This window comes from Rhamphochromis sp. 'chilingali', assembly GCF_963969265.1.
Source record: "Rhamphochromis sp. 'chilingali' genome assembly, chromosome: 6".
Taxonomy (NCBI): domain Eukaryota; kingdom Metazoa; phylum Chordata; class Actinopteri; order Cichliformes; family Cichlidae; genus Rhamphochromis; species Rhamphochromis sp. 'chilingali'.
The window spans coordinates 22,755,838-22,900,016 of NC_137933.1; the positions used below are offsets into that span (position 1 = coordinate 22,755,838).

The 144,179-nt window shown below is 39.3% G+C and overlaps 3 protein-coding genes and 4 long non-coding RNA genes across 13 annotated transcripts in view; 4 read left to right on the forward strand and 3 right to left on the reverse strand.

Annotated features, from left to right (window-relative positions):
- LOC308398962 overlaps nucleotides 1-8,568 on the forward strand; it is an 11,702-nt gene extending 3,134 nt beyond the window's left edge. The window contains exon 3 of the long non-coding RNA XR_013972046.1: nucleotides 7,718-8,568. This is a non-coding gene — a long non-coding RNA (uncharacterized lncRNA). The remainder of the gene's footprint in view (nucleotides 1-7,717) is intronic.
- A 7,773-nt stretch (nucleotides 8,569-16,341) lies between these two features.
- On the forward strand, nucleotides 16,342-19,951 carry LOC308398514. 2 transcript variants are annotated; one of them, XR_013971960.1, is made up of 5 exons: nucleotides 16,342-16,385; nucleotides 16,806-16,869; nucleotides 17,246-17,398; nucleotides 17,760-17,849; nucleotides 18,437-19,951. It is a non-coding gene; the product is annotated as an uncharacterized lncRNA (long non-coding RNA). The 2 variants fall into 2 exon arrangements; XR_013971961.1 differs by lacking the exon at nucleotides 16,342-16,385 and having other exon boundaries at nucleotides 16,400-16,869.
- Nucleotides 19,952-20,485: 534 nt separating this feature from the next.
- On the forward strand, nucleotides 20,486-26,623 carry LOC308398441. Its single transcript, XR_013971954.1, has 3 exons — nucleotides 20,486-20,889; nucleotides 20,968-21,122; nucleotides 24,352-26,623. It is a non-coding gene; the product is annotated as an uncharacterized lncRNA (long non-coding RNA).
- A 15,447-nt stretch (nucleotides 26,624-42,070) lies between these two features.
- rassf10b (Ras association domain family member 10b) lies at nucleotides 42,071-43,637 on the reverse strand. Its single transcript, XM_080885207.1, has one exon. It carries the CDS (start codon nucleotides 43,416-43,418, stop codon nucleotides 42,087-42,089), a length of 1,332 nt encoding a protein of 443 aa, XP_080741333.1. The 5' UTR covers nucleotides 43,419-43,637; the 3' UTR covers nucleotides 42,071-42,086.
- A 2,109-nt stretch (nucleotides 43,638-45,746) lies between these two features.
- tead1b (TEA domain family member 1b) lies at nucleotides 45,747-99,770 on the reverse strand. 3 transcript variants are annotated; one of them, XM_080885288.1, is made up of 14 exons: nucleotides 99,595-99,770; nucleotides 98,982-99,114; nucleotides 83,540-83,792; nucleotides 63,526-63,590; nucleotides 61,610-61,672; nucleotides 61,457-61,519; nucleotides 57,689-57,820; nucleotides 57,352-57,398; nucleotides 57,185-57,246; nucleotides 56,609-56,733; nucleotides 55,224-55,397; nucleotides 52,622-52,762; nucleotides 52,366-52,518; nucleotides 45,747-48,991 (listed from the first exon to the last, which is right to left on the reverse strand). In XM_080885288.1, the coding sequence occupies exons 3-14, from the start codon at nucleotides 83,694-83,696 to the stop codon at nucleotides 48,878-48,880; spliced, it is 1,296 nt and encodes a 431-aa protein (XP_080741414.1). In that variant the 5' UTR covers nucleotides 83,697-83,792; nucleotides 98,982-99,114; nucleotides 99,595-99,770; the 3' UTR covers nucleotides 45,747-48,877. The 3 variants fall into 3 exon arrangements, with proteins under 3 accessions (XP_080741414.1, XP_080741415.1, XP_080741416.1); XM_080885289.1 differs by lacking the exon at nucleotides 61,610-61,672; XM_080885290.1 differs by lacking the exon at nucleotides 61,457-61,519.
- A 7,581-nt stretch (nucleotides 99,771-107,351) lies between these two features.
- On the forward strand, nucleotides 107,352-115,692 carry LOC308398042. The gene is made up of 3 exons (XR_013971892.1): nucleotides 107,352-107,584; nucleotides 109,562-109,609; nucleotides 114,209-115,692. It is a non-coding gene; the product is annotated as an uncharacterized lncRNA (long non-coding RNA).
- An 8,234-nt stretch (nucleotides 115,693-123,926) lies between these two features.
- Nucleotides 123,927-144,179, reverse strand: part of mical2a (microtubule associated monooxygenase, calponin and LIM domain containing 2a) — a 37,155-nt gene continuing 16,902 nt past the window's right edge. For 2 of the 4 annotated variants that reach the window (XM_080884418.1, XM_080884419.1), the window contains exons 3-22: nucleotides 143,081-143,288; nucleotides 141,582-141,689; nucleotides 140,354-140,455; nucleotides 138,872-139,027; nucleotides 137,195-137,295; nucleotides 136,434-136,691; nucleotides 135,626-135,741; nucleotides 134,808-134,934; nucleotides 134,626-134,716; nucleotides 133,768-133,915; nucleotides 131,779-131,978; nucleotides 131,171-131,274; nucleotides 130,982-131,047; nucleotides 130,763-130,897; nucleotides 130,324-130,428; nucleotides 128,863-129,117; nucleotides 127,257-127,364; nucleotides 126,135-126,315; nucleotides 125,958-126,043; nucleotides 123,927-125,880 (exon numbers count right to left, since the gene is read on the reverse strand). In XM_080884418.1, the coding sequence (XP_080740544.1) occupies nucleotides 125,482-125,880; nucleotides 125,958-126,043; nucleotides 126,135-126,315; nucleotides 127,257-127,364; nucleotides 128,863-129,117; nucleotides 130,324-130,428; nucleotides 130,763-130,897; nucleotides 130,982-131,047; nucleotides 131,171-131,274; nucleotides 131,779-131,978; nucleotides 133,768-133,915; nucleotides 134,626-134,716; nucleotides 134,808-134,934; nucleotides 135,626-135,741; nucleotides 136,434-136,691; nucleotides 137,195-137,295; nucleotides 138,872-139,027; nucleotides 140,354-140,455; nucleotides 141,582-141,689; nucleotides 143,081-143,288 (3,054 nt within the window). In that variant the 3' untranslated portion in view covers nucleotides 123,927-125,481. The remainder of the gene's footprint in view (nucleotides 125,881-125,957; nucleotides 126,044-126,134; nucleotides 126,316-127,256; nucleotides 127,365-128,862; nucleotides 129,118-130,323; nucleotides 130,429-130,762; nucleotides 130,898-130,981; nucleotides 131,048-131,170; nucleotides 131,275-131,778; nucleotides 131,979-133,767; nucleotides 133,916-134,625; nucleotides 134,717-134,807; nucleotides 134,935-135,625; nucleotides 135,742-136,433; nucleotides 136,692-137,194; nucleotides 137,296-138,871; nucleotides 139,028-140,353; nucleotides 140,456-141,581; nucleotides 141,690-143,080; nucleotides 143,289-144,179) is intronic. The other 2 variants (XM_080884420.1, XM_080884421.1) reach the window with 2 other exon arrangements.

Below are 144,179 nucleotides of genomic sequence, written 5' to 3' on the forward strand. Positions count from 1 at the left end.
CACTGACTGTTTTAGGAGCTTTTTGAGATCAAATAGAAGAAAATACATAACATTAAACATGTTAACAGCACAAAAGCCATATTAAACGCAGACTACTTTAGACCCGGAAGTAGGATTCGTCGCGTCATCACTGAACAACCGGATTAAAAGGCTTTTAGTGTTTGTTTGTTTTTCCAATGCGCTGCAGTCATAGATAATGAGATAAAACATGCTAATGTGTGATGCTGCTGCTGTAATTTATGCACATTTCTGCTGCCAAACAATAATTCCAGCAAAAATTTAAGTAGGTATGACGGTTTGCCACTTAACTTTGCCCATCAGAGTATGTTTGTAGCTGATATTCATAAAGCCAGTACGGTTTGACACTTCTTTTTACCCACTAAAGTGTGCTTGTAGGTCACATTCACAAAGGTAGCATGTTTTGGCACACAATTCTTCCTGTCAGAGTATGCTTCTAGTTATCAGAATCAGAATCGTGTTTATTGGCCAAGTATATGTGCAGACACATACAGGGAATTTGGTTCCGGTAGATGGTGGCTCTCAAGCACAGCAATGTAAATCACTCTCTCTCTCACACACACACACACACACACACACACACACACACACACACACACACACACACACACACACACACACACACACACACACACACGTCTATATATACACATTACACATACATACACAAAGCTGTGTAAACCAACTATAAATAACGGATCTAAACTTATATACATAAAATACAGAAATGAATGAGGTGGAATGAATACTACAAAATGTACATAAGGTGCAGCTGCAGTCTGGCAGTGGGAGCAGTGTGACAGGTCAACTGTTAAGAAGGGAGATGGCGAGGGAAAAGAAACTGTTCCTGTGTCGGGTGGTCCTGGTCTGCAGGCTTCTGTACTGTCTGCCAGAGGGCAGCAGATCAAAAAGTCTGTGTCCAGGGTGTGAGGGGTCTGTGATGATTTTCCCTGCCCATTTCCTGGTTCTTGAGAGGTACAGATCCTGGATGGAGGGCAGGGGGGCGCCGATGATCCTTTCTGCTGCCCGTACAGTCCGCTGCAGTCTGCTCCTGTCCTGTTTAGTGGCTGCTCCATACCAGACTGTGATGGAGGAGCACAGGACAGACTCAATGACCGCAGTGTAGAACTGGATCAGCAGCTCCTGTGGAAGACTGTACTTCCCCAGTTGTCTCAGGAAGTACATCCTCTGCTGGGTCTTTTTGAGGATGACGTTGATGTTGGTCTCCCACTTCAGGTCCTGGGAGATGGTTGTACCCAGGAACTTGAAGGTCTTCACAGTCGACACAGGGCTGTCTGATATGGTGAGGGGGAGCAGAGTTGAGGGATGTCTCCTGAAGTCCACTGTCATCTCTACAGTCTTAAGAGTGTTCAGCTCCAGATTGTGCTGACTGCACCAGATTACCAGCCGCTCAACTTCCTGCCGGTATGCAGACTCATCACCATCTTGAATGAGGCCAATGACAGTGGTGTCATATGCAAACTTTAGGAGTTTGACAGCCGAGTTCTTGGAGGTGCAGTCGTTAGTGTAGAGGGAGAACAGTAGTGGTGAGAGGACACATCCTTGAGGGGCACCAATACTGAGGGACCGGGTTTCAGAGGTGATCTCCCCCAGCCTCACTTGTTGCTTTCTGTCTGTCAGGAAGCTGGTGATCCACTGACAGGTAGCTGGTGACACGCTGAGCTGGGAGAGTTTGGAGGAAAGAAGTTCAGGCACAATGGTGTTAAAAGCTGAACTAAAGTCCACAAACAGGACCCTGGCATAAGTTCCCGGGTGGTCAAGGTGTTGCAGGATGTAATGCAGCCCCATGTTCACTGCATCATCCACCGACCTGTTTGCCCGGTAGGCAAACTGCAGAGGGTCCAGCTGGTGGCCTGTAATGTCTTTCAGATGGGCTAACACCAGTCGTTCGAAGGATTTTATGACCACAGACGTCAAGGCGACAGGTCTGTAGTCATTCAAGTCCTGTGATGGTGGGTAGGGCTGCTCAATTAATCGAATTTTAATCACGATTACGATCTGGGCTTTCAACGATCATTAAAAATGACTGAGCCGATTATTAGCCCCTCCCTAATTTATCCGCGACACCTTAAAGGCCGGTCCGTGAAAATATTGTCGGGCATAAACCGGTCCGTGGCGCAAAAAAGGTTGGAGACCGCTGATTAAGAGGACCCGAGGGAAGCTTGGAAAGCTAAGCAGAAGTTATTTGGAGAGTGACTGCCGTTGGTTGAAAAGAGAGTTTAAAAAAAAAAAAACTTCAGTGGTGTTGCACACTATTTTATATTATTTTTTTAAAGTCATTGTTAACCCTTTAAAGCCGGTCAGAGCAGCACGCTCCGTTTTGCGTAACTATTTTTAAATCCCTGTAGAACCTGGACCGTGTAAGCTAGCGCAATAATTTGTTTTGCATATGAAACCGGAGGAGTTGTACTTACATCTGATGCCATCAGCTTGTCCTCGGTCACGGTTTCGTTCCACATATAGCTTTGCAAAAATTGCATAAAAAGCGCTTGCAGGAACAAAAACATAATATTCCAGAAACACGTTTTGCCGTTCCTATCAGCTGTTCGTAACACTTCCCACAGTGAAATGATGCACCTGCTGTTTTCTTTGCAAATCTGCATCATAGGATTGTTTTTTGTTTTTCCTGCAGTATATAAAAATTGCTGTATCTCCAAAATAAAACTATGAAGACACTCAAAATAAATTTCCTGTTGTTGTAAACTATTTTTTGCAACTTTATTGTATTTAAAGTTTTGAGGGATAAGCCTCTTAAATTTCTCCAAGTAGAAATATATGTAAACAAAACAAAAGCGATTTTCAATTTTTTTTTGTAGTTTATTGCACTTTTTTGCAATTTATGTAATTACTATGGACTTAATGCATACATATTATTAAAATATGGGCTATAACAGTTGTATTGATGTATAGCAACTTGAAATGCTCCCACAAATGGCACTACAGCATGTAAAAAAAATAATATAAGCTCTGGTGGACTTGGTTCTATGGTAGGTCTTAAAGGGTTAAATAAATATCGTCAAATAATCGTGATCTCAATTTCAGTGAAAATAATCGTGATTATCATTTTTGCCATAATCGAGCAGCCCTAATGGTGGGTTTCTTGGGAACAGGGATGATGGTGGAGTGTTTGAAGCAGGAGGGAACTTCACACAGCTCCAGGGATCTGTTGAAGTTGTGAGTAAAGATGGGAGCCAGCTGTTCAGCACAGGTTTTGAGGCAGGAGGGTGAGACGCCGTCTGGTCCGGGGGCTTTCCTGGGCTTCTGTTTCTGGAATAGTCAGCTCACATCCTCAGTGCGTATTCTGAGTTTCAGGGAGGAGGAAAGGGGGGTGAGAGGTTTGGTGGAGGTCGTTGAGACTGGATTGGGGAGGGTGAAGGGGGGAGAGGTGGAAGGTGTGTTGGGGGTCAATGTCTGAAGCAATAATAATATATAATAACAAAGGTAGCATGTTTTGGCACGTAATTCTTCCCGTCAGAATTATGCTTCTAGTTTATAATAACAACGGTAGCATGTTTTGGCACGTAATTCTTCCCTATAATAATTATATTTCTTGCTCTTATTAACAAAGGTAGCATGTTTTGGCACGTAATTCTTCCCGTTAGAATTATGCTTCTTGCTCTTATTAACAAAGGTAGCATGTTTTGGCACGTAATTCTTCCCGTCAGAATTATGCTTCTAGTTTATAATAACAACAGTAGCATGGTTTGGCACTTGTTTGTAGAAGGAGTCTGCATGCCAAGGTGCTTAAGTTATACAGCTGTCACCATTGAAGTGATTGGAACACCTGACTATATAAACTTTGACAATGAATTCACTCCATTATAGTTACAGTATATATTTACTGAATATATTTACAGATACATATATTTGACATTTATAGATCCAACAGAACACAGGGAGAAAGAACTGAAAAAGAAACTGTGTACAAATTATGCACATTTGTCGCACAGGTACTTGACCAGGCTGCTCTCATATTGAGCACATCCAAAATGTGCCCATCTGGAACAAAACTCGCACTGCACCTGAAGAGGGAGAAGGGGGGGGGGGGGGGGGGTGTAAGTGTGCTAACCAACATTATGAATTTGATGAGAAAATAATTACTACAGTGGCTTGCAAAAGTATTCGGCCCCTGTGAACTTTTCCACATTTTGTCAGATTGCATTCACAAACATGAATCAATTTTATTGGAATTCCACGTGAAAGACCCTAAAGACTTGCAGCTGTAATTGCAGATAAAGGTGGTTCTACAAAGTATTGACTCAGGGGGCTGAATAATTACGCACACCCCACTTTTCAATTATTCATTTGTAAAAATTGTTTGGAATCATGTATGATTGTTGTTCCACTTCTCATGTGTACACCACTTTGTACTGGTCTTTCACGTGGAATTCCAATTAAAATTGATTTGTGTTTGTGGCTGTAATGTGACAAAATGTGGAAAAGTTCAAGGGGGCCAAATACTATTGCAAGCCACTGTATATTGCATTTGTGGTTTATTTGTTTTACCATTTCAATCATACTGGAGTCAGGATCGGCTTCCAGCATGGAACAAACGACACAGTAGTCATCAGCATTACCTAGAAACACACTGACGTTCAACCTAACAGTTTTAAACAAAACTGAAAGTGCTATTGCAATACAAAAGCACATGACTCAACTTACTTTGATGTTCTAGCAGTTCGCAAGCAATTTCAGTGCGGTGCAGCCCAATGGCTTCTGGAGTGGACAGCACCCTAGTAACCTCTCCACTCAGAAGGTAGTGTTCGGCAAACTGTAAAATATGTTACAGTAATTGCAATTGATTAACTTAATTCTAGTTAAATACATTAAATACAATTGCTTATTAAATACCTTCAACACTAAAACTGCACAACTGAAGGAGTCCATCTGCTTGTTGTGTGGCAGAGTCTCCATTTTCCAATCCACTCGGGACTCTTCCTTTCCTTTCATCTTCAGAAAATTAAGTTTTTCAGTCTAACACATTTTCCACTGAAGTCATCAATTGTGCAGGGACCTGAAAAATCCGGTTCAAGTCTTCCTCCTTTTCGCCCACGTTTCCTCATATTTAGAAGCAGAATTTGATCCCCTACATTGTACACAACATTTTTGCACTTTTTCAGGGCCCGCTTGGCGTATGCAACCTTTTGCTTGTCTTGTGACTTCGCAATGTTTTCTTGTGCATTTTCTTTAACTGCATGTTGTGCTTCACTTTCAGACTGTACATAGTCACTGTACCTTTTGTCGTCTGGCAGAATGATGTTGGAAATCTAAAATTTTGTAGATATTAGCGATTAAAACAAGATGATATCATATTCATAAAGACATTACTGGGTTTTTTTCTTAAATGGTTTCAATTCTTAGTTCTAACATAGAAAGAATTTGACAAACACTCACCGGCACTTCAGCAGGCACTTCTGATGGAAATACTGCCTCTCTTCCATACATCAGAAAAAAAGGTGTGAATTTTGTTGTGGTGTGTACTTTTGACCGAAGTGAAAACAGGGTGGGCTCTAGATACAGATCCCAGTTATTCTGCTGGTCATTCACCAGTTTTCAGAGGGCTCTAAATGCAGGCATAGAAATATGTAAAGACAGTAATGAAAGTTTAATTAGAAGTAAAGAAATTAATAAATTATTAAGTAACAATTAAGTTTGAATAACATAAGTAATGTTATTAAAAACTGTTAGATAAAAATTAGGCATACCTTTTTATGTTGTCATTGGTCTTTTCATCTAGACCATTGGTCTGTGGATGGTATGCTGCTGTGACACTTCTTTCAATTTGCAATAACTTGCAAAGATCAGAGTTGAGCTTCAACAGATAAGGAATTATACTTCTTATACAAGCACACAAGAAAAAAATCTTTGACCCCAGTGAAGTAAAGTTAAAAAATGTAACTGAAAATTATTTAACACTTACTTCATTCACAAACTCTCTGCCTTGATCTGACAAAATCCTTTTGGGGCAGCCATGTCTATATATAATGGAGCACAAGTGCTGGGCTACCTCAGATGCAGATTTTGTTTTTAATGGGAAAGCTTCAACCCATTTTGAAAAGTAGTCAGTTGCAGTAAGTATATACTGGAAGCCACTTGAAGTTTTAGGAAGAGGTCCAGTAAGATCTATACCAATAAGTTCCCACACTTCAGACACCTATCAAGGACAAATTAATAATTTGAATAACAATTTGTATAATGTACACATTAACATTGATGGTTAAAATTAGTTGGCAAACCCTCCTGCCTTTATGAATATGAGCTACAAGCATAGTTTGATGGGTAAACGGGGCATAATATTTACCTGAATACACTGCAACGGTAGCACAGCAGTCAGTGGTTTCCCAACTTTTTGACACTGGTCCCATTCCTGAATCTTTAAGGTAAAAATATTTATGGAGTTCACGTAAATGTTCAACATTCTCATTTGTAAAAAACAAAAAACAAAAACACTTAATGACATATTCTCTAACGAACAAACTATTTAGCAACAATAGTTTGTGTGCGTGTCTTCAAATCTCTGCCAGGCCTACAGGTTATTACTGTAATATCACTAATTAACCATATTTATTTTTATTTTGCAAGTGTACAGTTTCTCTTTTAACTGATATCAAAAAATTTGCTTATTTTAAACGCTATTTAACAACAGTACAAACAGTTAATACATACCCATGTTTTAATGTCAACTGTCATACCAAACCAGTAAAATCTGGAACACACTGCATTTAGCATTTTGTGTGTGCCAGTGTGTCCTCCAATTGGAGATGAATGAAACTCATGAAATATCTTCCTGGCATCATCCATGGTTTTTACTACTCTTCTGGTTCCAACAAAGAGTTCTACATCTGCAGTAAAACAATATATATTTAGAAATTAATTTAACCACATATATGAGTTGTTAGTATTAACAATAAATTACTGACCCTTTTGTTTGAATTTTGAGGCATATCTTCTGAGGTTTTGCCTCTGAGCCTTGTCATATCCTGAAGGGTAGGAGCCCGCAGAAATGAACGCGTAAATCTCTTCCCACTTCTCCATATTTACGAATGTCAGTAAACATTTTCTTATGAGCTTCAATATGTGCAGTTAACAATGCAAATAATTTAACTTATTAAATAACGACATTACCGAAACAGCCTTAAAACACCGAAGCTGCGGACTCAAAAGTGTTGTGCAAATACCACGTGTCCAGTAACTTGACAGCAGACTTCACCAAATCTGCAAATTCGACAGTTTTGTGCAGAAAGCAGATAGCGACTTCACTTTAATATTGACAAACAATCACAAAGGCTTAAAAAATCAAGTATCAACGTCAATAAAAAGTACTAATACTTACTACTTACCTATTCTCCTGCAAATATGACAACGGAGTAGCGTGAAATCACAGCCGGATGCGCTTAGCTTCCCTTTTTGTGTTGTGCGCATGCGCGCACATGCTCAGGAACAACGGGTAGGACGGTTTACGGGGTAGGAGAAATTCCCAGAACACCGGCACGCAAGGCGTATGCAACAGAAGCGAAAAAGAGCACTCATTGCAGGTTAACACCCCCCCCTCTAAAAACATACTAAATTGCTCTTATGGAACACTAATCCGCACATAACTTAAAGATGAATCACACACCTGTCATTGGATCATTGGTGTACATTAACCTTATGTCTATGCACTATTTTTATCTTACAGGCTTGATGTTCGATGAAGGTCTGACAGAAGAACAACAACAAAATAACCATGTCATGGAGGCAGTGGACAGCAGTTGTGTTGGACAAGTGGAGGTTGACGTACCAGCTGCAAATGTGGACAGTGGTGATGGGAGTGACAGTGTCATGGAAGCTGAAGGGCAGACGAAGGATTGTGTGTGCCGTCAACAGGGCAGAGCAGAAATAAACCGACTGTCTGCAGGCGACAATGCCTCCACAGTTTACTGAAACTTTTGGAAAACGAGTAGCCATCATTGTTGACTGTTTTGAGATTCGAACAGAAAGACCATCTAATTTAAAGGCACGCGCACAAACATACTCTCATTACAAGGGTACACACACCATAAAATACCTCATCAGGATTACACCCCATGGAGCTATTTCTTTCATTTCCAGGGGATGGGGGGGTCGTGCATCAGATAAACACATCACAAAGAGATGTGGCATTCTTCAAAAGCTGTTACCAGGGGACGTAGTATTGGCTGACAGAGGCTTTGACATCAGAGATGCTGTAGGAATGATGTGTGCCGAGGTCAAGATTCCAGCTTTCACAAAAGGCTACTGTCAACTTGATGCAAGGGACGTTGAACAAACGAGAGCAATTGCCCACCTGAGAATTCATGTTGAGCGAGTAATAGGTGGTTTGCGCAACAAGTTCAAAATGTTACACACTACAATGCTAATCCGATTACTCTTATCATGTGAGGCTGAAGGCACAACACTTCTTGATAAGATCGTTAAGGTTTGCTGTGTTTTTGTTAATATGTGCCCCAGTGTTGTTGTCAAACCAGGGCCAAATGACACTTGCTCCTGTTGAGTATTCTTAAAGCTGTTTTTTTGGATGTACAATACATTGTAAATAGTTGTACTTTGTGTGAAGTTGTTTTTAAAAAACAAAAAAGAATAGTATATTTGTTTGTTTTTCTTTATTATAGATCTATTCACATGTACACAGCAATCACATAAAAATGAAATGCAAACTATTTACATCGCACCACACAGCTGTCATCAATCTTTAACCACAACATGAAACATTACAGGCTATTTAGAGCAGCACGTTGTTTCGAGAAGTATTTCCCAACAAGTTCAGGAAGGCACACTTTACGAAAGAAGTCTTGTGCGTGCTTTAAGCGCGGTTTCCAGAAATCCACAGCAGGGAAGACGCGAATCACAGCAAGGTCTCTCTGTGTCCACACAACGAGGTCACAGTGGTTGGCGCCCGTAACAAAGATGCACGCATTTTTTTTTCAAAGTACCGTCTCTTGGCGTCTGGGCACAATCGGTCGCGATACAGCCCTTTGTCTTTTGCGCTGATTTTGAGCATGGTTCTGGCAGTCCCGAATCTAACACTCCAACACTGTGTGCTTGTTTTGCTTTCTGGCCTACTGACATGGCGCTGCGATCCCACAATGCACTGCGGCGTGACGTCAAGGGAGGGGGCGTGGCCGGCGAGGCGCCATTTTAGCAGGCCAAACAAACGGTTGTAATCAATGGCTGTGTCCCAATTCAGGGGTCTGCACGCTTGAAGTACGTGCACTACGCGTACTATAAGTACGAGAAGTGCGGAAGTGAGAGGCTTGTGAAATGGGACGGTCTAGCCGTCGTCGTGCTGCTCAGGTTGCCTAGCAACCATGATACTAACCGCGAGAAATGTTACATACAGCTTTGTTTGACAGAAATGAAGGAGAAATGTTTTGTTGGTCATTCATTTTTGTCATGACATCACTTTGATTAGTTGAGTATCTGAGGCTGAGACCACAGGACTGTAAAACATGATTGTTGGGCTTCATTTCTGTACTGAACAGTCATTTTAAGATTAGCTAGTAAATAACAATTAGCTAATGTTGTTCATGAGACTAAAACCATCTAACTGTGGTAATGTAAATATAATATGGCCAATATTATATGTATTTGTAACGGAGGGAAGGTGATTTTTGCACAGTGTTATTAAAGGAGGAAACCTTCCTCAAAACGGACAGAGCAGTGGAGCAGCCAAGGGAATGCACACGAATTAAAAACTGTATGTCTAAAATATAATTTATTATATTTAAACAGTTAAAAATGTAAAATGAATTAAAACAACCCTGGCAAGGGAACAACACAATAGAAATCAATAAAACACAACATTAAAAATCCAGTGGCGTCCGCCACAATATAAAAGTCACTAAAAATTAAAAATCCAGGCAAGCGGTGCAGAAGGGGGAAACCCAGCGACGTCCTCGCCTTCCTGTTCGTGTTCTCCGCTCCAGCGCGCTAAACACACACACACACACACACACACACACACACACACACACACACACAAAAGGGCAGCGACAGTAACTACTCTTTTAGCGGCTACCGTTCATTAAAGTGGGATAAGTCAGAAGACTTACCCCGGGTGGGCAGAGCTAATATAAATATAATATAATTATAATTATAATATAAATTCATGCTCCACCGTATCGAAGGCCTTGTAGAAGTCTAAAAATAATATGAAACCATTGCAATTTAAGAGGTCAGAATAATCCAGAATATCTAAAACCAATCTGATATTGTTAGTTATGTGTCTTTTGGGCATAAAGCCAGATTGTGTTTCATCAATAACAGAGTCAAGAACCATCTTAAGTCTGTTAGCTATAATTAGAGCAAATACTTTATAATCATTATTTAGCAAGCTAATTGGTCTCCAATTATCAATCGGTCCGGAATCAGCGTAGTCAAACCTTGATTCATCGTAGTGGGAAGCTGTTGGTTTCCTATGCTTTCTGCAAATACCTCAAGAAGAAAGGGAGACAACTCTTCAGAAAAAGTTTTATATAATTCAGCAGTAAGACCATCCGTACCTGGAGATTTATTATTTTTCAATAGCCCAACTGCATCTTTGACTTCTTCTAATGAGATGGGTTGATCACATAATATAGAATCTTCTTGGCTTATAGATTTAACATTCAGCGATTCTAAGAGATGATTTGCAGCTTCCTGAGAAAATGTAGAGCTATAAAGTTCCTTATAGAAATGACTACAATATTTAGAGATTAATCTGTAATCCTCTGTTATAACCCCATTTATCATTAATTTGCTAATATTATTTATGCTTGAGTGTTTCTTTTATAAACTGAAGAAATAATGGGAATTACGCTCACCTTCTTCAAGCCATTTAGATCTTGATCTGATAAAAGCTCCTTTTGCTTTGTCTGTGTATAAACGATCTAATTTATCTTGTAATTTAGCAAGGTTCAATTTATCCTCTTCAGTTAAAGTGTCAATTTGTTTATTAGATAACTGTGTGATTTGAGAGATTATATTTTCTTCCTCTAATCTTTTGGATTTTGCATTAAGGCTGCCAACCTTCCTTAAATATTTGCCAATTTCAAATTTTAATAATTCCCAATTATTTCCATACTTTAAATCTTCTTGAGCTATAGACCAAAAGTTTGAGATCAGTTCTTTAAGCTCCTTTTTCACATCGTCTTTTTGTAATAATGAGCTGTTGAGTTTCCAGTATGTAAATTTAACAAAAGAAGAATTAGATAGAGAAGTTAGATTTATTTTAATATATATGGCTTTATGATCTGTTGCTGGAGAAGGCCAAGCACCTACATCTATGCTATTGCTGTCAAAGCTCTCTGAAACTAACCAAAAGTCTATCCTTGAATGTCTCAAGTTAGAATTGTTGCACCAAGTAAACATTTTGGACTGAGGATATTTGAATCTCCAAATGTCTGTAAGTTTCAGGCGTACCATAACAGCCTTCAATGTGGTATTAATTCTGTTCGAATGTCCTGGAGGAAATTTATCTAATTCAGCATCCATAATACAGTTAAAGTCTCCACCTAGTAATAATTTTGCATTTGGAAATTTATTTAACCAGCTAGATTTTTTTTTTCAATCGCCAAAAATAAATGATCATTTTCTAGCTTCGTGTTAAACCCGTATATGTTAGTTACAATTAAGACTAAATCATTATATTTTATGACTTGACATATGTAATGACCTGCAGAATCACATTCTGTATGTAAAACATCCCCATTATATCTGTTTTTTAGGATTGATACCCCAGCTGGTCGCTCAGTTCCATGAGATAACCATATAGAATTTCCCCATTGAGATCGCCAAAAACTAACATCATTGATAGTAGAGTGAGATTCTTATAGAAATACAAAGTCAGATTTAAGTTGCTTTGCATAAAGAAAAGTGGCTTTACATTTTAAGTTGTTACGAAGACCCCTAGCATTAATAGAAACAAAAAACAAAGAACACAAATTGACAAAGAAAAGATATGTATTAAAATGTAAATCGAAGTTAAACTTTTTAACCTAACACTGAGATCAGCACTAGAATATGAAAATGTTCACAGTATAGAGTATACGTATAAATAAAACTTTAGACGCCTAATAAAAGCGTAACAAAAAAGTTTTACTTATTTAACAGTAAGTTTGCTTTTTGCTAACATCAAAGAGCAATTTAGACAGCCAAACATTAATATCTATAAATATCAGGCACATCAACACCTTGTAAACAAACCCGAGAAGAACTAAGGGTCAGGGAATATTGAAGAGTTTGTGTGAATTTCAGCACCATTTACAAAGCCGCAACCTCCAACAAAGTAAGCAGATTTCCCTTCTTCACGTGCTTTCTTTATAATGGGCCACAGCTTCAGTCTGTTTTCTTTTTCCTCTCTCGTTAGGTCTTCAGTGAACCGCAGATGATTATTTTGAAGGAAAGTATTGTTCTTGGCAGCTTTCCACACCGCATCATGAATTCTCCTTGAGATGAACCGGATGATGATCCCTCTGGGTCTCGGGTCATTTTGTTTTGGTTTCCCCACTCGATGAGCGATGTCTAAGACCTCTGAAAACTTTTCCTTTTCCGCAGGCAGAACCGTTTGGCATATCCCAATCGCCTTTGCACGCACATCTTCTTTCTCCAACTCCGGTACCCCATACAGTCTCAGATTCCAACGGCGGTTGTAGCGTTCAACTTCAGAGATGCGTTCGTCACATTTCTGTGTAAGCGTTTCATTTTTCTCAACCCTCTTCTCAATGACCATAATCTTATCTCTTATGTCCTTTAAATCTGTACGAACTGTTCCTACCGTTTCTTCAATGGCGTCACTTCTGGTGTTGATCAGATTAATCAAAGTGTTGACCGCATCAGCTTTCAGGGAGTCGCCATCAGAGTGTTGGTTTTTTAGCCACTGGAGGCTTGGAAGGCGTAACTGGTAGAGGTGGAAATTCTTCTTCAACCATCTGCTGACACTCCATTTCTTTCATGTAGCTATGGTCGCTAGCTAGCATGCTAGTTGCATGTGGTTTGTCCGAGTTACTCAGCCTTTTCTGAGCAGATTTCGACATGCTGTTGTTATAGAATTTGGTTTCAGATTTAGCAGGTTTAGTGCGCTGATCTTCAAAAAAGTGTTGAAAGTTAGAAAGACGTCAAATAGGTGTTGTAAAAATGCTTTATATCTTTCTAGTGCTGAGTAGGGCTGGGTATCGTCACTGATTTCTAGAATCGATTCAATTCCGATTCACAAGGTCCCGAATCGATTCGATCCACGATTCGATTTAATTCGATTCGATTTAAATCTGGGAAATTTTGACAGTCAGAAATATTATAATTCAGATCAGTACATTTACATATTTTTGTATCAATAAAAAGGAAGCTGACACACGCAAGACTTTATCACAGGTGTAAGCATCACAGCAGATGCCTTTGTGTCAAAGTAGCTGAAGATAAAACACAGAAAAACATGAAGGATTTCCTGGCCTGGGATTTATAAAAATATTCTGCAGTACATCAAAAACGAAAGAAAACCATTAATCAACATATGAACATCACCTCTGAAGTTACAGCAGTTTTATTAGAGACACGTTAAACGTTTTGCATTTTGAATAATTTTAAAAAGTTTAAATTTGTTCAGTATTGAACAGCAGAAATGAGGTTTTCTTTTCGGAAGAATGTAAAAGGGAAAAAAACAGCGGCCGACAGCGCTGTAAACAACAGTAGACTTGTGCGTAACAAGCAAGCGAATAATGAAGAAAGGGAAACTGTTCTTGAAGTACAGAGAGAGAGAGAGAGGGGGGGAGAGAGAGAGAGAGAGAGAGAGAGCTGTGCATCGCGGTGGAAGCAAAACAGTAAAAGTCAGAGTAAATTCATGACGATTTTATGTGAAGCGTTTGGATCTTCTTTTGCTGCTGGTTTGGTCAATATTGTTTGGAGAGAGATCAAACTAACAGCTTTAGAATCGGCGCATAAAGGGCGTGAACACAAAACGCGGACCCGCCGACAGATCAGAATCAGCGAGCTGTCGGCTTTCAGCCCCGACTGTGAGAAAGGCGACATCTAACTGATTCTGATCCGCGGGTTGCGCTGTGTGTTTAAGCCTATGTGCAGAATCCGTGTTCCTGCTCTCATTTACTGTCTTAACTGTTTGGTGGTTCTTGAAATTTTGTGAGATGTCACCAGAGATTCTGGCATTTTGGACAAAATAAATTTATATTAAAAAATCGATTCAGGATTTTAATGAATCGATTTTACGTTATCCAAGCCAGAATCGATTTTAATCGATGAATCGATTATAAAAACCCGCCCCTAGTGCTGAGAGCTCGAAAAAACACTCCTCTTCACGTCGCCATCTTGCTCGGCCCCCACCAACGGTTGTAATGTTAGATAGCACAACCGGGAAGGGAATAAGCTGGAAAATGGGCTCTCTTTTTATTCGTTCCCCTCCTGGAAGCAACGTGAGCGAGCTCATGTATCGGATGTTACCAAAAGAAGGCGTCTAGATTGGATAGCAGCTGTGAGACGAGCTGATATCCAGTTTTCTACCATCCCCAGATATCTGTTGGTGTGCTCCGTACATTTTCATTCAGGTAAGTTCTAAATAAGTTCATATTACTCTTTATAGCCTATTAGTTTTATTTGCGACGCGCTCTGAGGTCATAGCAAATTAGAACAACAAACGCTCTCATGCCATTGGCAACCAGTAGCCGCATAGACACCAGTAGTTTTCCCTCATTCTCATGTCCTCGTATGACGGATTGTTTTCATCTTCATGTAAACTAAGTACTGGTTGACTATTTTCATCCTCTCTCTCGGTTTGCTCTGGTTCAAACTGGAAAAGTTGAACAGAAGCCATTTCCAGTGCGCTGCTAACTGTGAACTCCATGCGGCGCAACCGTATGACGTCACTACCCAGAGTGCATTTAAAAGTAAATAACAATGGCGACCTAATGGTAAATCGGTTTTATATAAAATGTGCTTAAAAGGAAAACATTTGGCGTATTTTAATACCACACATATATATTATTGAAAGCACAGTACATATTTTAGCGCAAACATGTCTTAATAGCCGGGGTTCCTTTTAAGACAGACGCATGTCTCCTGATTAGGGCTGCCACAAACGATTATTTTGATAGTCGACTAGTCACCGATTATTTTTGCGATTAGTCGACTAATCAGATCATCATCCATTGGACATACAGCTTATTGCACCAGCAGCATCTGCTCTTATATAACTATCATTAGCTTACAGCTTTAATAAGGTATGTGCTAACTAAAAATAAAGACAAGATGATAGTTTATTAAATTTTAATGAAATCTGCAGATTGTTGTGGTTTAATAAACTCCTTGCTATCTAAAATATAACAGGACACCGGAGTAAATTCTTGAGCATCTCACACTTCTGATAATCAGCTGTCTGCTTGACGTTTATTCAGCTGTGTAAAAACTTTAATCTCAGCCAAACCGATTTACTCAGGAACAAATAAAATACTAAAAAAAGCCAAACAATAACATTTTGAAGTTATCTAAGTGACTTATATATATATTTAACCTGAGTAGCGAAAGACGGCGGTCGGTTTGAAAACGATTTGCCGGGAGTCCGGTGTTCTCACGGCTCTAGTTAGCCTAGCCTAGCCTCCGGCTAGCTATCGAGCTAGTGGGTAACAGACGTCTCTGAAAACGTCGGAGCACTTTTGAAAATATGTGGTGTCTTGATAAACTGAGCAGATATTTGAGGTTTACACAGCTACATTCTCGCCTGAAAATATGTTAAACATTTATTTTGTGACCCAGAAAGAATAATAAGAGTAAAACCAACTAGCTGCCACCATTGTTGGAAACTGAGCTGGGCCGCGCTATGAATTCTGGGACACAGCTTCTTCCTCTTCGGGGTTTAACGGCAGTTGGCATCCTTGTACATGCAGTGCTGCCATCTTCTGTTTCAGTCTGTTATTACACTCTTAAATCCTGCTACTTATTCCTGCGTCTTTCAGGATCTTACAAAGCTTCAAACGACACGTCGACTATTAAATCAGTCGTCGACGATTTTGATAGTCGACGTAATCGTGACTAGTCGACTAATCGTGGCAGCCCTACACTGAAAAAAAGGGACTGGCCATCTCTTGGATTTATGTAAGCATCTTGCATGTATTTAACACAATTGCCTCATGTTTTAAAGATAAATGTAACTATATAGTGTAAAAACGACATGATATGCAGAAAGGGTGTATTAAATTGTTCATATCATGTTCAGGTGAAGTAAGTCAATAAGATAGCAACGTTAAATCTCGTGAAACCACGCGTGATTTCATCTCGCGGGCTTTGGATCGTGGTTTAAAAAATGCATCCATCTCAGGCAAGTCGAGCAGCCAACTCTACGTTTTTTGGTATGTCTTGATTTTTTGAATTAATATTTACCATATTTCAGCCAAATGTAGTTAAACGTCTAGAGTGTCGCCATGTAACATGCTAAAAAAGAGCCGTTAGCTTATTTGCTGTTTTATCTGTTGTCAAAGAATTGGCGCTTTTTCATTTGAATTTGTCTTTGGCACAAGAGCCGTAATATCACATTAAACCTAATTGCGAGGCACTCATAACATAATTTGGTTTTCTGTGTGAATAGATTTGTCAACTGACTCTTCAGTTACATTGTGTATTTACTGCACCGTGGTGTTAGTGAGATTTTGGACATTGAACAGCTTTAGCTAATATCATCAGCGGTATTATGCTAGCTTACATCCCTACCCCTCCTGCCCTCACCTGCTGTCCTTTTGTTTTTGTTTTTGTTTTTGTTGATGCACATTGAGAGACCACATCTATTCTGCATTTCACCAGGAGTCAGCTGATGGATTGTGGGTTCAAGGTGTTATGGTAAGAAAGTATATTCTATTTTCGCTTAAGGTTTCTGTAACTTAATTATAATAGGTTTTTTATAATTATTAGGTGCATGCATACTCAAATAGACCACCCTATTAATACAACTGAGAAATCCAAAATCTGCCATAGGTTTAACTTATACCTGTATGTATTGTCAGAAAGGTGATTACTGGACTCACATTAATGCACACTTGAACTAAAATGAGGTTGTAACTTGTGGGTTCTTGGGTTGCAAATCAGAAATAAACATCTTTGGATTTTTTTAATCCCATAAGATCTGGAAACACAGTTTTTATTCAACAAAACATTACTGATTATTAACCAAGCACAGTGCCTGCTGTTATTTCAAAATAATTTTATGTCATTTCAGATGAAATGCAGCATTCCAGTGCATCCCAACCATGCCTTTACAGTCAAGGTTTCTGACGGAGCTGAGTTTCTCTCTGACAGTCTGCTGAAAGTGTTTGCAAAGTGATCGGGGGAACAGGGCACAAAGCTAAAGGATGTAGCTGCCATAATGACAGTAAGAACTTTAAAATTCTTTAACTACAAAGTGTATATGTATTGCATTAGGTCAGTAAAAGATTTTTATGCTGCATCCATTGAAACAGTCAACTATTACCTGTGAGTACTGATTCCACCGAAAGGATGCCATAATTTTCGTCATGCATTTACTGGCCCACTGAGAAAAATTGATCTTTTTAAAAAAATAAATGTTCTGGAAACTATATATCCATAAAGTTGATGTCAAACAGGAACTTTTGATATTGCTTTGTAGATGCTGGTGTTGCATGTTGACTGGTTTAAGTTTTTGTCTGGGATCATTTTCTTCTGTGCTACTGAAAAGTTCACAAATCTCTGTTTTCTTTGTTATAATACTTTAGGATGACATTAATGCTCGAAGGGAGTCCCTCATCAAAGTGCTCCGCATCTGTGTGAAAGACAATTGCAACATCTTGGTGCAGGAGTTCATGGTGAGTGTTTTATGAGTAGATTGTGGCTTTGCAACATTTAAAAATGCATTTAGTTATCCACTTGATCCTCATTGGACTGGTTAGGACCAGTAGTCCTCTTTAATAATTTGAAGTTCACATGAGGCCTGGTAGTGAACTCGGCCGCCGGCCCTTGAGGCCCCACCCCTGTATTAGGGGTCACATCAGTGTGAAAAAACTTTAAATTTGTCATTCTAGTGAACAAAGGAAAATCCCACCAATATTTACATTAGCTTTTGTTTGAAAAAAAAAAAAAAGACCAACAGCTAACCAAATTGTGGGGCTGAAAGTCTAAATTCTAACATCTTCTGAGTGACAAAACCTGGATTTCTGATGGGCCGGTGTCTTTCTAACAAAAACTAATGTAAAGCATTTGAAATTATTATGTTTTTCACTCTCTCTTAGAAACTCTGTTAGACCATGAATGGCAGCATGGCAGGCCACTCTTTGGCTATAGCTATTTACTATGTTGCTTGCATTGGTTTAAATTACTCTAACATTAGAACTGGTAGATTCAAAAGAGATGAGTTTAAAAGGGAATCTTAAAAAAATGTTTTGTGTTTAACCAGGACTTGACTGAGGCCACTGCACAGATTGAGAAAACCACAATGAACATCTGTCTCCAGAGGATGCACCAGGCAATGACTTTTCTGATGTTGGCATCATCATCGAGGGTATAGTAGTTCTTCAAGATCTGGATAACGTGACCTTTGCAGTAGCCATGCTGTTTGGACCTTTTTTATTCCTTCAATAGGAGTTACCCATCACAACTCTGCTACACTTTTGAGGTGATTCAAAGGGTGGTAATGGAGTTGGAAGCAACTCAGCTCTCAAGAAAAGTTCACAACTAAGACAAAACTGCTTCTGCAATGAAAGCTCACTGTTATGCATGTGAGGTGACCAGCTCTAGGTGAGAAGACATTTAAATCTCACACTTGTTCTGCTGCATTTTTGAAGCTCAATTCCAGGAACAGATCGCAGGGTTCATTTTTATATACACTGCAACTGCCATGAGGACGAGCCGTTTTTTTGTTGTTGTTGTTGTTGTTTGTTTTTCCTTTTACTCTGTACAAGTTCTCTGTTTGGCAGCATTTTTAAATTTCTCTTTGTATTTTTTCTTTCTTTTACTAGTGAAGAGATGTAGCATGAACAGTTATGCAGTCTAAATATCCCATATGGGCCGTGTGAAATGGTATTTTCAGTTTCATTCAGTTGAAGTAAGGAACGTTGAATATTTCTAAGTGTGCTGTTTTGAACCAAGATGTCACAGTATGATCAGTGCTGTAATTTTTGACAGTCACTGTATCAATGTTATTTTTGCATCTCTTGAATAAAGGTTTTGACCTGCAAGTGCTAATTTCTTTAGTTATTGGGGTAAAATGGGTAATGTTAATAGGAAGGTGTTTGCCAATTCAGTAACCTAATTTAATGTTAATGGAAACTAACATTATCTCAAATTGTTTAGTTATAATTGTTGTTTAACTGAATCTTGACGTCAGAGGCCTTAAATAGAATGTTTTGATTTGTTCTTTCCCAACATTTTTCAAAAGAAAGAGTCTAATTTCTTTGCTGTGATTGATTCCAGAGAACACGGAAGAACTGACATTATTTAACTGTTGATTTATATAGATTCAGTAGTGGAGTAATGTCAGTTTAATTCTTTACCTACTGTCAATGCAGTGAAATTAGACATTTTGTTTTGAAAGGTTACTGGTGGATGCCAGCAACCATCTTGGAAGAGGACAATATAATCTGTTATAAGGCCTCCATTTGAAAATTGTGTATTTGATACTAGAATATAATAGCAAAATGTAATTTGAAGATAACATGTAGTATTTAAGTGACCAAGTAGTATTGGGTAAAAGTTATTGAATGGTGTTGGGATAAAGTGAGAAAATTGTGAAGGATTAAAATATTTCAAGAGCTCAAATTACTTCATCAAAACATGTTTAAGTCACATTTTATCAACACAAATTGCACAGGTTTATTGAACATGAATAAATTGTGTTAATTTAACTCAATTGTTTAAGTTGCTGCCAAAGCAAAACATCTGTGTGCAACAAATGTCCACCATTGAATTAAGTAAATCCAACAACATATTTTTTTCAGTGTACTCCTGATATTGATGTGATTTGTTGAAATAAAGTCATGAGTAGCAGAAAAGAAAATATCACTTTCAAATGTTGTCAGTGTAGACCAAATTCTTAGATATCAGCTTCAGCAGATGAGCAGCTGTCAAAATCACCTGCTAACAGATGTTGGTTTTCTTCCATCTGATAAAGCCTCAGAGCGTCTCTGAATGATCACGTGGCTCATTAATAGACGCTCTTCTGCAAATCCTACCTAATGAGTGATTATTTGACTATTATTTACTGTTGCTTTCCTGTTAGCTTGAAGCAGGCTGGCCATTCTATGTCTGGTATCAATGACGTTTACCATCAGAGAACTGCTGCTCACTGGATTTTTTTTTTCTCTTTTTTTGGGCAAGTATTTGTAAATCCTAGAAATGGTTGTGTCGGAAAATCCCAGAAGATGAGCCATTTCTGAAGTAGTCACTTAGATAACTCTTATTCTGATGCGGTGACCCTAATAAAGTGGCTCATATGTAGGGATGGGTATCGAAAACCGGTTCTTGTTGAGAACCGGTTCCCACTGTTTCAATTCCTTGGAATTGTTTGCCATTTTTGCAAACGATTCCCTTATCGATTCCAGTCGCCCCGAATGACGTCACCACGTTGCGGAGCGTCATTTACCTGGCAGGAAACACGGCGCGAAAGCGGCTCAAACGCTCAAAAGTTTGGTTATACTTTATGAGAACGGATGACAACAGGGCAACTTGCAGTACTTGCAAAGTAGATACTTCATTTAAGGGAGGAAACACTGCGAATATGCAAAAGCATTTGCTCACAAAACACGCGATGACCTTAAATGAATGTCGTGTTTTTAATTCCGCTCCAGACTCGTGAATCTCAACCCAGCAGCAGCGGTAACGTTTGCACGTCCTCTTCCTTTAATGCGGCAGGTAAATAATCAACTAACAGTGCATATTATGTTAGCGCGATCTGTCTTATTACAAAACCTGCCATTACTGTGCATTTAGGTGACCATGATGAGAGAGAGAGTCTGGCTCAGATGCTGGCAGTTCTCGCTGCAGTCTACCGTTAGCGTCTCCTTTCAGGCCGGATAGACGAATGTCACCGAGCAGAGACTAAGTTTGTGGTAAAAGGCTGCCACAGCAGATGCCCCCGATTTTCGGTAAGTGAATGTGTTTAATTGTAGGCAGGGGCATTACTGGATATTCTTGTGTAATTGCTACAGAATAATTTATGTTATACTTTGTTATTGCTACAGAAGAATATTTATTTTATTATTTTACATTTACAATTTTTTTTCCTGGGGACCCTGTGACACCCCATTGAAGAGCCGTAGGCTGGATCTCTTAAGATCTCACTGCTGGGTTTGTAAGGCCATGTTACTTGTAAATTTCTATCTTGTTCAAAGAGAAGATATAAAACAAAGTTCTAAGCTAATCGAACTTGGTGTTCTCCTTTTTTAAAAAGAATCGATAAGAGAATCGATAAAGAATCGAATCGAAAATGGAATTGGAATCGTGAAAATCTTATCAATACCCATCCCTACTTATATGTATATAGAAATATATAATAAATAACATAAGTCTTTCTGTGTCTAATAAAATAACGCAGTATAAAGTATAACCACAGGAACTGCAAGCAGAGAGAGAATTTCCTATAACAGCCTGGTAATTATCAGCTGAAAAGAGCCGTTTTTACTCACCTGACTATTGAGAGTAGAGACAATGAAAGATACAATGTTCTCCACCTCTTTGCTCCAGTGATTCATAAAACACAACCAGTAGCTTCTCGGTGTGATGAATGGCCCATGTTTTATTTTTAACTTGTAGCACTTTGTATTGATCTTTTCTTTCATTTGGAGCACTTAGAGCAGAGGGGAACAAGGACAGATAACCAATGAACTATCAGCAATAAAGATGAACTACAGCACCGTTTTCAGCCACTGCTCCATTCTATTTTCAGAAATTCAACAAAGCAGATTTGTCTACAGAATGTATGCACAGGAAGAGCCGATCATGTAGTTGGGGCAGTCTATTATGTTGTAGATATGTGCAATAATAAGGATTTTGGTAAGATGCATACCTTGCCTGTGGCATTCTGTTCATAAAAGAGTTCATAAAATAAACCCCAGCAGTTTTTTAGGAAGATAAGTCAAAACAGAAGGAGGCTAAACAGATAAAAATGATGTATGTATCTACACAAAATTGTTTCTTGTAGGGTTCTGGAGAGTTTTATATGTAGGTGTGAGTTTGTAGTGTGACATTAGAGCTACCAGATATACTCAGTCATCTTTGCTCATTGAAGACAAACTTCCCATCGATAAGATGATGTGAAACAACATCTGTAGGCTTGATCTTGATGGGATTCTGTACTATCTGGGAAACACTGTGTGGATACAACTTGTCAATAGCTATTCTAACTCACAAAACAAAATACAAGGATCCGAATTAGCTAATGTGTATGTTTACTAAAAGACCAGCACGACTGTGCCTCAGTATACAAAGGAAAGTCCATAAAGGCATGGGTGGGTGAGTTTAGTGTGAAAGAAACCGACTGGTCTGTGCAGAGCCCTGACCTCAACCTCATCAAACACCGTTGGGATGAATTGGAGCAGAGATTACAAGGCACCTCAAAATGCTCTCCTGGATGAATAGACAAAATCACAGACACAGACCAAAATCTTGCTGAAAGCTTCCTCAGAAAAGTGGAAGCCGTAAAAGTAGGCCCAGGACCATATTACTACCTATGGATTCAGAGTTGCACTCCTGTAGGTATAAAGTATTAGTGGCCCAGTACTTTTGTCCATTTAGTGTATTTCTTTAGCAGAGAGTCTATCGCCTCTTCTCACCACATGCTGGCAGTAGTGCACAGCAAAAAGATTAAAAAATCTTCACAGTTTAACAAGTGGGGAAACTGATTGACCTGTAATGTTAATTTCCCATACACCATTATAAGTTGTGAGAAATTATTAAGTACTCAAAGTTATTAGCTTCCTGGCTAATCTTTACTGAATAGACTGTTAGATGTTTGATTTGTATTAGGATCCAGAGATACTCATGATTTCAAATGAAATAATATATGGTAAAATGGACTGGTTCTTATACATCACTTTATGCAACATGTCTCATTTACACTTCAGTTAACACATTGGGACCTTGCCCAAAAGACAGACTGGGGCAGGCAGGGATATAACGACCAACCTCCTGAGCTGCAGCCAACTTTCAATAGTTCTATTGATATAAGCGATTTTCTTTTGAATGTTGTACTTGAATTTCACAGATAAACAAGGACAAAGGTTGTTAATCTCTTCCTCACTATCATTTACTTTGTCTGTCGCAAGAACCTGTGGGTTTTGTTCTTTGTGGCCAAGCCAAACTTTATGAATATAACTTTCATCAAAAGCTCAACCCAAGTCTGAAATTAATACCAACAGCATGAGTGTTACAGTAGCTCCTAGATACAAGAATACCTCGCAGTTACTCAATCTAGGAAGGTTTGTGCATTCTCAAAGATGTTAACTAACGTCTTAACAACAATACCAGTGCCATTGTAATAGGATCACATGCTATAAATCCTCAAATGGTTATTGTCTCCAGCAACAGCGTCACTTCAGTCACTGAGTTCACACCCCGTCCCTTTTATTAGTGGCCCTTAGACGCCACCAGATTTGTATGGTCAAATTAAGCAAATGTGATATTCTCGAAGTGTTACATTTCACTAGATTGAATTGATTTGGCAGATGCTCTTGTTTAGCTGGGGGAAAAAGCATTTTGCGTTATGGCAACCACTTCCAGGCAACATTTTAATGTTACTCAGTCTAAAAAAGGCAGCAGATTTTAGACAAGACAACCTGCTTGGATTTTATCAAACAACAAAAACAAGCAGTTATCCTAGGAACGTCTGACAAGATTTTTGAAACAAATTGGAGGTGGTCGTATAGCTCAAGCAGCACAGCTGTACAAAATGAAATGACAACTGCTACTTGAAAAATCTCAAGAAGAGCCAAATCAAAATAACTCTATTTTCAACACAAGCGACAGATTCACAAGTGTATTGCACATGTAACTGGATTATGGGTAGCTCTTATTTTTAACAGCTCGGTGAGGATAAGCTCTGGTGGCTTCTAATTTAATATAATTGAGACAGAGTGATGTGAACATGGAACATTATACTTTATTTAACTCCAACCATCTGCTCTTTTTCAGGGTAGAGTGTCAGGGCACCGTATATGGTGACATATGTGGAATAAAATGAGAAAAGAGCGGCTCATTTTAAAAGCAGCAATCCTAAATCAAATGAAGAGCCGAGTCCCTTAAGAACATTTGCACAGCTGTATTATTATTATTTTTTTTTAATTTATGTTTGACAAGGAGCATCTCATCTTTTTTTAGATTTTCTCACTGAAGAAGAGGAGGAAGAAGAAACAGTGTTGCCCTACAATGTGAAACAAGAGACGAGGCAACAACACAGTGTGTCAAAGTTGGCTGTTGACTGCAACACGGCACAACACCCTTCAAAATAAAGCCTTGTTTCTTTATAGGTTTATAAGTCAGGGTGAAAATCTAATTCAGTGGCTTGAGTTGCATAACATTCAAAACATGCAGAAGCAATAGTGCACATTGTTTCTCTGTAAGTCCTTAAAAAGACTCAACCATGGACCACTTCAGTGTTATTTGGTGGCTGGCATGGGGGTTGCGATGTTTGGATTTCACGGTGAGATTCAGCTCAGAAGGATTAGAGATGACTACACTTTGTTATGGTTAAAATACTTTCAATGTTCAGTAACAGCCAGTGAATCACATAGTTATCTGTTCAAAAACCAGTCAAAACAGTCTCATGACTAAGTGATTTTACCCACATAAGTTCTTTGCAGTATTTCTTTTTACAGTAAACTGCATTTGGATATTTATTATTTCCACAAGCTTTTATCATCTTTACCAGGTAACAGTGTCAGGTGACAGGTATCAGTATCTGTGAGACTATCAGGAAGATAATTTCCAAATGCAAGCTTGCTTGATTAGACAAAGAATTTGCTTTGCTTATTTTGGTATGAAATTGGGTGACTGAGACAAGCCATGGACACCTCATTCATTCTGGCGGGTGTGTGTCCAAAACCTCAGAGCGTCGACTAACATGAAGAAAAAAAAGCTTGGGTTTTGATTTTTCAGTAGTATGGATGGAGCCACAGAATCACTTTGATGACTGCTACTTCTATCTAGTCAATCTTTCTGGATATCGTAACAAAACTAAACACATGAACATATGAAACCTTCCATTTGTACTGGCTTGTTTAATGACAGAGAAGAGTGTAATGGTGTGTTGTCTCCAGATGCACAACATTCTAGTGATAAGAACTTTGAAGATCAATCTTCTAGTAGCTAATTTGTTTCCCTGTTATTCACACACCCAGAGCTGAATAACTTAGTATGAGATTTGTATCTGCCAAGGGAATCAGCTGAGCTACTTGAGTCTAGGCACAGTGAGATTAACCTCCTGGATCCAGGAACCAAATTTCCTTTTTATAAGCATCGTGAGAAGGATCTTATTCCATTCTTTGAAATGGACGATCACTTTATCTGTTGTGTTGATGTTGAAGGTCTTTTGGCTGCAATGGGTTGTAAGTATGATGCAGATAAGTGTAGGCTGTTCATTAACAGCTCAAAAGCCAGGCTAAAATGTGTTCTGCATAATGGCAGTTAACCTCACCCTAACATAAATTACAAAAAAAGGCTATTAAGATTAGGTTTGCAATCGGATCCATTGATCACTATTTGTTGCAGAGGGTCACTGATGCGCTAACGCACAGGGCAGTACATTTCACTGTTAGAGACCCCCAACTGTGTGTCACTCATTGGTATAGAAAGTATCTAACAAAATGTCTGACTGTTGATGTGTTGGAGCAAGCTCAAAAGTACTTTTAGTTGGAGTCCAGCATGCCTATTCGTAACCCTTTAAAAATTCCCTGGTTAGATTTAGGCAATTGTGTGGCTCTCCTGGGAGCCACACAGGTCAGTCCATTGTTTTCAAAAAATATATGGAGTTAGGTAATAGAGAAAAGTGGTTAAGGTTAGAAAAGCTGGCAGGGCTGGGTGTCTGAAAGTCTTTGTTGCCAGGACTGGAAGTGGCTGTTCAGGTCACTTCACCAGATTAGACATACCCCGGCTTTCCCCCCTCCAAACTCCCCAGGGAAAAGAGGAATTCCAGAGGGAGACTGGCAATGCAGCTCCCAGGAGAGCCTCAGTCATCTTCTGTTCCTGTGTTGCCTAAACCTGAAAAGGTCATAAAAGGTTGCAGATGACCACACAGCTCCCAGGGGAAAGGCCCCAGTATGTCTGCCGCAATGGTCACTTCGCTTGCCTCCACAACCTCGCCTTACAGTCGCTTGCATTTATACCCGTTGTTAAGGCACAGGAAGCTACTGTAGTATTCTCCTGAACAACAAGTGTCACCACTTAGAAAATATTGTGACATAAGCTCTTACATAGGAGAATAAAAAGTCAAACCTGGGGGCCAAGACTTTTTTAGTATTCTTCTGCAAAGTTCTTTTGCAGTGTTGTTCTCCTCAAACTTTCAAGTTTTCAAACTGTTCCAACATCTCCCTTTATATGTCTGTATGTCTCTGAGCTTCTGTACTGGAATATAATTAAAATGGCGATAAAAACCGACACTATCATACACTCGTATGTTCAACCGACTTACAGCGTCCACGGTTCAAGGTTACAAAAACGAAGATGTGCATGACCGGCTGAAGTGTACCAAAGACATGCGCAACACATGATGTGACATCAAAATTGCCAAGCGACACCTACAACACAGTGAGCATAATGGCCCATAAGACAACTGCACAAATCGGCACAAGCGCTACATGTTAACTTATACCTAGAAGTGTGGATTTCAGGACACAACAACAGTAATACGTTTAAGGGGTTAATGTTGTGTTGATGTTGACGGTCTCTGGGGTTCAATGGGTCGTGAGTATGATGAGTGAAAGATGTTCACTGACATCTCAAAAGCCAACCTAAAATGTGTCTTACTGCATACTGACAGTTACTTTGTATCTGTGCTAACTGATCATTCTGTCCACTTACCATTTCATCGTTTTTTCTGTCCCATAACAAATCAGGGCCACAATTTTTCATCAGTTAATCAAAAAATGAAGTCACATGGTTTATTTCTTGGTTTATCCAACCCAAAGTTTAACAATTTAAAAAAAAAACAAAAACAAAGACACAAGCAATTTAAAAAGGAAAAAAAAACCCCCAAAAAAACCAACCCTGCTATGATTTCCTTTATGCGGTCTGTGAATGTTAGCATTTCGCTTTTTGCGTTGCTCTGCTGTGATATTACAGCCTTTATTGTCCCCACCAAAGTTGATGCACTTCCTTCCAGCACTAATATGAATACCACTAGATTTTTAGTAACAGTATAATGTCAGTAAATGTGTCAGTAATGTGAGTAAAATGTCAGTGAACCCACAGACATTAGTCACCCTCCATATGGTTTTACTTCCAAAATACTCTTGATGAAAGCTGAAATCCTTTGGAATCTCATACAAATGTAACATTCTGGTGTGAGACAAAAACCCCACTATCATAAAGAAACCATGAAGGCAAAGTGAATGTAAAAGTTTTTGTTACTGAAGTTTCGTTTTTGCCTTTCCTTTGGGAACACGAGGCGGGTCTGGGCCTGCGCTGGAGAGTCGGCGCAGTGGCAGGATGGCTGCTGTGTTGCCTGGGATTACTCCTTATCCCCTACCCAACCTTGTTGCTGGTCACGTGCTCTATAATGTTGTACTGTGGACATTTATGTGCTTTCTGTGCAGAGGAGTTTTTTTGTTTCCTGTTCTCATGCTGTCCTCCTGTAGCTCAGCATGAGTAGAGGTCTCTTTTTTTCCTCTTGTACTTTTCCCATTGTAGTGTACATTTCAGTGGTTTTTCTGTAATGCAACCGTTCTCTGACTTGTATCCCCATGTGATGTCTGTGTTGTGTGTGTAAGGTCGGGGGGCGGGTTTATTTCACTGCAGGGCAACCTGCATGTGGCAAATAAAATTTGAACTTATAGACTGGCTTTCCCATGACTGGTCCTGGATGACTGATTTCCATGGCAACACCCTTTTTTCACCTCAAAATAGGCCCCACCTTTTATCGTATTATGGAGGTTTGCACTTGAGTGTTAAGAGGGCTCTCCTGCCTTCACATATTGATCCAGCACAAATTCCTCATTTGAGTGGATGTTTTATTTTTTCTGAATGGCTAGTGGTCTCTATGCATTTCTTTGGCTTTCATGGATGAAACTTTATTTCTAAGTCATATTATTTTCTTCCTCTGATGAGTACATTTCTAATTCCTTTTATTTCTATAGTCAAACAAAAAATAAAATACAAAATCCATTGAAAAAAAAATTAAGAAAATTGCTCTTTCCACATCTGTGTTTAAACTGCTGAGTGAGAGCAGAGTGCTAGCAGAATCCTTACTTCAGAGTCTGGACATGAGATTGTTGATGATGCGTCTTTGATCAGCACCATCTCTGCAGTTTTTTTGCTGAGTGACCAAAAATGGGGAAAGCCAAAATGTAGCTCTGTTGCTCCTAGGCTGTAATTAGGTCTGCAAGTCTGACTTCTCTATATTTGGAAAGTGTCCAACATAAAACTCACCTGGGAAAGAGTTGTGTTAGGAACAGAGATGAAGAAGACACTTTGAAATTTTATTCACACTGAAGCTCCCTTTCTTCTTTTTTATTTATTTATACTTTAAGTCATCATGTGACTTTTTTTTCTCTATAGAGGCTCAATCTTGAAATATGTACAATGTGTGTGGGGTTTTTTTTCTGTTTTTTTTTTTATTCGACATTTCTCAAAATATCAGTTGTCTGATTGGATGGGATATCCAGATTCACTCATTTGTTCTGCCCTCTGATCTGACGAGACAGAGACAGGGCTGGACTAGTAATCTGGCATATTGTGCATTTTCCCAGTAGGTTGCCGCACTTTTCGGCCGATGGAGCTGTGCACCAGCTGTACAAGAACGGGCGGCAGCTTATTTGTTCATTCTCATTACTGACATTGGAGTGCCCAGTCAAATCTCTTTCTGTGATCAGCCCCTACATTCACTGTGCCCTCAGGCAACTTGCAGAAAAAGTTAACTGTGGATGAAGTCGTGAAAACTTGGAGCTTGAAAGTGCCATTGTGTCTGACCAGTCCAGCCCTGGTCTGAAACAACGGTGCTCAGGACTGAGAAGTTATAATGTCATGTGGCTTTGTGCATGCCAAGTAGGAATATAACCTGTGGGTAGTAAAAATGCTTTTTAAACAAAGTCACAAACAAACTTTATAAGCAGTTGTTGTCAGATTTAACAAGTGATTGTATACATGTACATACATTTTATACATTTTATGCTACAGTGACCATTGACATCAAAGTTATGGCTCTTGCACTATTCATTAAATAGAAGGTGCTGCATAGGTGCCTAAATTGCTCCCTGGAGGTGTTGCCCAATTTTGGGCATGCCTAAAAAAGATTTTTCTCTTAATTAAAATTTGCATGATTAAACCAACTTGGCTTCTTTGAGTGATAAGAACAAAGATATTTTAAATACAGGTGCTAAAACCATTTGCCATTATGGACCTAGGAGCTTGACGTTGAGGCCAGCTAAAGAGGAAAAGGGAGAAAATGTGAGACCAAAAACAAAGAAAATAAAGGTATGTTGGGAAGTTACATGAAAGAGTGATGGCATTACCTGTGTGTACATGAGAAGGAGAGTTAATGGAGGTTCCCTTCACATGGTATCATGATTAGTAGACACTATGAAAACGTCTTTCCAGACAGCCCAAATACAAGTTGTTTTTCTTTTAAGAAAATTTGTAAATTTTAAAGGCAAGTCAATCCTTTTCTCCATTGTGACTTGAACAGACAGTAATGATGACTAAGGAAAACAACATCAAACATATTTGGACTTGAACCTTCAGAGATTTAGAACAGTCAGTGTGCTTGAGTAAAAATGATCTGAGGCTGATATCACCAAGCGGTGTCTGGTCTGAGTTATTCCCCCAGTGAGTTCGGGGTAGGTATAGTGGTTGCCCCATGATCAGAAGGTTGGTTGTTCGAATCCACTGAACGGCTACCCTGAGGTACCCCTGAACAAGGGGGAAAAAACTAGTTGGAGAGAGGTTGGTCAGAGGTGTGTATAAATGTTTATATTAGGACATGCATGTATGTTTAAACTACTTACACCAAAACTAGAAGAGACCAAATTGGTTACACTGCCAGCACATTGAATTAGTTTTAATCTACACCTCGTTGTCCTATTAATGAACTACTTCTAGCTGCATAGTTTCCACTAGTTCATCTAAGCACAGCTGGGTTCCACGATTGTGAGGAAAGGCTTAGCATGTGTTGTTATACCCAGCAATAATAGACAAGAGGCTCCCACCCTCTAAGATATGCAACATGTCTGAGAGGTTGGGTTAACCCTCCCTTCTAATGAAAGAGTGGGCTCTGTTGAAAGTTTCTTCTAAATGCTAATCAAACCATGGGTAAAACCATCTGTGGCCATCTGAGCACAAATAATCACAGCATGAATGCTTTCTCTTCTGCCTGCTATTTTACATTTTACTAAGGTAGTGTTCATAAAATAAAAATTAAAAAAAAACCTTCAAGAAACATTTTTGGCTGCAGCACTGAAGCAAAATTTTTACCTTAAAAGCAAAGTCACATTGTTTGGTACAGCTCACTCTTTGTAAACTATTTCAACCAGTGAGAGTCAGCACCTTCCACCTCTTATATGGTGACCCATAAGCACAAGTGTACATATCATCATCTAGTCGACTGGTTACGTATTTTCAATTTTTTTTTCTTTTTGGGGGTTTAGTATCGCTTCTGTCAGTCTGCCCCAGGGCAGCTGTGGCTACAACTGTAGCTTTCCTTCACCAGTGTGTGAATGTGAGAGTGAATGAATAGTGGAATTGTAAAGCACTTTGAGGGCCCCGAAAAGCGCTATATAAATGCAATCCATTATTATTATTAATAAAATCCACATTCTAAAAGTTGCACCCGAAACTTTATAACGTTCAACTGTTTGGTCCCTCACAAGTCCTTCAATGAATTGGAACACTTGTCATTGTCTTATATTTCATGAAAGTGGACATTGTTCACTGCATTCCCTGCACTTAATCTTGTGTAATGTAATTATTAATGCACATATAATAATAATAATAATAATAATAATGGATTGCATTTATATAGCGCTTTTTGAGACCCTCAAAGCGCTTTACAATTCCACTATTCGTTCACTCTCACATTCACACACTGGTGGAGGCAAGCTACAGTTGTAGCCACAGCTGCCCTGGGGCAGACTGACAGAAGCGAGGCTGCCATATCGCGCCATCGGGCCAGTAGGCGGTAGGTGAAGTGTCTTGCCCAAGGACACAACTACCGAGACTGTCCGAGCCGGGGCTCGAACCGGCAACCTTCCGATTACAAGACGAACTGCCAACTCTGGAGCCACGATATATAAAGGTATAGGATTTTACCTTTATATATTTCAAAACCTTCAATTTCTTTTTTACAGACAACATTTTATTTCAGTGGGGTTTTTTGTGTTAAAGGGTTCAAAACAATGAGGAACTTGCCGTTTCTTCTTCTTGCTGTTTTGATCCTATTTCAGTCTCTCACTGTATAGTGCATGATATGTGTGTTATACTGCAACACAATCCCATCTTTTTGTTTGTGAAACCAAACTTTCCCATTAGGTGATAAGGTGGAGGGATACTTCACAATTGTTCTGCTGAGAAGATCTTATAATATTTGCCTAGAGCAGAATCCATTCTTATATGGAGAGGACAAGGACTCATCTAGATGTCTTCAAGTTTTCCTGTAACCGATACACCAATCACACCCATGAAAAGCTGTGTTAAGCTTGATAAAAGAGGAGGTAACTATGCCTTCAGAAGAGAAGTACATAAAACAAGCTCTTTTCTTCTCTATAGGTGTGGCACTGTTTGCTGCCAACAACTTGAAGCTCTTGAGCAGCTGTAAGATTTGCCATTGTGTTTACTTTGATTAAAACTGAACAGTCCCCACCAAGGTAAGTCAGACAGAGATGCCAGGAGTTAGCATGTGCAGCAGAGATTTAATAGGGGACAGATCTTGCTTGCTGTGTTTGAGCAGCCAGCTAAAAATTATGGGTGGGCAACTTAGGACAAAGACCGAAGCTTAGAGCCCTGCAGCATTTAGAAAAACAAAACAAAACAAGAAATCAGATTTAACAGAAGTAAAGACAGTTTTTACAGACAAAAGCACAACAGTAATGATCATTACATTGCATTACGTGATTACACTTAATCTGTTAGCTAAACTGATAGGGAGAAAGATCACAACAGATGACATCAAGACATGTCAAACCAGTAGAAAAGCAGCTCCAAAATCACAGTTCACAATTGCAGAGATATTTATTTGTCATTTTTTAAAACTGTTCATCCTGGATAACAATCATCCTTCCAATAGCCCGAATGGCATGTTGTAAAAATCTTGGATGTAATAGCCAGTTAGCTTGGTAGGCCAGAATGTAGTAACAATGATAAGGTTGCAGTGCATAGTATTGAGTTTCTTATTATTTCCACTTGAATGATTGTTTACCTGAATGATTTCAGGTAAACAAGGCTATTGTTGCTATTGTGTTGCTATTTAGTACTTAATGATTACTAATGAGAATTATTGTTCGTAATGAGTTTCATAGTTAAAGATTATGGTAGCACTTTCTAATACAGCTCAGTAATAAAGGGGTAAAAGTAGGGTAACAAGGAGGAAACAAAAACGTAATAATGTGGTAATTTCTAAGTTATTACCACTCACTTACCTGTTGTAGTTTCTGCGTAATAAGCTGGAAACAGAGCTGCAAAATGCAAAAATGCCTATTTCTCTTTAACAACATATAAATAACCTGTTAAAGCTAAATTAAAGAAGTGTGGTTATTACCTTGAAATATCGCTTATCATGTCTGTGTAATAAGCAGGAAAGATGCAAATCCAAAACTGCTTGTTTCTATTTAATAGCATAATAATAACCAGGTAATAACCGTTTAAAACAAACTTAAAGAATAGTAATGACTGCCAGGAAACACCTGTGGTAATTTCTGTGTAATAAGCAGCAATTTTAATACCATGGTCATGATAGCTGAATAAAACAAGCATCAGGAAATCTATAATGAACTGGAAACACTTATGCAAAATGCTAATAATAAAGTTTAAACAAGTAACACAAATGAATGCATTAGAATGCATTGGAGTGTAGAGGACACTCCCTCACAGTAGGGCTGCCACGATTTGTCGACTAGTCACGATTACGTCGACTATCAAAATCGTCGACGACTGATTTAATAGTCGACGTGTCGTTTGAAGCTTTGTAAGATCGCAAAAGACGCAGGAATAATAGCAGGATTTAAGAGTGTAATAACGGACTGAAACAGAAGATGGCAGCACAGCATGTACAAGGATGCCAGCTGCCGTTAAACCCCGAAGAAGAAGAAGCAGCTGTGTCCCAGAATTCATAGCGCGGCCCAGCTTAGTTTCCAACAATGGCGGTAGCTAGTTAGTTTTAATATTACTCTTATTATTCTTTCTGGGTCACAAAATAAACGTTTAACATATTTTCAGGCGAGAATGTAGCTGTGTAAACCTCAAATATCGGCTCAGTTTATCAGGACACCACATATTTTCAAAAGCGCTCCGACGTTTTCGGAGACGTCTGTTACCCACTAGCTCGATAGCTAGCCGGGGGCTAGGTCACTAGCGCAGTGAGAACACCGGACTCCCGGCAAATTGTTTTCAAACCCACCGCCGTCTTTCGCGACTCAGGTTAAATATATATGAGTCACTTAGATAAATTAAAAATGTTATTGTTTGGCTTTTTTTTTTTTTTTTTTTTTGTATTTTATTTGTTCCTGAGTAAATCGGTTTGGCTGAGATTAAAGTTATAGTTTTTACACAGCTGAATAAACATCAAGCAGACAGCTGATTATCAGAAGTGTGAGATGCTGGAGAATATACTCCGGTGTCCTGTTATATTTTAGATAGCAAGGAGTTTATTAAACTTTACCGAAACAATCTGCAAATTTCATTAAAATTGAATAAACTATCATCTTGTCTTTATTTTTAGTTAGCACCTTAAAAGCTTAAAGCTGTAAGCTAATGATAGTTATATAAGAGCATATGCTGCTCGTGCAATAAGCTGTAGTTTTATGTCCAGTGGATGATGATCTGATTAGTCGACTAATCGCATAAATAATCGGTGACTAGTCGACTATCAAAATAATCGTTTGTGGCAGCCCTACCTCACAGCATAGTTTATACATGGATGACAACACATAAGAAATAAATGTATTATATATATTATATTTCAGGTAGAAAAAAACGTGGAGCACATTTTTAAAATTTGCAAAACTGTCTTTTAGCCTGGTAAGATCCCTTATTTTCCGATTACATAAGTTTCAGGGTAATATTACTCAGCTGTAAACACTGTTGCTACCATGATATTACTTGGATATTACATGGTTACTCCTTTGGTAATTGCATAGTAATAACTTTACCACATTATTATTCTGTTTCCCCTTTGTTACCCTGCTATTACCCTTTTATTACCGAGCTGTAATAGAAAGTGCCACCAAAATTATATAAATAAATAGCTGACTCTTTTTACATTATTATGTACACTTTTTGCAAATTGATCTGAGACAATGGACTTCTGGAACAATCTGGTTTGAGGTTTGAGTTAAATTTATGCGAAATCATACACTCACTTACTTGGTCTTGGTACAATAATTCACTTCCTGTTACAATGCAATGGTGTTTTGTGTAGATTGTCTGTGCAGCCCATTTAATTAAAAACTCTCTCCAAAAGTTGATTCTGTTCATCTGGATGTAGTGTTTTCAGTGGGAGAAACGTTTTGTCACTCATCAGAGTGACTTCTTCAGTCTGAGCTGACTGCAGGTTTCCCCAAATCTTATAAACAGTACATTTGCATAATGACTGAAACCAGCCCACTGAAGGAACAATGGGCTGGGAGGTCAGTTCCTTCATCATAATTATGCAAATTCTCATGACCACTGATCAACAACCACTGATCAAAGAGCAATGATCAATGGCCATGGGTACCATTCACAGAGAGTTGGGGAATGGCTGCAATCACAGCATTGTAAGATGGTGAAAGATGTACCCTTAGGCCCCCTCCTCGATTCAGAGATGGTCTTTCCCTTTTCACGTAAATGGCCTCCTTGACTCCGCGCTCAAACCAGCGTTCCCCCAGGATGTGTACATCCTCATCACTGAAAGAGTGTCCACTGGCCTGTAGGTGTAAATAGACTGCAGAGTCCCGGCCTGACGAGGTGGCTCTTCTGTGTTGTGCCATCCGCTTCGCCAGAGGTTGTTTGATTTCCCTGATGTATCCTCCTGGCACTTAACAGCGTACACTATGTTACTCTGTTTGTGTCGGGGACCCGATCCTTGGGGTGAACCAATTTTTGGCGCAGCGTGTTTAGGGGTTTAAAAGCCACAGAGACCCGGTGTTTAGAAAAAATGCATCTCAACTGTTCCGATACTCCTGACACGTACGGGATCACTACAGGTTTTTGCTTATGCAGCGGTTGTCCTTCTCTCCTGGATCGGCTGGAGCTTTCTTTTGGCGCCTTCCCAGCTTTGACAAAAGTCCAGCTGGGATAACCACATTTACTCAGGGCCTTCTCTAGTCAAGTCAAGTCAAGTTGGCTTTATTGTCACTTCAACCATATACAGTTTAACAGTACACAGTGAGGCGAAACAACGTTCCTCCAGGAACCAAGGTGCTACATGCAACATAAATTTACAACATAAATTAACAGAAAACACTAAACTAGCTAACTAAGAGGCCTAGTTAGCTGGCTAGCAGAGACAAGACAGACTGACCTAACATAAATTACAACATAAATTAACAAAAAAAAAAAAAAAAAAACTATCTAACTATCTAAGGAAGACTTTTTTTTTGTTATCAGACAGCAGACAACAAAGTGCACGTGCAAATGTGCAAACAAGAGCAGCAAAGTGACAGAATGATAGAAAAACACAACGTAACATAATAATAAGGTTTTGTGATGATGAGGTGAGGTAGTGGAGGAACAGTAAACATTCCTTAGTGTAGCAGCAAAAATTAGGAAGTGCAGAAGTTAGTGCAAAAAGTCCAGTAATAATATTGTGCAAAAGAGCATTTACAGGTTGGTGTGTACGATGGTTTAGTGGTGTAGGTCAGTGTGTTTGCGCTTGTGTTGATTAGTCAGTCCAGTCTCAATGTTTTGAGGTAGTTGAGTTAAGCTGAGTGATAATGTGTGTGTGTGTGTGTGTGTGTGTGTGTGTGTGTGTGTGTGTGTGTGTGTGTGCGTGCGTGCGTGCGTGCGTGCGTGCGTGCGTGCGTGCGTGCGTGTTTATCAGTCAGTCCCTTTTTGCTGAGGAGACGGATGGCCTATGGAAAAAAGCTGTTGCACAGTCTGGATGTGTGTGCCCGAATGCTTCGGTACCTTTTTCCAGATGACAGGAGTGTGAAGAGTGTGTGAGAGGGGTGTGTCCGATCAGCCACAATGCTGGTGGCTTTGCGAATGCATCGTATGGTGTAGATGTGTGATGTTCTTCTGCTTCCCTGGCCGCTGTGTCTGTGGGGATGGTGCTGGCTCTGTGTTGTAGCGTCCTAATGACACCCAGTTTATGCTCCAGTGGATGATGAGAGTCAACCTTAAATGCTGATCCGTATGCGTAGGTTTCCGGTACACATCGGCTCTTGGAAAACTTGTGTACTTCAATGTGCATTTTAAACAAATATGTTCTTCTCACATACATGGTCTTGAATAATCAGGCCCCATCTTATCTTAAAGACCTCATAGTACCATATCACCCCACTAGAGCACTTCACTTTCAGGTAGCTGGCTTACTTGTGGTCCCTAGGGTATTTAAATGTAGTATGAGAGCCAGAGCCTTCAGCTTTCAGACCCCTCTTCTGTGGAACCAGCTTGGATTTGAGAGACAGACCCTCGCTACTTTTAAGATTAGGCTTAAAACTTTCATTTTTGACAAAACTAGGGTTGGATCAGGTGACCCTGAATCCACTATAGCTATGCTTTAATAGACTTAGGCTGCTGGTGGCTTCCCATGATGCACGGAGTGTTTCTCCTTCTCTCACCTCTTTTTACTCACCATATGTTTATACACCAACCTGCATTTAATTAGGAGTTAATTCATAATTTCTGGCTCTCTACCACAGCATGTTGTGTGATTTGGCGCTATATCAATTTAATTGAAGTGAATTGAATTGAACAGTATTAAAATTAATTATTATAAATGTAGACCAGCCTTTAAATTTGTACCACAAAAATGCTGATACTGTCGAGAATGATGATGCAAATAATACATCTTCTGCTGGAAAAGTTTTCCAGGACAGGGTCCCAGCTAGAACTAAACAAATATTTGAGTCAATCTTTATTTAAAGTGTTAAAATAAATCTTCTGTCCAGGCAAAGCAATAGTTTGCTAAGAGATGAGAGAATATCTGTGTGCCTCTGTGATGAATCGCTTATGGATTAATCACAAAATTAGAATTATACCAAAAAAGGCTGATTCTTTTTCAAAGAATGGGCATTCTTCAGATGGCCATGAGATCTTCATGATACCAGTTAATGTATTTTAGGTTGGTAAGCAAATAATATCAGGAGATTTCCCTACAATATTTGCCCCTGCATTGGCCCTGATTTAGGTAAGTGGAGGGTAATGAACCTGTTGGTGACAGATCTGGGCTACGTCTTCTTCTACAGGAGGTGACAGGCCTTGGAAAGGGACTGTACAGTATCCCACAGACAAGGTCCCGGGGTCACCGACCAGCTTTGCAGGACTAACACACCTGCCAGCAGCACAATGAGGTCTAATGAGCGCACACTGACAGCCCCAGTCTGTAAGCAGCAGGCCCAGTGCCCTGAATGGCTCACACCTCAACGCTCATATTGAAGTCCTGGCTGTCAAGTCAATACCTTCATTAGTGACTTCATAGCAGTTCACTCTGTGAGACTGTACAAAGGCTGCCAGGAACACAAAGGGGCACATTCCAGGGATTATGGGACATTGGCAGGTTTGTGTCATTAAAAGGAGTTCACTTTTTCCTTGAATGCAAGGAATTTAGTTTAGGAAGTAGGAATTACTATATTTCTATATAATTAATGTAACAAGGTGCTTTATCTTTCACAGTTTGATGTAGTTTAATATATTGTTGACCTGTCAAAAATACTATAGGCATAAAAAATTATGTTCTCAGACCCTAACCTCAATTAGGTTTCAAGGGAACTTTATTTTCTCCTGTGTTACATTTGCAACATTTGTGGAGTAACACAGAAAACTGATTATAAGCTTCTAATGTTTGTAAGGTTTAAGGGTCCATTGTAGCCCATACCAGTGATCTGATGTGGTCAGATTTCTATAGTTTAAGATCAATGAAAGTTGACCAGTAACCTCTGTCTTTTCTACAGTCTTCTAATATAACTTATCTCAGGTAGTAAAAAGACATTTCTAATAATCAGAGCTGCCCAGGCTAAGTCTTGACATATCAGCACTTAGGTCAATACACCACCTGCTGACATCTGAAGAGGAAATTCTTCAGGATGTCATGTTCTCTGATGCATGAAGAGTGTCCCGTACTTTTTTGTAGACTTAATTAAAGTGACATAATGATTTAGTGGCTTTGCAGAGACCTCTGTCCCCTGCTGCCTACCCCAGGAAACATTTCTCTTTAGGCATAAAGAGCCTCTGATTCCTGGTGTTTAAGCAGAAAGAGCCAGACTGCCACCATGCTTCAGGGACTTTAACCTCTGATCATGCGACCTGTGATCCCTGTGATGACCCAGAACAAAGACTACAACATTTTTCTTTTCATAAAGCTTGGCAGGTTTTGTTAGAAGTCACAGGTTTGTAAGTTGCACGTGTTTATGTACATGTCAAGAAACACACTGAAAACGCCACATCTTGGACATACAAGACAAAAAGACAGGCACTGTCTACACACAAGAGAGAAAAATAGTGTCCACAGCATTTCTCACAAACCTTCTGGCTGTTTAATTAGACTACCTCTGCAAAAAGAGAAGACGAGAACTCTTAAGATTCCTGCATTTCTTTTCAAAAGACTCCAGGGATTAGGAGACACTCAGCATAATCAAAACTTGACATTTATGCAGCTCCATTGAGTCGTGTGGGAAACAGTGCACACAGACTTTGCCCCTGACACAAAAGCCTAGGAATGAGCTTCTGTTTTCCTCTGACAATGCCACATGCACTGTTACACCCTCGCCTGTGAAAATAAGGTGTTTTTGTTTTTTTCCTTTCCCTTGATAGGTCAGACCAATATATGTTTAGTTTAGTGTAACAAAGTGGAAGCAGAAAACAGAACCATGGGAGAGTGTTGAGGATGGGGGGGGGGGGGGGGGGGGGGGGGGGGGGGCTGCTGCGTGTTAAGAGGCAGGAAGGCTGCCACTCAGATAGCATGTAATACAGTACTTCCCCTTGTTTAACAATAATGTTGGCCTAAATTCAAAGAACAAAGGTGTGTGTGTGTGTGTGTGTGTGTGTGTGTGTGTGTGTGTGTGTGTGTGTGTGTGTGTGTGTGTGTGTGTGTGTGTGTGTGTGTTTCAGGATATTAACTGATATGATAATGTGTCGGGTTTGTTAAATATTTGTTTATTACCAGTGAAAAATAGGACCCAGTGATGATATTAGTATCACTTTATAATACAGCTCGAGACTAAAGGTCTAAGTTGAATTTCCAACGTATTTGACCTGAAGTAACACTGTAAATACATTTATTGACAAATACATGAATTAATTAAAATTACTTACTTAAAATTACTTAATTTTATATGTATAGCATCAAATCACAACAACATTTGCCTCAAGGGGCTTTATATTCTAAGGTAAAGGTAGTGCAATGTGCATATCACCTGAAACTGCCTTAAAGGCGGTTGTTTTTAGTAGGTAGTGCTCTGTCACGCCAGCCTGAGGGCAGCAGTTTGAACAGATTATGTCTGGGGTGTGAGGGGTCTGCAGAGATGTTGTCTGCCCGTTTCCTACAGGTCCTGCATGGAGGGAAGAATGGCACCGACGATCCTCTCTCAAGACCTGGTCGTCCATTACAATCTGTCCTGCTTCGTGACTGAGCTGAAGCAGGCTTACATTATAATTTGTTTCACAATAGGCTTTATTTTTCTTAGACCCACTGTGACAGAATAAATATATCAGACTGTAAAATTGATGCTGTTCTTTTAATAACTTTGAGTGCCTCGATCTTATCGTAACTAAGGCATATTAGTGAATTCTCAGTAAACTAAAACACATTTAAAATACATTTTTGCATGAGTATATTGTGTTTGGTTTAATAGCTCAGCACTGAAATGTCCAGTTTTGCTGATGATATCATCTTGTTGTCATTAATCCAGGTCTTCTTTTAAAATGATCATGCTTCAGCACTTGTAAGAGTCATGGCAGAGAATCGTTATATTTTCAGATTATTTATCTGTCCCGTCTTCATGACTATCACTCGAACTCTTAGAGGGACTTCCTTCAAATTTAGAAAAAAGTTTAACTTCAGCTCAAAGATCATCTCAATTGTAATTGTTGGACACCTGTTCAACTGCTTGTTAATGCAAATATATAATTTGTCAATCACATGGCGACAGTTCAGTGCATTAAGGCATGCAGACATGGTCAAGATGAGCCACTGAAGTTCAAACCAAGCATCACCCTGTGAGCAGCAGTTCTCTAGTTGAGAGTTACTTGTTCGCACCAAATGTTAGAGGAAAATTTCCAGATTGCTTTTATGCTGATAGGAAGACAACAGAAGCTCAAATAACCACTCATTGTGACCAAGGTATGCAGAAGATCACACACAATGATACACAAAGATATAGACCGTGGAGTCTCTCTTGGTAAAGGAATCTTAAAAATCTAATTTCCTAAATACATTTTAAAAAACTTATCCAGCTAACTTGAGGCTGTTAAATAAATAATTAATCATTGAGAAAGGAGATTAACAGCTTATTACATGCTGGGATGCAATGGACTGAGAAAGATTGTCAGACTATCAGATTAAAAGCAAATCTAGTTTGACGGCTCCCCGGATGTCAGGGAAAAAAGAAAAAGTAAGCAGTTATTGAAAATGTGACAAGAGCTGCTCTTGACCTCATGAAATTACAGTCTGTATATCGTATCATTTTGATTATTCTCACAGTAAAAAGGTTGTCAAGTGATCTGATAAAATTGCCACATAACCTCTAAATCTTTAAATCAGGGTTCCTCCTTAAGGGTTTCATTTTCACACACAAAAAAACAAACATGCTTGTCAGGGATTCATAAAAGATTAAAAAAGATGCTATTTTATTTTAGGGAAATAAAACCCAAAGCCTCTTTTTTTTTTTTTTTTAGCAGCTGGGAGATATAAACTGTGGGAGGGGGTTGTGTGCTGCCGAAAAGCAGCCAGTGTCGATGTAAGACTTGTGTCGTTCATGTCTGTGTGCAAAATGCCATCGTCGATCTGAGAGGAAAAGGTCAGCTGTGCTCAGTGAGCTGTCAGGATGTAGATCAGACCTCCCGTTTGAGCTCTGCGCCTCAGTTTTGACTTCAGATATTTTTACGTCTGACTGATTTACCAAAAAGGCTTTTTTTTTTTCTTTCTCTTAGAGTCTGAGAAAGCTACTGCTGATACTGCTGTTTTTAAACATCTTCAGAATCATCCAAAAGCCTTTGACTTTGTTTTTTCGGTCTGGTGCCCTGCTGACTCTGAGGCGAACATTATGGCAGGGGTTGGAGAAATCTGCTGCTATCCTAACTGCTACTCAAGGCTCCAAAAAACCTTAAACTATTTTTTTAAACATAAAGAAGAAAATCAAATAGAACCATGTTTGTATTGTTTATTAAAGTTTTTTTTTTTTATTGATTTTTGCGGCTTTCTTGTAAACAGAAAAAAAAGATTAAGAAAATACATTTTAAAAAGCAATACGTATATGTTGAAAGTGGGGAAAAACATTCATTTGTTTATGTCAGAGTACTTATGACCCCTGAGAGCCAGTTTTCCAAGGAAAATATTAAACTAATGATTCCCACACAGGGAGGCTGTCGGAGTCCTGACTGTGCAGAGAACTTAAGCCAGTGTCTGAATCGTCGTCGTTCACATTGTGAGTTTTTGACAACCCCCTTGCTTGCTCCACCCACCCGTTTTTTCTCTGCAAAGTGCTCATCATCCCCGTCTTAACGTCTGCCCCGTGGCTATATCTCTTCTTAGTGTCTGTCCCCTCCTCCATGCCCAAAGTGTTCACTTTCTCCAGCAAATCCCTTATCTCCCTCTCCCTCTCCCCGCAAATCTGCTCGGTCAGCTCTAAATCGCTCCTAATAGCTTCTAAATCCGCGTTGAGGCGCAGGCCGATGTATAAACTGGCATTTAACTGCGTTTTGATCCTCTCTTCTTCCAAAAGCTGCTCATTTTCTGGTGATGTTTCCACTTCGGTGGAGGGAAGGAATAGCGAGTCATCCCCAGACTCCAAGTTTTTACGTTGCAGCTCCTCCTTCCTCCGCTGCATCCAGCGGTGGTTCAGCTCATCCTGGATCTCCCCTGTGATCACGTCTATAAGGGTTTCATGCTCCCACAACTCCTCCTGTAGTCTAACTACCTCCTCACGGTGTCGGAAATACTTTTCAAGCTTGGCCAAAGTGTCAGACGAACGCAGGTTTTCCACTTCGTGGCTGGAAGCCGCAGCGACATCAACCAAATACGTATTTTGAACGTAATTGGCCCCGTGCCTTTTAATTCTGTCCATGTGCACCTTCGCCTCGCACCTTTCGATCTCTGCGTCCAGCTCTGTAATCCTCTGAATTTGCTGTCGGATTGTATGATCCTGAGAAACCACAGAATGAACCAAAGTTTCCATCTTCTCCGCGCAAGACGCGTCTCTGCGCGCCGCCTTCGATCTCTTTTTATTGATCTTCTCCAACTTTCTAAAAGCTTTCCTGACTATGCGACGCTGTTTCTCAGGTGAGATGGAACTCACGGTACACCGCGCAGTCCCTTTCATAATACAGGGGCTCTCTTTGCTGAGCACCACGCGAGCCTCTGCGCTTCGGGCTCCGTGGCTGTCCAAAGACACTTCGCTCTTCACCAGCACGAACTTGACGTTTCTCTGCTCGTCTCCCCAGGCGACCCAAAGCCGCAAAACCCTAGTTTTGTTTGGCAAAATCCTCTCGCATCCCCTCCATTTCTCCACGATGCAGTAGGACTGTGCTGCGCAAAGCCCTTGTTGGGAGTTTTGGTCTTCAAGAAGCACTTTGATAACATCAGCGCAAGTTGTGCGCTTTGACAAGCCGAGGACGAGCTTTTCCTCTCGGCAGACCCACACTGATATCTTATTCTCCTCAGACTCCATCTCGCATTTCTGCTAAACTCTATCTCTTCTAAACAATAGTAGATTTAAAAATTTAAATCCGCTCGTCGAAAGAAAAGCTCCTCAGTGTCCATACCCGAGTCCAGTGCATGCGCGCTGCGTCCTAGACGCATCTGCAAAGTTGCAGTCGGGACTGGAGGTGTCTCTGTCTGTGTCCACGGAGCGCATAAGTTAAGGAAAACACTTTGCGCGCCGGTATTCCCAGTCCTGACTGCCACTGCTGTGATCACATGACCACACACACACACACACACACACACACACACACACACACACACACACACACACACACACACACACACACACACACCTTTTTTTGGTGGGATGAGCTCCACCTGAGCCTCGATGCTTTTAAGAACAACGACCAGCCATGAATTCTTTGATGGAGCAGCTTGGAGGCTCGCTGTGTTCTTCTGGTTTCTGTATCCATAATGCATCAAATAGGACATGAGTACCTACATATATAGGAATGAGTACTTTATATGGATTATGTTTTTATCTTATTTTTTTAATGACTTTGTATTTCAGATCTGGTTCATTATTAAGGTTATGTTGTTAACTTTTTCTGTAGATCCAGTTAAAACAGCGTTAAAAGACAAAAAATATGAATAAATAAATATTGGAGCTGAAAGAAAATTTCACTAACTGGCTTCAACAGGCTTTGAGGATTCTAAGGCATCTAATCATGGTAATGGACTGATTCTTATATAGCGCTTTTCTACAATGACCTTGTGCATAATTTATGTATTTTGTGTAACACCTGAAAGAATAAGTTTTACCTGCAGGTTTTCTGAGGGGTATTTTCTTCTTCAAGGATTAAATTCAGTTTATTTCCTGCTTCTTAAGTGTCAGTACTTTCAATATCTTACTTCTAATTATAGTCATCTTTCATCTGATAGAGCCACATATCACAATTCTGTGAACTGTACTCACATGTCAAACACATAAGTGAAACAAGAGGAAAAAGGTAGGAAGGCAGAAACACAAATGCTCCTTCCTGCAGTTCAGAGCAATGAGCAGACTGTTACCTGCTGCTGATGGATCACGCTTTGCATTCAGTGATCTGAATGTTCAGAGTCAGTTTGCCTGTGTTGATATGAGTGAGGGAGCATAGATATGGAACACTTCAGTTGCTTTACTTGAATTCATAATGTTGACCCTGTTAGCTTTTCCTTCGTTATGCTTATTCTTCTGATTCACTGCTTTCAAGTATTAGCCTTGCTCAGTCTTGAACTCAGGGACTTTACAAAGAAAGAGAATAAATGAGTATTCAGCTATTCTGTCAGGAGATCTCTGACAGATGTATTTACCTCTAGCTTTGCTGGTTTGCTAGTGCTCATGTGACAGCATGTGCCTGGTCTTGATGGATTAGGACGTTTGTGTGTTAGTGGGTGGAAATTTTACTTTCCACATTACAATGCAAAGTCATATACATACTTACCAGCATGCAGTCCCCCAAATTAGTTCCAGTCCACATATCAGGAAAGATTACCTTCACATAAAGATAAATTTCACTTGAGTCAAACCCATGAGAACTGATTCATCATGTTATTATTGTACCAATCAAATGGAAACAAAAACATGTGCATCACTCAGGTGACATTTAAGTAGTACAAAAGTGTAAAGCTCCCATGTAGAGGTGTATTACTTTACACACTTAAACTACTAGTTTTATTGAGCCTCTCTTAAGGAGCACTAATCTTTATTCAGCTGTTCAGCAGTAGTTGGTTGGTTTCCACATGTAGGATTTATAGCAGCACCTTATTTGAGCCCCTCCATCTCAGGTGCAACATTCAAAACGTTTTGGTTTGTGTTAGTAATAATATAAAGACTGGTTACTGAAATAGTGCTTTTCTGACTGAGGGGTTATCACTGCTGGGTACAGAACCACTAAAGGCCAGCCAGGAAACCAGGGGAAAATATGGATGGACGAATAAATATGATTTTTGGAGGGAAAATAAACAAAACGCACTTTACTAATGCAGAAATCTGAATCCTTTTTATTTACATTGTTGTGTGTTGACAGTTTGTGGGGAGTGGGGCTGAACTGTAATTGGTTTCTGAAGCTGGTGTGCTGGAAATAGCTTGAGAACCTCTGATTTAAAAAGGTTGAGCAAGAAAACAGAAATCTGTAGCACTTTGATTAAATGGTGTCTCCCTCTTGTGGCGAGTCCTGCCATTACAGCGATGCACATTCAATTATGTTCTCTCACATGCTCCATCTACTGTTGATGTGAGGCCTTTGCAGTCAAGGAGTTAACAGACTCATCCACACAGCAAAGATTCAAGTGAGAAAAATAAAAGGAAGCAATCTTTTTCAGATTTATTTAACTTCAATATTGCGTACATACAAAGTATCTAGAAAGCTACAAAATATCTACTATTGTCAAGAAGGCATCATAATGTTACGGAGCAAAGACAAGACCATATGCAGAACACAAACAGAGCAGAGCTTCTTTTCTCTCCTTTGCTCCAACACTTTACAGTGATGGATATGAAAAGAGATCACACATCTGTACCAAGAAAAGCCAAGATATAATTTTATAGAAAGCACCTTTTTACAAAGGGGGTGCTGAAAAAAATCTGCACACAAAACCCAAATATGTAAATGACAGTTTACATTTCATGAGCTATATGTCAAGAATCACTTTAAAGCCAGGTACCAGTACCTACTCTTAGCAAAAGCTGATATGCTTGTAGCTGCGATTCCTTGACTTGGCGCGTCCACTTTCCGGGGCAAAGAGTCCACCAGACATCCGTGCCATCAAAGGCGTCAGTCCTGCTGTTTTAGTGTTAAAATGTAAAAATGTACCAGCAGTGCAGCAGTAACATCATTACCATCTCACTGGGCTCGCAATATTACAGATAATGTCATCACAAAACCGGGTACGACTGTATACAAGTACAATAAGAAAACAGGAACATCTAACTGTAATCGATAAATGTGAACAGATACACAAGGTAAGCATAAAAGAAAAATAAAGTCCACAGTGTTCACAGAACTGCGGCAAAAATACTGAATCATTTAACTTTATCTGCACCCCCACCCCCACCCCCACCCCAAGACATTGTCTGCAATTATTTAGAGCTTTGTTGATTAAACTACTTTAAGATGATTATAATTTCTGTAAGAAATAGTAAATGTTTTGAGTAATTATGATCCTTACAATGAAAGTATACAGATTTAAACACGTAAAACAATCTTAAGTTTCATTTTTAGAGTCTGTACTGTAGAATTAATATTAAATAAACATTATTTTTTCTTTTTTGTTCTAATGGATAAAAGCTCGTGTCGGTCCCTGCCTTTTCGCCATCACAGCTGTGACATTGTGAAACCATAATGCTTCCAAAAAAAGCCTCGTTTCAAAAAAAAAAACTAACAAACAAAAAAAAAACAAAAACACTTGAGCCTGCAAGTGTGCACGAAGCAGACAGCTTCAGTGTTTTTCTGTTGACATCCTGCATGCAGTCAGTGGCCGTTCAATATTAGACAAAATCTTTAACCTTAAGCGAAGAAATAGTTGGGTTTGAGAAATCAATTTACAATGTAATAAAAATGAATATCATTTATTTCTTCTCCTTAGTAACCATGTTCCCCTGCTGTCATTACAGTCCTTTGAAAGGCAATGTGGTGATTTGTTTCACTTATGTCTTATTTTTTTTCTTCTTCTTCTTCTTCTTCTTTTTTTGGTCTGGCAACATTAAATTTATAATTTCTGTTTGATCTTTTTTTTTTAAGCTGGAAAATCTGAACCAAAGGCACTTCCTTGCTACCATGCAGGACACAACAATAATTGACTGCATCTCTGTATTTTTGGTCTTCTGCGACAGGAAAGGCAGTCAGTCTTTTTATAGTACACTCTTAGAGAAGGAAGGAAAAAAAGAAAGGCTGATATTTTAGGAACATATTACAGCGTTACAGGAAAAATAACCTGTTTCTGAGCTTAAATTTGCAAACATAATTGAATATAAGTGTACTGCCTCTTTAAAAAAAAAAAACCCAAAAAAACCCCAGCAACAACAAAAACTGTATTTCTAGGAGTGTACCAATTTCGAGAACCGTGATTTCTGAGATGTGAAGATGAACCAAATAATACATCTGTAAGTTATTTCTGCCCGTCTCACACAAAACTAATTTTAGACTTAGAAAACAGGGTAAATGCAGGATAATGAGTATACTCTAAGGCACTGTACACTTAGGCTTTGGCAGATTTGAATTGTGATTTTTTTTGTTGTTGTTGTTGTCGTCATTCATTTATTTTACACAACACAAACACAATGTAGAGATCACAGTTTTAGTGGCATCTTTTGGAGTTCACATACAGTTTGTACGTGTTTAAGGCTCGGCAATCAGCGTAGGCCACAGAAACATGTGAACATAGTGTGACCATGAAGGCAGCAACACTCTGGCTTGGAGTTATCACACGGCGATCCCAGAGTGTTGGGTGGGGGGCAAAGCCACAGCATGCTGAACGACGCATTGCTGTCTATGATTTTGTAGTGTCTCGATAGGTTAAACAGTTTTTTAGTTTTTCTTTTTTTAAAGCGCAGAATTAACAGAATAGACGCAAGCATCACTAAGGCAAGCACAGGAAGGGAAACAAAGTGCTTTCTGACCAGATACGAGTCCGATTAGAGTCATTTTAGCAGGACTCACATATTTAAAAAAAAATAAAAATAAAAAATTCTCATGGCCATTGTCAGAGAAAAGATTTGTTTGCAGCGCTGAAATGCTTAGCAGGCGGTGAGACTTCCTACATTTACGGCGCGGATGCAGGCAAACTGTAGTGTTTTCACAGTGCATTCATTCTGGTGTCTAAAACTTGGGAGTGCTTCAACAGGGATAAATATTACCGAAAGCTCAGTTGTTGGCGTTCTTATGTAGTAATTTCGCAACCACCTGCTTTCGGCCACTGCACGTATAGTGTTGTTCTGTTTCTTTGGAAAGTTTAACAGCTGTGTGTGTTTTCATGTCTGCGTATCTACAGTATGTATGCTCACAAATCATGAAGTACAGACATACAAAACAGCCTCAAACATATTACACAGAACGCAACCATGCCGCTGATAGAAAAACAAAAAAAGGCCCGTGTCCTTTTGTCTTTTTTTTTTCTTCCTTAGTCTACATTAACAAAGCAGAAAAAACCGACACACACATTTTCATTTACCAAACACATCCAGGAAACTCTTTAAGGATGGCCACATTTATACCCGACAGAGACCAACATATTTAAAATTCCCATATTCAAACATTAAAACAACTGTACCGCAATTCACAGCTGCAGTCAAATAACAAACACTTATATTAAAACAGATTTATAACAACGACTCCACCTGATACCTTGACCAAAGAGTGTTGTAGGTATGACTTTCGTGTAGAGGCACTGCCACTTTTGTTTTGAGGTTGGTAAGTCTATGAAAAGGAGGAGCTCCAAGCGGATTCATTCCTTCACCAGTCTGTAGATGTGATGCTGCGCGCCGTGCTCACTGTTCGAAACTTCAAACACGCACGCCATACATAGCAACGTCTCCTGGGTGTCCCTGTTTGTCACCACCTGCAAGAAAGAGCACTTACTTTAGAGGAGAAGCGCTGCACAGCGGGAAATAAACAGAGAAATGGATGCAGCAAAGGATGGTTACCAAGTTTGAAGACGTGGACAGGAAACTGAGCGAAAAGACAGACGCATGCATTGTTAGAGTTCTGAAGCTGTGTGTGCGCGCACGGTTAAATGTTCAGTACCAGTTTAAACTTGGCCAGGAGAGCCACATTTTTTACTCTTTTATTTACAGGAGGTTTTAAGTGCAATTTAGACTCTCTATCGAGGGAATATGTTTTATATATACAACTTGTTAACTCCTGTTTGTTAGGCTGTGGGAAAGTGAGTTGTGTTTTTGTTTTGTTTTTTCCAAAGTAACTTTTCGTCTTTAATTTGATCCAGTCTGAAGTTTCAGAGCTCTAATGTGAAGCTGTCACCTTACAAATAAACAGCATCACTGAGAGCGCACACTCAGCAACAAAAATAATCAACTCGAATTAAAACGTTTATTCTACCGCTCTCTATGCTAAATCCCAAGATGAATGATTTTAGCAGCGTTCATTTTTTTTTGTCTCATTGGCAGCTGTGCTGGATTTTACTGTTATTTATAGATTTTTATCGCCATTTTATCAGGATCATCATCTGTTAATGTCTCACTGTAACTCATAGGAATCATTTTGGGTTGAAAAGTCATATGATGCATGGAACCAACTTCATCTCCGATTATAGTTTTAGGTTTTGTCAAGCCAACGAATGCAAAAAAAAAAAAAAAAAGCCTTCAAAGTATCCATTGGATAATTACTGCAGTGATTAATATGTTTCAGCTGGGAGCAGATTATTTAAGTCTGATGCAGTGAACAGCTTCTCACTTCTTAAACAATCATACTGGAAAAGATATTAAGTGATCAGCAAAAAGATGTTACTGCCTTTCAGAAGGGTCGAATGACTGAGCTGAATCAAGCAAAACCACTGAGGAGATTGCTGTTACTTCTTAAATTTAGTATAAGCACGATTAAAACCTGGAAGGGCAACAGTGGGGAACAATCATCTCTGAGGAGGAAATGTGGCTGGAAAAAAAATATCTTGAATGATCAGAGATCATTTACATGTTTGGTGACATGAAATGATTAAAAAATATATATAAATCAACAGTAGACTTCACAGCTACTGTATGTTTAAAACCACTTCCCAGTTGGAAAGGTCACATTCCAAGATAACAATAACATCGGGCTCAAATTGTGAACAAAGTGGTTCAGGGAACATTAGACATGATTTTCACACATGGATCGGACCGCCACAGAGCCCAGACCTCGAACCCGTTGAGAATCTTTGTGCACATACTGGGAGGAGACTTTTCACAGAGAACCAATTCTCCCGTCATCAGTACAAGACCTGGAAGAATTAATGCAATTCTGCATGGAAATAAATGGCATGACACTACATAGGCTTTGCATAAGGAGGTAAATGTGTCGAATCACCAAACCTACAGGTGGGTCCAATCAAATATAGAGAGAGTGATTTCAGAGCATCCTCGTCTTTATCATCCAAAAAAACCCAAAAAAACCCCCAAAACATTAAAGCAGAGTTGAAAAATTCTGACAGAAATTGACTAACAAGTAATGTTTCATGATGTCTCTCTCACGTTTTTCCATTTCCATCTTACTGTACAGAAAACTTTCTACAACTGGTGTTGAAATGGAGGGAACTTTGGATGCCTCAGCACATACGCTACATTCTTTAAATACCAGCTTATGAAAGGGAATTCATTTATGCACGTCTTTTGTGCACAGGCATACTTTATACACTAAACTCTTGGACCTTGATTCCTGATATCAACTAATCTTTGAATATAAACATGTTATTTAAGGGGGAAAATGTGCAGAGCAGAATTTAATAATATCTAGTAGCATAAATTGAAACATCATGTTTCAGTAAAACCTGAGCATAGTGTTGAGCCATCCCTTGTTCTGCACAGGCCAAAATGGAACAAGAAACCAACTAACCCTATGTTTTAGGGAGAAATACACAAAATTTGCTGCAGCTACCATTTTCCCTCTATTAGGGTTACTTTGTATTCATACTGGGCACAATGGAAAAATCTGAGAAATGAAAACACAACATTAGGATTCAGCAAGAAGCAGAAGAGACAAATGTGCTTAGAAAATTATATCAATCTGTGAAACATATTTTCGGATCCTTCTTCCAGTCTTGTGCTACTTATATGTCTTAAAAGAACTGCCACACTTTTAAAAATAATCATGTATTAAGTCTGACATGAATCATGAGTTTATTTAATGATTAACACACTAAGGCTACGTTCACACTGCAGGCGAAAGCGCATCAAATCCGATTTTTTTGACCCTATGCGACCCATATCCGATCATGCTATGACAGTGTGAACGGCGCAAATCCGATATTTTCAAATCCGATCTGGGTCACTTTCGTATGTGGTACTGAATCCGATACATATCCGATGTTTTAGAAAGCGACTGCTGTTTGAACGGTCAAGTCGCATTAAATCCGCCTTTTACGTCACCGACACAAGACTGAAGCCAATTATCAGCGCCCGAGAAGACATCGCGAACGCTTCCTGGCCATCCAGTGTAGATGTCAGTGAAACTGTTGGGAAGACAACGTAAACATTTTATTTGTACTGTATAATCTGCAGATTCTGACAGAAATCTGCAGCTATCCTTTGAAACACCGCTCCTCTAAAACAGCAATAAGGATAATTATTAGGTTATCTACATTATTATGTAAATAACAAAATAACTTAAAGCAAAAATTGGGAAACGTAAAGTCCGAAGTCTTTATATTAACGGCCATCAGTCAAACAATACTGTTTGTTCTTGGTCTAAACAGAGCGCGTTGTGTGTGACATCTTCTTTTGCGCATGCGGGCCGCTTTGAGCGTTCACACTAGAGCGCGTTTGCTGTCGCATTTTATTTGTAGTGTGAACGAGGAGACAAAAAAATCGGATTTGATCAAAAAATCGGAATTGAGCATTAAGACCTGCAGTGTGAACGTAGCCTAAGATGGGTTTTTTGGGGGAGGGGGGCTGCTTGCACACCCCTTGGCCTGGGTGCTTTCTCTGCAGTGGTGAATGACACTTTAAGACCCCATGTGATGCCAATAACAGGGTTTCCTGCCCTCTCTTATCCTCCCTTTCCCCTGCAGATAATGAGGGTCCTCACACTGTGTTTCATCCCCTGTGGAATGAGAGGAATGTGAATCCAGGCAGAGGAACACATCTCAAGGCCCAGTGAAGTCCCCCCACCGCCCCCACTCAGATTTTTTTTAAAGCCAGCTGGAGCCACCAGCACATCCTGACAGCAGCAAGAAAAACACTCCCAGAGAGGGACGTCGCCCACTCAGGTCAGTGAGGTGATTACCAATAAGATAGTGAAGTTCTCCAGCACACTGTTCATCATATACTTCTCCGGCAGATGTTTTAGCTTATGGATGAAGTTGATCATGTATTCACACATGGGGGATCGACTTATCCGGTAGACAAAACGTCCATTTTCAAAGCGTGCATATTCAGTCTGAGGGGAAAGAAGAACAAGCAGCGCACATAAGAAATGTAAAACACACAAACAAACCCCAGGAGGTACAGTAAAAAATCCTGCTTCTCATTTTAGTTCATACCTCGACTTTCTCCACAACCTGCTTGCCAAAGGAGCAAACTTTTGTCGAACATGTGATGGTCATGTTCTCTGGACTCTCATACTGACTGGTGACGCCATAGAAAGATCCGGTATCATCTTGAATGTTGCAGTTTAAGTCAGCCTGAGGCAAAGAAAAACAACAAACACTGAGCTTCAGAGAACATTTTCTTTTTGTTACAATGTCTTTTTGTACAAGTCATTTAAAAGAAAAGAGATGAACAGTTTTAAATGTGTTTTCTACTGAAATGAAAGGCTTGGAAGAATACTTGTACTGACAGAAAGTCCAAAGGGTTGCTGCTTTTGCATAAGATTAAAAAAATCCTCATAGAAAAATAAGGCTGAGAAGCAACATTTAGAAGAAGGCAACCGTGTTTGTGCCCCGATCAAAATCAATAGGGAAAAGGAACAAACATTAAAATATTTAATGCATCCAAACCCTTAAAGAATTGTGCCATTTAATGACATTTTAATACCAAAATGGAAAGTTTAGTAGTTTAAAAATACTGGATCTCTAAATACTATTAAAATTAAAATAAAACACACCTATAAGATTTTAAAAACATTTTTTTTTACCAATACCTTTTTCATTTTAAAGGATTAAAAGCCAAGATGGTGCATATGAAATTGAAAAATGCCACTTTAAAGATGACCATGTTTCCAAGTAATCTTAAAGCCAGTTTTGGCATTTCTGTGAAATTATTAACTGTATTAGAGATGTGGTTCAAGGACTCATGTGAGCATGCCAAACACATACCAATTCTAAATAGGTTACCATTTAGAACTAAAGATAATAAAGTACGTGTTTGGAGCGCTTCAGTGACAAAATAAAGAGCGCTGTACTCCAGGACGACATGGACATAAGAAATGGAAGAACTATTCAGAGGTGAATGAAATAAAAACTACTTGCATCACTGGGAAAATTAAATTAAAATAATAACAACAATAAAAAAATATAATAATACATTTTAAATATGTTAAGTTATCTGGATTTAAACTATAACTGCTCTTCTTAAGCAGTAAAAAAGTGGATTACAATTCAATAATTACTTTTTTTTTTTTACATACACCACTTCCAGGAGTTAGAGAGAAGCAGAAAGCTCTTCGTGTTTTTCCTCCATTGTGCATTCTCAACATGCACATTCAATCGACTGCCCAGAAACCAGAATGTCTCATTTTGTTAAGTGCCTCGTCTTTTCTTCTTCCCTCTTACCCTGACTGCACACACGAGAAAATGAGAAGAGGGGTCCAACATTTGTGCTTTTAGCTCCATTTTTGGTCTCTACCAACTGCTGAAAGAAGTATTTAGCTTTTTTGTTACAAGACGATTGAATATGTTTACCAGCTGCTGATAAATATCTCATACGAGATACGGATGATTTTTATCCATAGGTTTATCTTTACATCCATCCATTTCCTTATGACTTTCCAATTCAGGGTCTTTTGGGGGGGGGCTGGGGCAACCATTCACACATGGAGCCAATTTAGATTAACTAATTAACGCAACACGCATGTCTTTGGACTGTGGGGAGAAGCCGGATTACCCAAAGAGAACATGCACACTCTACACAGCTGGCCAATGGATTCAAACTCAGGACCTTCGTGTTGTGAGGCAACAGTGCTTCCCCAACGGCACCACCACGCCACTCTGTATTTGTCACTTGAATAAAAACATCTCTTTAACCATTACTAGAAATATTATGATGGTGTTCAGATATTAATTCAAACATTTTGACATCATTTTATACTGTAAGATGTGCACAGTCGGTCATGTAGCTTTCTGAAACGGCAAACATCTGTCTGATCAGGGCTGCTGAGCCCAGCCGTGCATATCGCATAAAAAATGAGAAGATCCCGGCCACATCTGAATAAGCATGTTAATGTGCCCATATTGGAAGAAAGATTCTAAAGAGGATTAAATGAAGTTACGTTAAAAGACTGATTTACAAGGTTGAGCGGGTCTGCTCCTGGAGGGCAGCCTCTCTGTGCCCTGAACATCCTGTTCATTACGGACACAAAAAGGGGAGACATCCTCCTACAACATTCTCCTCCTTCATTAAGCAAAGCAGTTATACATTCATTATTGTGCAGATTCTGCCTTTCATTTGAAATTTAAATTTGTCGGTCACTTCAAAAGGAATTTGAGGGGACTTGGTCCAAGTGCATACGGCCCTACTTTGTTTGCTGCCGCTAGTTAGCATTTTGCATCAGGGAGGAAATGCATGCAATGTTTAAACAGCCATTAGGAGCACAACCAGGTCACTCCATTGTTTGGAGATATTACACTGAATTAGTGGGTGCTTTGATCAAAAGCTCTCCTGCTATGCAAGTCCAAATATAGCAGAGTGCATTCTGCAAACATTGAGAGCAATCTTCTCTGTGTAGACTGATTACACCCAATCACTAAGCACGAAGCAGAACACACTGTTACTAAACAGGATTGTTTGATCAAATTTTTCACAATGCGCAAAAGGTTACAGTGAAATTAATACTTATGTATGGAGAGCCTAATCAAGCTGCAACAAAGCATTTTTTTTTATCAGATACTCATCTTCTCATCAGCATTGCTTATAAATTACACTCACCCAGAATTTTATAAGGAAGAAGGAATTCTGGGGGCCTTTTGCATACAGCTCCTTCAGTCCGCCTTTCTTTTCTGGAAATTTATCGTAGATCTGACGAATGTCCACCGACTCCAGCAGGGCGTCACTGTAGGAATGATTCGTCTGCCCGATGTGCACAAACAGGTGTTTGTTGTACTGCAAGAGTAAAATGAAAAATGAATACAGATGGAAACTTGTATTAAAAAATAAAAAAGATGAAACTATTTAAAGTCGGATTCTTTTGTTTTGCAGCGTGAACTCAATAATAGCGTGCGAAAAAACCCATGCAAAAGGAGCGCGTATCAATATTCACAAAGTCATCAGCACAGAAGAGTTTACTGAAGCAAAATAAGCCAGATCTGATGTGCCAGTCCTGAAGTAATCATCGCAATAAGCAACTGGTAGCCAGGATTAGACTGATAATGCACTGGGATGAGAAACAACTCTCTGCAACATCGCTTTTTTATTAGTCACTCGAAATAGTTTTGAGCAACTTTCCTGTTTTATGACATACAAATGAGGTAATAACATTTATGTTTCACTAACCCTCAAAATAAACTGATCCCCTCATTTGTATTAAACAAAGCTGCTTCAGCCACAAATTATGATTGAGCAACTGTGCAAAACGATGTATTTTCTAAACAAAAACATTTTTCGTAGACAATCTTACCACCTTTCCTCACATGAAAATCTAAAAATGTTTCTACCTCAGCCAAGTTAAAATGATAATACAAAACAAAAGTGCTTTGGTCATTTCTTCCCTATTTGATTTGGTCAATTTTTTAAACTTTTAAATGAAAATATCTGAATTTGGTTTGACAATGTGAATAAAAATTAGGGCCAGTTAAACCTCAAACCTGTGATGGAGAGCCAAAAGTAGATGAAAGAGGAGCAGCGAATCACAGAAAAAACATTTTGTTTTCAAAGGTTTGTTGCCCTCTTTGTGACCGTCTGAAACTCTGCTGCACTTCAGTGTAAAAGCTCACAGAATGGCGTCTCCGGCACACAGCCCCGAGTGCAAATGCAATATTTTTAAGCCTCAAGTTGCATTTAAGATTAAAGGCTGTTCCTGTGTTATCAATGCAAAAGACTATTCACTAAAATGAAAAACAAACATATTGTTAAAGAAATCAAAACATACAAGGAACTGATTAATATGCATTCATTCATTATTTCTGCAGGTCTCCGTGCCTTGCATCAAGCCAGCCTTTTGCCCCTCTCAGCTTGTTTTGGCCTCTTCTCAGCTGACTCTCTGCCTGGGAAAATGTCCCAGTGTATTCATAGAGGAAAGGACTGGGTGATAAGAGGTGGGAATGAACACCAAGAGATAGTGAAATTTCATGCTTTGGTATAATGCTTTCACTCACAGAGTCTGGGTCTCTCTGCTGCTCTAGGAAGGCAGAGAACTCCACCAGTCTGAGTTTAGATGTACCGATGGAGCGGCCCTGCCATGCTGGCGCCGTGGGTGCTGGAGCTGCTGTGGGCTCGAAACCTGCAGAAACACCAGAACAACAAAATATTCATCTGTTCTGCTGGTTGTTTTCCCAGCAGAGCATGTGCATGTTCTTTCTGAAACACTAGTTCACATTAACCTCATTTCATCAGGTTTGTTTATGACAAGAAAATTAATTTAATATCTTAGTGCAGATTCACAGAAATCTGACGTGCTTGATTTGGAAGGAAATGCATGCTCTATAATATTTCATTCATCTCTAAGGAGACATCTCCCAATTTAATTTTTTTTATAGACAAAAAAAATTCTGTGGTGAATTTAAAAGATATTTCAAAATATTTCAAAACAGAAATAATGACAGTGTACCACAGATATTACATTTTTATTGGATTAAGAAATTAGGGTCGAGATATCTGAAAAGACATTTGAAAAACAAGTTACAAAGTTCATCTTTGAATGTTGCATGTTTTATAATTAGGTAAAGTCTCACTTGAAATTGCTGTCGTGACTGCTGGCTGGATGGGATAGGGTTGCTGGGTGAAAGGCTTAATACTGGAACAAAAAATCCAACAGTCATTAGGCAAAAAATGGTTTCCTTTTTGTTTAAAGAGCATTTATTTATTTCCTGAAAAAGTTGGTTCAAGGTTTAAAACTTACTCTTGCGATGATCCTGGCTGACCAGCCGAAATCATACCCTGCCATAACTACAGAATTAGATGTATAAATAGACAAGAAAGAACAAGCAACAAAGAACATCCAATTGTGAGCAGCTGTTAGTGACAAGATCAGAATGGCTCTGAGCTCCATGTTCAGTGTATGTAGTTATCTTGACTACCACTCCTTTTGATCATGTGCTTATCTGATAGGGGCAGTTGTGCAAAGCTGTGGTGTGTAATGTGATTTGGCCTGGGTTTTTGGTGTGGTTGGCCCTATCGGTGCCCTGGGTGAAGCTGGACAGGATGGATCAATAGCGGGGTGCCGGCAAGGCTCTTACCCCTGCTCCAGGGAAGGCTGGGCGAGGGATGCCTGGCAGGCCGAGCTTGTTGTGAATAGCCGTGGCAGAGACGATCTGAGCCGAGGACATGGAGGCCATGCTCTGGAGGGCTTTGTCCTTCACGGCTTGGTCCTTTAACAGCAGTCACAAAAGGCTTAGCACTCGCACAGAAGGGAGAGGAAGGGTGTGTTGCAGAGGTAGCACAAACGAGACTCTAAACAACACACTGAAAGCACGGCTGACCTCTCTCACAACAGCGAAAAGCAAGCAGGTTAAAAGAAGCAGCACTGGCATTTCTATGCTACATGCAGGCTTTATTTCATTATTTTTTTAAAGTTATGTGCTGACTGAATTCCAATATACCGTAGCTAGCAGTGGTATGCACTTAAATGAAAGTTTGCCTGTTGACTAATCTAGTTTTTTAAAAACTCATTCAGAAGTGCTTTCCATCAAGGCTGCATTTGTGTGCATGTCAAAACACATCACGTCTAAACACAAAGAATTTTTCAACTAAAACTGAAGGACACAAATCCCACTTGGTTAATAGTTTTTTTTTTTGTTGTTGTTTGTTGTTTTTTTCACAACTCTAGTCAGTTCCTTTTGTTTAATCTTTGTAAAAGAGGTTTTTGAAATTATAGGGATTTTATTGTGAAATACAGGGAAAACCTGTATTACATACTACATACTTTCCGCTACTTTGGCCGAAGTGTTTTCATCAAATAATGCTAAACGTCTCATACTGCAGCAGACTGCACCCATACACACTGGCAAACCCATGCAGACTCACTGGTGGCAGAAGCTACAGGTAAGCATGCTGGCAGTACATGCTGACGGAGCAGAGTCAAGCTACAGTATGCTCGTAGCATGATGACACACGGACACCAATAAACACTGCCAGCCGGTGTTGTGTTACTGTGGCAGGAGCGGAAATGCAAAACTAGAAGCTGAAGGGCAAGGCAGGTCCTAACTGAAGCAGACATGGTGTCACAAGCAGAAAACAAAATACTCACCATATTTGTAACCTAAATGCAAACAAACAAGGTTTTATTGGAAAATTGCAATTCAAACACTGCAGTTAATTCAAGAGCTATGTGTGAAAAAAATATATCAGCAATACACCTTTAAATATCGGTAAAACACAACAAAGTAAATATCTGCTCTTCTTTACACAATACATGCACAGATGTGTAACTAACACTTAATCACAAAGAATTATGAAATTTGTATTTACAAATCATGTGGAGAAAGTCTTACGCTCTATAATTTTCACAATCTGATCAGTAGTCATCACTCAAGACAAAACAAGGGAACACTAACGTAATGATTGCAATTATACTAAAATGCCATAGACAGGACGAGAAGCAGCAGGTTTTGATGCCCCCCAGAATGAAGGGCACACTTGTATTTCTCTTCACCAATGAACTCTAATTTGCTTTAAATGAGAAAAGACAGGGATTCATACAAAAGCTGTCTGTTTTTCTTCAGACAGCCGCCTGTGCCCCTGAAAGAACAGGCATTCATGTGGCTAGCTGCCTGTCTGACTCTGTCTCTCAGTGTAAACGCGCGCGCGCACACACACACACACACACACACACACACACACACACACACACACACACACACACACACACACACACACACACACACACACACACACACACACACACACACACACACACACACACACACACACAGATTAATGAGGGGTCATTAATTCGTGTTGAATACTGGGAGTGGAGCAAAGTGTGAAAGTCAAAACGTATAGTCGGCTCCCCAAGAAAAGAAGAAAATGGCACATGGGTGGAGTGTCCTTTGATATACAAGCATTACTTCATAAAATACCTTAAATTACAGGTCAGTATTATTCAAGATTACTTCTTTCACAATGCTCTTCTCCCATTTTAATGTGCCATTCTGAAAAGCTTTCTTCAGCGATTTTAACAGATTTCACTATTTCTGAAATAACTGACGAGAACGTTCTGAAATGACGACATCTGAACTGGGAGGAAGGAAAGCGACTGACAGCCATGGCATTGTGAGAGCCTGGAGTTATCAACAGATTGAAGGGAGAACAAGAAAGCAGGGGGGGGGGGATTTCAGAAACAGCCAGCTTCACTGCCATTCTCTGATGGTGAGGAAAAGTTGGGTTACATTGTCAAAGGAAGCAGAGGTGTAATCTCTTCTTCATTTTTTAAAACACGGACTCCCGCCCCCTTTGCCATGCTGCCTTTTTTTAAAAATAAAGTCTGCTTAGTAAGAGATGTAAGCAGACCCATTTCCCCGCACCTTCAGCTTCCAGCCACTCACCAAAACAGCCAATGCCAGCATGCTTCCCAACATGCACACACTTTGATTTAGACTTTAATAGAGGAAAATTTGAGCCTGACCAGCCCCCCATCAAAAAAAAAAAAAAAAAAAAAAAAAAAAAAAGGGCAGACCATTGTTATTATGACCTAGTACGGAGTATGTGTTGTTGCACTACTACAGAATTTGTCATTACATAAAGACACAGTAACACATCGGCTCTTTGAACAAAATATTAATCAATCTACAAACGTTGATGCAGGATGGATTTCCACAGATTTTATGTAGTTTTCTATAGACTGCGCTGCAGATTTTGAATCCTTTTCATTTCACCACATTTTCATTTACATCCAAAATCACTCAAATTTAATCAAATTTGGTACATATGTTAATGATTACCCGGACTACCTTATACATGCGGCGACAAGTTTGAAATTCCTAGTTTGAAATTCCAGACGGTGAACATTTCCACTGTTTGTTTGTTAGCTTTTAGCTCAAAGCTAGGCTCTAGTCACACAGGCCTAGACACTAGTCACTAAGAAAACATGTATATTCCTCAACTGCTAGCAAGTGGTTGATGGAAGTTGCTGGCAGCTAGTACAAATTGGCTGCAAATAGCTATATAGTGTTGCACCAAAAATCTCCTTGTAATTGCTTTGATTGCTAGAAGGCATTGCTGCAGTCACCTGCAGGCTGTATGGTCAACTTTTCTATAAACGCTTGCCACCTACTCCCCAAGTCGTAGTGAAACTGTAACAAGTGCGATGCAGACTAGACATGAAGAAAGTTCGCCTTCATTTTAAAAGTTGTGCCTGTTTAAATGTATTGGTTGCAGCAGAATGGTGCAACTCTTTACTTTAAAGGCAAATCTTCGTTATCCGGTTGATGTCCCACTCTAGTGTTTCACACCAGTGAAACTGTAAAGTACTTACGAGTGTTTGGAGACAAGTCTGTGTTTCTTTGTGTATTTTATGCTTTGTATGTACTGGCTAAGAAATGTAGTTTTAATTAATTTTATTTATTTATTTTTAAAAACTTTTTCAATTTCAGCAAAATTACCTAGAAAAATCCAGTTCTGGTCAGGCTCATGACTAATAAAAGATTAAACATGTAGGATCCATATGTCGGACTATTTTTTGTTAATTTAAATCGCAAAAGCATGTCTTTATATATTTATACAAGATCACGGTTATTTTGTGCAGCTGCTCTCAAAGCAAAGGCTGGTGATGAAAGAATTAATGTCATTGAAACCAAGCAGACAGGACAGTGACAGCATGTTTGGGTTAGAACGAGTGAGAGATGGTCAAGAAAGTGAGTAAGTGAGATTAGAAGGGCTGAACAGAAAAGCAGAGGATTTGGGTTATGGGGGGAATCAGAGGATCAAGCATTCACTCTGTCTCTACAGGAAACAGAAAGTTAAGATGCACAGCAACCAAACAAGCCCAAAAGCAGAAAAGCGCATACCTTTAGCTTGGACTGAAACTCACGAGATTTCCTTCTGGCAAGAACCTGAATGTGACTAGACACCTGCGGAGTAGGGGAGGGGAGGAAAACAAAGGAAGAGCCTGTAACCATGGCAATGAAAAGCCCCCTGCAACTGGGCAAAGCCAGACGTACCTTAATGGCAGCTTGGATTTCTCGAACTTTCTTTCTTGCTAAGACCTGTATGTGACTAGACACCTCCATTTAAAAAAAAAGAGAAAAAGGAAAATAAAAAAACAGGAAAACCCAAAAAAGTACAAAGTGGATCACACATGTCTTTGTTTAAAAACACTTCAAGAAGATAAGGTGTATAACAGAAGCATCTTCAAACCACACACCAAGCTAACAGCCAATAAAGCGTTATGCTGTGTTGTCGTCACTTAAGTGAACTGATTAAGGAGGATGCAGGCCCCTTTAGCACACATTAAGAGCACACAGATGTGATCTGCTGTGTGCTGAATGAAAATCGGCTAGTCTAGTATCCTTGTGGGAGCTGCGAAAGGCATTTCACCGGCCAAGTTTATCTACGATGTCTATACAGTTCAAAATGATTTTATACTCTCAAATGAAACATTCATCAGTAGCCGTCTGAAAGAGACCTAATGTGAGCTGATGACAGGTTTGAGAGGTAGATTTACATTCTCCTCTGACACTTTTCATGCAAATGAAACCCAAGCTGAGTACCCCAACAAGGGAGTGATTTAACAGGAAAGTGTTTGGTTAGCTGAGAAGTCTTTACATTATTCACAATCTTTTACATGAGTTGGTGCTTAAACTGGAGCTGTAAATGTTAGTCAATCAGTTGATCACAGTCATCCCTCATTTTTTATAATTTCTGAAGCAAAAGAGCTAAACCTTCAGGGGTTTTAGTTCCTTCGATGGAAGAATTACATTCACATCAATTAGTCCATATATATTCAATTTAGTTGCAATAAAACAAGCTGGAGCTGGTGAGAAAAATGATCAATATTGCTGTTGGTGCCATGTTAATAACTAAATCAATTACTTTCATGCTGTACATGATATTTAAAGTAACATCATGCGTGTTTATTGGTATTGCTCGGCGCAAACAACCCTCTTTTTGTCCAATTCTGTGCCAAGAAGATGAGACACAGGAGACAAACCACACCTTTCTGGTCCAGACTGATCAATTCACACACAGTGATCGAATGTCATTGTAAACACTGACTTGTTTATCACTGTCATTCAAGTCAGTAGTCATGCAGGGAAGTTCCTGTTTAGAGGGAAGATCAGGGGCTTCGTAGAGTCACTAAAGCACCATTAAAACTATTCAATATCGTGTAGAGATTGGTAGAAATAAGGCCACTAGTACTACTACTAAGTTACTTTTAGCACAAGTGCTCACCACAGTGGTTAAGTCTGCTTATTTGACTGGGCAGAGTTTTTACAACAGACGCTCTGATGAAACCTCAAATGGAATTTGACAGTACTACTACATTTTCAATTGCCAAGCAAATGTGTTAACCCAATAACCAAAAAATAAGAAGCACAGTGGTGAAATAGTTAGCAGACAATCGCATAAAAACGGTTCAGTTTGGGCCTTTTTTTGTTGTGATTTTGAGTTTGCATGTGGTTGGTTTCTGCTGATTATTCCAGCTTGATCCCACAGCCCAGAGCCATGCATGGTGAGTTAATTGGTGATCTTGAATTGACTTTATGGATCTGAAAGTGTGTGGTTGTCTGTCTCTATGATAAACTGGCAACTCCTCCAGGGTGTACCCCTGCCTCTCCTCCTGTGACAGCTCAGATAATACCTGCTTCCACAACCCATAAGCAGTGTAGAAAACCTATATATTATTTATATATTTGCCTACATTTAGATGCATAGTGTGAAAACGTAATAATCTCTTCTTGCAACACAGCAGTGACAGGGAGACAGGGGATCTTTGTCAGCCCTAGAAATCTTATTGACAGTTAGCATAGCCTTATTCTCTGTCTTACTTTGTTCCTCTAAAACAAAGGCAGCAGTGTGCACACATTCAGATTTGACAGCCCTCTGACACTTATGTAACAGAGACGTCTCGTCTAACCTGCTTTCTCGTCCTCGTCTTGCCGGTCCGGAGCTTGATGTATCTCGCTATCAGCTCATTTCGACCTGGAGAAACCAGAAAATGAAGAGCAATGTAGATAAAAACCAACAAGAAGTATAAATTTCTGCAGTCTGAACACTTATCTGTAGAATTTGGTTGCTTCTGATTTTAGTTTTTCAACAATCAAACACAAACATGCTTATTAAAAAATAGATTTGAATTTAGGTTTTGGCAAAAACCAAACACTCAGATCAATCACAAGCAAAAAAAAAAAAAAAAAAAAGTAGCAGTTTATAATTAAAACTACCTCTTTAGGAAACACACACTTCCCCGGGCTTTCTTTAATTTTTTTTTTTATAGTGGGGTGGATTGGAGATTTCTGTACTTCACACAGTTGTTCAAATCTATCCTCTGTATCTGCATAATTACTGAAGAATACGTGCCACTGTTTAATAAATGCAGCTAATACTCTTAAAAACCACGGTATTGTACTTCTGAAAATAGAAAAATTTATGAAAATGTCAATCTGATGGATGTATACCTAAATTCATAGATAAGAATAAAATAACTTATGGTTGTAACTCTAAATATAAGAGTATGTGTACCTCCTAAACAAACCCCATCCAGTTTTTCTATGGCAACATCGTATGACATTAGCATGAATAAAGAAAACTCACAGCGGCAGCACCAAGGCCTTTAAAATTAATCTAATTCAATCTCATTCTCTTCAAAGCCTCATGCTTTGAAAGGAAACAGGCCTGGCTGTTCATACTATTACAGAAAATAATGGCAACTGAATACATTGGGCTTAAAACAGTGCTGCTCTGACTAAATTATAATTGAAGCATAGCTTTGTAGAGATTTCCAATTAACAACAGCCCCAAACATTCTTCTGCCCTCAGCTCTGCTCTAATTGCTGTCGCAATGCACATGACCCCTGCTTAGCCCTTTCATATGGTAATAACATGCCGCCAACCAAAACTATTACACAAATTATAGGTAAGGAGGCACTCTAATTATGTGTCCAGCTGTAACTAACCAATGCCATGGATTTGCTGTAGTTCTCTATGAAATTCAACGAACCCTCAATATAATGAAACATTTTTCTACCTTTCTTCCATTATCAATTAAAGGTCTTACTTTTGTTATGACACAATAGACCGCAGCATTCTGCAGATGTGCTAATCAGCCGTATCTAAGCGAATTAGGGAGGGAAGCCAATTTGTTAAGAGCAACGCACAGGAGGCTTCAAAATGTGATGGCGCACAAGTGTCAATCTTAGAGGTTTAAAGTTGAGACAAAGCCACATCGTGAAGGTTAGTGAAAGATATTTTTCTACCTATCTGTAATGACAAAGCGAAAGTCTTATTTTGAAAGGCATCAACAATTAAGTAACAATAATAACAATTAATTCATTTGGAAAGTTTGAATTACAAGACTAAGAATGACTAACTGGTTTTACAAATTAATTAATTTATGCTTGATACAGAAGATCTTTTTTTTTTTTTTTTTAAATCACAACTTCACACAACTAATTTAAAAGTTATGTTCTGTTGTCTTGTATTGCCATTTCATTTCCATATCTTAATATTTAATATGGTTCTTTAACTTGTTGCTATCATTCTTTCTGTCACGGAGCAACTGTGACGATGTGATTTTCTCTGAGAATAATTAAGTAGTCTGATTCTGATTGATTAAAAACTTCTTAGATAAAATATTTTGTGATTTTTTTTAAAAACCATTTTGGCTAAAAAGAAAACTAATTAAATCATTTAACAACTGCTTTTGCTATAGTTTAATATGTAATAATAGACTAATCACTAATGTTTTAGCTCCACCATTTAGTTATCAATTATTATCAATCATACCTTTTTAAACTAAAAGTTTATATATGAATTAATCGGAAGTTGAAATGAATGACTAAAACTGGCTTATCATATAGCATTGTATAGCCTCTTGAATAATACAGTAAGAGACCCAGCTTTGTAAGTTTAAATAGAAAGAAAAACATACTATTCAGCAACCAGAGCTCTTTAACACTTTAAAATACCCATCTCTGTGCCACACCTTCACATTTTGGTGCAAAGAGAAGCTTGTGATGTCAACCTGTAGTTTGTTGCTTGACCCTGAAGTTCTTTTCACACTGAACACTTTTGCAGCAGAGGCCCAAATAACCCTTGCTGTGTGACCTCACTCTACACATTAACAACATCTAGGGATTTACACATCCATCGTGTCTATCCAGTGTGCCTGCCGTGTAAACTTTATCAGATAAAGCAGGGACCTGCACTATTTTCAATAATTCACGCACTGTGGCAGCACAACATGACAATACAGGCATTCATGCAAACTCCTGATTCCCAGATCAAAGCACACAAATGACCAGCTGAAAGCTTGCTTACTGTTGAATTATTCATTCTTTTCACCAGGCTGGAAAAAAAGCTCAGTGGGCCCTGGCTAGTCTGCGTTCTTTTTTTTTTTTCTTGCTTGTGTTTGTGCTGCAAAACAATTGTTTAAAAAAAAAAAAAAAAAAAAAAAAGTGACCCGTCCACATTTAGGACTAAAAACATTTTGGATGCAGCTCTGCTTTCATGCCTGAATTTCACCAGGTGCAATATTTTCCACAAAATAAAGAAAAAATGCTTTCCACAGGAGAAAAAAAGACTAATGTTTGAAGCAAATTAAAATTTGTGGGGTTTTTAGGTTGAGGATATGCTGATCCAATAATTTACAGCACTAACATTGATTTGGTAAATCCACTTTACAAAGCTAATAAACTGTTTAACTGAAGTCCTGTTATGTTAATTTAATTTGCACTGAGTTCACATGCATTAAGGGAAGTAAAGGCAATAAAGACTCCCTCTTGATTCTTCTGCTTTCAAGCACCCATCTCCAATGGGCACTGTTAATTTACATACACAGGTTAGAAAATGTAATACTTAAAACATCTGCTTACATTTCTTTTATGCCAGATTTGAAGATAAACAATAAATTTTATTTAAGATGTGAACCTTGTAGTTATTGTGTAGGATTTTCTTTTTTTTTAGTTTTTAAATCAGCCTAATGATTTTACAAATATTATTGATAGGACTCTGGAAATACCCAGAGGTGGAGATCTTTTTGTCTGTATGGATTCCTGTCTTTTTGTTCTTAGCATTATGAGTTTTGAGAGTGAGCCTCTAAGGCTTAAGTAAAGGCCTTGTAGCAAAGCTGCGAGAGGGCTAAGGAAATTAACTCTTTATGGGGTGTTTCTGTCAATCAAAGTAAAAAAGCAGAATGGCAAAAGGATTAAATATTTATAGCATTACCCCTGAGCAGATTTGTTCTGTTCAGCAGCTGGAGCCCTAAAACTGGTCAGAGTGAACCTTCCCTCTGAATCTGAATGACTCTGGAGGATCTGACACATATGAATGGCACTCCAGCAGAAGCCCCACAAAGAGATGGCGGCTCAACTTTCTCTGGATCGTCCCCAAGTAGCTGATTCCTCGTTCCGTCAGAAATCCAATTTGGCGCTCAGCAACCTTTCTCCAAGAACCTTCGGATAGACTCCCTCTTTTGTGAATAACAATGGGGTGCATTATCACAGTCCACTACGAACCAACCTCAGAAAAAGCAATAAAACTGCCACTTTTTAAATCAACATTTAAAGACTTAAACTTTACAACCGTAATAACAGTAATTGTGGTTAAAATGAATGAGCCCAGAATTATTTGTGAAACTAAAACTTAAATTCTGCCCTGATATATTGTTGTTTGTCTTTCATTTAATGTATTAACTTTACAGAAAACTAAAAAAAAAAAATTTTTATTTGTGAAAATGTTTAACTCAGTTGCATACCAGTTACAGTTCTGGCCAAAAAGATATGAAATTTACTATTTTTCAGTAGAAGAAATCATATAACCAAATTCCCTTATATTTAATATTTTAAATAATTATTTAAACTGTTGTATGGTCGAATGTTAAAACCAATCACATGACGAATATAGCAGTTTAAGAAACTGAACACACTTCATAAAGCACTGTCCTCTGTGTCTCACTAGATTAGCTCTGATTAGCTTTAGAAAGAGTGAGCTTTGACACAGGCAAACATATTGATATGCCATTATCTGAGGTTGATATCTGTGGGGTTAATGAAACCAGTGTCTTGACATTTAAAGAAAGGTCCACAACGAGCACGACCATCAAAGACACAAACACTAAGATTCTGGCCGATAACGTCTTGTTATCTTCACTATTAACTCTAGCCAAAAGCAGTTATGTCCTGTACTAATAAAGTTGTGCTTCTGTGTGTGTGTGTGTGTGTGTGTGTGTGTGTGTGTGTGTGTGTGTGTGTGTGTGTGTGTGTGTGTGTGTGTGTGTGTGTGTGTGTGTGTAAAATTGAGAATAACAGATTTCGAGCATTAGTCAGATCAAATGTAAGAGCTGGAAGAGGCACTATGTGGCTTTTTGTTACATTATTTCATAGAAAAAAATAATAAAAATCGATTCCCTCCTTCAGCCTTTTGATACAAAGTGCCTCATAGAAGAACATGAATGAATTTGTATATGCACATTTCAGGCTTTGCATTCTTTTATCCCACTGAACAAAGCAGTATTTACAGACACTTCTAGAATGTCATTCACAGCACTTGAAATCCAAACATCATATTTAAAAATGAAAGTCTATAGAAAAGCTTGAGTTCTAAAGGAACAGACAATAAAAACCGGTCTTGCTGCTTCAGAGAGCTGGATACTGGTGGATCACCAACACTTAAGTGACATCTGCACATGTCCAAAGTATCTCAACCTTATCTCTTACTTTGCCTCCAAACTGCTCAAGCTGAGCTTTCCTTCTGACTATAAATGCATAATTAATTTACCAAAACAGTGGCAAGTTAATTTCCTGTCAAGTGACTGGAGTGGTGAACTGACCAATTGTTTGAAGAATATTTGAAAAGCTTTTCTTCAAATCGTAAGGTTAAAGGAATTAGGATTATTGATATAAATGCAATGCAGAATGAGATGCAGACCTAATTTGAGTAAGACAGTTCCTCAGCTAAAATTCATTTTTCAACTAACATTTGTCTTTAACCCATCCTATCAAACCAAACCAAAAAAAAAATCCTTATGTCTAAACATAGTAGAATTCCACGTGATAAATGTTCAGTGGCAATCATAAGTACAGCAGTGCTGAATCTTCACTGGCAAATAAACATGAAGGTTTGTCATTGAATATATTACCATAACCTTTATTAACCTGTGTAACAAAAATACCAAGCTAATTTTAGTAATGGCATATTAAACATTTTTACCTGGCTCGATTGCAACCTCCCGAGGAGCAAGAACAATAGTTTACAGCTCTTTGTGAGTTTTTTCCCCTTCCTCTTTTTAAAAGCTTTCATTTCCTGTAACAGCACTTTCCCCCCTCTCTCATGCAGGCACAACCACAGTCACATCTGGCCCAGCACTTTGCCATGAAACAGCGGCGGGCTTGGCAGAGAAGCAGTCGGCAGACTGCCCACATGTGTGTGACTTCTACCACTCGACTGTCTGTGTTTAGCTAGGCCTTGACCAGGCAGCCTCACAGAACAGAAGGCAACACACAGTACTGACCAGCTCATTACGAAGCTACATTAATAACATAGATTAAGGCTGTAAATTAGCAGAGGCCATATTAATAACACTGAAATCATCTCTCAGTGGATCTGTACGCACTTTTTCTTGTTGGACAATTATTTAAGATGCTTCACAGCTTTTGAAAGGTAGACTTAGCGCAAGAACAACTAGTTGATCAGCAATAAACCGAACACAGAATTACTAATCAATAGCATCTGTTGACAGCTTTTAATTGTCTCATAATTACTGTTTACATTAGCGGTTGGTGAAATAAGACATCTGGTAAAATCTTGTACCTTTTGTGAAAAAGGCTTGGGCGTATTTGACCAAATGATTAATGAATGAAAATAATTAGCTGCACTAACTGCATCATTCAATGCACCTCTTATTACTGACAAGCTATAAATCTTTCCATTAGCTTTTTGGATTAGTTAGTTATTTAGACTTCTACGCAGTCGTGTTTGTTTCCTTATGTGCACGTGTGTGCGCCTGTGTCGTGAGCCAACACAAAGGCCCCAGATTTCCTGTCATCTGTGATAGATGACTCAAGGGTCTCAGGCAGACATTAGCATCATAATAGACTAAACCAACAATATGAAGGCATTCGTCCCAGGTTTTGGGAATAGTAGGCAGGGGCAGGAAGCCTTTTACTTGAAATATCAATGGGAAACCACAGCTTGCCAACTGAAGGAGAACCTGAGACTTCAAAGAATAATTGACAGTGCCCTTTTTGCAGGGGAAACAGCATGCTATCAGTTTAGCATTATGTTAGCCCTTAGCGAGAGGTCAAAGACTAGGCACACAACCTCTGCGATAAATAATCTCAAAGGAACAAAAATCACACGCAACTGTTATGGCGAGAACACAATACGTCAGTTATGTAAGCTTAAACAATTACAACTAAATATAAAATGCCTGCAGCTGGCCAGACCTGGCAGGTGTTTCCTGAGGAAAGTGTTGCACCAACATTTACAAGTTTATTCCTGTCCATTTGATAACAATCCAGGTCACAGCTCTGCTGCAGTCGAGCCTTTTCAGCTATGAAGTCTCTTGTAGAAGACAGAAGATAATATCAGCTCATCATAACATCTGACTCCAGTCCACCAGCTGCTTGTACAAGTGCTTTCCCTCCCTGCATTGTTAGGCTCTCAGACTGGCAGTGCGAGTCCATAAGAAAGACTTCAAGGCCAGACACTGCATGCGTGACGCCACAATGATCGCAAACACTACTGCCATTCTCTGTGACACAATAGAAATCTCTCCTCCTCCTACACACTCGCACTGTCTCACAAACACAAACCATCCCAGTGCCTGTGGGCGAAAATGGAAAGCTTTAAGCTTCATCTTCTCATAAACTGACACTCCATGTATGCGTTTTATTTACTCACTAATTATGTAACAGGAAGTACACTGCACACAAATAAAAGGTTTTATTGTTGTAGTATACGCAATGTATTTTTGTTATGCTCTGGATTTGAACTTGTTTGAAATTAACACTTTCTTGATCCAGTGGAAGGCGATTATTATGGCAGTCTCTTAACATACTATAATTTACACATAGCAGTCTCTAAATTCTCTCATAAAACTCTCACAGGCTTTTTCAGTGCTGGCCTCACATGAACACGGGTGTTCCACCCATATTCACAGGAAACAACTCAATTCAGTCTGCATTTAGACAAGAAAAGCAGGGATGTAAAAATAAGAAAGCCTACAATTAAGAGCAATTCATTTACTTCAAAGCCTGACAATTTCTAAACTGACAGAGAGGCAAAACACTGAGTGGGTTTTCTATTTTATGTGACTTTATATAGTTTGATATGACCATTTGTTACACACTGAGGCACTGCTGAGAGTCTTAGTTCTTAAATGTGTGTGCTAATTTGAAATTGACTGAACCACCACTCACAACCACTAGCACTTTATATAGCCTCTGTAGGAATTATATCTCACTTATCTTAACTGCACTACTGTATAGCTCTGTGTAAATAATCATTCTGTACATTCGATAATTTTTAATCCTACAACTGTTTACAACTTGCATAGTTCCCATTTCTGTATAGCTGTATATCTCAGATTTCTGTAAAGTTATTTATTTCATATTCTGTATAGTTTTTCATATTTATATCCTGTTCATAGCCTGTACATAGCTTGTACTCACTACAGCCTGTGCATACTTATAGTTATAGAATATTCACAACATACTTCATACCGTGTACATTATAACATACCATAATAGACCCATTTCTGTAATATACTCACATATCTATATTATTGCTAATATATATTGTAATATATCTATATCACTAAAGCACTTCTGGATGGATGTAAACTGCATTTCGTTGCCCTGTACCTGTGCATGTGCAATGACAGTAAAGTTGAATTCTATTCTATTTTACAGAAAAGGTGAATGACGTCTTGACTGGTTAAGAAAGTGTAAATGTACTTTGTGAGTAAATACAAAGGTTACAGACAGACAGACAGACAGACAGATACACACACATATATTTACATAACTGTAAATTCTTTCACCAAATCTTGCAGTGCAAATTTTTCATAAAGTTGGAAAAATAAAATTGAGCTAATGTGTAATTTCTTTTCACCATTGTTGCTGTGTGAGAATATTAGGAGTATAGACTAAACTATTGGTCTGAAGCTGATCAAGTTCTGCCCGTGTGTGAGGAAAGTCGAGCAGGTCATACTATTATATTAGTGGACCTTCACTGCATTTGTGTTTTTTTCCTACTGAGCTGGTGAGTGAGGTGTATCTGGAAGTCCTGTAGCTCTATGTACTCTGTATGTTTGTTTGGCTTTTGGAAAAACCACAAATTCAATAAATGTAAAATTTCCCCTCTGCTTTGCCATCACACAGACCTTTCCTGCAGATTCCTGATCTGAAGTGGATTAGATGATCTTATCTTTGCACCATCCATCATGACTGTGGAATTTTACATTGATAACTAAAGAAGTCTGTAAAGAGTTTCTTAGCTTGAAAAACAGCATCTTGGTTTTAAAAGTTGCATACTGCCCTTCTTCAGCAGAGCCACACTCAAACTGTAGATGGAATAGAGTGATTTCAATTGCCAATAAACAACAACAAAAATCCTCCTCCCAGCCTGAACTAAAATACAATGTTCATATTCAACTTCTGCCATATTTGTGTTTACTCACTTAAGTCAAGTCTAGTCAATCACAGGCAGCTGTTCATGCTTTTAGTTTGACACTGGGGTGATTATTGACAGCAAGTCTTAGCATCCTAACGTACGGCATAACAACATGGTATGCAGGGTGCTCAGCTGCAGACAGGAAAGTACTGCAGAGGGTCATCAACACAGCCCAGAAGATCACTGGCTGCTCTCTGCCCAGCCTGGAGGTCACTGCAAACTCTTGGTACCTCAGCAGAGCTGGCAATATCATCAAGGACCACTCTCACCCCAGCAACCAACTGTTTGAACTATTACCGTCAGGCCGACGGTACAGGTCACATAAAACCAGGACAAACAGATTCAGGGATAGCTTCTTTCCCAGAGCTATCACCGTAGTAAATAAGCACAAAAACAACTGAACCTATTCCATACCGTCACTGTCATTATATTATGCTGCTATCCTGTATATATTGTACATACTATTGTTTGAGTACTTACGATTGTTTTTTTTGTACATTTTACATTTATATTTATTATTGAAACTTGCACCAAGGGAGTGGCACTCCAATTTCGTTGTACTCTGTACAATGACAATAAAGGCTATTCTATTCTATTCTATGTTAATAAGATGTCCTGGGTAATAACCAGCCAGCAGCTCACCTTTGCCCACAAAGTCAAAGCTGTATGTTGTTTCTTAAGCAACTTAAAGTTTTATTTCAAGTGCAGCTGACAAACCTTTTTTCTTTTATTGCATCTTGACTACGCTTCATGCAATCAATTGGGAATCGGTATGATCGACTGGCTGAGCACCAGTGATGACAAAGGGGAAAAAACAGAGCCCTTGATCCCCACCAAAGGCTTAGTTATGTTAGGTTATGCTCACTGTTGTTGTCATGCAAAAGAGTTACTACTGCTTCTCACGCACATCCCAATTTCTGTAACCTACTGTGTAACACATGAAAACTAGAATGACTGAAAGTACAAACCTGTGGCAGTTTTGTCTCTTTTGACACATTTACACTGCATCAGTGAGGGAACATAAGATTTCTAGAGACTGGTATGGATGAGACTTCAACTCTGTAGAAAAGGGCACCATTGCGTTTGAAAGATGTGCTTCCTGTTAACTACCTCTTCTTCAAATTTAAATTCAAACTCAAATTTTATTTGTCACGTACACAGTCATACACAGTACGATATGCAGTGAAATGCTTAGACAACTGCTCGTGACCTAAATAAAAAAAGAAAAGGCTATGAATAAGATAGGAAATACATATGAAAATTAAAAAGGGTGAATTTAACTGGGAAGGAATAAAATAAAATATAAAAATTAAAGTTAAAAATGAAATAACTGTACAACACAAATTAGAGTGAAGGGTAAATTTAACTGGGAAAGAATAAGATAAAATATATAAATTAAAGTTAAAAAATAAAATAACTGTACAACAAAATACACAGTATAGAACTATATAAGAATGTATGAAGAAATATATATATATATATATATATATATATATATATATATATATACACACATATATATATACACACATACATACATACACACACACACAATAACAGCAGCTGTACAAGTATTAACTGGAAATGAAGAAATAATGTCCAGTGTTGTGCAATCCACATTTGTAAGTGTCTTGTGCAGTGCAAATATGCTTAAAGTGATGAAGTGATGAAGTGAAAACAATGTCCAGAATGTCCAGTGTGTATAAGACCTATATGTGTGGGTCAGTACTGTGTGGTGGTGTGATTGAGAGACCGTATCGCCTGCGGGAAGAAGCTCCTCCTCAGTCTCTCTGTGTTGGTCTTCAGGGAGCGGAATCGCTTTCCTGACCTCAACAGAGAGAACAGTCTGTTGTTGGGATGGCTGAGGTCCTTCTGTTGATATTGTAGGGGTATATGTCTGTCGAAGCACCAGTGCCACCCCCGACACACACAAGTTAGGAGTGTTGGTGAATGGTTTGAAGGGTATAAAAATGATATGAATCAGTATCCCCACGCTACGGTGTTCTAGTTATGAGAATTTAGAGCAACTGAAGATCTACGGGAGGTTTGGGGCTAACATGTTAGCTGTCTCAGCCAACAACTGAGTGAATATCTATTTGAAGAACGGCGCTAAGTTGCTTCAGCAGATCACCAGAGACTTGTAGAATCAATGCTCTGGGGGTGACCTCACCGTTTTCTTTTTCCCCCCATTTGGTCTGTCACCTTTCTGTACATCAAAATTAATTTGAGTCCGTTTCCACTGCACCTTATTCTCATCGGTACTTTTCTCACACTAGCCAAGCATAAAATCTTTATGTGAAATTTCAAGTAAACTGGATTCAGGTTATTTCCTGAATTTCAAACTGACCCGACCGAGGTTTAAAAATCCAGTCACGAAAATTAAGTTCTCACTATAATGCAACTGTAATTAACAGCTCTTTAAAAATCCATTTTTCTCTGGACACCAAAAGAAATCAATACTTAACTTCAAATGACCTTATTGAGCTAGATAAAAGGCTTTATTGCAGGGGCTGGGTCAGGAGCAGTTGAGCTAATGTGTTAGCTGAGCAGTGGGGGATTAAAGGTGAGGTGTTCTCTCAAAATCTTACAAGACATCACAAAGCAGCAGGTCACTAACCTGAGCCTTCCTGGAGACACTGAGGGGATTACAGCAGCCAACCTCTGCTGAACTGTGCCTGCATTCAGAGGAAAAGACAGCCTCTTTATCACTCAGCAGGTCCAGCCCATTCTATTTCCTCTCTCCTTGCTCTGCGCCTTTCAAACAAGGCCAGAGCTGAAACCTGCTAGTCCCAACTCTGTGCAATATACTCACAGGGGACCAATTTGCACAGCTAGCCCTTGTCTGAATCACTCTATCAATTAGGATCCACTGTGTTTATCATCACATACATTATTGTAGAGGCTGGCCTGGTCATTGTGTTGAGGTCTGCCTCTCGGGAGAGGGAAAGGGATGAAATAAATGACCAGGGAGTAAAGCCACAGTTGGATAGGCTGCTGGACTAATCTGAGAGGACGGCTGTCATTATGAGTCTCCCGAGGAACTGGCTGTGTGGCAAGTCCAATGTGTGAACACGGTGCTAACAGTCAGGAAGGTACACTGCCCCCCTTCTCCACAACAAAGTAAGACGCTGAGTCAAATCAATATTTTCAATCTCTCAGGATCAATTCAGCATCTGAGCACAAAGGAAGACATGTTGGCTGTGGCCAATATGTATAAATGAAAAGTCAAACTTTGTGGTCATGATGGGCTCTTATATCTCACCTTCTTTGTAATCATGAAGACAAGCTGAGAGAATTTTGACTCAAAGTTATAATTTATCCGAGGTTTAAAGTGAAATGGTTTAAATACAAAATAGGTACTGAAAATAACACAGAGAGGCACCGGCTGATAAGTATGCTCTTATGTCACATTACAAGGTTTATCCATATATGATATTAGAGTCAGGTCGCAACATAACATCATTAAGTGTGATAATTTCATGGATATAGCTGCTGTCTTCTTTTGTTTCCAGGGATGCTGCTCAGTGTTGAGAGACCTTTCTCCATTTCACTAACAGCAAAGAAAGAGATGACAGTCTGTGTTAGCACTGGAGTGTAGTCCCTGCGCGCTGGATGAGAGCATAACAGTGGCATTCAGATTCCATTCATATGTTGATTACACAAAATGGTCCTATCAGTATGAGATGATCTCATCAGAATAAAAGTGTTTCATCAATGGGATAAGATGTAGTCAGCACGAAACATTATTTTTTTCTTTAGGAGCACACTAAAAAAGTGACACTGCATCTTTAAGAAGCCCAGAGTCTCACTGTGTTTTAGTCAAACAAAGGCAGCCAATTGGGAACATGCAACCTGAAACCAGAAGCCTGGCTCAGAGGGCCTCACACAGACCTCAGAGCAGGGACACACCCCATGTACTCCTGATTCAGGCAGGCACTGAGCCACAGCCTAATCTAACCATTCAGTGCAAACACTTCCAAACATAGGGAAAATTAAAAACAGCCTCATGAATCTGTTGGTTAAGTCTCTTTCTGATGCAGATATGGGCAAACATGAATGTGCACAAATCTGAAATGTTTGGGGTTTTTGTTTAAGGTGATAAAATACACTTTGATCATTAAAACATTGGAGTGAGGTGTACAAAAATGCCTTTCAAAGTGTTTCTTTTTCCGTGCTTGCATGCCTTGCAATTGTTCATTGCATACATGAATATATCAAATAGGCCAAAAACTAACTTAAAAAAAATGCACTCTCTGGCTTTGAAAGCCCGCTCTTCTACACAAAACCCCTCTCAGTAACATCTCCTCAGTCTCCTTGGCATCAGCGCTGCTTATACCTACATTTTCTTATTCACCTCAGCGTGGGCTAAGCACCCCTGTGAGGCACGAACCCCCCAACCACAGGAGGCTGTGAGCAGGAGACGGTAATCTCACGCAAGTCACAACACGTTATGCTCGGTCACCGCAACACGGACACGACTGTGAGCTGATATCTACCCTCCGAAAAAAAACTTACAAAAAAATAAAAATAAAATAAAATAAAATCCACTTCAAAATCAATTTTGCTGCTCAGCAACAGAGTAGCTCTAGATGTGGGTCCAATTTTAGCCCGATTCTCATTAACTGCATTCTCGGAGTCACCGAAACATGCATACATGCGATGCAGACGTGTAGGAAAATCTAAAATTTTCAGTGAAATAATCAGAATCGTCAGTTATCTGGATGTTCCTGCTGGCTCTCGTCCATACACTTGTTTGACTAGTCCGCTGTTCACAATAGACCCATCCTGTTCAGAGTGCAAAACAACATGTGCAATCACCAAAAGGCTTACTGAAAGAGACAACAGAAAAATGGCTTGAATTACAAAAGACAACTGCTGTGTGTGTCATTAAGGAATAAATAATGCATGTGCCCAAACTAAAGAGGCAGACCTTTCATACCCCAAATATGATGCTTTTGGAACCAGTAAAGCCAACAACCCATACAGATCAATCATATAAAACTGCTTTCACAGGCTAGTCTCTTAATGACGGCTTGTTACACACCACAGCTAAATGGCAACATTTTGGAGATTCACACTACTCATGAGTTTCTCTCACATGTTCTCTTTGTTTCTTTATTCTTCAGCTGTTGTCACACATGACCTTGAGAAAAAGGCAGGAGAATCAGCGCAGGGCAATATCACAAGTTGTTCCCTATCACATGAAGCACTCAGCATGAGACAGTTCACATCAGTTCCAGATATATACTCTGTCTGGTTTAGGCACGAATCGGCACAATCAGATATCATCTGCGCTTTTTGCTATGGAGCTGGTAGGATAAGGCCATTTAATGCCTGACCTGACTTTGTCACACATTTGGATTCTCACATACACCTGCTCCTAGTGACTCCTGACAAGTGACTCCTAGCCACTCGTTTCTTCTTTTAGATTAGCTGAATTATCAATAGAAACGATTGTTTCTGACTGTAAGCTCAGAAAAAACTGCTGAGTGGAAGAGTGTTTTCCTTCTTTGACAAATCGAGCTGCTTCATGTTAGGTTTTCCTCCTTTTACTGGGTCAGTCTAAAATATATGACTACTTAGTGAACCATGATGAATAAATAACCAGTTTATAAAAATCTGACGTTAAAAAAACCCTTAAATCTTCTTGAAACTCAAAATGACTTCTTCCTTCCATAATCATACCTGCATCAATACTATTTACACTTTCAATAGTTCCTCCTTTTGAGAGAGACATAAAAAATTGGACTTTTTCACTGTCGTGTGTGAAAACACAGTAGTCTTACACTGACAATGGCAAGGGAACAAATGAGGGATTATTCTGGAGGTGTGTGATGCCTCTCCTGCAATGAAGTTCCTCACACTCCATTCTGAGTGAATGCAGGTGACTCAGGGAGCCTGAGCTGATCCCAGAATTCCTCATTATCCGCCCAGCAGGGAGGATCAGGTCCGCTCGCTCTGTCTCAGAGCATGCTCGGCCCGATGAGACGAGCCCCAGAGGAGCACAGCGCTGGGCCATCGAGGGCAAGCCAGGTCTGCTCATTATATCTAACTCATCCTTGGCATCCCTGCAAACCAAGTGCCACTTAGTTCCCACAGGAGGGGTCTGGGCTGGATCACTGACGAGATGTCAGAGCAAACAGTAGAATGGTAATAGGAAAAGCTTTACATCAACTAACACATGCAGATGGAGGCACCGTGTCCTGCAGCCCACCTACAGTGAGAACATTACAACGTATGGTTTTTGGTCATTTACAGACTGTGTTTGCTATTTTTAGAAAAATAAATAATGGTATTATTGCTGCTACTGTTTATCAAAACCAGCAAGACGCAATAATACAAGCATAGGGAGTAGTCCAAATCTCCAAGGTAAGTAATTAAGTCTCCATCAAAAAGCCTTTAAGCTATAACAATGTATTCAACTGTGAAGGACCAGTAATAATATAAATATATATATTTAGGTGTTGTACAGCCTACAAGTAGAGTATGTATTTGCATATTTATTTGTCAGTAGGTAGAATAAAATTCAGGTCTTTATTTTTTTTTTTCCCCAAACAGTAACTGAGAAAAATTCACCATTGTCATTTAGCTTGCTGGGTAGTGCAAATACATAACTCAATGAATAAACATACAATTTGAGTGAAGCGTGTTGTTTCATTTATCAACTCTATTTCTGGGGTAAATGAATGCAGCCTAGCACAGCAGGTGAATTACACAAGTATAGAGTCGTAAGCCTTTGGGTAAGGGCCAATGCCCTCCATTTCCCTTTGTTGTTAAAAATATTTGCCAAAGTCTGAAGACATGGCAAATGCCGGCGATGCAGCCTATGCAGATGTAGCATCTCCTGTTGCTGCCACAATTAGCCACTGAGAATAGGCACAGTGCCAGCCAACACTAGTCTCAGCACATCCGAAACACTTCAGGTAAACATCACAATAAGCTAGGAAGCAGAAATTAGAAATTGTTTTGTACCGCAACACAGTTGCTATAGAGACTGTTGCTAATTAACTACACTCTACCCCAAGATAACAAAGGGCTTAAGGGCACTCGGGGCAGCTCCTCTTGTGATGAGCTCTGTGCATGGAACACTATGCCATCCCCAGGGATTCTCAACTACAAAATACCTGTCTCCTTGTAGCCAGCTTTCATCCAAGATGCCATGAGAGCATTTGTGTAGAGCCTGTCTGCGTTTCTCTTGGTCTTCGACAGCATCATATTAGCCTCTCCCCTTTTAAAAGACAAATCACTGGACGTTTAACACGAATCAATCCCTAGCAGCAGCACAGAGGACCGCTTCATTGGTCACTTGTCTTTGATGGTATTCCAAAAGGGCGTACTCTTAGCAAAGACTATAAATGGAAAATCTGAGGAATTTTGCACAAAAATTACATTCAAAGGTATAACATTCAAACTCAGCAGTTTGGATTTTGATTGCTTCCTCTCAGTTGACTTCTCTAGATACAAAAAAACATTTTTTTCCCCCAAAACAACAGCACATGCCATACACCTCTACACCACAGTGAGCAGGACAGGTGTACAGTGTGTACTGAACCTGCCACAGGTAAAGGTGTGGATCGCAGGACTTGATAAGGTCCTGGGGAATAATGACATAATTTAAACCAGAAGTGGTAGCAGTCCACACACAGCTGCCATGGTTGGGTTCCTTCAGAGTTAATAATAGTTTCACAGTTCTATCATTAAACAATGAATTGCAAAACAAACAAGGCATGGGTAACACCTGACCTGTTGATTTGGCAACGAGCTGCACTATCCATTGTTGGTTAGCTGTACAGCTAATGGTAGAAATGACTGTTTAGTTACATACATCCAAAAGGTTTTGAGCATTGCTAACATCAGTTCATTCATAAAACTGGACATGTGTTGCACAAATCCATGCCTCGATCCATATCAAATTTTGGATTCTTCCTTTCCCCATTTTCCACCTCGCCAACAAGATCCATGAAAATCAGTTTTTGCACAATTGTGCTTAAAAAAAAAAAAAGCCACACAGCAAACAGAAACATTACCTCATAGACCCTTAATGAGCTCTTCTTTTTCATTAAGCTTTCACCCAGAATGCTTCTTAGAGAGCTCTGGAGTGGGACCAAGTGTACTCAGGCCTAGTCTTCAAAACTTCCCGACCGTAATTATACAGTCATTGTGAAAAATGCCCATTAACCTCAAATAATATATTACCAATCACTTCACCTGGACTACTGTCACTGTGTGTGTTCTTTCTCTTCTATGGATGTATGAGAGAGTTCATTTGGCTTAGGCTCACTACACCCAAACCCTGCTACGGTGGGTAAAATATTTGTTGCCTGAATTACTCATGACATTCTTATCTAAATAAATAAATACTAAATACTAAATACTAAATAAATAAACATGCTTGTAAACACAAAGGAAAACATTACGGCCATGTCCATACAGGGTACAATAAATAGGTCTGTAATAAGTCTGTACAGAGGTTAGCGATTAGCTTAAGAAGAAAACAATCCTCCGTTCGAAACTACTGGCCAGTCGGGGCTTTTTTGTGTAGAGTCCACATGTTCTGCCTGTGTCATCGTGTTTTTATTTCTTACAGGTACTCCGGCTTCCTTTCACAAGTGGGTAAGTACAGTGCTGTTAAAAGTATTTGTTGTCTTAGGTTTTACATAATTGATCTTTCAGCCTACTTCACTTTGTCTGAAAGGTTCTATTTAAGTGATTTCTTGATTCATCTGGCCTGGCATTTATCAAAGATAATTTATGATTTAACACTGGGGGGGCAATTACTCCCTCCCCCCACATAGGACCAGGTAGATTTCTCTCTTTTTTCTCTCTCTTTTTTGTCTAAAAAAATAATAAATAATAATTGAAAACTTCATTTTGTCCAATATTACATTTTGTTTGATGATCAGAAATGTATGGCTAATATGCAAAAAATCAGAATGGCAAACGCTTTTTCATGGCACTGTGTACATTTGAGGATGAACTGTTGTCTGCGTTCCCCCTGCAGTAGACTTGATCAGGGTGTACCCTACCTGTCACACCCCATGACAGCTAGGACAGCCGTGAATTGGATAAGCGGGCAAGAAAATGAATGACTGGTAAATAAAGACAATTATTGTGACAGGCATTACTATATAACCATTACTGATCCTTGACTGATTTGGAAAAGTCAACAATAGCCTTTCCTATACATATCCTATACATAGATTCTTTCTTGGGTGGCCCGCAAGGAATCCATATTAACAGACAAACAAGAATAACTGTTAACTTTTTTTTTTTTATTATTTCATGTTCAAAAGATCTCCATCCATGATCAACATAATAGTGGACAATCTGTTACTCTCATTTTAAAAACTTCAAACCTCGCTAACCTGCTAGCCTCATGTTTCATGCTTTAACCACCAGCTGGTTCACCCGCACTCGCTCGTGCACGCACGCCCACGCTGCAAATCGAAGTCTGTGGGAAACACTAAAGATTGTTATGAAAGTAATGAACTCCTGCAACCTATTCAAATTAAAACTATTTTCTTTTTTGTCTTTAAGTGAAACCCACAGTGGTTTTAGGAAAGTCACATTGGCATTAAAAAGCAGCAACACATTGAAGGGCTGAAGAACAAGCATTGCCACTTGAGAAAGCACCAGTACAAAAGACCAGCAGCAGTGTGCTCCCCAGTGAAATCGGCAGAAAGATATCACCAACATCATATTTTTCAGGTACTGCATCTTCAATTATTAAAAAAATGAAAACATTTTCCCCCAAAACTGAACAGAAGCATTTAGCTCCTTTTTTGCTACAATTCTGCAACATTATCATGCAGTAGTAGCCGTCCCTGCCAAACCTTTTCAGCATCTACACATGAAAATCATTTTACTTCTGTGACAAACAGTTCTCATGTCAGTTAGACCAGGGCACAGCCCAAACACTCAGCTGCTGACGAGCCATCTGTAACCAGATATGGAGCACATCTGGCAGGCCCAACCGCTATTCAACCCTGCAGTCGCTTCTTCAGCAGATTTTAAGGTGGGTTCAACACCACAATAGCAAAACATTTGTTTGGATTTGTTGCTGGGGTTTCGTAATCTATCTTAGACAATAGCCTTGTTGGGAAATGTAAAAAGAAAACATGCTATGGGCAGCGGCGTTTTGCGACGGTTTGTGGTAAATCCATACCAGTGCAAATAATTTTATTAATTGGCACAACTTACATATAAGATTTTGTAATTAAGCATTTGACACAGGAAATGAAAATTAAAAATTAAAACTTGTCAAAAAGAAGAAATCAAAAATACCACAATCTGAAGACATTTCAGAAAAACATTTTTATAATACTGAGAATGTCAACTGAATCGAAAAGAGGCTTACAGTTAGCATTGCTCATTTATAACTCTAGAAAAATAATTTTTCATGCTTTAATCCACAGCAGAGGGGCAGCTTCTCTGGCAGCCTCGCTCTGTGTGGGGACCAGGGATTTGGAGGGAGAGACAGTGGGGAGGATCCCGTTGTTTGAGCCCACATCTTTGTAGTGGCAACTGAGGGGATTCGCTGCAACTCCTAGAATTTACATTTTGTTTGGCCGGAGGGGTCACATGACAGCTGCAACCCAATGCTCAGAGGAGCTTTCTGCTTTCACTTGACACTGACAGGCTGTGAGACGGTCCAACACCACAGAGAGAAAATATTCCCTCTTTCCATGACATCACCCAGGCCAGCCAGGAACAGGGGGGGAGTGGTGGGAGGAGAGGGGGCACAGCTGGTGGCAGCCGTAGTACCATCTGCTACTGACTAATAGTTCATGCGGCTTTACTTATAAACTTGCACTTCTGTGAACCAGAGTGACAGCTCCATGGTCATAGTCACCATCAGTCTTACGTTGCTCGGCACAGCCATAACTGAAGCATGTCTTTCCTTTTTAAAGGAGCAGCACTTTGGAAAATACCCTTACTGACAACTGATCCATACAAACACTCAACAGGCTGGTCTTGATAAGGTTTATGAGCAAGTCTGAATCACTTCCCACAAAATGCCTGTAAAAACACAACTTGTCACCTTAATTACATTTAATTCCAGGTAAATGTTTCCCTATGGTGATTAGCTGCTGATACTAGCTTTGTATTTAGATAAGATATAGAGAGAGATATAGAGAGAGATATAGAGATATATATATATATATATATATATATATATATATAGTCCTCAAAACTAAAAGCAGCAGAGATAATGAATGTGAAAACTCACACTTACACATGCAACAACTTTTACTCACCATACATCTTTCCCTCATCAGAGAGGATGATTTTCCTGCGCCCACAAGGAGGATAGATGGCCAGGGCCTCCTGGAAGCTCTGTTCAATGTCAGGGCTCCACACCCCCTCTGCATCATTGTCCACAGGCTTGTCTGCCGAGTCGCTCATCCTCTCCATGTCCTCGGCAGGGCTCTCGCTGCCGCTCCAGCTGCTGGGATCAATTGTGGCGGTTGAGCTCTCCAAGCTGAAGCTTGGAGCAGACTAGGGAGAGACCTGGAATTCCCAAAAAAAAAAAAAACCCGCAGATCATGACTACTGCAACAGAAAAGCAGAGAACCATCTTCAAAAACAGAATGCTTACAGTTAGTAAAGAGCACAATATGGAGTGGAAGCAGCTAAAGAAGCTTGGACATCACCAAGAAAGTTGTTGAATTGATTTACAACGGATGTTATGGGTTTAAACAGCTGAAGATTTTCTCTCATGGACTTCTTGCTAATTAAATGGCAATGCACAGTGTAAAGGTCTGGGAAATGTATTTTTTCCCCCTTTATTCAGCACCTGTGCAACTGCTCTTAGCTCTATATATTCCTATGAGCTGTAACAAGTACAAAGTCAATGCTGTCAGCAAAGTTGCTAGTTTGATTCCTCTAGGGAAAAAGCATCGACATGCCTCATTACCACCGGCGCTGAGCTAAAGCGCCCAGTCTCAAAGTCTTTAGTGGACAACAGGAAGACTGTGGTTGTAGCTGGCAGCTTGAAGGTGTAAATGTGTATACCAGTGACTGTGAAGAGAAACATTTATATGAAAACAATAATAAATGAAAGACAAAGAAAAAAAACAAAACATTGTGACTACTAATCCGTAGCGCTAACATCTCCAGTCAGCCGCAGCAACTATGGTGGCATAAGGGAATCAGACATTTGAGCAACACATAGGAGCTGGAGCCAAGCTGCTCACACAGCTGGAGAAAGTCTCATCTCACCAGTGGCTACTGACAAGACCAACAAGCTCCTGGTGAACATGCAGCTAATAAAGAGGCGCCTGTCATTGTGCCAAGACAGCAATATCAAGTAACGTGAAACCTGTAACACAAACTATTCTATATACTATATACACATTACAACATTTATGAATGTTCTGACTGGTATTTTAAAGCGTAATAAGATCCAGCACTGTGGTCAGTATGAAACGTTTTGCCTTCTTCTGAAAATATTCAGTGACATCAAGAGCCAGCGTCTGATCAAGGACTCCAAGGGGCGTTTGATGAGGTGGTTAAATAACCTAAAGAAATATCAGAATTCAAATACCCATTTGTTCTGTATTGAGCGTGGGCAGTCAGTCTACAGGTTCCTCGCAGATCATTCATTATGTAAAGGATGAATTTATACTTGGTATGTATAAGAAAGTATGATGTTTAACAAGCTAATAAAGAGCAAGAACACAAAACTGTAAATGTAGACTTTAAAAGGGAACAAAGACAGACCTTAACCTTAATGCTAACCTTAGGCAATTTAAAAGTCTTTTTTTTTTTTTTTATTAAACGTTTTTCCCAAGTTTTAACAATCAGAATGGAGACAAATAATAATCCTGAAACACATTTAAAAAACTAGTCCATTTGGCCTTTCTCCAAAACATAGAGTTAGGGTATGGTTATCATCTTAAAACATTAGAAGACTGCTAATGTCCTCTTAGAATTTAGTATTTTCCAAATGTGCTAAATCATTGACAGCATCACAGCTAGGAAGTCAAACACAGCTCAGGCAAACAGGTTAGACAGCATGCATGGAAGAAGAAGACATCCTAAAAGGCAAGCTATATAGCAAATTCCTTGAAAGATATACTTTTCAGATAACAAATAGTTAAACCACTGATGAGTTTGTATAGGTCTCGTATGACGGATAGGTGACGAGGAATGACCCTGATAGGCTGCATAAACCAGACTTACTTCAGCCTTTTGTATCCAGATCAATGCAGTCGTCTACACTGTGCTTCTGCTTCAGTCAGCCTGTGTAAAGTGCTTCTTTTAGACTTCACTAAAACATACTAATTCGATAACTGGATATTGGGCTATGGGCTCAATAAAGCAATACAGTACTGTGAATCATAAATCCAGTGTTTATACTCATTGAGTAAAAAGTGTGTCATCCCTACACATCTGTTGTAAAAGTAAGCAAATTCGGCAGTGAGCAATTTTCTTTCTTCTTCATGCCTCAAAGAACACTTTGAAAAATCTCAGTGTATGCTTAATTCACAATCAAAAGTAATTTCACATTTGACATTATATGCTAACAACTGACTGAGGTTTCTCATGGCCCTAATCCCTCCACACTTTCCAGACAACTGCTTCCTCCCTGAGCAAGATCCTATTCAAGCAGCACAAGCTGTCAGGAAGTGGGAATAGTAGCATATGTTTCTTCCAGCATGTCAGTTCATGAGGGGGAAAGGGGGGATGGGAGCAAGCTGTTGGGGAAAAAAACTCCCAGAGAGCAGAGGGAGAGAGAGCTTTTACTGAATTCCGTTTTTGTGTGCTGACTGCTGACGCTGCAGAACCAACTCACAAACTGATGAGGGAGGGGAAACGTTCCCATTTCAACCACTAAAGGGCTGAACCTCTTTCTGGATGTGCTCCTCTTAACCCAACCAAGTGATTATCTGTGCTCATAATCGAATCCAGCTTACATTTTTATGGCAAAATATCTTTCTGAAGAAAAACGCTCGCCCGTGTCCTCGTGAAGCTCGAGCAGCAAACGCCCAGTCTCCTCATATCTAGTCTAATGAAACATTCTTTCCAGATTTGTAAAAGCACAACTGCAACAAATCGAATCCAAGTAAAAATAAATATACCTCAACTTTAAAATCTAATCCTCTTTCATCAATAAGCTGACATGGATGTTTTGTGTCTTCTGTTATGTTTTGTAGGAACACTGGTTCTCTGTTGTGGTATGCTATGGTTGGTAAAGTGATACTTTAATCAGTCTTTAGAGACAGTGTGGTTTTCTCCATCATGCTTCCCATCCTGTGCATGCGCCTTCCTCCAAACATTGCAAAGACCAAAAACGTTTGAAGAGCTATAATAACATTATATCAGCGATGCCTGATGGAAAATGTTGGGCTTAAAATGTATAAATATGAGCTTCATGAAAGCCTATAATGCATTTACAATGAGCACATAAGGGCTTTGTAATATCTTGTAACATCTGTCATCGTCAACATGGGAATTAAAAAAAGAAATATGCATCTGGATGAGAATCTATTGAAATTCACCAAATTACTAACAACCGAGGACACATCTGGAATGGGAATAATTAAAGTTAGTGTGGTGTTTAACTGCTAGGACAGTGAGTACTGACAACATGGGTGATTTATTCTCAAACCAACTTCTGAGTCAACCAAAGCAAGTGTCTATTAAGGCTTCTGTTACCACAGTTTTGTAGTGAACAATATTTCCAATATTATAAAATTTGTTTATGATATTTCAAGTAACTGCTACTCTCTATTCTTACTAATAATCTCACTTCTTGGTGCTTTCTAATACATCAATACACTCATCTTAGACACTAACGCATGAATAATTTAATTAAAAGAACTTTTTTTTTTACTAAGTAGCTTTATTTTCTTTACTTTTTCTATAACTCTTTTTTTTTAAAAATAAAAGCACCATCTGAATACATCTGACAACAAATGGGTAGAAAATCAGGCCAGCTCACAATCATTTATCAGCACTTTTCCTGTGATGTTCACAATATCAGCGAACTGAGGGAGAAGAAAACAAACACCTTAAACCTGAACATGAACTGCCTTATTAAAAGCATCAATGTGTCAGAGTTCAAACCTGTGGAAGAAGAGCCTATTCTACATTTCAATTTCAATTTTATTTCTATAGCACATTTAAAAGTCACAGGTACAACAAAGTGCTTCACAGACGAGCCATACTTGCAGGTTTACAGCAAAAGAAAACAATTAACAACAAAGAAATACAGTTATAGGATGGTAATATTGCAACAAGCACGAACCGGGAAGAAATTAAGCTAAGTAGTTTGAAAGGCGAGCTTAAACAAATGGGTTTTTAACCGTGATTTGAAAGATTGAATAGTTTCCGACGCACGGACATCAACCGGCAGGCTGTTCCAGAGTTTTGGTGCAGCAAAAGCAAAGGCACGATCCCCCTTCGTCTTTAGTCGAGACATTGGTTGCATTAGGAGCCCCTGATTAGAGGATCTGAGTGCCCTTGGAATAAAACCATAAGTAAAATGTATATCTCCATTAACCTTTTGATTATTAAAAATTCCAGACTTAGCTCTTATTAACAGAGAAACAAAATAACAGCTGGATTCATTTGCCCCGCCCATACTTTGAGACATATTTAAATGCATTTAGAGAGGAAAACTAATTTTTTTTTTTTTTTATATCTTGAAGCTGCTGAAATTGCTGAGCATGTCTCACTCTGCGGACAAGCATTAATGCTTCTTTTCTGCAGAAATTACTCCACTAACAATGTTTTTCCACAGGGCTTTTTCATAATATGAGAGCAAATGTGTCTTCTGGATGCTGATGATTAGCTGAGGGAAAACAAAGTAAGTCAAGCAGCACAAACAACACGCCGAACCTGGCAACAAAGAATAAAATGAGTTTAAACTTCAAGCCCACTCTCAAAAGAGAGGGAAGAGTGTCTAAAGGGCACACAGAGGCTCTAAAACCATCACTTTTAGCCAGAAACTATGTAGCTGAGTGTTGATCTGCATCTTCCTTCAGGTCATCCATCCAAAACTACTGGCACAGGCTGCTGGCACACAGCACTATCTAGACGGATTTACAACAACTTTAAAAGGATCTGAAAGAGAAAAAAAAACAACAACCCCAAACTGGCTTTTACCTTCTTGTCACTTTTTCCGGCGGCACGAGCAGTTTTATCTTTGTTCACCCGTTTCGAACAGAATAATCGGAGTCATTTCTTGCTCTTGCTTTTCTTGCAAATCTGTACAAATTTTTATTCCAATGCTTTCTTAAACATGCCTAGTAAACTGCAAAGCATTATTAATGCCATCACTCTTCTTAGAAACTTCCCTTAACTTGAACTTGGCGGCTGAAAATGACAGATGTATGGCGGCTAGATAAAGAGATCATTCAGGTTCGCCAATGCTAAAAATATCCATATGCACACTTACATGAACACCACATACACACACTGCATAGAAATGCTGCGAATTCTTGTACATATTGTAAATGTATTCTATATGCATGTGCACGCTGTTTGCATTTCGTCATTTCATTGTTTGAGTAATGTACTTTTTAATGACAATAAAATTGAATTTCACCTAAACTAACATATAATTTGATAAGTTAAACATTACTTGTTAACCCTCCAGCAAACAAGCTATAGTAACTATACTGATTGAGTGGGGTAATTCATGACCCCATAATATTTTATATGCTATCCATTTCACATAAAACGTCATCATAACAGTAGGGCTGAACGATATATCGCATTTGCGATAATATCGCGACATGATCAAGTGCAATTTTCTAACCGCAAAGGCTGCGATTATACTCTGGACATGTCCAAATTCATGGGCTGCATCCTCCTGAGGCCGCATTTGTAGACCGATTACGTCACAGCGACGCGCCGAAGGCTGTCCAAATTACTACCATATCCCAGAATTCATAGCGCGGCCCAGCCAAACTCCAGTTTCCAACAATGGCGGCCGCTACTAAGTTTTAAAATTACTCATACTAATCTTTCTGGGTCACAAAATAAACTTTTAAAATATTTTCAGGCGCGAAAGTAGTTGTGTAAACATCAAATATCTGCTCGGTTTATCAAGATATCCCATATTTGCAAAAGTGCTTCGACGTTTTCAGAGGCGTCTGCTACCCACCAGCTCGACAGCTAGCCGGGAGCTCGAGGGTTACTGATGCGGCCGAGAACGGCACAACTCCCGGCACATCATTTTCAGATCACCGCGGAGTTTCGCTGCTCGGGTTAAACGTAATATATAAGTCACTTAGACAACCTAAAAATGTTATTGTTGGGCTTTTTTCAGTGTTTTGTTTGTTCGTGAGTAAATCGGTTTGGCTGAGATTAAAGTTATTAGATTAGATAAAATAAAACTTTATTAATCCCCCGGGTGGGTTCCTCCTTGGTTTTCACACAGCTGACTAAACGTCAAACAGAAAACTTATTAAACAGAAGTATGAGACAGTCGAGAATTTACGCCAGTGTCTGGTTATATTTTAGATAGCAAGAAGCAGACGGCCGAGTTTATTAAACTCCACCGAGACAGCGGTGACGCTAATCAGAACTAGCCTTCTGATTCAGAAGGCTAGACCGTCCAATTTCACGCCTTTAAATTTTAAAGGCGTGTTTGTGTGTGTGTTTATACAATTGCTATTATGTTTGCACTTTATGTGTAATGTTACTGACTGCAGAGATCAGTAAGATGTGTGTATTTTTTATTTATTAGTTTTATTTATTTAATATTATTTTTTAATTGAATGACTGTCTAGTAGTTCACAGATGTCGAAAAACTGAGTGTGGTAAAGCCACTGATTTTGTTTATGTATATTTCTGCAATCTGCACATTGTACTGACTTTCATTTTAATGTTTACACCAGGGTTCCTTGTCAGCACTTTATGCTCAGATGTTTGTAAGCTAAAAATAAACTATTGTGTATGTTCAAATATACTGTTGTGATTGAAGAAGTTAAATAAAAATGTCAGTCATCAATTCATGCATCACCTCATGTTATCATAACAGAGGTCTGTCTTCCAGGAAAGAACAGTTTAAAATTAATGTAATATAGTATTGGCCATACTATATGATGTATTGCTTGTCTTTGTTTAATAATACAGAAGACAAAGACCTTAAAAAATAATCGCATATCGCATCGCAATATTGGGGCAAAAAAATCGCAATTAGATTATTTTCCATAATCGTTCAGCCCTACATAACAGCATGTCCTTTAATGTAGCAGCTCTTCTAAAACTTTCTAAACAATAAGCAGTCAACATTTTCCATCATTTTTATCCAACAATGAATGAATCAGCCTGATTGTTTTCATGATCACTTTGGCTGTTAAAGCATCGGCCTCTTAGCCACAGGCCACAGAAACACTTGACCATGTAATGATGTAATGTTAAAAAGCATACATGTATTTCCAAGGTGATAAATGACCCCACTCAATTTTCCCCATTTATCTTGCCACATCGATGGGTCAGTTTTTGTAAAAACTATAAAAGATCATAGAAGCAGACTGAAAAATTCAGGGTAGAAAACACTTTTTAGAATTAAAAATATCAGAATGACCCATAAATATATGGCTGAGGTCATATATGGCCCCGAACAGTCACATGGAAGTTTATATGAAGGGTGGGTTATCTGACTGTTTTATATCACAGTGTGGAGGTAAACAGGATGCTTTTAAAATCAACTAAGCAAAAGTGTTATTGGTTGTGACATAAGGAGAGAGGTGGTCAGGAAAAGCACAACAAGTCTTTTAACTTAAAAACAAAACTGAATGAACGACAGCATGGTGACCAGCATGAAAGAAACATCAAAGCTCTGAAGATGAAATCAAAAATGAAATCAGAGTGAAAACAGGATGCATTAAGAGATTTTTGAGCTGGCTCTCTAGCCCTGAGATGAAATGACCGCATTTTTTTTCAAGCTACCACACAGATAATTAATCGTATGAGCACATACATTCAAACTAAACCTGCAGGCAGAACTGTAGTCCATAAATAAAGAAAAGATACACTTATAGGATAGGTCGTCCGTGGTCTTTAGGCCAAATCGACATGTTTGGACCCATGAGGTTTCAAACAGGTTATGTGAAGCTACATGACACTCGAATGTGACGAAACACAAATAAACCTAATGCCCTTATCACCAGTGTGCTGCCAAGATCTTTCTTTCAGTGTAAATGAATGCTTTTATAATGATTAAATGTACCATAAACTGCTGATGTGCAGTCTGACATGTTAGCAAAATTGTTTGAAAACAGTCAGTTCTGAACAAATACACCGATGTGCTGCAGCTCAAATTACCTGGCTAAACTGCATGCAAAGGACTAGATAGTTTTGCTGTGTGAAAAATGTGAATAATCTGGCAGTTGTCAATGAAGACGGTCTCTTAGTGCCTTAGAATTTGAAGACTAATTACGCCTGTCAAAAGAGGGTATGAATGTCACCCGTAGAAACACTTTTGGCTTACAGATAATTGCATACTTCTGTCTTTGCAGGGTGTACACCATAGAAATGGTCTTATTTGTGAGATGCAGGGTAAAGATGGCCTGCAATGCAATAAGTGAATGTGGTAGCTAAGCAGAGTAGTAGGTGTGACATGGAATTATGGGAAATTACACTTACTGCAAGATTACATAAACCACTCACCAAGCTGGAATTCAGCTCCTTAAATTAAGAGAACCCATTTCACCCATCAGACAGAGCAAGGTAATGAAATAGCAGATGAGAGGTCTCAAATGTAATTTTCCATGTGGAGTTCTTTTGTGCCGTTATCTCAGAGGGTGCAATAATAATTCTCTGAATGACTTTTGTGCACCCCATAATGGCCCACAGTAGCTAAGGCCACAGTGTGTAAAACTATAATTACCATGTGATTTCAAAACATTTTTAGCATGCTGTGAAGACATATTCTGGCCCCTGCGTAATTATTACAGCAATGTTAAAAATATTCCAGGCAACACGCAACTAACTATGAACATTTACAACGACAGACGTTATTGAAATTCCACATTCAGTCATTAAAAACAAATTAATTACCTTGAAGAAGGCATGTTTGTGGAATGAAGTCTTTCACAGCAGGCCTTTGAGGACCTTGAGATACAAAACACACTAAAATAAAAACTAACCAGCTCGAAGTGAAGTGGATGCATGCACTGACTGTTCAAAGTTCTTTCAAATCAACTAAAGGGTTGCAACCCAAGTCCAAACTCTAAGCGGAAAAAAGGGAGGAATCAAAATATTTAAAGGCAACCTTACGAAATAATTAAAGAATCCGAGTGGGGTTTTCATTCAAGTTTAATTGATAAGTCTCAAAAAACATTTTTAAAAAGAATAAATAATATCAATTTCCAAAGCTTTCTTATGCTCCCTCTGTTATTGGCAAAGACCCAGTGTTTATTTCTTGCCTCTTTGAACTTCCAAGCTTAAATGCTGTGAATCTGTCTGCTATCATCTCTCTCAAATCTGAGGTCTTCATCCCACTACCCAGCAACCATCAGGCCACTGTGGGATCAATCTTTGTTTGAGATTGATTTACAGGTTCTGTCAGAGCAGCCCTCTCTACCTGCCTCAGACTGTGAAACAGGTAAAAACAACAACATGATCTGGACAACATCAGATGCGTCGTCAGCCGAGAAAAGAGGCAACGCTAAAGGTCTTCCACTTGCACAGCAGAGGGAAAATTGACTGTAAATCTCAGAGACAAAAATCTCTCCTTCTGAGGACACATCCCTGCTCTGCCAGTAATATCAAAAACATTACATATAAACAAAAAGGAAAAAGAAAACACAATTTACCATTCAGACACGAAACGTAATGAAAGCTCAGGGGACATTTGCCTATCAAAAATTTGCAGTGCATACCAGACGGCATACACCCATGTCAGAGTGGTGTGGAGTGCGAGAGGAACACATAAAGCTCAGGAAATTAAAGCTGTAAATAAAGGTTCGTCAGATAAAGGATCTCCTGACAGTTATGAGAGCAGAGCAGGCAGAGGGCTGGCTGCTGGCTCATCCAGGACGCGTGCGGACGGGCATGAAAAAACAAATCACAGTGATGAGCATGAAGGCCACCATTTGCATTTGGCGCTGCCAATTCACACCGACTTTCATCTCTTTTCTTCTGCATCTCCAGTCTTCATTTGTCCCCTTATATACGTTTCTCCTTTTTCTCTGTTGTCATTTTTTCCTCTCCTTGACAACTCTTGTATACCACACTGGACTCCCCCTGTCAATGAAGGTGTCCAAAAAGGTATAGAAAGTGTTGACAAGCCAAGAAAAATGTAACTCAAATGTTCTGTCTTTCAATTTTACAACAGTCTTTTGTCCTGTGACGGCTGGGATGGGCGATCTCCTCGACGATACTGAATGGATGGATAGATTAACCCCATCCATACAGAGATTGTATTCAACAGGTAAATTTTTTTTTATTTGATGCTATGATTTTGCGTCAGTGGGAATTTGTCAGGTTTTCTTAACTTTCTTATTTAGCTACATCCTAAAATGTTCTTTTTAAAAAGTTACATTTTTCTTGTTCTTTACAAATGTCTAGGATTAATGCACTTAGACTAAACCATTTAGAAATCTATACTTCTTTCATTGCTTATTACAAGGAAAACACTACAGTAAGATGCAGTCTTCCATATTTGTACACCAGAAAACAAGAACAGGCTAGTGTGCGAAGTCAGAAAAATCTTGCAGTTGTTGCCATGCAATGTGAATACAGGCGAATCAGCGTTTTTGTGTTTTCAAATATTTAAAAGCAAGGAAAAAATTTCCAACAACTGGGATTGAACTGACGCCGCCAACAATCAGCAGTGGAGGACAATTTCACTGACGGTGTTCGAGGGCAAATGGAGCTGTTTGGTTTAGCTTCACTTTCAAACAGTAGTAGGAAAAAAAAGGCGAGAGCTTGGAGAAAAGTGAGTCAAAACAGAGGACTTTACAGTAAGATATGAATATATATCCCTGTAATTTGATTCCAGCTATTGGTTGTACTACTCAGGGGTGGGAGTTTCTAATGCAGCTGCATTTATGTGAGTATTACTTTGGTTTGGTGTGAGGGCATGAACTAAGACAGTTTGAGTTTAACCTTGTCTTTATTTATGTTTAAAAATACTGTCACTACATACTTTCTCGTGGTTTACTGAAAGCTGTATTGTTCGCTAATAAACCCGCTTCCATGTATTAATGATGTAATTACAATTAAACACCTCCTAGTTGAAAATGTCCACTATTTGGGCCAATTCAAAAGACTAAACAGACACACACACACACACAAAAAGTTTGGACCGCACTGCTCTCCACTGCAGCATCCTGGCTCAGATTCCAAACTAATTTACCGGGTACAGCCCGCATATTAATGTTGGGAGCTTGCCTTCCAATCTACGTGTGCCTTCTCTGAATCCAGGGCACCTCGAGGGCAGAAAAAGCCTGGCTGATCTGTGTCAGTCATGACACTACTACAGCGACCATCGAGGAAAGGTCTTGTGAGAATTTATTACAAGAGGTACCTGGGGAGTATGAACAAAATAACCCACATTTGAATACATGCCACAAATTATACACAGTTTCAGTAAATGAAGTGACAGTGCGCCTTTGTTCCATGGATTTCCTTCAACTAGCGGAGAAGCCGAACACCACTGCCACTACTATGGTCGGCACTGAGAAAGGAAGTTGTTGAAGCCGAGATTTCCTGCTTTCATTGCGGTTAAGAGCAAAAAATGTTTATAGTGGTTTCAGAAACTGACTCATGAAATGATTCAGAGTACATATTGCTTTTTGTCTGTGTTTTACCATGAAGCAGAGCTCATTTGTCTTTTTTTCCCCCTGCTTTTATATAAGAACTCCAGACAAAGTCCAAGTGTCTAAGAAACACATCAATAACGAGCGGTTATGACACCGTGAATTCTAAATGCCTTTTTCCAGAACTAATAATTGAGATTGCCATATGGTAAGCATTATAAGACTGCAATATTAAAGTGGTACGACTTCAAAGGGTGAGAGAAGCTTAAACTTAAACACAGCCTTCCATAAGTAAGGAACGGGGGGGACTGTGTTGCACTAAGGTGGTTGACAGGGCCAAAGTGCGTTCGGTAGCTGGCAGTCATTTTATGGCTGCAGTACTGAAGCAGATTTACTTAGATGACGTCAGTGGCTTTGAGCCAGCTTTTCCTTTTTGGTGGCACTCTCCGCTGGCCTCAGTGGGCCCTGCTCAAACTGCTGAGCAGCAGCGCATACTCTAAAATTCCCTTTCTAGACCAGGGTTTACCTCAGGGCACACACAGTCTGGAAGCCTGCAGGAGTATCCTCTTTTTAAAGGGTGTTTTGACCATGGAAAACGCTGATGTTTTGATGCGATTCAACTCCTGCCACACATCACATCTAATTACACAATTAATATCTCCGTGTCTAGATTCAATTACAGATCAGAGATCTTTTTCAAGCCTAGAATTTTCATAACAAAAAATAATAATAATAATAGTGTGTATTAGCATTTCAATTAAAAATACGGGACACATAATGTGATCGCATTCCCATGAGCATCTGCACAGCCACAAATAGAAAGCATGCCTCGTTGCACTGTTGTTTCTACATGTATCCCTTTTTCATCTGTACTTTATACAAATGGAAAAACAAACATACAAAAATAAACGAAAAAGAAAAAAAAAAAAAACACCCAAGCATGAACGAGAGCATGTAAAAGACAAAATTTACGTCTATGGATAATCTTTTTTTTTTTCCTTTGGATTTGCAAAACATGACCCTTTATCTCAACAACACACACACACACACACACACACACACACACACACACACACACACACACACACACACACACACACACACACACACACCAACTGCTGGAAGCCATAGTCTATTTTTTTGCGAAAAATAACACAAAAAAAAAAACGCTGATCGTTATTACACTGTGTCAATGCCACTGAGGTACCAAATAACTATCACCATGAATTCAGGTTGGGACTACGTGACTACATGTGGGAGTGCCGAAACAGTAAACTGGTTCCAAACTGTCCATCCTTCAGAATCCCCCAGCCTTCAAGCTTATCAATTCCAAAGCCTTTTCTTTATCAAAATAAGCCATTGCAAAATGCCGACATCAAACTTGCGGCCATGGCACTTTTTCCCCACATGACTCGCATGCAAGCACTCTCTCTCTCTCTCTCTCTCTCTCTCTTTTTGTAAATCTTTTTCTAAACTGCATCGATACAATCTTCCACCTCTATCCGTGATCATTTGTAACCTAATGTATGATTATGGCTCTGTTTGCATTAGGACTCTAATAAAAGCTATTTATAAATCAGATGGCATCCAAGGAAGCTAAAAACATTGATGCTCTGTGGCACAGAGTACACAGGAACTTCTCTCCAGCAGTCAATTAGCAGTGACTGTATCGCTTAATGTGCTATTAATCCAAACAGTCAGGAAGCATTTGAGATTATTCTCAAACTGAACTGATTATTGTAGTATCAGTGAGTAAAGGCAGACCCGGTGCTTCTTCTTTAGCGAAGAGGGCCTTTCTGTTCTGCATCACTCTCGTAACCTCGCAGGCTGGATCACCACAGGTAACTGCAGTTATAGCTGAAGTACAAGTGTCATGAGTAATTACGGTCATATTCCGTCACTATCAAGGCTTCATGGGAGACTGTGTATATGCATGACACCAGGCTCAGCTAGACCATTCATCAGCGACAGGGAAAATTTAATTTTTGAATTCATATATACGTCATAGTTTCTTGTAGACTGATGATGTGACAAGTGCTCAGCCAAAATTCAGCTCTCTGAAGGTCAACAGAAGAAAAGAAGAGTCTCACTTTGCTCCAGAAGTAACCCTGTCCACTGTGCTTGACAAAAGCACATTATTCTGTCCTCACTTCACAGCAAATAGACCACACTCTCTCCAGTCCTACCCTCTGACCTCAATAAGGCAGCGGAGAGCAACAAAGACAATATAGCCAAACAACACTACTCTCAATAGGATAATTATCTGCATCTGCTTAAATTTCACCTTAATATGAGCCACACAATCCTTACATGCTTCCTGGGCTAATTCCAAATGTTTAAAAAGTATAGACTGATGCTGATGCACTGAAAAACCTGGCTGTGTGCTGCAGTCTAGCGATCAACAGGTACTGCTTTCTCAGCACTGTGGTGGTTCAAAGCAAAAAGGGAGTTTAAAACCTGCCAGTTTCATATGTAAAGCTTCATTGGGTCAAACAAAGACAACATCCTATTCTTGCACAAATGTTATGCAGGCTTCCGTCCAACAGGTCCACTGGTTGCATAAGCTGAAAACAAAGCATCTTTTTCAATCCCAGATTTTTTTTCTTCCAAGCAAGCAGATTTATACTGTGACGTGTGTGTGTGTGTGTGTGTGTGTGTGTGTGTGTGTGTGTGTGTGTGTGTGTGTGTGTGTGTGTGTGTGTGTGTTACACCTCACTGCATTTAAACTGTTTCCATTAAATTATAGCAGCCCTTTTAGATTAATTTAATAAATAACAGTCTCTTTTTCCCGTGTGTTTTCGGCCCTTTATTTGCAAAAAGTTACACCGAGTTTGCTGTGAGAAAATGCTTGTTTTACATTGCGAAAAGCAGAGTGCATGTGCGCTTGTTATAACCAGCTGCTTTCACATTAAATAGTGGAAAAGGTGGAAAGAGGTGGGAGGCTGTAAGTGCTTCAGCCAGAAACTTGTAGTAGCAGTAGTAGCAGTAGTGATGGAAAGTGGATTTTGTTCAACAAGCTATTTTTAAAGCTTTGGCAGGTTTTTTTTCACCCATTTTCTCAGTTGTCGCCTCTCCTGCAAAGCTTACAATAATACAAATCAGCTACTTTGACAAAATTAGCTTTTTCAGGAGGCAATTGCTTCGTTATTTTCCTAAAGCTGATCATAAAATACTACTGAAGCCAAGTGATGTCAAGAGAAGTGAGACACAAAAAGGGCTGGAGATCTCACGAGAGAATAAATTAGAAATTTCTGCAAAATTATTACAGTAGAAGCACCTTCACTGACTTGTGTCAACACTATCAGAGTTGTGCCAACTGTGGTCTGAGGACCAGTTTGTCCTCAGACCACCATCTGAAGCAGCAAATGCTGAGTAGACAACAAAGTGGAAACAAATCAAAGTATTTTAGTGCAACTTGAACCTAAGATAATGAAAGCTTTGATCTAATTCTCATCGCTTTCTCTGTATAAGGGCCGTGTTCCCATCCAGGGAAGTCCAGAAAAAGTTAAGTGGATGAAATCATTGTAAGGAGTAAAACTCCTCCAGCTGGCCTGCAGTTTTAGCTGAGCAGGCATTTCCCAAATTAAAGGAAGGGAAGGGACAACAATAAAGGAAACCCCATAAATGTACACAAACTCCAGCTGCTAATTCAAGATCCTTTTTAAAGACAATTTTCATTATTAAAAGCGACCTTTTAAGGCTATTTTAAACCACAGTAAAGCGCTCAAGTGACCAAAAAACTACATATTATTACAGATTTTTTTCAGCTTGGTAGTTTTGGAGGCATAAGTTGGCCCTGGGGCTCTCCAGAGGAGCTTTAATGAAGCCCTCAAAATGAAACAATAAAAGGAGTTTGGGTTAATCTTTCCCCTCCGGTTCAGCAATCGGTTTCCTCGGATAAAGTGACAACATGGAGAGCACCACACCAACAAACCTTTGAAAATAAAAAAATAACATAAAAATAAAAAATACTTACACAAAACTTAGATGACGATTCGAAAAAGCACCGTCAAACGCGTTGAAGCAACAAGTCTCGCCACAGTGTTTTCTTCTTCGAGGTGGTCCGAAAATGCTCCGGTGAAATCTCCAACAACTCCCGGCTGAGCCAACTACGGAGAGGAAAACAGCAACGTTTTCAACCGTCATCTTGTCCAAAAACTGTTATTCGTGCAGTGTGTTTTTAGTTCATCCCGAATCCCACTGCGAGTTTCTGACAATCTGACACGGGGGCAAACGGCTTCCGAGGCTTTTATAGGGGCGTATGACCAGGCTTCTTTTCAAAAAATGTGAAAAATGTCAAAGATTTTCGCTGCTGTGTCAAAGCCATAGGCTACAACAGTGAGTGTTCAAAGTGAGCACCCTGTTGCAACAGCGGCCATCTATCTCCGCGAAGGAAACAAACGACCTAACGTTACTTCACGCTGTGGGATAAATATTAAACAACTAAATAAAGCCAACATTTTTAATACACTGTGCAGCATTTCCAAAAAAAGAGAAAGAAATACGTAAACTAACCCACCCCCCTCCTCCCCAAATGAACTGAAGTCTACAACCCACTTTGAATGCCTGTAACTACCATTGAAACTTACCTCGTAATTGATATCTCATATAAAATTGCCCCTTTCTTTTGGTAATGTAATGTTACTGGGTATTTTGAATACTATGTCAAGTTATTCTGATGTTTCTGGGCCAGCCAGGAAGGTGTAGGTGAATCGCTTCGCGCACTGACAGAGATGCGAAGAATGCTCGGAATGAGAAGAGGAATGAAATGAACGCAGGGAGCGAGTTTGCGCCGGGGCGGAGCGAGAGGTGGCGTCATCCCGAGCCCAGCAGCCAGCCTGGGCAGCAGGCAGCAGCAGCGGGGACAGGGAGGGCACTGAACATCCCAGCAGAGGGGAGCTGACGCCTTCAGGGACGCGAGGAAAATCCGATTTCACAGTTTCGCAACCCACTGGTCACACAGTTTCAGACCTCAGGCATGTCATGCTTAAGCCTAAATGATTTTCAACAGGTAATCTTAAAAGGCAAAAATGGTTTGCGGCTGTATAGTCTTTACAGTGCTGTGCAAAAGTCTTGAGCCACCTGTCATTTCTTCATTTCTCCCAAGGAGCCAGACTTTCTTGTAATTTTTAATGTGGTATTGCGCAATAACTCTTCAGGCTTTCTGGAGGTTTTGTGCAGTCTTTCTTTGGGATTTTCAGTTTCAGTCTAGTAGTTGTACCTGGCCATTTTCAGAGGAATGTTTATTTGTAAGCCACCTAATACAATTTCATACTCGAATAGTAAATCATTCGAGTATGAAAAAGGCGACTAATTCAAGGGAGATTCAGGGTTGTGTCTACACATAACAGACAGCTTAGAAATAGAAAAATAAATCCAGCAAAGACCTGACACAAGACCCAAGAGATACATCTTGCCCTTTAGTTTTCCAAAGCCTCATCAAGAAGGTCTCAATCGAAGTGTGGCTGTCAAGAAGCCAATTTCTGAGGAAGAGAAATGAGGAGAAAAGGCTGAGGTATGCCAAATTACACAAGAACTGGCCCGAAAGTCAGGGGCCACAGGCCTCATGGAGTGATGAATCCACATTTGAAATGTTTGGTTCAAATCTGAGGAAGTCAGAAGAGAGGTATACAAGTGAGTGGCTATACAGCCATCTGTAACACACAGCAGAGGAGAATGTCCTTCAAGGAGATTGGAGAACTATGACTGACGACTACTTAAAGAAATTACAAGAACGCTTGCCTAAGAGGGTTCACGCTGTGTTGAAGATAAAGGTGGTCATACCAAATATTTACTTTCAAGTAAACAGTACAAACTCTTTTCTTGACCTACATATTTCCATGTGTGTTTCCATACATATGTTAATAAAAGGCAGTAAAAGGCTAGCAACACATAAAGAAACGAGGGATTTCACTATCTAATCTGTTTCTGTGATATTGTGACATATCATACACAGAACCAAAACAAAAAGTTAAAGTCAGCTTTATTGTTATTTCTGCCATATGTACAGGACATATACAGAAAAACATTGTTCACCCGGCCCATGGTATGCAAACAAAGACAAGCATTAACAATAAATAAAAGAAAGAAAAAAATTATCTATACAAGAATTATGTATATTGCCGCAGTCTGTGTACATTACAGTGCCTTTCAGTGAAACAGTAGACAGTGAAAGGATTCAGTGGTTTAGTTATAATGCAGGGGACATTCAGCTGCCACTGACACAGACACTGCAAACAATTAGAAAGCTGTTCTGTGTGGATACATTTATCCTTTAATAAAGAAAATCTTTCCTGATGGGGTATCATCTCTTTTCCATCTAGGCCCCACAATGGGTCACTGTCAGCTGCGGATCTAGAAAATTTTACGTGTGTGTGTGTTTGGGGGGGGGGGGGGGGGGGGGGGCTGAGGCAAGAGGGCAACTGCCCCCCCTTGCCCACATGTAGATCCACCCCTCGTCACTGTATAATTTAAGCTTGAAATTTATACAATTGCTCCCACACCTTAATTTGGCTCTTCATATAGATTTTTTATTAATTTATCAAGCACCTGTGTTGGAAATGTGATGAATGATATCAACAAATTTATTTCAAATATAAACAGTCAGTGCAAAATGCCTAATAACACACGTGGAAATTACCACTGACACTTTCCGACATGCAATGATTGACAATTCAGCATCAACCATGTGGTGTGTCTGTTCAACAGCAATATAGAAACATGGGGCGGGAGGCATATATTATTACCCAGAATGAAAATCCTAGTGCTTTTGGATCATGGTGGAAAAATAAGTAAATGAATAAAAATGCAATATAAGGAAACATGTTAAATAAACTGCAATTTCATATAATAAAATATAAAATTCTTATATGCACTTGCACGTAGTACCTTTATGTGGCTGTTTTAAATAGTAACACACCACTGCTGCGTCTCCCTTAGATTTCCATGATTCTCTCAAGCACCATTTCTGCAATATTAGAAAATAACTACAACAGAGCCACCGCTGTGTGACAAATAGTGGGCATTTACCTTTACCTAAATGCTTTTCTAACAAGGGACATTTATGGTTGCTACACAGACACCACTGTTTTATGTCGTTCCAGCTCACATACAGTATATAGTGATCCTTGATCCTTGATACAACACTTAGACGTTATTGCCTGCCTCCAAATCAGCCATTGCTAATTCTTTGAAATGCATTTTTTTGTTTATTTCCCCCTCCCTTAATATCCTGTCTCTTGGATTATTGGACATTGTTACACCTTTATGTTATCTGTACTGTTTAAGAGGAGCTATTCAGAGGTTATTAACACCATTCACAGTATAATACAACCTAAAAACATTAGACTTATTTTCAGACAACAGCTGTTATCAATATACAAAGCCAGTGTGTTTGCTACAAACCACCACTTCAGCTAAGATTTATGCATTTCAAGACATGTTGTATGCTCAAACTATAGGCACATTTTTTGAAGGTGGAGTCGGCCAGATTTACAAGCGACTGCAAACAGTGATAGATAGAAAACAAGGTGAGAGACACCAGCACAGACATGTCTGAACAAGTCATCCATTAGGAGCTAGTGTTCTGACACCAGTCCTTCAAAAGAAAGGGATCTATGAAGATGAATGACTGCTGCTCTGAGGACATCCATCAACACCTTTTAACATCTGTCTGTGCACGTTTAGCAGAGAGAGAGATACAGTGAGGTGAATGATTTGAAAGGGGGCTTTATACCTTGTCATTTTTCTATGCTTTTTTTTTTTCTTTTTACAGCTGGCCTTTGTATTTCATAATCTGTTGCACTTCACGCATCACACTTGGAATAGCTTAGCTTTAGCCACATTCAAAGCAGTTGATATTAAATCAGCCACAACAAGGACCTCTGGAAATTATGAATCATCAAAAGACAGGCGTGTCTAAGAAGTGGCTAGTCAAATTAAAAAAAAAACAGCAGCACGTAACTTCAGGAGCTCATAAGATACAGCTGGTATTGTTCAGAAGCAGCATTTTAAACATGACCCCAAAGGAATATATGAATTCCTGAGGTTTTCACCTCTGTATTTACAGTACAGTTGTACAATTCTTTCATTGACATGTGATGTGAAGGTGAAAAAAACAAAACAATGTTTGTTTACTCCAAAGCACTAGTTCATTCACAAGTCCCACCAAATTATTTATGCACCACACTGCCAGAGGTTGTGTAACAGGGTGTGGCCTCGTGAGCGTGCCATACAGGTGGCAAATAAGACAAGGCAGATAAACGTGTCAACAGGTGATGAAAGAGTTAAGTAACATGTTCAATTTATGTTTCACTTAGAGATGGCTGTGCAAAGTCCTTGCCAGTGTAAATACACAAAACACATTTGTCAGCTTTAACTCTTTAAGAGCAAAACTGTTGTGTCCCATTTGTTATCTTTTTTATACGCCAAGATCCTTTGTAGAATTCTATAATCTACTGTATTTAGTATGGATTTTTAAATTTTAAAAAGTGTTTTGATAATAAATACATCCAACAAAAGTAAGATTTATTCCCTCTTTCCTTTTTTGTGTCCCAATTCAGAGGTCATATCTGACAGCTGTATGGCTCAAATAACCTTTTACTCTTTGGACTCTGTTGAGCTCCTCACAACAGGACCTATGGATTTATACAGGACCCTCTTTACTTTTGTTTTTGTTATAGCACATATTTTCAAACAGCCAGGTTAACAGGGGGCATTTTTATTCCCAAATAGGAACAGAAATGGGTTAATGGGACTCATGGGTGTCATGAACATGCTTGCATTCAGGACTGCATTAAGACTGTAAAAACAAACACTTTCTGTCTGTACAACATGCCTCTGTTTTCAGGCCTTTCTGTACTGATTTGATTGCCAGTGAAGAGCAGTGTTCCTTACTATAAATAACTAATGAGCATCATGGATCCAACACCAGATCATGAATTAGCCTGGTGCTTTCTTTAGAAGTGATGGCTTGCAGGATGTGTCTCTTCGTGTTTTTCCATTTGTAGTGATTACACTGTTGATCATTTAAATAATTAATTAATCCTCAGTAATGTTAAGATGCTGCCTCCAAATGTGCACAATGTCTGCGTGTAGCATATGTGTCATTGTTAACGTGTAGGCCGCAACAAAGGACAGAGTCACGCCAATTGAATAGGGATTACTAAGGGTTTATTATGATGATCATGATGTGTGTAAGTCCGTGTCAGTGGTGTAAAGCGGTGCATGGATGAGTTGGCAAATATGTGGCATATGATAGTTGTGCAAAAACCAAACCAAGATAATAACTAGTGCTGTGTGGTTCTGTAAATGTTGGCACTGATCTTATACCAAGTAAAGACAGGTCCAGTATTACCATACCAATAGTGGAAAAATAAATCTTTAGGCTTTTCATGTATTTTAAACTGGATTTTGTTGTGTTTTTGTAGACTTGGAATCTAAACATGTCTGTCTCTAAAGCACAGTGGGTCACCTTCTGATATTTAAATGTGCTGAAGGCTGTAAATAAAATAGATGTTACAGTCATCACAAAAACATTCACGTTTTTCATAGTGCATATTGGAGGTATATTTTTTTCATTTAACACAGTTTGGTGGGCTGCATCCTCAAGTTCAAGGCTACAAACAAAGTATCCTATTGCGCTAGTATTGATCATGCATTGGTATCGGTACTATACGATATTTTGATCAGTCTGTCTCTAATAATAACCTCAAATGAAACCATGACCATGACCAAATGGGGGTGCTGTGGCATTGAGGTGGTGCAGAAATGGTCACAGGAAAAAGGCCTCAGAAGGTGTGGTTGAAATAGAAATGCAGAACACTTGCCTGGTGTCCTGCATTTCCAAAAGTCTCTTGCATCATACAGGACACTCCTGAAAAACAAAGCACACACACACTAAACCCCACAAAAAGCCTGGGGCGGTAACAGTTATGCATTGCTTCAACTGAACACAAGAATTAGGTTTGTATTATGCTTTTGTATTATGCTTTATTATGAAATTTCAGGTGCATGACGTGGGCTGCAGTGATGTAAAATCTGTAATCTTCGTTTTTAATCTTCTTACATTTTTATCAATGTAAATAAAAGCATAACACAGCCTAAAGTCGTGTTGTGTTTCTGTGCATACAAAAGTCTCTCTCCTATGCCTCTGCTCTCACTCTCAGCATTCACGCCACTTTAAGTTGAAATACTTCGGTCAGAGGACTCTTATTCGTAAGCCAATTTGGGAGCTTGGGGACACCGTAGATAATAACTTCTTAATCATTAAACGCATGCTTCAGAGAACACCAATCAAGTGCTCTGACCCAGTGAAGCTGCAGTTTTCTCTACTGCAGCCTTCATTCTTGTCTCCTGGCTTGATAAGGTTGGTCTGTGCTGTGGCATTGCTTTGATTTGAGCCTGCTCCCTCTAAGGGAGGCCATGGTGCAATAGAATGAGCCTGCTTTAGTTTATTTTACTCCATATCTGTCCTGCTGCTGCCAGTGACTGGCCTGGTCTGGTTCAGCTTGGCCTGCAACCTCTTCTAATCAGATAGCCGAGTAAGGCCAGGTGCTTTCCTGCCTCTCTGCTTTGACTGCTCAGCCAGCCCTACTGATTCACTTTATCCAGAGATAAGAGAAGGACTAGAAAGGGCCACTTACTGGTTAACTGAAAAGTTGCGGGGGAGCTACCATCTCCACCAACAAAGTCTCTGAATATTATGCTGCATTTGTGTTTCACTGCCTGCATTTGCTTTTATACATACTTTATACATCTATGTGAAAGAGTACGCACAACCAGAGGCATCTATGGCAAACATTCAGTCCTCTATTTACTGTATGATGTACCATACTTCATAGCCCTGTTTCAAAGTTCCTCTCTTTAGGTCTATTTGTCACTACTTTTATACAGTTAAAATGTTCTAGTTGTGATTTGTATCGCTTTATAATTTTTTTTCTACTATTTATATTACTTATCAAAAACTGCACCAAATTACATTAAGTGAAATAAAATTGAAGCATTATGTGTAAGACTCGTATCTAAACAGGTTTTGCAGACATTATCTCTGGTTAGAATTTTAAGATGCCAAAAATGGAGACTAAAATAATAATTACATTTTGCAGGTTTGCAATCGCTATTTTTCTTCTTATGGCACCTTATTTGTAAATATGTAAATATGACAACACAAAATTGAGCACAGCGTAAAATACTTCCTCACTGATCTGTATGAATTTATAATAACAGATAAAAGTAAAAGCTGTAGAAAGCAAATATGTAAATATGAGTGACAAACTGAAATGAATGCAGTGATGGAGATAATTACATGACACCCCCTTTGTTCTCGTTTCTTTTTTTATGTTAGGGTCTTTTCTCTTTGCCTGTGCCACTCTTGCAACCCAGATTTTACTTGTAGTACATTGCATGTATAGGGCATCTTCTTTGATGTGGACGTCATCTGCGTGGCTAACGGAATATTTAAAAAGTACTTCGAGGTGTAAAAGTAAGTATAAAAAAATATGTACATGCCAATCTTTGTGTACTTCTCTCGGGACAAAGATGCCATTATATTTCAGATGAAAGCTGCAGATTCTGTACAGAGAATTAATTTGTAAAAATCCAGATTTACACTGTCTGAACTTTACTTAATGGCCTGTACTCCACACAGTATCTCCAGTGAGATTAATTATCTTCCCTTTTGAATGAAAAGACTCAGACTTCAGCTGGTTAATTATTCCCCAGTCTGAAAGCCACAAAGCTTAGGTTACCATGGTGTTCCCCACTAGTCAAAATGAGACATCCTTTCAAACTGAAAGTTTGAATCACATGTTTACTAATCGCTTGTAAGCCAATATGTGAACATTATCTAGATGGGTGTTTTAAAGTTTCCAAGGATGTTATTCAAACTTTTTAAACGATCCATAAATATGGTGTTTTGTGTCAACAAATATTATTGTGGCTGCTATAAAAACTGAAAAATAGACAGGCAGGATGTCAGTGGCATAAATCACAAGACACTGAACTTAGAGGATGTAGTCTATTGTTTGGGTACGTTTAAGCACCACAGATTATGGTTTTTAAAAAAATCATGGTTTAGGTTGAAATATATTGAATACGCAACATCAGTCCTGTATGCTGAAAAATACAGTCAAAGGAATCCAGCAGGGCTGGACTGATAATCTGGACTACCAGGCATTTTCCCGGTTGGCTGACGCACTTCTGGGCCGATGGACCGCCCATAATAGCACTGACAGCAGCCCATTGGCTTATTTTAATTACTGAGATTTGACTGTCCAATCAAGTCTCTTAATGCAACTGGCCCCTACCCTAACTTGTAGATAGGTTTAGTGCGGAGGAAGTTGTGAAAAGGTGGAGATGAAAACCTAAGAAGCTAAAAAGGTGTCAAGTTAACCAACATGTTAGCTGCTGTTAGCCGCTGCACCATGAGCAGTAGTACCAGCAACAACTAGTAAGGCCTCACAGTCGCAGGAGGCTCCTGCTGCTAGCACCAGCTGTAGAGAAGGGAGGAAGATGAAATTAACGTAAGAAAATAGCTGCAGGGCCGTAATTCGGAAGAGAGAATGATTCAAGGACATTCAGGTAAAATGAAAGCCATTGCTAATAGTTAAAGTGTCGCTTTTAATTGTTGTCACATGTTGCATTGCAGCTAAGAATAACCCACAACAACTGTACCAACCTGATTAAAACCTAATTCAATATCTATAATCAAACAAAAATGAAATCTGTACATAATTTCTTTCTTTGTTGTTTTTAATCATGATGGGCTGCCTGGGCAAAAATGCCAGAGCCCTAGTACCTGGTGTGCTAAAATGTATCCATGTGCACTAGTATGAGAGTAAGACTAGTCTCACAATTAAGACAAAAGAAAATACAAAAAATTAATTGCACACTGTGGTATTCCAACTTTGCACCACAAAAAAAGCAAACCCACCATCCCTTTTTAAAGAGCAGGTGTGCAACCTGTTGATTTTTCCTTTCTCTTTTGCTTGTTTTTAGCCCAGCACAGCCCCTCTTGCAGTGTGTATCATAACTAGCAGTCGAGAACTCCTGGTTTACATTTATTTAACCACAATTGTAATAAATAAGGTGTCTACAAAGTTCCTTTGAAAGCTGATAAATTCACAGCTTTCAACTCAAAGGTCGATTAAATACTGTTAAACTGAGCTAAATTGACATAATGGCCATAAAGCATGCTGGCAGGGTGCCATGCTTTCACAGAGTCACTTTTTGCCAATGATAATTTATTTTATTACAGGAAGATAAAATAAATGTCAGTAACAGAACCAGTTGCCCACCACTCTGGCCATTAAACAGGACTCCCTTTAATAGCTGGTAGGTCTGTGGTTGACCATCAGTAGACTTAATAAATGAAAATCACTGCATGGAGTATTATACATTTCTGCCCTGCAGACCAGTAATACAGCAGGAGTACAGGAAGTATTGGCCATTGTAGCCGGTCACATTTAACAAACATATGTCCATACGTTTTTGGACAATGAAATTTTTGCCTCTGCACTACCAAAAAGGTTTTTAAATTAAAAAAGATTTAACTGAAGTTCAGACTTTAAGGTTTAATTCAAAGTGTTGCATTAACTATTTAGGAATTAAAACTATTATTAGACATAAAAATGTCTTCAGAGACTCAAAAGGAAATATAATTATTGTTTTTAATACTTGAGACACAAATTGCCTTTGGGGTTGTGTCGGGAATGGCGCCCAGCATAAAAATCTGCCACACCAAACATGCGGAACTGCCCACTGTGGTGATCCCCCAGGACAAGAGAGCAGCACAAAGTAGCTTTTTTCAAAAAACAAAAATATTTGAGTGAAAATCCCTTGCAGTCAATGACTGAACCCATGAGCATCCCCATATGTTGTGCTTCCTCCTTTACAATGCTCTGCCAGACCTTTACTGCAGCCGCCTTCATTTGCTTGCTCGATTGTGGGTTTCTCTGCATTTCGTTTTGTATTTAATAACTGAAAAGTTGCTCTATTGGGTTGAAACTGGGAGGCTAACCGGGCCATTGAAGAATATCCCAGTCAATCAGACAATATTTTTTACAGTCAGAGTAAAAATATTGTAAAGACACATCAGACCACATCAGTGTTTTTAGTTCTCATCGTAAAGTGCACAACAACATCACATGATATCAAACATTTCACCAGACAGTTCCTCCAATTGCTGTAGTCACATATAACATACAGCACGTCTATGCTTTTTTACTTCCTGTTTTGCTCTCTCGAACGCGTCACATCTGCAAATTCTGCTCATACAGTCATCACAAACTGTTTTTGTCCCATCATTCAGTCCCATCAAAGTTTAAAGACCAAAGGCTATTTTCAGCTGTCTGACTTTGATCCACAACTAAGAGAATGAGCCAAATGATTTGGCTTCTTAACACTTCTTTCCAGTATGTATGTCTTACAATAAATTACTTTTTTACTGTTTCTTTTAAAGCCTTATGTAGTCTCCTAGCTACATCTCTGATGTCTTGGTACAGTATGTGCCAGTACATACTGTGAGATCCTCAGGCAGATGTCTTTTGTCTGTTCCAGGGTCGCAGCTGCAAACCCCCCTTGGCTCTGGAACAATCTGCCAGATCGGTGAGTCAGTATCATCTTTTAAGTCTGATTTTAAAACATACTTTTATTTATGAAAGAACCTCCTGCTTTTACTTAAGCTTTCTTTATTTTCTTTAGGAATTTCTGTAACTTTTCTTATCAAATCATTTTTTGTGTACTTATAACGTTTGACATTTTTGAATTTTTTATTATGTTGAAAAACTGTGAGTTTTTTGCCCTTAATAAAGATCATTTACTGATCATACGGTGTAAAAGCAGCAGATTTAACTCGCTTTTACTGCAGCTGCTGCACCTGCTGTGATAGGATTTCATAAACATTCATCAATAACAGAATCAAACATTTAGTTGTTTCTACACAAGCCATGAATCTAAATCATCCTCATATGCAAACATACCATACATACATACAAGTGCATAGTATGCAGAGGCCTAACAGATTGTGAAGGAGAGTGATAGCGAAATGTGTCACTCGTTGGAATTAAGTTGTCACAAAATCCTCACTAATGCAGTTCCAACTCAGATATGCCAGCGCAGCTGTTTGGGTGTTTTTATCACTATTAAACAGTGTGAGTACCTGCTTGTAGCCTACAAAGCTCTTTATCTTTGTGGCAGCTCATTTCAAAGGCCCTGCCAGCAGGACACAGACATTAAAGACAGATTGTTGCATAACCAATGTTTAAAATGTGATTATGACCAGATGTGCACTGAGATTGTATCTGAGGCGGAGGATTTTGTGATATCGCACAGATGCATGTTTTTAGAACAAAGCTTTATGTCCTGCCTCTCGAAAACAATCAGTTCGTGCATTGTTAAATTTCTGCCATCTGGCAAAAAAAATGAATAAATAAATAAATGTTGGGGTTTGAATGAATTATCCAAATGTATATATATATATACACATATCTGTTGAAATTATGCTTGTTTGTTTGTAATGTAGGAAAATTGTTTTAAAAGGTACAACAACACAAAATCGTAATAGTAATTTGGATGCATTTTCAAAAAATACTAAACACAAATATGCATGTCCAAACACAGAAAGCTGTGCTGTGATTTAAAAGGTCTGATAGTGGCAGAGAACACAGGAGAATAGGATTTTATAAATTCTCTTGTTCTGGAGGCCTAGCATAAATCAATAACAAACGCGTCATACAAGTTCACAAACCTAAAAGACACAAACTACTCATGGTCAGTGTCAGCGTTACCAAACGTGTCTTTTTTAGGGTGTTTTTCTTAACTGCTGCCAGAACTGCTGTTGTAGCGCATAAAGGACAGACAGGACTATGGTCTTAGTATGTGGAGAGAGGCTTATTTGATATGAATACTGTGGTATATAAAGGCAGATACAGGAGTGTAATTACATCTAATGGCTGGAAATGCTCCTGTTCAAGACATCTTGGCGTGTAATGCCTGATTATGGGTGATCATTTTCTGCTTTTTGGAGAAAAAGCACAGCATCTAGGACCTGGGCTTTTTTGATGATAGTGGTTCAGAACAATGGGCTATTGAAATGTATTGTTACTATCCCAGCTTAAATGTCAGAGGATAAGGTTGGAAAGAAAGTCCAAGGCACGATTTATACTAGCGTCTTCAAACAAAAGTAAGAGCAGCTGATATGATGCTGTGACCTGGAACTACCGTTGAGTAGCATTTTATCATGGACTCAACCATATACATACTCTGGCTACAAACTCAGGAGTTTCACCTGCAAAGAAATGATTTATTCTCGTCATCTACTGTCCACATATGACATGAAATGCTAATGATATTTTAAAGGAGAACTGCCACACAAAAAATATCCCTTCAGTGGTTAAAAGTAGGATACACTAAAACAGAAAAAAGCCAGGGTTTATTGAACTCTCCATCCATTTTCATCCGCTTATCCAATTCAGGTGCCCATCCCAGCTATAGGACGAGAGGATAGGACGCAGCAAGGCTAACATAGAGAGAAAGACAACCTTTTATACTCACATTCACACCAATGCCATAACATGTTCTGTCATAAGTGTGACAGAACATGCTGCAAGTAGACAGCATACATAAGTTTATAACATTGTAGCTAGAGATAAACATGGCCCTTTGCAACAGCAAGGATCTTGGACCATATATATATATGTGTGTGTGTGTGCGTGTGTGTGTGTGTGCGTGCGTGCGTGCGTGTGTGTGTGTGTGTGTGTGTGTGTATATATGTGTATATCTTTAAAGAGGAGTAAAGGTGCCCAGGTTCAGTGACTGCAAAACAAGCCCCCATCATCACCCCTCCACCTCCATACATGACAGCTGCTGTGAGGTGTTTGTGCTCATATGCTGTGTTTGATTTATGGAACTGTATATTATTTTGGTCTCATCTACCTAAGAGACATTATTTAGTCAGATGCAACCCTTGCAAACAATGTTCCTGTAACAGCTGCCATAGGGCGAGGATGATAGTAATAATAATTATAATTATTTAGCTCAAACTAGAAGTGTATAGAGTTGTCAGTAGACCACCCTCACTACAAAGAGGGCATGTGAAGGTACTCTGTGTGATAAATGAATACATTTGTGGCTATGTGGCTAAAAAGATTATTCAATTAAAGTCAAGGAGAAATGTAACTATTTGTACAAGTCTCTCTTTGTAAGACTATGAAGTCATGCAAAACAGAAACCTAATGACAGACAGCTATCACTGAGGACCTGCTGAACCAGCTGCTGAGGTTCATGCTGCTGGTTTACGGTCAGTGTTTTTAATAATGAAGAGCAATCTCTCCATAAAGCTGTTCAGGACAAAAAAATTGTTTCTGCTTGTGAGTTTATATTGTTGCGTATAGTTCAAAGTTCGACTGAGGACAAACCTGTTCTTCTAACACTGTACACATCAGTAAAGCTAATGGTCTTCTTTTATGTTTTTCATCATAGTCGACTGCATTTGATGAATTGTACATCAACTTATGAGCCATGCAGGAACACAGAAGAGAGAGGAGAGATTAAATAAATAATGGCATTTTGATCAGCCCGCCAGAAAGGCCAGACGTGAACAAAGAGGTTTGGAGAGCTAGATTTAAAAATTTGTGTCAGGGCTGATGGATATGTGGTCATCTTCTGCTTCCACAGTAGAGGAAGAGGCATGCTTATGCAGCCAAAGCCCACATAGTCCAGCACCAAGCCAGCACCTCCTTGCTGTATTGCGCTAATCTGATTTGCTTTTAACACTGAAATTTGCCTTGAATAATTAAGGAAACTAAAATCTCATTCATACAGGAAAAGCTAAGCTTTGTGTGTTCTTTTAATCATTCAAGTGATGGAGAGCAGATGGTATACATCAAGTGTGAGGACTTTCCGTGCAGCACTTTCATTTATCTATTTATCTATCTACCTACCTACCTACCTACCTACCTACCTACCTACCTACCTACCTACCTACCTACCTACCTAACTACCTATAAACTGAAGCAAAAATCACATCCAGCTGCATATTTCGCATTAAAGGACAAGCTGCAGAGGCTCAATTTGAGCAGGTTGATGGATTTTTTTTTGGTTCAAATAAAGGCAAAAAATTTTGAAGGATTTTGTTTTGCTGAAGGCTGTTTTAAAAATGCAGTCCCGGATGTTTGTGTTATGCTTCGATCACCAGTTAAATTCGGAAGAGGCACCATACGATTTGTTCAAGGATATGCCTCAACCTTTTGTTTTGTTTTTTGTTAAAACATTCAGTTAATAAAGTGTACACTGCTTATTTTTGAACTGATGCGAAGACATTTTAAAGAAAGAAAGAAAAAAGGAAGTCCAGTTCTTGGCTGCAAAGCAGATTATTGGGTGAATTTAAAAAATGTAAAAAGAGAGAAATTATTAATTATGTGCATCATAGTTTTCTTTTAACTATTTTTTTTTACCACCAATTAATTGAATTTTTCCCTTTCATTCCTTAACATTCCTGCTTCTTTGTAGTTCTGTAATTAAATGAATTAATTTCACAATTTGCAGATAAAGTTTTGATGCATTTGGCTCTATATATTCTGAGGCTTGGCAAATGGCAAATACCCTTTCACTACGTTTTCCTCCTTACAGTTTATTGATGAACTGTAAATTATTTTGCATAATTTGATGAAACTGAATTTCAGAATTGCAGACTATGAAGTAGGAAAAATGAAATCCTATATTCCAGGTTTATTAAATAACTGATCCAGAAACAGTCTGAATAATTTTAACATTGAACAGATTGAAGATCACATGTCCCTAAAAAAAGGAAAGAACTATGCAGCATGTAGTTTTTCAAGATACGTGAGTATTAAGTGCAGCGCTCCAACTCCAGTTAGGGAAATGCTTCTTTTTCCAAAATTGATACAAAAGCTGTTCAAGCCTGGTTTCTGGTCTGTGATGACTGGCTCAACACCACCTACAGTATATAAACTCAGCTTTGGCCTGTAGATTATAAATTATAGATGAGATTGAAAACAGAGTTTGGATTTTGAATTTTATTTAAACTCTTCTAGCAATACGAGATAGGACATTGCAAGTTTCCCACTCACTGAGCAGTAATATGTGTATACCATGTGACTTTGTCCTGCCATGTGATTGTGATTTAAGACATTATGTTTTTCTAAAGGGCATTTCCTATTGGCTTTTATGTGTCTCATCAAACAGGCTGAAGCAGAAGCAGGATACAGACACAGAGGAGCCTCTTTGAACGGCAGCATCGCCGCGCTTAAGACAACAAGCACTGCCTTAAATGCATCTCTCAGTGTCCTGTTATTTTCTGTGGGAAAGTCAGACTGGACCCAAGATGCTGCTTATCTGAGGTTTCAAATTTATTGGATTAGTCTGTTTTCTTACATATGACAATATGTAAGCCATAGCTTTTAGTTCTTTTGTTGCGCTGTAGCTGTTTGAATCCTTTTTTTCTGTGATGACAGCAGCTTCTTATCAATTTTCAATTTTTTACTTCGAATTCCTTCTCAATAACTATATTAAAAATGTTGAAAGTATGGGGAAATCTTCTAAAATGACAGCTGTTTGCTCCACTTCGTGTTGTAGAGGTGGATTTTCTTCTCAGAGGAAATGTAAATGTTCAGATAGTTTATTTACTCTGGCAGCCTGGCGTATATCTCCTCCGTCTGGTGAATTGCGTTTGACTGTTTAAAAGGATGATTTGCGTGAAAGGGCTAAAATAATGGCATTATATTTTTAGATTCATCTCGTCCCGGCTTTGCTGTTTTTTTTCATCAACTTTCACAGCTTCTGTAATTTCAGTGCAATTTCAGGCTCTGATTGCTCTGTTGCTTGAATGCTAATCATTGCTAGTGTATAACTTCATTTCTTTTTGGCTCTTTATGCATTTAAGGAAATGTCATTTAATAAAGAAAATGAAAAAGTTCGAAGAGGTTTGTAAACAGATTGCACTCCTCAGAGATGCGCACACAACAACGACGCGGGGACGTCTGCTTCTGCAGGACCGTGCTTTACAAAACAACTCTTCAGAGCGCTGCACCCCAGCTGCCTATTTGATTTGATTTTTTTTTTTTTCATGAAAAAAAATGTTCTGTGCCTTTATGAGGACATCTTGGCTGACATTTGTCTGAGCGTAGGCTTTTTTTAAAAACATTTTATCAAAGGTTTCTTTCAAATTTAATTGAAATATTTAGTAAATATGAGTTGTTAATACACCTTGACTCCTCAGAGCTGTTTTTGATGTTATAACAATCACATAAAAATAATTAAATTGAGCTCTCTCAAACAACTCCCTTGGAGCTTCAGCAAGTAATCACATACTGAACATATTTCTGCTAATGACAAAACCCACTGAAGCTTATTATGTGACCTTAGTACCTGCGCTATTGTCCGTGTCCTGTATTCAAGTATTTTGTGTGGCTAAAAGTGTGTGTGTCTGCGTGTCCGTGTGTGTGTGTGTGTGTGTGTGTGTGTGTGTGTATTCTGTGCTCACAGTACTTATGGCTGCAGTATTTATATTTGTGTCCGCTAGGGGGCAGCAAAAATGACACACACTTATTGAGCAGCACTCAACTCCTTTAAGGTCTTTCACTCTGATCCTTATGAGCAAAATTATAATTTTACTCTTTTACTTTTTAAATGTTTTTGCTTTATTTGAATGTGTTTATTGCCTAATAGACTTCCGAGAGATCTATCTGATTTTTTTATCTCCTACATTTGACATTTGAAATCACTTTTTTTCATAATTAATTTGTTTCATTGTTTAGAATTCGCTTTAGAATTAAAAACTGTTTTTTTGTATCACATTTCCACACAAAAACACAAGATAAACATTTTTCTATGGCCCTCAGATTTTTGTTAAAATGAAATGTGCAAAGAGTTTTAATTTAAACATGAGAAAAGTGTGTCAAACCTAAAATAACCAACAAGTTTCAAGAAGTTTATCTTCTTCCCTTACCTCAAGTCTAAATATGAAAGTTGACCTGACATGCAAACAGAATTTTATGACATTTCAATGATCTTGTTGGCATTTTTTTTAAGTGTAATATGTTTTTATTTTCAACGAGGGAGAAAAACAACATATAACTGTAAGATGTTCCTGCTAGGTAGACCTGGGCAAATCAGAAAGGATCAGAAAGTGACCTAATTTATATGGCAGTAAAACGTCCAAAGAAAAATACAAAAGAGTCAGTGAAATATAAAAATAAAAATAAAATATGTAAGGAATGCATGAAAACCGGAGAGCAAAGCAGGGGAGCAAAATAAATATGAATGAAGGACAAATACTAAATACAAAAACAAGAAAGACATTACATGATCCAGAGGAACTGCGTGGACTGAAGAGGTGGGAATAATAAAGCCAAGATAGAAACCAACAATAACACAAAAAAGAAACGAATCACAGAAATAATAGTCAACAAGAAGTCAAAATGTGCAGAAAAAAATTCAAAGAACTTGAATTTTCACTAATATAAACCAAACCACCAGACTGCAAACCACAAAATCATAGCAAATTCCAGAGATCACGATTCTTCTAATCTGTATAATTGAATGTGTTTGTGTAAAAAAAAAAAAAATCACATTGCACACACTTTATTACTCCAGTGGGCCATTCTGACCCATAGCTATGGGGCTGATTACTGATAATAAGACCTATTCAGTGGACCAATAACATTCAGTGCGAGCTCCAATCGAAGTATTTTCACATTCCTTTACAACATTTTCACTCTTTAAAATTCAAGCTCACATAAAGCTCTTATTTTTTGTCTATGCGGAATCGCTCAGCTCTTTTTTTGAAAGCAGGGGTTTAAAGTGCTTACAAAATCTATGAATATTCAAATAAAAGTATGTTAATTCAACATGTTTTATACAAAGAAAAAAATGTCATCTTTAAAATGGGATTAAATACTATTATTATAAAGTTATTCATAAATGATAATGTCACGGTGCCTCTCAAATGTTCAGTATCCATCAAATTAAAGATTCTCTGACTGTCAATGAAGCCTCTACAAAGCAAAAGTTCCCCATTTTTTCCTGTGCAACAACACACTGACCTTCTCTGTCCTAAAATCAATTTACTCTAAATTACTTTTCTGTTCCTGTGTAATGGCTCGTGTCCATCTACTGTTGTGGCTTATACCTAAGTAATTGCTAAGTAGTTGTGAACGTAGTCTTTGCCCTTTATCTTTTAGTGAAGCAACATTTAGAAGAATAAAATTCCACATAGTGATATGTAAAAAGAAAGCTTTCAAGGGATGCAAGTATGACCTTACTATTTCCATAGGAATAAAGAGGCTAAGTGATAACTAAATGCACTTGATTAATTGATCCTCAGTAAGTGTGACCGTCTGTATAAAAGCAGATGTTTTGGCAGTTTGCTGGTCTGGAGAATTCAACATGTCTGTGAAGCACAATGGCACAATGTTCCCAGGAGTGGACGTCTTAGCGAATTCAACGCAAGGTCAATGTTCAATTTCAGAACTGAGAGAAACTGCAAAAAAAAAAACCCCAAAAAACCCCAAGAGCTACATCTCAGGTCTCAATTAGTCTGAAAAATGTGGGACAAACAAGACAAAAGTGGAAATGTTTGGCCATGATGCACTGCACCAAACACAATGTATCAGCACAACCTCATACCAACTTTCAATGTTCTGGGTTTGGACACCTTGCAGTTGACAATGAACTTCTCTGTATACCAGAGTATTTTAGAGTCAAATGTGAGCTGTCTGTCTGACAGATGCCAAAACTGAGTCAAATGATCCAGAGCAGAGCAGCGTGTTGCAATGACCCAGCCAAAGTCCAGACCTCAATGGGATTGAAATGCTGCAGTGGGAGAGCTGTGTATGAATAAATGTGTTTAAATCTCATAGAACTGAAGCTACGTTATAAAGAAGAGTGAGCCTGAATTCCTCCACTGATAAAATCACACAGAAAAGGATTGCTTCCAGTTTTTGCTGCTAAAGGTGGTTCTACAAGCTACTGAATCGTGCAGAGTACTTAGTTTTTCACAGGGCTTCAAACATATCTATGAAAAGCTGTTTTTAAGATTGCATACATCGCTTGTCCATCGCCCACGTCTTACACACCACTCTCAGCCACGTGGACAAGAAACAGGGTAACTATGTGCGAATGCTGTTTGTTGATTACAGTTCAGCGTTTAACACAATAGTGCCCTGCAGACTGTTCACAAAGCTGAGGGATCTGGGACTTAACAGCCGTCTGTGTGCATGGGTGTTGGACTTCCTCACTGGCAGAACTCAGGTGGTGAGGGTGGGCAGGTGCTTCTCCAACAGCATCACCATCAACACAGGAGCACCTCAGGGATGTGTCCTCTCGCCACTGCTCTACTCCCTCTACACTTCAGACTGTGTGGCCACCCATGGCTCCAACACCATTGTGAAGTTTGCTGACGACACAGTGGTGTTGGGTGCCATCTCCAACAACAATGAGGCGGCCTACATGGATGAAGTGAAGAATCTGGCATCGTGGTGCCAGGACAACCACCTCCAGCTGAACGTCAGCAAGACCAAGGAGCTGGTGGTGGACTTCAGAAGGGGTCAGCACAGAGACTACAAGCCCATTATCATCAATGGAGCTCCAGTGGAGAGGGTGCAGTCCTTCAAGTATCTTGGTGTCCACATCTCCTCAGACCTGACATGGACTGCCCACATTCAGGTCCAGACCAAAAAGGCTAGGCAGCGCCTGTATCACCTACGACAACTGAGGAAGTTCAGGGTCTCTCCAAAGATCCTCAGGATTTTCTATACAGGTGCTGTGGAGAGCATCCTCACACAGAACATGACATCGTGGTTCGGGAACAGCTGTGTGAAGGACCAAAAAGCTCTCCAGAGAGTGATCCGTACAGCAGAACGCTGCTGCAGGATTGCTCTCCCCCCGCTTCAGGACACCTACACCAGGAGATGCCGGACTAGAGCAGCGCAGATACTGAAGGACCCGTCCCATCCTGGCAACAAACTGTTCCAACTTCTGCAATCTGGTAGAAGGTTTCGCATCTTCCGGGCAAGGACAGAGAGACTCAAGAGGAGCTTCTATCCCCAAGCCATCCGTGCCCTAAACACACACACCCGCCCTCTCACATCATCTATAATTGACTGAGACAGGACTCTTCCAGACACTAAACCAAGGCACAATGTACATTTCAATTCCTTTAATTTTAAATATGTTTATATTGTATATCCTGTAAAATAGTCAGATGTCTATTCATATTAATGTACAGAATTCACCTGCTTGCTGCTACTACTGCACATTCACCCATATACTACATATATATATATATATATATATATATATATATATATATATATATATATGTATATATGTATATGTATATATATATATATATATATATATATATATATATATATATGATTCTGCCCCCTCTCCCCTCTCTCCTCCACGGTCTCACTGAACTCTGTCACACACACACACACACACTCTGACTCACTCACTGGCCTGCACCAGTTACCAGTCACTTTGTGGAGCATTGGACTGCCATTACCTCATAAGACTCTGTTGTTACACTATCTCTTACCGTACATTACTAAATCTCCATTTGCACTATTTGCCTATTTGCACTACTCTGCCTGGTTTACACCCAATGTCATTTACCCATTATATTGTATATTGTATAGCTTTCTTGTTATATGTAAAATTGTATTGTATTTATTTAAATTTTTACTTTTTAATTATTTTACCTGCATTTTTTAATCACTCTTATATTTAAATGTTCATTTGCTATTTTATCTAGGGATTGAGAGTAACGTAGTTTCTATTCTCTGTATGTCCTGTACATGTGGCAGAATTGACAATAAAGTTGACTTTGACTTTGATAAAATAAAAAAACACCCAGCACGCCCCTGCGGGCGGTTTATCCTTCAAGCTCGGGTCCTCTACCAGAGGCCTGGGAGCTTGAGGGTCCTGCGCAGTATCTTAGCTGTTCCCAGGACTGCGCTCTTCTGGACAGAGATCTCCGATGTTGTTCCCGGGATCTGCTGGAGCCACTCGCCTAGCTTGGGAGTCACCGCACCTAGTGCTCCGATTACCACGGGGACCACCGTTACCTTCATCCTCCACATCCTCTCGAGCTCTTCTCTGAGCCCTTGGTATTTCTCCAGCTTCTCGTGTTCCTTCTTCCTGATATTGCTGTCATTCGGAACCGCTACATCGATCACTACGGCCGTCTTCTTCTGTTTGTCTACCACCACTATGTCCGGTTGGTTAGCCACCACCATTTTGTCCGTCTGTATCTGGAAGTCCCACAGGATCTTAGCTCGGTCATTCTCCACCACCCTTGGGGGCATCTCCCATTTTGACCTCGGGACTTCCAGGTTATACTCGGCACAGATGTTCCTGTACACTATGCCGGCCACTTGGTTATGGCGTTCCATGTATGCCTTGCCTGCTAGCATCTTGCACCCTGCTGTTATGTGCTGGATTGTCTCTGGGGCATCTTTACACAGCCTGCACCTGGGGTCTTGCCTGGTGTGATAGACCCCAGCCTCTATGGATCTTGTGCTCAGAGCTTGTTCTTGTGCTGCCATGATTAGTGCCTCTGTGCTGTCTTTCAGTCCAGCCACTGGTAGGATTTCTGGATATCAGCCACCTCCTCTATCTGCCGGTGGTACATACCGTGCAGGGGCCTGTCCTTCCATGATGGTTCCTCGTCTATATATATATATATATATATATATATATATATATATATATATATATATATATATATATATAATGAATGTTCTTCCTCTACACACCCCCCCCCCCCCCAATTTTTTGCACATGTCGAGGAGCGTGTCAGGCTACATTTCACTGTGTGTTATACTTGTATAACTATGCATGTGACAAATAAAGAACCTTGAACCTTGTTCTTTTTAAAGTGAACATTTTTTGGCTTCACTGCTGTGTATTTTTTAAATGACACGGTCTTCATCTGAAAAGATGAACACACTTTTTAAAGCCAAGGACTTTTTAGTTCACTTATCTACTTTTTGCAAGCATCTTTTTTTCATTTTTCGCTGAGCAGTCAATGGCAGCTTAACCTCTGAGACCTACAGTTTTCAGAGGCATGAGAGAGCACTTTGCTTTCGAGATTGATTAATGAAGAGACAGAATGTATTGTGTACATCAAAAACCAGATGTAATTCAAGTTATTCAAGAAAGGCAGAGGTTAGTACAAAAAAAAAATTCTACATTTCTGAGAATATTCATGAATATTCACTGAAATGCAACAGGCTTCTTTAAAGGTGACATGCTATGCTCATTTCCAGCACCCTCCTTTGAATTATGTCTACCGGTGGTTCTTTGCAAACACGATTCACAGTTCATTATGTGTTTTACACTGGATCTTGGCTGCCCATTGCAAACAGAAGGTGTGAACAGCAGGTGGCTGAGGCTGCTGTGCTCACAGACAGAGATGAGTTAATAAACATATTTATGATATTAGATACAGAGGCAGTGGTGGACTTGTTTAATATGAGCATTGTGTGAGTGCTCAGAAGCTATATGACAAAAAATAAGGAACGGTGTAATAGGTCAGACTTAATTTTGCCATGTATATATATATTTATAGCAGCTTTAATTGCTTTATTTTTAGTTTGTTTAATGTTCTTTTGTTGGACTGAAAAGATAATGCCTGATATTAGAAGTCGTGCTGTCAGAATCACTCTGGCCCATTATGACATGGATACAGGATGTCTGGCACCAGGATGTAGCACATTCATGTCCTGTGGGTTGTAGAATGGCTCCTCTTTGGATCCTGCTTGCTCTTGTGCATCCTGCAGCACAGTCTGATTAGTATTTGGGAAATTTGGAGGCACTACGTATTTGACTGGCTTGCAACAAAGTTTAGGTGGCTGATGTGAGTCTAGGGACCCAAAGTTTCCCAGCAAAACAAAGTGTACACCATACTGACTGTATGTGACCATCAAGGTAGAAAAACATTCATCATATCAAAAGTTAGCAGTCACTACTGTGTATTTACTCTGCAATAGAACCTGCAATAAAACTTGAAGTCCCTTTTTAGTGATGAGTGGATGAGGTGATGGCTTTCTTCTGTGGCGACTTCTTCAAGTCAAAGAAAACAGACTTTTAAAAAGAAATCTGCACATGCCCGGCTGTTCTTCATAGTCTGCAAGTTCAACTGATTCTGAGTAGAGAAAAACTAAGAAATATCTAAGAGATCTTTGTACACTTTTATGCATGCATGAAAAAGCTGGGAACAAGAAAGAAAAATAGCATTAATTTAACAGCCGTTTTTTCAGCGTATAGTGTTGTGTTTGTCATATCGGCACTAATAAATCAAAGAAAAGAAGTCTGCTTCTAAATCTCATGAACTGAACAAGAGAATCTCTCTTTAACAGGCATTACCGTGTACTGACAATAATAAGAAAATGTGCCTCATCCATCATTATCATCCTAAAACAAGCTTTTAGAGGCCGACCAGCAAAGAGACATGTAAAGGGAAAGATATCACTTATTGAGAAAATTTGTTAGTTTGTTGCCTGAGACTTAAGGTGTTGACCTCAAAGGGATTTAAAAAAAATTCTTATTCTTTACTAAACACACAAACCAAAATTACTGATGAGACTAATATGCATGACTCTGGCTCATCCACCATGGTGGATTAGAACGTCAGTTGCTTATCTGTGCCTATACCACAGTAGGACTAGGAGTAAGGGATATGATTATTATTAGTTAAATGAACAACATTTCTCTCAAACGTTAAATACGTTGGTTTGAAAACAGATCGTAGTTCTTTGCCCCTGTTGTCAGATCATCATGGAAAGGCTTCGAGAATAATGCCTTTATTACCAGTCTGATGTGATGCCATCTGGAGCTGGAGGTTTTTGAAGCCTCACCTTCCGGCCGCCACTGCCAAATTTTAGGTGTAGCTCTCATGGACTCATTCTACAGTAACTGCATAAACACATGAGTCAGCTGTGTGCTTTTCCCTTTCTTCCACAGAGGAGGAATCACGGTCACAGTTTGGATGCTTGTGTTGCTTGCACTTCAGGTATGTCGCGCAAGTGGTGGATAACGTAGCATTGAGCTGCCCATCTCCAGCGGAGACGGGAAGAACAGGCTGAAGAGGTCTTCCCAGAGTACTTCTCTTTAAATCCTCACTCACATTTTTTTTTTTTAAATCAAATACATCTTTTGATTTAATTGATACTCATTCAAGTGACAACTCTTGCCGGTCTGGAGCTGGAAGGGATATTTTTCACACTCCCCAACTCCTGTAAGGAGACGCTGATGGAAGCTCGCCTTTAAAATACAACATCAGCTCAATGAAACATAATTCCAAAAAAAGGGTGCACTGTTAAATGTTGACTTTAGAAACATGTAATCTCACCTCAAGGTTCAATATGTACAGAAGCTATTCTGGAGCAACAAAAGCAACACTTTTTCCCCTCATGTTTAGATTAAATTTGAGTTGGAAATGTTACTCTTCACCTTGAAAGCAGTAGTTTATTTGAACGACTAAGGTATCCATGAGAAGAAGAAGAAAACACTCCAAAAAAGACTAAGACCTTGTGGTGAGATCGGAATAAAAAAAAGTTACATGAACTTATTTGCCCTTTGCTTCTTTGCAGAGGTCTCAAACCATGCTGAATTAGTACTAGTTCATTCCCAAAACTGTTGATTAGTCCTGACCTTAGCTTAGCTTAAACTTAGTGTCACTTCAAAGAAAATATTATTTCAGCACTAAAACCGCTGATATGTGATATCAGCATCTACAGCCTCACATTGATGCAACCATGCAGGTGATCACCTTTAAAAAGTCATTTCTCCTAACCACCCGATTGTCTCACAGGCTTCATAAAAGGCGTCCGCTGAATGAGAGGAAAAGAGAAGCACGAACTGATAAAAAAAAAATGACAACATGAAGGCAAATAAACACAGCACAGTGCACAAAGATAGAAAATGTTTATGAAAACGATGCACAATACTGACATTCAGAGTTAATGCTGGCACCGTTGTGCATGTTACAGTTTGCTCGACCGTCAACTTGCTAAACAGAAGCAAGTCCAGTTAGTTTGCTTGAAAACTGTTCTTTGGTATTAAAAAAACAAAACAAAACATGTTTTCCACCTGCACAGCACGGAAAATAAGATCACACGATTCTGTAATTTAACACAAACTATAAGGCAGCAGAGAGCAAAACACAAACATAGTGTCATCAAACGCTCACGATAATGCCAGACGATTTTCAAATCCTTAAAAATTACTCTAAAGTGCTTCACGAGCATCAATAGATTGTCTAAATAGGAAGCAACTATGTGGCTTCTAGTCAGAGAGGTTTACAGTTGATTGTCCGACATCGTGCTTTCAGATTACAGCAAGAGCGGCAAGCACATTCAAACGCATCACAGCGTGCTCACCGCTTCTATTGTCTACAGCAAAACGGAAAATCTCTCCGTTCCGGTGGAGCCACCCTGTGCTGCTGACCCTGTGTTTCCTGTTTTTCCTCAGTTAGACCACATATTAACCTGTTCGGTTATTTTAAATTTAATTGCGGCTATAATTTTCCCACATTTCTATATATTTTGTTCTGAGTGAACAGAAGATGGCAGCAAAGTTGAACTAAATACCTAAAAGTATTTAGGACAGTCCATAGTGTCAAATATCCTTTGGTGTTATCCAAAAAAAAAATAAAAAAATAGTTGTTGAGAGTAAACAGAGAGTTTGTTTTATAAAGTGATAGTAAAAAAACCTGCTTACATGACTGTTAAAAGACATGCCTGCATACATATTAAAATGTCTTTAGTACATATGCATAGTCAAATGAAAGCCTGCCTTGCAGTCACTGTTAATATGAGAACAGGCTTTTGTCAAATGTGACAAATGTGTCTGCTGCTACATTGATATGGCAGTTCTCAAAGTTAAAGTGCATCAAGTTAGTCAGTCATAATCCCAGTTAACTGCAGGGCCAGTTTCACGAGTAAGTTTGTAAAAAGTTAGCCTAATAGGCTCCAATGTTCTGATCATGGCTTGTTTGATTTACTTGCCTATTTACTCTTTAACCTATGTGTCCAATATATTATAACAGTTCATTTCATTTCATTTTTTCATTTATTTATTCATTTTCAGGCACAACAAATACCTATATTGAACATAAAATACACAAAACAAAAAACACTCACTCATCAAACCCACTGCAAAATTATTTGGTGCAGTTTTCCTTGCTTGACAAACTACCCCAAAGTAAACTACTAAAAGTAAACCAAAATTCTTTTTGCATAAGTAGCCTACAGTGTGTCTTCTTTGGCTAGTGCACACCCAGCACACCCACACATCTAACATCTACCTACAGTGTCATCATAAAAAGTAAGTAAACATCAGGAAGGTGCTTGTGCACATGTACAAAATGATAACAGGTTGAGGACGCTGCAACTAATGAACTCCTCGGCCTCTGGTTTAATGTTGAGGGTTAAATTTTTGCAGCTGAAAGTCTAGATTATCCTCTGCCTGATATGTTCCTGCAGCCAAAGCAGTAAAGGCTCTAAAGAGCTCGGCCCATCAGGCACAGCCTCTGTGTACATCTGCAGCAGTACTTCTTGTAAAACAAACAGCAGTGGCAAGCTCATGCTCAGTAGCTCATACAGCAACGTGTAGTCCTGTGCGTTGTCTCTCAGGTGGCCGGTAAAGGCCCGTGCTGCATGACACGCACGCTGGGACAGATACCGGGGGGCGTTGCACACAGCACGAGTCACACTCAGAGGCCAGCTCAGCTGTTTCCTCATGAACGAGCTGAAGGTACCTGCTGCGGGTTCACTCTGCAGGTCTGCCGGACTGCTGGAGGGGGTGATATCTTCATCAGTAGGACGGTGCTCCTGAATGCTATCACGATTCTAAGAAGGAGGTGATGGGAGGAGAAGTTAGACACCTTGCATCCATCATTGTCAGAGGAAGGTGGATAAATACGCACAGGTCTCACTGAGGGTAGAGAGAAAGTCCTCCGTATGCTCGTCCCATTGTTCCGCTGATCAAAATGCAGTTTGCAGTAGAGTTTCCCTGTAAGATCAAAGTGAAGGTCAAGATGAGCCATTTCAGTTATTCTGTGCCATGTAGGTAATATGTGGCTACGCCATTTGGAGAAGCATACCCTCTTCAGAGTGGAAAGCATGCGCTCCCTGTCGAAGAACAGAGCTGCAGGTCGAACAGCGGAAACACTCCCTGTGGAAGTAAAGCCCCTCGGTGCAGATCCTCTCCACCATATAAACACGCTTCTGACACGAGTGACACTTGTCACCCGACGGGGGAAACGCCCTTCGTACTGAGCCGCCCTGGGAAAACAGCAAAATCATACAAGTGAATTTTAGATCTGTCACTATAACTGACACACTGAGGCTGAGTCTCAGCTTCCTTTTCAATGATCCTGCCCTTATGTACTTACTTACTCATGTGTACCCACTGGTTGTAAAACACAAATACTTGATTATAATTACCTACCAGGAGTTGTTCCTTTATACTCTACTAGTGTAACTCTTGCTATAATATCTGGCTGTTATAACGGCATCCAATTTACATATTTTTCTCTCTGGCCTGCAGCGCTCCTTTTCCACCTCCAGCAGTTTCTTCCCAAGCTACAATGAAATACGTAAATGGATTAATCCTGTACCTTTCAGTAGAAAAGTCGGAAAAGGTAGCGTCAACACACAACAGTGACTGTGCAGATGACCAATTTTAGCTTTTCCGTTGTTTACGTTCCCTTATGCTAATTTGGATTGTAAAGTTGGGGCTGTTCTGACTTTCTAAACTGGACTTCCAACTTCCAACTATAAATGGTGCACACCATATTAACACTACAGGCCAGGAGTAAAACACATAAACTGGATATTTGGGGGGGTTGAAATGGGCTTTTTAAGTTGGAGACAGCTTTTTGGGGAAGGGTGGAGCAGAGAAACCCTAAGAGTGAAACCACAAGAGTACACACTTCTGTCCTCTGAGGACTGCCAGTAATTAAAAGTAAAGGGCAGAAACAGCAGTTCAAGCAAAGCTCTCATGCAAAGCACATGACAATAATAGAAATCTGAGGTTAAAGTACTTCTTTTTTTCTATTGAAACAAAGAATAAACACACCAGAAAACTAATGAACGATGGAGAGCACTGCAAACATGCCACAACTGTGTCCTAAAACACGTGCAAATGAGGACACTTTGAGGGGCAGGGCGCACAGAGACACACAGGATAGTGTGGGATCACACATCAAGCTGGAGATATTCACCTTAAGTACATCAGAACCGTTTCCTGGGAACAACCCGCTAAGGTGGATGGCTTTTTCCTTTATACTCTTTGCATGAAACTCTCTAACCTGTTGTGTCTGAGCTTTTTTCTGCAGGATGGCAAAAGAAAAGTCATCAGTTCATCCAACAACCCTTTTTGTGTGCGCAGGCAAAATTAGGCAGACTAATAAATGCTTAATAAGCACTGCGCACGTAAGTGATGACAGACCTTTCTATCGTCTTCTCAACGAGAAGCAGGATTCGACAGCTAAGTGTCTATTGTCAAGAGGAGAACAAAGACGTCGCAGTTTGAAAAGCCGCCCTATTATATTAATTTCACACCTGAGTTGATGTAATTACTCAAACTGTATGGGAACAGAAAACCGGGATAGTCACACAGTCCTGGCAGAGAAATGAGAGACTAGTATATGAGTTCAACCAAAGTCATGAATGAAAAGGACAATTACTCATTTTCAGATTAGACTAAAATAATGATGTAATTTATCTCAACATTAATAACACAGGCGTGGGTAAAATATCTGAAGCCAGCAGCTTAAAGGAACATTTTCACATAGCGGCTGACCTATATTTGAAAATACACATGTCCAAAGCAGTCAGATTGGACATTAAACAGTCTCTAATCAGTCAGTTCCATAGTGTAAAGTCTGTATGATGTCTGAACAAGAGGCGACACTTAAACCAATCAACATGTAAATAAGGAAAACGTCACACAGTTTCTGTGGCTGATTCTCTTGACATTAGTCAGAGTTTATGTGTTGAAATAGCGTCATTGTTTTTACAATCTCAAAATCAGAGGCGCGTCAGTGGACCATTCATGTCAGTCTAGAGCTGGATCCAGGGGGTTAGCTTAGCTTAGCATAAACAGTGGAATGAGGAAAAAACATCTCGTGAATTCATATCCTGTTTATTTATTTATATCGCGCCAATTCACATCAGTCGGCTGGAGAATCTCACATTATTGGAGAAAATCCCAACAATCAAGCAACTCCTCTATGAGCAAGCACTTTGCAACAGTGGGAATAAAAACCTCCCACAGAACAGCTGTAAGTTCTAATATCTTCCTGACTCTTGCTAAAGAAATAAATCAGAGATTGTGTCTGTTGGCAGTCCAACAAAAAAACAAACTAAGTTGCGTGTTTCTACCCCTGCGCTCACTGTTTATGCTAAGCTAAGTTAGCGATCTTCTGACTCCAGTCATGGACAGATTTGAGAGTGGTAATAATTTGATAGCTAGTTAGCAACAGTCTGATAGCTCTAAAAAATAAATAAATATGGATTTCAAAACTTTTGTAAGGGATCATAAAAAAGACTAAATTAAAGGCCAAAAACTTCCAACAACGCTAAATATAGCGTTAAATATGTAAGACTACTCTTGCAAATTTTTGTCAGGCTGGATAATAAAGGGGCTGACTTCACCATCAGACTGCATATTACACGAGCCTAAATGTATAATCAGAAAATGATATATAATCAACATTCACTCCTTGTTGAGAAACGCAACAATCACAGTGATTTAGAAAGAGGACAGAATGAAAAAAACAGACAGAAAACAGGAGTTAAAGAAATAAAAGAAGAGGCACTGTTCACCTCAGAGATGTGTTCGTCCACCTCCTTGAGACGATGGAGGACTCTTGTCATGAAATGGACTGCTGACTGACAGGAGGAAGGAGAAACAGGGGGCTCTGCACCCTCCAGCTGAGGCTTCGTCTCAGCATGCGCTAGATCGACATGTCTGAGCTTTACTACAGAAAATGGATGTGGGGGCTGAAGCTGGGGTTTGGGCAGAGTCTTTGGAGGCAGGCGGACTAACTGTTGTGCTGCTTTTCTGATACTGACTCCAAACTGAAAGGGACAATGAACATGTGAGCTCTTATAACTCGTCACTAAGCAAACAAACAACGAATCCTTTGTTTTTGTGTGCATCCACTCAGAGATCAGATACTGTAAAAAGCCATACGGATGGTTTCAACCCATTAACTAAAAATAATCAGCCATTTTAAAGCACAGCACAAGTTTTCACATTGATTTCCTGCCCCCTTGGCAGACATTAGTCATGCTAGCACAGTATGAAAATCAGCCCGCATAGGTAATATATCAATATGGGCCTGTTTGCTTTATGTTTTCCCAGAGTTATGTAACCATCTCGTGGTCATGCATGTGTAAGAAGAACCTGTTTTTAAAGAAGATTTATTTGGGGGATGCTCAAGAATTGGAAAACCAGCCTGACATCTGAGACTGCAAGTCAGCAACCGAAGACTCAACGTGAATGAAAGAATTTATGACATTGCTGACTGTTGCTTTTTGCTGGTTTTCCAACAGCTCAGCTAATGAATGCAATGCTTTGACTTCAGCAGTGGCTGAATAGGACACAATGGGTTTTTTTTTATCTCATTGGCTACGACTATTCGCAAACATAATAAGCAGCCATCTTGGAATGTAAGTAAATGTATGTGAAATTCCAAAAAATGTTCAAGTGACTTTAAAATTTTAAGTTTTTCTATCAAAGAGTTCTTGTTTGTCCACAAACTGCTTCATCCTGAGCCTGTTCAGTTACTATCTGTAATACAGGCGTGGATCTTATATTCATATAATGTGTGATTCTGAATATTTAAACATATATCAAATGTGAAAATTAAATAAAGCTTGAATTTAAAGCTAACTGCAAAGTAAGCATTGTTTACTTGATTTAAGTAACAAACAGATGTCTAATTGTGTATTTTAAATTTTGAGATTTCAGTTTTGTGCCAGCTTCACTGAGTGTGCGTGTGCAACATGTGATTGCAGTCAAGCATGAAGGCATTTAGCTGGTTTATGGAGTAAAATTAGGGACCGTGTCAGTCAGACCCAAAGAAAGCAAAACCACAAGTATGGCCTTTTAAAGATCCCCAAAAACCTCTGTTTTGGAAGAATTCTGCTAGAGCCTTATACAATAGTGGCATCTGTTACTAAAATCCACTACATGAAGTACATATATGCTGTAATTTTATAGGTTTTAAACACTTTTTTCAGATGCATTTGGTTTGTCTAATTTGTGCAGTTCTGGACTACCTGTGTCACAGGAGAAGGTTTGGGTGGGACCGGAGGTCTGAGTTTAACGGGCAGACCGTCAGTGAGGTCGAGAGTACGGAGGAATGAGGACTCCTCCAAGTCTGACTGTGATTTTGCAGAGGGTTAGTAAAAAGAACAGAAACAGAAACATATGAGTAGATTAAATACCAGCAGCAAAATCAGACAAGAGAAGATTTTGAGGCACTAGCAAAAAGGAAAGTTTTGTCAGATTAAAACCACAAGCCACTGTGAATCGAGCTCATAACTGGGGAAATTTAAATCATATTTATGATCCATGAAATAAAAAGAAAAATTCTATGGCGATTTTACCATTTCTGGACTGTTGTTTAGATAAATGTAGTGCATACAGTACTTAGTACTCAGGAAATAAAATAAAATCTACATACCATTGCGAGACATATTGGTGTATAGTTTCTACCTGTGTTTTGCGGATGGTGTAGTTCGGTTTATTTTCAAACTTGGCCAACAACTGCGTAGCCATAGAGCGCACTTTATTTTCCTTTGGATCCGGCCTGTCTCGAACTGTGGAGCCATTACTGGCCAAGTTAGTGGCCTAAAGAGAGACAGACAAAACTTACTGCATAAAAAAACCTGCAAAATGATCAACTATGCACTTGCAAAGTATATGCTAACAAACCTCCTCCAAATAGAACTTCCGCCTTCTTTTGTAAATGGGGTCTGTACCGTCTAGCTTCTTCTCTTCCTAAAAACAAAGAGCAAGGAAAAAAAATCGGAATATGTGACAGTCATGATTAATCAATAACAAGTGGGAATAAAGCAAACCGATGGAACAAACAGAAAAACTTGCACTTCTGCGCAGAGTTACCTTTGGCACCCGTTTCCTGGTCAGTGCAAAATTGAGCACATTATTATTACTTTTGACTTCCTTCGACGGATAATCTTCATTGTTTTCATCCACTCCTCTGGAACCTGCAGAATAACACATGACTGCATTAACAGCTTCACATTTTTCAACCGTGAACAGCCAGTAACGTCACATTATTGTGAAATTCCCTTACAGATCACAGAATATGTAAGAGTGGTTTGGGAGAAAAGAGGACACCCCCTTTCATTTCCCTGAAACAGTGAAGCTGAAGTAAGAAGTTGGGGGTTAAATATTCCAAAAGAGTTAAGGCAGAAATTTTAAAAGCACTTCTGTTGAGACAGACAGCTGTATGCTGTTGAGAATCTCAGACTTGTGCAACCTCGCAGTGCTGGTGCAGATACACATTCCTCTCATACCATTACACTTGATTAACAGGATGGAACAACATGCGAATTTTTTCACAGAAAATCCAAAGAAATGTAAGACCTTCAACACCGATGGAATTTGGTGTAAAAGATAAGGAATAAAAACAAAACAGAGGGAGAAATATTACGAATACCAGGCTTCAGTGGCTATAACTAACAACACAGAATAATAGAGCAGGGCACCTGATGCAGGTAGAGGCGTTCCGCGGAAGAGCTCGTAGAACTTGGACAGGTAGTTGATCATCTTGGTTTTATCCAGCTCCTCCTCTTTACTCAGCTCCTTCGCAGATGTGAATGGACGAATCCCAAATTCCCGCTCACTGATGTCAAATGCCAGCTGGAGGTTTGCAACGTGGTCCTCGTCGTTTAATGAGTCAAAATCTCTGATGGAGGCAAAAACAGTCACACTGAGTATTAAATAGTATAAATATATTATGTGTTTTTATTGTAATTTAACACAAGTGGTCAGAGTTTTTTGACTGTTTTGCTTTTGTCTGGTACTGGTTTACAATTTCCCAAATCACTCCTCAACAAACACATAAAAACTTGTTTTTAAAATATGGGTATTACGTTGACTTACAGTCAGTGGCCACTTCATTAGGTACATCTGTTTAACTGCTTGGTAATCAAGATAGGCAGCCAATCACACGACTAAATTTAGACACAGCCAAAATGACCTGATGAAGTTCTAACTAGGAATCATATTATGGACACAAGATGATTTAAGTGACTTTAAATGTGGGATGATCTGAGTAATTTAGAAACCGTTTTGGGATTTTCCCAAAAAAAACCATCTCTATGGTTTACAGAGAATGGCCTGAAAAGAGAAAATTTGTGAAAATAACTTGTTGACACTGGAGGAAAATGGTCAGAATACTGATCTGAGCTAACAGAAGGCCAACAGTAACTCAAAATAAGCACTTGTTATAACAAAGGTATGCAGAAGAGCATCCCTGAATGCACATGAAGCAGATGACCACAATAGGTGCTTACTCCTGTCATCTAAGAACAGGAAACTGAGGCTCCAACTCACATGGGCTCACCAAAATATTATTATATTATTTAAGATGCACTGCGGACATGTGTGGTGTGTAAGTGACATTCTTTAAGGGAACTGTACATTTCATGTGACTGACAATGACTACATGTGCAAAGGAATGACGTCACTCAGAAACACATTTTTATTTCCAACACAGCCAAAGAACCGCTTTCCTCAAATGCAGGAGAAAATAGCAGCCAGTAGCCTCTAATGGGGGAAATGGCATCTTTATGTCGTCACCTAAGTGGACAGTGTGCAGACGACTTCAGAAGTAATGAAGTAATGTAAAGACAAGAGTGGTAACCTAGCAGCAGAGCACACAAACTCTGGCATTATTCGCTAAGTGCTCAGGCTCACTTTTTTCTGCCTTTCTCTTCTGTGAACCTGCTCTGTCTGCTGTCTGCTCTGCTGACAGTCATGCATATGGAAAAGAGGAAAGGGGAAAAATGCCAGTGGTTCCTGGAAACTTACAGGACCAGATGAAATTGTGGTGGCATGTGGCAAGGTATGAAGGCACTAATTAAGGGGTTAGAGGATAAAATTAGAGTTACTAAATCCATGCTGTGAGAAGCAGTCTGATCTGAAACGTGGCAAAGAATGAAAGTATGGCTTTTGTTCTTTGTTCTTGATTAGCTGTTTTTCTCCACAGCTCTGAATCAATAGAGAGAAAAACTTGGGGTTTTTTTAGAATTAAATACAAGTCAATAGTAATTCTGTTGGACACACATTGCTATGGGTACTGGAGCAGCTAGTATTTATTTAATTTGGCTTGACATGTATGAAATTTACACAGCTGCACACTCCTGTGAGCACCCAGCTAGTTCGGGAACAGCTGTGCATGAAGTATTTTTTACCCATCTATCAGCACAAGTTTTAAGGAGGTAGAGAGCAGATCAGATAAACACACATATAGATCAGTGCCCTTCATTGCATACCAAGCATATTTAGCATTCCATTTTAAGATGTGAATTTCCTCACAACTAGTTGTTTTTGAAGAGCTCATGGAGTTCATCTTCTCAGGAAAACAGATAACGCTCATGTGAATACATGCATGCTACGACTATGTTAACGCAACTGGTTTGGGATCAGTTTGTGGCTCTGCAGGTTGATATTATCTGACAGTTGATACGTACATCAGCTGAGGCTTGAATCTGTGGATGAGGGCACAGAGGGCGATACCATTTTTCCAAGAAGACGCCAGGTCTGTGATTATCACATTCCTGTAGCCCTCCGTCTGCTTCTGGCACCAAGTGAGAAGCCTCGCTGGTCTGACCTCTGAGTCTGCCACAGAAGCACAAAAAAGACGATTTTTTAAAATGATCAAATTCTTAAAAAGCAGTGAAAAGAAGGCAGGCTGTGTTAGAAGAAAGTTTCGGTGGTTATGATGTCAGATATGATGTCACGACGACAAACCAACAAATAGTGTGCTGTTACATAAAGTGGCAAGAAGATGTTTAGAGTGGGTGCTGGGGTTTGTACACAAACCTGTAGAAACAAGTACGTGCTTGCTCATAAGAGCGAAGGACTGACTAAAGTGGCTTTACTCAAACACACAGAGTAGCGCGAGAATAATCAGACTAAACAGAATATAACAGAATTCTGGCACCAATGTTTACTTTTCGCTTCGGGTTTCAAAATTTTGTCATTGATTTTTTTTTTAAATGTTTAAACGCAGGGTTGTTTTATGGACGTGACACTGAGTTTTGTTGATATTGGAGAGGGATGTATGTGTGTTTGACTGTTTCTTTCATAGTTTCCTCTCTTCAATGAACCCACATGTAAAAACAAACCTCATATCGTGACTTATTCCCTAAACTGAAGTTAATTCTGGCGACTTACTACTTCTGTTAGAAGGGAAGGAACTGAATGGGGGAGATTTAGGCTACAATGATTGCATTAGGAGCCTTTGAAAGGAGAAGAAACCCTATTAGTTATAGTATTAGTGAATAACCGGAGATGACTCAGTGGCATTCAATTCCTTTAACCCTTACCACGTCTGGAGAGATTGACAGGCCGTCGTATGGTAGCGGCACGCTCGAGAGAGCAGGGGTTAAGCTGTCCGCTAATGTACAAATGACGCACCTGAAACAGAAAGGCAAAGAAAAAGCTGTTGGAACTGAGATATTAGTATTAGTATTTAAATGATCCATTGACAGATTTGCTGACATCTCACCTGGTGAGGCCTGATGCAGGTAGAGTTGAGGTTGGGGTATCGAGTTGCTGGGTCTAGGGTGTACTGCTCAAAGTTTTTGGCAATGTTTTCAGGGGTTGTCTGTGGTAGTAGTCGGTAAATGCTCTCCCTGTACCAAGACAAGAGGCATTACTGCATCACTTTAATGCCAGTGTGTCAAACCTAAGGCCCGGGGGCAAGGATCAGTCCCCTTCAAGAAGGCCAACGGGACAGTTTTGGAAAATGTGAAGGAGGATATAAACTTTTAACTGTATTTTCATAGTTTTATAGCTTTTCCTGCTGATAAAGACTGAAGTAAGTAAGTAATAGATAAACATTTAAATAACAACATTTTTCACTTGGTTCAAAAATAATTAACAGAAATATTCCATTTTATAATTACAGGAAACTCAACACAATGAGCTAGCAGAGTTTTTTTCTGTAATGTTACACACAAATGAATAAATAAATAAATGAATAAATAAATAACAATAATGCATTTTTTTCTTACAATTAAAAAGATTTATTATTATTAAGCCCAAAGCATTTCTTTATCATGTAGAAAAACTGACATGTACTGCTAAAGTTGCACTTCTTATATTAAAATATTAAATTAATTAAGTTAAATTAAATGTGTAGTTAAATGTCTTTACACTGAGAGAAAGGTGAGTTTCACTGCTCCGGCCCACTAAAGATCAAAGTGGGCTGTTCGTGGCCCACAACGTAAAATGAGTTTGACATGCTGATTATGTGAACAATGTGTTTGAGTAGCACAGATTTATAGGAGGCGCTCACTAATGCCCAACATAAAGTGTGGGTACCTCTCTGCCAGCACTTCGAGGACCGGCTGACCCTGCGCCCAGCTCTTTACCATCCAGGCCGTGTCGAAGGCAGCCAGGAAGCCTCTGGCGCAGCCTGTTCCCATTGGCCAGAAGGGCTACACAGCAACACACAACAAGTTTGCCAGTTATTGTTAGAGGCATCGTGCCGTGGCTTTTAGTCTGTTTGACATACTTCTTCTCTTGGTCATCGGGGGATATACAAAAAAAAGGAGACAAGCTTTTTGGATTCCAGGTCATAGAAGTTGAAATAATGGAAAATTAAAGTCATGCTTAAGCAAACTGCAAACATGAAGTGTTAGGGGGTGATTATGTTTTCTGAGTGCAGATTTCCTTTTACAGAGAGACTGCTTACACAATAAAAAATAAAAGTGATGGGAAACCAAAGAAATGAGAAAAATGTGGCTCCATTAGAGAAAAGTTTGGTCTTGTCTGGAATTTGGGATGTCTTTAGTATTTCTGTTGTTGTTATGTTTTACCCTGTCATGTCACATACCAAAGCATTGACTATCCAAGTTTGAATATCTTACACACTTTCCTAAAAAAGCTCAGGTTGCCCATGTCTCTAAATAGATTCCTGAAATGTCCCTGTGTGCTTCTGGACCACCACCATTGTCTCAGAGCACAAAAATTCTGCTCCCTTAGTGATTCCAGACAACATCACCATCAAGTTTGAGACAGAGCAAACTGTAAACGACCGCTTTCTACCGGTCTTCTGCCCACAGCAATTGGATAGAGGAATTTAAATATCCATGCCATGAATGCCGGATTCTGCTACTTGCTGTCTTACCTCAAGCAGACTGTCGCCAACCAGTGCTACCAGCAACTGGTGTCCAAATCTCTCCCTGACCAGAGCAGCGTTCTCAGAGGCGTACATGTTAGTGAAGTCAAACATTGCTACATCTGGCTGCCCGCAATGGTTCATGGCAAAGTCCAGTGTGGGAAGTTGGTAGTTTGTGCCAAAGTCAGCAGCCTCTCGGGCGTAGCACAAAAGAGCTTCCTGGTTGACGTTTTCACCACTCAGCAGCATCTCTGTGTCTGAGTAATCCTGTCGGACCGAAGCAGTCAGAACAACCACAATGAATTTGTGTGCAAAAGCGAAACAAAAGCTCTCTGTTTATGAAAGAAATCAACGGAAGACAGTGAATAAAGAAAAGTAAGTAAGAAAAACTGATGAGCACAGATTTATAAATGATAAAATCAAATCGTTCTGAATCGAAATCTCTGAAGCATCAAGTTCTGCCAACATCTGTCTGCATCTGTTAGCGGTTATGGTTCTCCTGAAGCCAGTGCTTAGGGCTAAACAAATTACAATACAATGAATTTAACACATGACCGACACAGTCTTAGAAATAAACAAAAGATTTGACGATTTCAAATTTATTGTATTTTACGATATTAATTCTTGGAATAAGAAACCTGAACTGTAAATTGTCTGTAATATTCTTTATTTTTAAAATATAAGATAAATAACAATAATAAAAAAAAAAAAAACCAGACAGCATGAAATAAGATTACAGCAGATCTGTGGAGCTAGTGTATTTTGCTCACGTTGATGACGACTCCCTTGTCCAGCAGGCTTTGTTTCTTGGCAGTCATGACAAAGTAATGTGTGTTGTCCTTGTAGTACACAATGTTCTCCAGATCAATACCTGTGACAAATGACAAGTTTGCGTTACGGCTACAATTCATAAAAATCACCAACAAGCTTTTTCCACAGAGATGAAAGCTTGAACTCGCTTTTGTATGCTGAAAGGGGTTTAAATAAATGGTTTCTTCACACATCAGTGTCTCTTTCTGATGAACAGACTTCTTATTTTTTATTGCTGGAGGCTCAGAATGATCCCAGTGAAAATAATGAAAACAGTCGCTGCACAACATTCTTGATATTTCTTCAGGTATTGAGAACACTGTGCAAAATATCCCTGAAACTTTTAGTGAATTTGAAGATTTTAGATCTGATTTTTGCTGCATTTGGTCTGTAGTGACTTAGTGGTCTCACAGAGAAGTTTAATCTAAACAGCTTGGTTTTCATCTAACAGATAATTGTGGCTGATCCTGTTGGATCCATTATTATGTGTGATATTTAAGACTCATCCACTGTTGAAAAAAAATTGAAATGCAAAAATTGGATGATGTAACATGCATTTTCTTTAATTGCATGTGTTTCATCAAATATTTAACATGCTTTTAAAGTGTCAAACTGTAGCAGTTTGACAACCACCGTTCTCCTGCTAAATCCAGAATCATCCATCTGATTACCAGACAGAGAAGTGGGATTTGCAGCTCCAGAGAACACGTCTCCACTGCTGTCCAGTGGCAGCAGGCTTTACACCACAGCAACCGCCACTCTGCATTGTGTTTGGTAACGTAAGGCTTGGATGCAGCTGCTCAGCCATGAAAACCCATTCCATGAAGCTCTGTAGGCACTGTTCTAGAGGTAATCTGAAGCCCACATGAAGTTTGTAGGTCTGCAGAAAGTCGGTAACCTCTGTTGACCCTACTCTGTGAGTTCATAACTGAGTTGCTGTCGTTCTCAATCACTTCCACTTTGTTACAATACCACTAACAGTTGACTTATATTTAGTAACGAATTCCTCACTAAATTCACTGAATTCACGGAGCTGCAGGTGTAGGTGCTTGATTTTATCCACCTGTGACCATGGAAGTGATCGGAACAGCTGAATTCAATGATTTGGATGTGTGAGTGAAAACTATAACAACATAGTGTAACACCCAGTTTGTAATCTTACTATAATACACTAAATCTCCTTCTGTCTGTTTGCTTGCCCACAGACTCCTCCTACACTATCAGGAGTCGAGCAACCAAAATTGGCACACAGGTACATCTTAGGCGCCTGAGGGCTTTTCTCTATGTCACATATCATGATGTCATCATGTTGCCTAGCAACCATCTACCAACAAAATGACTCATTTGTTGTGTTAATGCACCTATAACACCTTGTGAAAGCATAACATTGTTTTTATTTCACAATCGTAACATCACAAAATCAACACAAAAATTTCAATATGGATGATATGACATCATTACGTTACCTAGCAACTACCCACCAAGGGGATAAAAATCATATACCAAACAACAATAAAGCATTGGTGATACTGGACTCAAGACAATTCAGCATGAGATACTGACTAACTAGGCATTTATTCAAATTTAAGCCTCTGAAATTGCCAGGTTTAATGAGTCTATTTGCACTCCCTTCCCACCTGTCTCTTCTTTGAGGTCAAGAAAGAACTTCTGGTTGAAGATGAAAGCCACTCCACTGATTTCTTCTACTTTGGCCTCTGCGGTGGTGTTCCTGTTGATGAAGTTGGCTGTGATGGCGATTGCCAGTTTACCCCTGAACTCCTTCCTTTTGAAACCTGGGAGAATGGAAAAAATAAAGACGGAAGAGAGAAAGAAATGGGGATGTTAATCTTCACAAGCAAACAAAGGCCTATCATCCTTTCCAGAGGAAATCTAGCAGTAAACCACAACTGCAAGGAAGTCATTTTAGGATAAGAGGCAGCTTGCCAAGGTGATTCTTTTTAGCGACAAGGAAACAAAAAGCTATGTGTTGTAAAAAGCCCGAAGAAGTAAACTGCCAAACGTATCATCAAATTAGCCTTCAGAACCAAAAGTATGTGGCATTCTTTCATTTTATTAACAATGTATTCAAGGTGTAAGAATTCAAGTTCAAAAATAGTTTTAAAAGTATCTTTGTGGAATCTAATTAAATCTTTTAAATACAAAAGTAGCAGAATAGCTCTGCTGATGACTGCCAATGTCAGATCTTTTGAACAGAAATGGACACAGGAAACAAAAAAAATAAAAACATCATGCATTCTTCAGTCCCATAACCAAAATAACTCAAATTAAGGTTCAACATTTTACTGGCAAATCAAACTATTTTCTTTTCCAACCTGTAAATGAAAGACTCCCAACTATGAGTGTGTGAAGGCTATGAGGAAGGGGGGAAATCAAGTGGTTCCATATAACAAAGTGATGTGTGCAATAGTGACGGTACAGAAGTGATGCTCTGAGCATGTGCTGCAGCCTCTCCGCACTGTCACTGTTAAATGTCATCCGTCACTTCACTGCTCGTTTCCAAAACCAGCAACAACAAACGGAGAGCATTTTGCTCTATGTTACCGTAGCTAAGACACAAAAGCAAGCTCACTGCAGGGAAAAATTATTTCCCCCAGGAGTCTTCATAATTGGGGAATGAGCTAAACGTTTTGTTCTGCCCCAGAATGCCCTTTTTAGGAATAAGCATTTGTTGCGATTTGGTCGTTAGATGACAGCATTTTTAAAAGAGAGGAGACGGATGGAGATGGGATGATGGAACCGATCCAGGGGGAAAGCATCAGCTGCTGCGCTGAGCCCCAGCTCTGCTCTATTTATGTACAGAGCTTTGGCTGTTTTGTGTGCAGCCGGTCCCACTGGGAGAGATCAATGGCTCCGTGCAAGTGCAAGTTTGCAAAAGGTGGGTTTCATTTATAGCATTGTAATAACGTGCCTCAAGTTTATTTAAAGTGAGAGCCCAGAAAAAGTCTGGAGGAATGTAAGGGCTGTAAAGTGCACAATAGGTCTGCTATTAAACTATTTTTGAGCAATTTCTTAGTCGCAACAGGTTCATCAGGTCTAAAAGTACAGTACATCCTTGAGGCATCTATACTCTTCATCACTTTTGTTTGCCGTCTTCTCACCTTCCAGGGTATTTCTGCGTCCGTCAGCTCCCACCACCACATCAAACTCAAAGTTAGCCACGGGGTGATCAGCAGGTTGGATTGCAGCCCTCCACCCAACCCCTGAAAGACAGAGTAAAACTGAGAGGGCCGAAAAGCCACATAATATAAATCCTAGGACAACAGCCTTTCATTCCTATTTGAATATTCCACCACAGAACAATAACACATGCCATGGGGAATGTTACATGATAAGAACACCTTTTCTTCCTGGATCGCTCCGCCGCCTGCCATGCTTGTGCAACTCTAAAGTCATCAGCATAGAGTGAACAAAAGGAGAAATAGAGCTTTATGATGAGCAGGAAAGTAAGAGACTCAAAGCATAAGGTCAACTGCATCTGGCCTGCAGACCATCAGCATAATTAAAGTCTGAAGTACTCTTTCAACTTTATTATGACCCATTTTAAGCGTGCAAGTGGGAGCTACAGAAGTGTGAGACCAGCACAGGAACAGCTTGGCAAGTTGTGCAATATCATCATGTGGAAAATGCATTCCATGATGTCAAAGGCACGGCTAAGTCCGTCGCAGCAGAGCACAGAACACAAGTTTGTGTCTAAATTTAGGCCAGGCTCTTCTTGTTATCACTGCATTGATATTACAGCTGGAGGAACAGCACAATAGCATGTTCGCTATTTTCTTCTTCAGAGCTTATAGGGAAATGCAGGATGTGAGGGTCAAGTAGTCATTTACGAAGCAGCGCTCAGTTAATGCCATTAAGTTGGGGAAAAAAAAGGAAAGTGATACTTTTATTCTCACTGCTTTCTAATACATGAAGTCCTCCTGTATCAGATATGCATTTGAGCAAAATAACCGTTGCTGACCTCATCCAAATATGATAGCAAAGTACTTCAATGCCAATGTTTATCTCGTGTTTACCGGTGGCTGTCAAGGAAATTAAATACTGCAGGATGAAAAGTCTTTCGCTGTCTAACCAGCCTTGAATATGAGCCGAAGCTGCAGAGCAGGAGGATTACTACAAATCCTCCAGGAAGCTCCACAGTATAGATCTCTAAAGAAATGTCTTCATTGAGCTTAACACATTGTTAAAAATCTCAACTTCACCTTATTAAAACACCAAGCTGTACAATTTCAGCCTTTTAAATCTCCCCAAATCTTGCGGCTAATAAACAAACTGTCAGCGAGTGAAGACAAACTCGCTGTTAATCTGTTGTTTGGACATGAAACCGACCTTCATTTTCCTGAGGTTCCAACAGGTTGACAAACTCCACATTGATGTGAAACTCCACGGCAACAATCAGGGCAACCTTCAGCAGGATCAACTGCAGCTGCTGAATGCCTGCAAGACAGATTCAGATTAATGTTTGGACACAGATGTAAGCCTGCCAGTTTTTACACCATCTTGAGAGGAAACAGCTCATTGTTTGAAAATTTGAAAGCTTTATACAAAAGGAACGTTGAGATCATGGATTGCTTCTTTTGTACAAATGAGTTTTATACAAATGATTAAAATTAAAGATGCACCGACTGACTGACCAGCGACCACCGGCCAATCAGACTCACGTGTCCCTTTTATGCATGCACAACACACATGCAGTGGTGAGGAAAACACCCAAAGTAAACTGCGAGGTGACCACAGACTCTTACAGACTCTTGAATCACCCTCACCCGGCTGAACACGGACATTTTAAAAAAAGAGAACAAAGGGAAAGCTCAGAGCAAGCCACGAGCTAGCAGCCTCGGTATGAACAAAGAACCAAAGCAGTTATGAGGAAGATTTATGGAGACAAGTGAAACTAGAAACTAATATAATTACCCAACATTAGTTTTATTACATAAATCTGCTGCACCTGCTTTTATTCAGTAAGGTAAAATATATTAGCTAAAGGTGGGTGTACAGCAGCTAATTTTCAGTTAATTATCCGTATATATAAAAAATTTATTTAACTGAACTAAATTGAGTTGAAAAACCTAAACCCTGAAGCACAAAAGGTTATTGTTTTGTCCTTTTTTTTCCAAATACTGCAGTTTCTGTGCTTATCTTTCTAGAAAATGAACAGACTGTTACTGCTGCTTTCAGTACAACTGAATGAGCTGAATCAAAACATTTAGTGCCCAGTGGACAGAAAAGGTAAAAAAGATGAGCCCTCAACGACACACATTTAAAAAGGTTCTATCTGTCCAACAGCCCAACAGGTCTTTTTTGTCACTTTGTTTTTATTTGTTTTGCCAAACTTATCAGAGATGCAGGCTTTTAAACTGAGCTCAGGTAACAACCCAGGTGGTTCCTCTACTTTATAGTCCAAATGATGCAATTTCCATGTTTTCCAAAAAGAATTGTAAATTTTGATTCATCTGACAACAGATCAGTTTTTTAGTCCTTAAATGAGCTTTGGCTCAGAGAAGCCTGTCTGGATCATGTTCACACGGCTTCTTCTTTGCATGATTCCTGAAAGTGTTCCTGAACCCATGCAGTGATTTCCATGACAGAATCCTGCCTGTTTTCTAATGCGCTGCCACCTGAGGACCTGAAGATCACAGGCATACTAGTTTTCACAGGCATCCAGTACCCTTGTGCACAGAAATTTCTCCAGACTCTTGGTAATATTATGTATGTACAGCACCTTAATGTCAAATTTTTTGCAGCATAAAGCACTTTAAGGTTGGAGTTAATAATTTGTGACAACAGGTCAAAGAAAAGCAAAGGCCGGTGTAGTTTCAGATACTCACTGATGTGGTCGATGGCTCCGGCACAGAATTTTCCATAGAACTTTTTGGCCCCCAGTCCCCGCAGGTCATGAATGGTATAGGGCCAAAGATGGAGCACGTTGTTCCTGGAAAAAGAGTCCCTCTTTTCAATCACCACCACTTTAGCACCCAGTAGGGCAAGTTCAATGGCAGTCCGCAGGCCGCAGGGACCTCCTCCGATGATGAGGCACTAAATAAGAGGGAATGACAAATTGACCTCATTAGCAGTCTTTGTACAATATTAATAGCAGAAGGCTGAGAGTTTTCCTGCAGAGTCCCAGATGAAAAATAGTTCACAGCCAACTTGTTTATAACATGCCTAGAAGCATTATGACATCTGCATAGATCACGATAGAGAGTACCATTTCACTGCACCACTGGACCATTTAGAGGCTGAGTGTCTTACTTAAAGACCCTAAAGGAAGACTGGCATTGACTCAGAGAATTATTGTGTCTTAGGATAACTTCCCCAGACCACCCGGTGTGCGTGAGGATTGTTAATAAAACACATTAAACGTGAGAGAGACAGATTACGGGTGCCCAAAGTGGTGCATTTGTCAGGAACTTCCCAAAAATGGATATTTGCGAACAACTTCCACCCACCTAAACCAACCTTTGCATATCTATCTCGTTATTCACGCACCAGCCTCTCCCAAAAATGCATGAAGTCAGTTCACTGAGGCTACTGCGTGTGTCTGAGAATGTGCGGTTCAAACATGACATCATTCCTTGAGTGATAGATGAAAGAAGTGACGCATGTGTGCTGGCAAACTCTCCTTTCCTTATGAGCACATTAAGAGGCTTTACAGAGAACTGTGCAGAGAGAAGATGTGTCTCAATTCTTTTGAGATTTAATCCAGAGGCAAGCTCCGACTCCTGCTGGGTGCAACAAGGCGGAATGTCTCCTGTCTCAATAGCCTCACCACATTTTAAATGCTGAAAATATCTTTTCTTTCACTTTTCTTGGAAGGTTTGCCACTTATCCAACACAAAGATCTATAGCAGCTCACTCCCTGCCATCCTGAGTCTCCAACAACTACACAACCAGAAAGAGTGAGGAGGGTTAATATGTATCAGCTCT

What these genes read in the sequence shown, in the direction of transcription:
- rassf10b (XM_080885207.1), bottom strand. Translation starts at nt 43,418, where the DNA reads ATGGAGTCTGAGGAGAATAAGATATCAGTGTGGGTCTGCCGAGAGGAA.
- tead1b (XM_080885288.1), bottom strand. Translation starts at nt 83,696, where the DNA reads ATGGAGAGGATGAGCGACTCGGCAGACAAGCCTGTGGACAATGATGCA. An exon ending in AGACGAGGACGAGAAAGCAG is followed by an intron (nt 61,673 to 63,525) that starts GTTAGACGAGAC and finishes TTTTAAATGGAG; the next exon opens with GTGTCTAGTCACATACAGGT. An exon ending in AGCAGAGAGACCCAGACTCT is followed by an intron (nt 55,398 to 56,608) that starts GTGAGTGAAAGC and finishes TTACTCTTGCAG; the next exon opens with TACAACAAACACCTGTTTGT.